Genomic DNA, 144,179 nt, shown 5'->3' on the forward strand with positions numbered 1-144,179 from the left:
AGACAAATACCGCCACTCAGTTTTTCATAAACTTAGGAAGTTTTTATGTACGGTACATTAAGTGAACAATCAGGTATTTAATAAAGGAATGACGCTAGAAATATGAAGTACTTACTGTACTTGGAGAGCCAGACAGTATGACCAATAATGAGTAAAAAAGAAAATAATAATAATAATAAAACTATGCCGAAAAAGTGGCAAAAGGTGTAGGAGGGTACATAAATAAAATAAATACAAATACCATTAAAGTTATAACCGATAAAATAACAGTTAAGTAAATGGTGAATAATAAGCCAAGCGAGGCGACGACCACAAGACAAAGCTAGGAAGGACTGAAGGAATATAAATGAAAAATGTAGAAAGGTGGAACTGGAAGAAAGGGAACTAGAAGAGAATGAGAGTGAAACGCGAAGTGAACCAGCGTAGCCTAATGACAAGTCTCTGCGTCAGTCACAAGGAGGTCTAATGGAAGCATGAGGGGGGTACTGAAGAGAATGAGACAGGAAATGATGAATGGATCTGAAATGAAGAAGGAGTAATCCCTTTCCTGTCCATGACGTCTGTTTTTACTATTCAACCCTTACTCTACAAATTTATTTCTAGAACATTCTTCCCGCATTCTTTTAATTTCATTCAGCTTAAGATAGACTTTCCTCTTCTTTACCAGTTGGTTTAATTAGCATAAAGTATTCATTGACCCTCTCACAGCTAAACATCCTTCCTAAACAGAATACAGTCGTCTTGAAGCAACAACAAAAAATAAATGTACGCCATCGATTGTTTTGTTGTAAGTAGTTGTGGTGAGGTGGTGTTGCCCTGCAGGAGTAGAGGGATTGCTCCAGTTCATCCTCCCCCTTTCGAAAGATAGGAAGTGAGTTGAAGGAGGTTACTAGGTCATCGGATCAATGGAGTCAAATATTCAGACGATTTTGCATAACACAGGAAGGATCCATAAAAGTGAAGATGTATGTAAAGGTAATCTCTAAACTGTTCAGTTTTCGAAATGTCTGACCTAACCTGGTTAAAATTCAAAGTACTGAAATAAAGACGTCATTCAGTGGAAAGGAAGGATACTCTAGAAATAAAAGTGGTTCAGAAAGAGGCAGTCGGTGAGGGTAAGGAAGTGAGGTAGAGACAGGATGAGCGAAGGAAGGAAGTGAGTGAAGGAAGGATTGAACTGAGATAAGAACGGGGGGAGACTGAAGGAGTATTTTTTCTGTCCACATTCACAGCAGAGGTCAAATACCGTGCATGTCCCTAAATGCATCACTCACTGAGTTACTGCACCTTTTGAAGAATGGTATCCAGGCCTTATTGGGAGCAGGGGGAAAGTTAAGAAAATGAAATTTTGCACTGGACCAGGTCACCAGCCGGGACAGGTTTTTAGGCAGGGTGAAACACCGGCTGACTGTCCCCAGGGGGGATAGGGGAACAATATTCCCGGCCAAAACCATTATTCTGGGACATTTTTTTTTTTCCTAGGAACACGAAAATTTACACGGTGGTAGATCATCACTCGGGCCAAGTTTTAGGCAGGGTGGGACTACCCTGCCATCACTAAGGGGGAGGGGCTCCGGGGGCACAAAGCCATAGATTCTTACCTAAAAACTTGAATTCTCGAAATAGTAGCCTTCCACTTGGACCAGGTTTTAGTTAAGGTGGGGCCCCTGAGAGTCACCCCTCCACAGTAAAAAAAGAAAAATGTTTCCCTCCTAGTACAGTATTGCAGGGATGGGCGCAGCTACAAGGGTGTCGTTTTCGTTTTTTTTTTTTTTTTTTTTTTATAGCCATGAGGTGATAAATGGCAAAGAAATTGGCGGTAATGTGGGGACATTTACCACTATTTATTTTCTATAAACATTTGCCCTATTATTAAACTGATGTGCAAAGTTCTAGTGAGAAATAAACTGAAAATCAAGGAATAAAGAATGATGATGTCTTTAAGCAGAAAATTGTCTGCAGTAGCAATCTGCGAGAACAGAAGATAACAAGGAATTCACTATACTGGCTTGTGCATGAAGGACAGAATAAAACACATATATTCCAGTGAAGTAAGGAACTGCATGTCACACGATACTTAGAGATGATTGAAGAACATTGAACGTGAAGAAAACGCAGGCGTGGGAGAGAGACGTGCAAGCAATGTGATGGATGGAAAGAAATGAGGAGAAAGTTTAAGTGATGAGAAAAATGGGAACTAGAGGGGGATGAGAAGCGTAAGGTTTGTGACAGAGGGAAGGAAGATGGAAAAGAAGCGCAAAGGATGACAAGGATAGGAAGAATGTACAAAAAAAGGGAAGCAAGTGGAGTCGTGATGTAAGAAGTGAGGGGAAACGAGAAGGAAGCTGTCTATGATGGAAGAGTGTGAGAGATGAGGCAAATCATGAGATGGGGACGGGAGTGTGGAGGAGGAAGATTAGAAACGCTAAGGAGGAAGACGAAGGACATAAAGGTGGAGAAGAAGACAAGGGAAGAGAGGGAAGAACAGATAGCAGAGCAGTGGTGAAATGAGAGGAAACTAGGAAGAGGGAACATGAAAATAAAGAAAGAAGGACGTCAAACAGCCTAGATAAAAGAGCGAAAAAAAAAAATAATAATGAGAGGGTGCGGTGTGTGAAGGATGAGATGATACAGAACATAGTGATGGACAAAGATAAGGCAGAATGAAAGAATGCGAATCGCGACGAGAGTTAGAGGAACAGCCTGTGCATTATAAAAAAAAGGTAGATGAAACGTACTGGCAACGATGGGCGGATAAGAAAGATGGAAGGAAGACAGAATTATTGTAGGTAAGAGAGAGAGAGAGAGAGAGAGAGAGAGAGAGAACGAAAGACGAAGGACAAGGAGAAGCAGACTAATAGTTATGGATTAAAGTACAAGGAATACAGAACTTGGTACATACGCTAGGCATCGATCCACTCATCCATCACCCTGACGCTCATTCCCACTAATGCCTGTCGTGGGAGGCTTCCAGGATTGGGATACACAGACGCACTTACTGCCAATTAATTCCCTGTTGTAAATCAGATGTCTGAGGGAAAAGGAGGCTGTAGACAAGCCTCGTTTTTCCTGCCCTAACTTGGTGAATAAATCTCAAGTTACGACACGAAAATTACAGCAGATTATATATAACTGTTTTCTGCAAGAAGATTAAGAAAAATGTTTCAAAACCTTCCCTTGTCCGGTTCATTCTGTAAAAACATACCTAAGTTACGACGGAGAAACGATCGTAAATATTTATGAGACTCTTAGCCTGGAAACAGGATGAGGAAAATACAAAAGCAGAGTTATCACCAGACACATTACACACTGAAATGGAGTACAGTTGCATTCGCCATAAAAAATAGTCATTCCAGCCTTTTAAACAATCAACCCCATACTATGTTTTGATAATGCTTGTCGAAAACAGCTATTCATCCATTCATTTTTTTCGTATTTTTTCCATGTATCCAAAATCTCGTGCACTAACACATTTCCTTCAAGCGAAGGAGATATAATGAATATTGTACAAAATATAATTGGTTAAAAAGGGGGATATTTTAAAAAAAAATAAGTAATAAAATATAAGTTAAGGAGGACCAAATGGAGAAAGATGAAACAGGACTGAACGAAGTAGCAGAACGAGGGAAAAACCGTAAACTATGAAGGCATAAAAAAAAACGTTGAAAGTATCACATTTCATCCGAAAACGTCAAACACCCTAACTTTACCTCATTCAGTATTACCAGACCTAGTGTATTAATCAACCCCAACATAACTGTATGTGATCCGATCTAATCTAACCTAACCTAACCTTGTCTGATCAAAAGGACGCCTCAGTGAATTTTTTAGATGCGGTGCCATGCAATGCACTTACCACGTGAGGGAAAAGCAACCAAAAAATATACAAAAAGATATCTAATGCAAAATAGATAAAGTTAACAAACGCATTTTCCCTAGTATATTCCTGACGAGCACATTAGCATTTCGACAAGTGTTAGGTGTTGTAAAAAAAAAAGGAAGAAGTGGAAAAGAAATGCTTAGACAAACGTTACTGAATACAGTTGATTTAAATGTGATTTGAGAGGAGAAAGAATACATAGATTGAGAGAGAGAGAGAGAGAGAGAGAGAGAGAGAGAGAGAGAGAGAGAGAGAGAGAGAGAGAGAGAGAGAGAGAGAGAGAGAGAGAGAGAGAGAGAGAGATGTGTTACCTGAGCACGTACATCATGACTCCAGCTCCACTAATTAGGCCCTCAGGTGAGTGACGCTGGGGCTGATAATTACCACCATCACACTCACATTGCACCTGCTTCACTCGTAATTTCATTCCCTGTCTGTCTGTGTGTCTGTCTGGCTATATAAATGACCAGAGTATTTTTGGTGAATCGAATTTATTTTTAATCTCTATATATCTTTGTGCTGGGATTACTAACAACTCTTCCTTACTCATGTATTTTCTTGATATCATACGTTACCATATTCGCCTTTTATTTTATTTTGCATTTTGAAATGAAGTAAATGCCATACAAAGTAATATCATCATGTAGTATGCACGATAAATCAGTTTGGAAGTATGTGCTAAAAAGCCTTACGCGATGAAAATATACCATAATTAGTATATGTTTCCTGTGTTTATATTTTGGAGAATGTGAGTGCATTCAAGTACTTGGGTAGTGTGATGAGTAAGGATGGAACTTTGGGGGATCAAGTACGTGAAAGGGTACAGCAGGGAAGAAAGGTTGTTGGTACACTGAAAGCAGTGATGAGAAATAGGGAGGTGAGTATGGAAGTTAAGAAGTCACTGCATGATGGTATTGTGATCCCTACCCTGACGTATGGAAGCGAGGCGTGGACCTTGCAAGAGGGGAACAAGTCAAGAGTGAGAGCAGTGGAAATGAGTTACTTGAGAGGAGCATGTGGAGTGACGTGGAGGGACAGGTTGACGAATGAAGAAGTGAAGGAACGTTGTGGGGTAGATGTGGATGTGGTTGAAAAGATTAGGAGAAATACACTGAGGTGGTTTGGATATGTGGAGAGAATGGAGAATGAAAGACTGACTAAGCGGGTGTATGTAGGTGAGGTGGAGGGAGGGAGAGGGAGGGGTAGACCGAGGATGAGGTGGAGGGATGGAGTTGAGAGGTATATGAGGGAGGGGGGGTGAGTTGGGGGGAGGGGAGTCAAATGGTGGGTGACAGAGTGACTTGGAGGCGTTTTGTCTGCGGCCACCCTTTGCGGGATTAGGGCGTCGGGCTATAGATAGATAGATAGTTTATATTTTTCGTCCTACAGCTGCATCTATCACAGTCAGTACTTGGTTCTCTGTTGGACAGAACCCTTCCTTGTAGGGAACATGGTAGACATAATTAGTCCTTTCCCATTCTGGCGAAGTAAGACTGGGAAAGAGGTGTCTGTACATTACGGAGTCCAACTTGTATAACGGGTATGGAAGAATTACCCAAGGATGTTGACAGTGAAAAATATAAGGAAATTGGAAATCTGAATTTAAAAAAAATTACTTACAGCTAACGTATTAGCAACTAAGTTACAAATAAATGAATAAAAGTTCTTTATCCTTCATACTACGCAGTCAGATTACCAGTACACGGCCAACATAGACTTAGCAAGTAATCATGAAAAGAACACCGCTCATCACACGAAAATAGGATAATGTACTCGTATAAGCAATCGAGACTCAAATTTAGCACGTACCTGCTATAATGTAGGAGAATGAATCCAGCAACATTCGAGTAGAGACACGATTGAAGGATAGAAATCAAACTAATACCAAGTGAAAGTGAGCTTGAGGGAATCTAGAAGAGAAACTGAATTCTGCAACCACTGCCGACTCTTACGGTGTATACTCTCGACATTGCACAGGATGATCTGTTTTCTAACGATTTGCTCATGATTGCAAAACATGATGCAACATCACTCGGAGCCAAACATGATGCAACATCACTCGGATCCACGAAGGCAGGAGTCACCTAAGCTCTGACAATCAGCAAGGCTGGTTCAGATAATACTAACCTTGTGGAAACAACTTCTCCTAGGGGAAAATTACAGTTCACACTGGTATAATGCCAAACGAGTCAGATGCTGGTTCTTATCTCTGAACTTATTTACATGGTGTAGACCAGGTTATACAGTATATCGCTCCCAGTGTGTAACATTAGATTAAAAGCCAGTGAATGCGGTCATGTATTGTTTTATTCAAGTTTCACGCAAAAGTATGGTGTGTACATGCCATGGCTGAAATATTTCTTCCCTAGCTCCTTCATCTATTTTTCTTATACTGCTTACCCCAGCATGTGTAAGTGGCTGCTTGTTTGTCTCCTTGTACTTGAGCTTTACGATTATATCTTGCTTCCTGCCGTCCCCTCACATTTCTCCTTCTCTGCCATCCTACCAGCTGCAACCAATCGTCCTCCCACTGTTATCTGGGCCCGTCTTCCTCCCCGCCCGGTTCGCTTCTCCTTCCTTTTCTTTTTCTACCCCAATTCTTCACCTCCTCCCGATTTTTATTTCTCTTTTCCTTCTGCTCTCCTGTCTCTCTCCTTACTCTCTGTATTTGTTCTGCTCCCTGTACTCCTCGTGCCTTCATAAATTCCACCCATGCCTCGTTTTCCAGTAAGGGAGGAAGTAGTAAACATCAATCATACACGGCAGGACGACTGAGATAAATTCAAAACTGCTGGTGCTTGGGACTACCATTTTACCAGTAGGCAGGCGAACTTTTGCCGGTCATGTACGAGATTCATTTGTATCTTAATTTACGCATAGTAGACGAGCATGTTTCATTTAAAAATTTCCTTGTTTCTATCCTTATCGTATATGCGCAAAACTCGCAGTATAGTCTTTTAAAACTGACTAAAACTGGAAATGCACAATATTGCCTTAAAGTCTCCCGTGAAAGGAATAACACTTCCCAGTCCATGGTCTCTTTCCCGAGAAAGAACACACAAAAGATGCTGAATCATTGTCTGACCCACATTTTATTAACATCTGAAATTTCACAAATTTTCCTCTAACTTAATATCAGTCGAACACCACATATCCTCCTCGCAGCTTCAGCTCTTCCTCACTAAAATTTGGCTCCCGAGATTCTTTCCAACAACATTTTTATCTGCTGTTTCCCCCTTCCTTTGACTATGCACATTTACAAGGCAAAGGTATTTCTTATGCAAAAAAGAAAGAATAAACAAAGGCTTCAAGGCTGCAAATCGTCCTTACCAGGAAAAATGCAAAACTAACTTTGTTCTGGCAAACTGCTCTCGTGACAATCGTATATCTGGAACCTATTTCTTAACTATAATAAAATCTGTGGTATGTACAAAGAAATGGCCTGGTGTTTAGGACTATGAGACACTAAAATGCCTTAAAGGAATGTACTTGTAGTTCCAAGGCTGAAATCCGTCAGTGTGTTATAGGCACAATTCGGAGGTTAACCACTTGTGCATGAGAGCATACAGTTCATTCTTTTACCCTCTAATATTTGCCATTAAAACCTTGACATAATCTTGCTTGCTACAAAGCTGTCCATAAAAGGTAGGTAATTTTCGAAATGTACTTTACCTCCATCAGTTTAACCCTAATCTCAGTGCACTTTACATTCCAGCACAAAATGGACTCTGTTCTTTATCTTGCCACCGATTTTGCTCTTAATTCCACACTGGATGATTTACGTACGAGTAATGTTGCCCCATCTTCTCCTTTATGACTTCCTCGTGGCTGTCATTAATACTATGTTCATGTGTGTGTGTGTGTGTGTGTGTGTGTGTGTGTGTGTGTGTGTGTGTGTGTGTGTGTGTGTGAATAAATTAACCGAAACTGGAGAAAGGATATTGATGAAACTTGGCAGGATAGTTCCAATTGTCACAGATGGGCCCGTTTCAATTTAATTTCGATTGAAATTTTCCAAATAGGTATTTTGGTTCCTAATTTTTTTCACTGCTTGTAGTAGTAAACTGTCGGACTGTGAAGCATTTAGACCCTGTTCACACTAGGCGTTTTTAAAAGCTGCGTCTACTGCCAGGGACACGCGGCGGTAGACGCCGCGTGTCCGTGGCGGAAATAGTCAACCATAATTTTATGAAAACCACGAACCGCTGAACAAACGCGCGATAGGAAGGGAAATGTCGGATCGCTGGTTTGGACTAGCGGTTGAGAAAACGGCCGATAGCGTGTGTACAGTCCAATATACCATTGCCTTTGTTAACGAGCGTTTTCAAACGCGCGTTTCCTGACGCGCGTTATCAAAGACAATGGTAGTGTATTGGACTGTACACACGCTACCGCGCGCTTTTCTCAACCGCCGGTCCAAACGGGCGATCCGACATTTCCCTTCCTACCGCGCGTTTGTTCAGCGGTGCGAGGTTTTCATGTGGTTGACTATTTCTGCCAGGGAAATGCGGCGTCTACCGTCGCGTTTCCCTGGTGGTAGACACCGAGTTTAAAAACGCCTAGTATGAACAGGGCCTTACTCCTGCGTCGACCCATCAATCGTTAGTTTCCAGCAATGAGAAGCGCGGTCCAGAAACGGCTGTTATTTAGGCAATTGCTGGGTGTCCCGACAGGGCCGCGAAGCTTATGTGTGTACAAAAAAGCACTTTGAGGCAGGATGATGCATGGCTGGGAGGTAGTTATAGAACAGCGGGGTGTGTTGTGATTTTGTGGTTGTTACAATGTGGTGAGTGGTGAGAGGATGGTTGTGGACGATGTGCTGTGTGGTGAGTTGGTGGTTGTGGAGCAGTATGGTGAATGATAAGGCGCTGGTTGTGGAGCGGTGTGATGTGTGGTGAGATGGTGATTGTAGGACAATGTGGTGTGTGGTGAGGCGATGATTCTACAGCGTCATGGTGAGTGATAATGGCTGGTTCATGGCCTCGCTTCATATTATTTGACAAGTTAATTGGCCTGGCTGAACGCTTAGGTATAAAAATGAGAGGATGTGTCAGAAAGAGTTACGGTGAGCTGTGCTGCTGATGGCAGTGGTGGGTATTAGGCAGCAAGGAAAGAAGTGATTTAGTGTGTTTTGGAAAGCTTCGTCTACATTTGTAAGACTATTCTATTTCTCCTAATATCATGAACCTTATATTTTGTTCATCTTCCCTTTGATGACTTTGGAATCCGTAGTTGTTTTTTCTTACCAGTCTGAAGGTCTACTGGCTATTCTTTTCTTCTCTCAGAATTCGTTCTGTGTGTGTGTGTGTGTGTGTGTGTGTGTGTGTGTGTGTGTGTGTGTGTGTGTGTGTGTGTGTGTGTGTGTGTGTGTGTGTGTGTGTGTGTGTGTGTGTGTGTGAACAAAGTAGGTCAAACAGTTATCAGATTATTACAAAAACGGGTGGAGGGGTAGAAGGTTCGTCCAGAGTTGACCCATTCGTTTTAAAACAATAGACAGAAGGTCAGGGTCATAGGACATGGTAAAAGTTTACCAAGCATGGTCAACTAATGCATCTTTCATTTAACTGAGGCAAAACTTACGAGAAGGGTAAAGAGTATTGCAAGACAGAAATAGTGTGGTTTTGGGAGAAATCAACCAAAAATCAAGGTCATTATATGATTTCAAATTTCGACCCGTGTGTCTCTGTATGAACAAAGGCCTAGGGCAGTTTGATCCGATCTGGACCGAACTGGGTGGAACGGCTTTAAAATGACCAAGAGGGTGACCTACTGTTCTTTAAAACGGTGGATGAAAGACCAAGATTACATGGCAGCGTCAACTTAAACAGTTTTTATCAGATTTACACTAAACTTTGCGGAGGGGTTCAAAGGAAGGTAAGAATAACAGGATTCGATTATAAGAATGATCACTCGACGGTAGAGGTCACAGGGATTGGTAAAAATCAAAGTTATAGGACAAAGTCAGAGTTTTGATGTGATTCGAACCAGACGTGATGTAATGGTTAAGGATCAGGCAAGTATGAAGTAAAATGGTTTTGAGAGCAATTGGCAGATCAATGTCACAAGGCAAGATCAAATGTTCTGTTCCTTAGGCAATTGTTGGGCTCTGGTGTTGCACTTGATTGCTGGTTTTGTGAGTTGGTTTCTCCATGTTTATTTTGTGCATGTTGATGCCTATGTTGTATGCTGTGTGTAAAAGTATGTTGAGTTGTATGCAGTGTATGTCCTGTATGTTTAGGTTCTGTATAATTTGCATTTTATTACATCTGTGCTGGATATTAAAGAGAGAGAGAGAGAGAGAGAGAGAGAGAGAGAGAGAGAGAGAGAGAGAGAGAGAGATTGTAAATTAACTTGTGACAGAATACAGTAATATTACCTCTGTGTGTGTGTGTGTGTGTGTGTGTGTGTGTGTGTGTGTGTGTGTGTGTGTGTGTGCATTCAGTGTAAATTAGATCACATGATTAATTTTATTAGTGGATGGTTTTTCCTGTGCACGTAAATCTACAATACTGTTTGTTTTACTTTGTTTATATAGCTGTTTGCTGGAATGTGTGCATGCCTGTGCCTATAAAACCTTGCCCTCACACTCCATATCACTCCACCATACCAGTCTACTAAATCATTGCACCACAGCACCTCACGCCCAGTTATAACATTTCACCATGCATAAATTATACAATATGCATTAACACAAGGGCTGGCCGCATGTGTGTGGCCACTTCTTACGGGATTAAGGCGTCTGGCAATAGATAGATAGATAAATAGCATTAACACGTTTGTTAGAGGGACACGTCCAGAATGAAAGGCGTTCAAGTAAATTAGATGAGAGGAATATTTGTAGTTTCGTGAAGAGACAGGCACAAATGAGGACATGAGGGAGCGCTGTGGTGCTTAAGTGCATGTGCTGGAGAAATACCTTGAGATGGTTTGACCGTATTATGATAATGAAGAATGAGAGACTGACTGGGAGGCTGAATGTGAATGAGATAAAAGGGAGGGAGGAGAAAGGGTAACCGAAGATAGGATGGAGGGATGGAGTGTAAATGAGAGAGGTTGTTAGAAAGATCATCCCTTATTGGAGGAGAGCAGAATAACATGGAAAACATTCAAACGCTGACAACCCTTGCATAAATACGTGGTCCGGCTATAGGTAGGTAAACAGACGTTACACAACAGTATCACCCTGAACAAGCTTCCTTATCAGTTGTCTACACACTAATACACCAGACTACAAAACCATACAACAAAATCCTACACTACCTTCAAACAGCTTACAAGGACACAAATATATCTACCCATACACGCCGCACCGATCAAAACAAACCTGGAGACAGTGAATGAGACGTGTTTCTACCCTTCCCATTCTCTTAAATATTTATCTTTTAGGTTGTCGATTCATCGGCTGGTAGGAGGTTACATCGTTTTATCAATCTGTAGGTATATCTAAGAACGGCTGCTAGTGGTACTTTAAATTACTATCTTCGATCTCTATACGTTTTACAACGTCATCCCAACTCCTATGCCCACAGAAAAGTTGGGGTAAGAACGAGAAAGCACTTAAGTACTTTCGTTCCTCTTTGCGTCATTCTCCACGTCTTCCCTGTTTCTCCTTTCTCCCATCCTTTCCCTCGTGTCCACTAGTCTCCTACATACCCAAGCTTCTAAGCCCCACTAGGACCAGCCTGGGCGTAATGCAGCTACAATTAGGATTTTGCATGTACGTGCTCGCCCCCCTGCAATGTATCCACAGCCATCTACTCATTACTGCCAGACACGTCCCCACATTCCCGCAAACAGGCTCCCTACGAGCTCTGTTACTGTATCCGAGTTTGCGCCCAACCCAAATATGTGTAGTCAGATGTTACTTTGTATGGTTATCTGTAATATTACAATCATATTCCTAAGTCATTTTGCATATATATATATATATATATATATATATATATATATATATATATATATAGTTTCCCCTTCACCAACTTTATTCGTCACTTATCCTGATATACTAAGGCTGGTAGGAGTCAGGAGGCAGGAATAACGGGTGCAGCCACGACGTGATGTGATGTGATGTGATCACTTTTTTTTCGACAATTTCTTCGAATAATCCTCAGAATTACAGACACACTAGGCGTGGGAAACCGTCTGTAGTCTGCTGCCACCAAACAGTATTTTTCTGTACCCATCAAAGCAGTATTTTAAATGAACGTCACATCAATCACTTCTATGCTCCGAGTCAAATGTGATTTCATTATGTTTGTTAAGTGCAGAGAGGAAGTACTGTATTCGAAAATTACAGCATGCTGATAAACTGAACATGGCGCGTACACTTCCGTGTAAAGGAGCTGTATATTTATGTTTCAGGCAGGTTTCATATAGAAATTTTTTTCAGCCGATATTCCAATATTATATGGTTAATATTTTCCAATATGCTCGTCAGTAAACTCTGCAAAAGATATTTCTTCTCTGAATAACGGTATTGATTATCGGACGGTGATTCCGTATAATAGTGTCCTAACTTAGACTATTATAGCTTAGTCTTCTAATGTACCAGTTACTAAACAAAGTACTCTCACGAGTGCAAATGTTATGGCGTAATAATAATGCGACGTGATAGTGCAGAGCCATTGTAATGTGTGGGAATGCTGTATGTATTGTAGTAGTGTGGTTGTGCTGTGGTGTAATAGTGTTGCTATATGTATTGTAGTAGTGTGGTGGTGCTTTGGTTTAGTAGTGATGCGGTATGTAGCCTAATGTTGTGGTGTGGTAGTGTAGTGGCATGTTACTGCTGTGACATAATAGTGTTGTGGTCTTAGCTGTGATAGAGTTATTGAGTACCGGATTGGCGTGCAATCTATTGTAGGGAAGGAGCGATGACTGCAAGCAAACCACCAACATATCATAAAGTAGTTTATGAAAATTATAGTACATTAACTCCATCGTCTAATCCAGGGGTTTCTTAGGGTAAGAACGAGGCGGTGGTTTTGGAGCAGCTTGTACAATGGAACAAAGGAGTACAAAAGAAGGCAAACAGCAACAGACCTAATGGTCCTTTTGGGGTGGTTTGTTACAAAGAAGATTGTGCCTTTGATATTTAATTCTGTGTGTGGTGAGGCTAGGTCCATACCTACACGTCGTATTATGTGACTGGTGGTTGGCGTGCAAGAGCGCTTAGATATACACGTGAGCAGCTGTGCCAAGAAAAGTTATGATGCTGTGCGGCTTTGCTGGTGGTGGTGGGTCTGAGGCAGGAGGGTACGTACAGGATTTCATCTGTAGCTTGCTTCATTTCTCTTCATTTTCATATTGCAAATGTATTATTCATCATAATCCAGAACCTTTCTCCCTGCTTAAGATAAGGCATGGTAGGATCCAAAAATAAGGATATAGGAAATATAAAAGTAAGAAAACTAAAACAACATTTCATCAAAGCCACGTAGGTTTACGCAGACTATAATATTTGACTACAAATTTCGTGAATGCAGCCATCTTCAAAAGTACGTTAAGATATTCCTGCTCTAAACCTTGCAACATCCTCTCACCGACCACCCTCCCGTATATTTTCCCCTCCTGCCCGAACACACACAGACACACACACACACACACACACACACACACACACACACACACACACACACACACACACACACACACACACACAGATAAGAGGGGATTGAGGGAAAAAACAAAAATCTCAGCGGATTTGGCAGAAAAATATTTTGTTCTGTTTGTCGTCCTCGGTATTCCACATACTGCTTTTCATCTGGCCGCCCGATTGCTGGACTAGTAAATATCAACATTGTCAACAAACATGTTTATCCGAAACTAAGCTTAAATAAACAGGAGTGGCTGAATTGATTTCAATATATCAGTGCGCTATGAAAAATTAATGCTGGTGTGCATCACTTCTGTATGAGTTACGGATCATATTCACTGACAGATATTCGTATAGTGATGATACATTTTCCTGCCATGATTTGTTTTTCATGTTGCACTGGCTTTTTTTTTTTTTAATGTACTTTCATACTCAGCAACAGCCATTATGCACGATTAATTGTATTCAATTTACTCTCCTTGTTCCACCCGTGTGCAGAGTGCGAGCGAGTTGTGTCTCATTTGGTTTTCCTCTCTGTTAGCAAGGTTAAGGAAAAACTGTTACGGTAGTTGAAACTGCACCAAATTTTGCGTAAAGAATTAGAACCATCGGCTTAAAAGGTAATTAATTTTGGGCCGAAAAAAAGGTCATAAGCAATAGTACAAGGACAAACTGAACTCAAACAATTTTGATCCGATTTACACCTAACTTGGTGGAAATGTTAAGGGATGGGAAAGGATGAATGATTCAGTTTTGAGGACATGATCTCAGAGGTAAAGGTCACAGGGCAAGGTCAGTGGTTCGGCCTGTTAACTCAAATAACTGATTCGGTTTTGATCACACTCGATCAGAGGGTTTAAGGTGAGGGCAGGATGAGATTACTGTGCTTTCAAACAGGTTAAGGCCATGTTAAACAATCTTGATCCAATCTGAACCAAAATTGGTGACTAGATATAGGGTTTGATAAGGATGAACTGATTCAGTGCTGAGAGCAAGCACCAAGAGATCAATAGCACAGGGAAGGTTTCAAGCTAATGTTCGGGCGAGGGATCCCTATAAACACTGCTGATTTAATAAGAATTTTTCCTTATTCACGGTGAGCCTTCTTACACATGAGAGGTGTAGTCAACACAAGAGCGAATAAACACATTTAATCATTGAGGTGCCAGAAATAAAGGAACCCCGGAGGTACTGGGAAATGATGTATAACTATCTTGTTTGTTAATGTAAATTAAAGATATTTTTTCGTGGAACCCTGTGGCATGTTGCACGATGGCGAAATTTCGTTTGTGACGGATTAAACAAAGTAAGGTTTTACATACCTAAATAAAAAGCAATAGCAGATTGTCAAAAACTAAGAGTTTTATGGCCCCATCCCGTGACTGTTGAAGTGACTGTTATAATGGACGCTTTGGAGAGCAAGTGGAAAAGTGAAGGGTGGGCCTGTCAGGAAAGAAGTGGATACGGCAGGATAGAGTTCAGAATCCCAGTGATAAAAACGAAGAAGAAAACTGGTGAGAAGACAGGATCCTGAGTAACGCAGCTATTGACACTTTTTGAATAGGAATGTTTGCCGTCTACAACAACAGCCGTAGCGAAACAAGAAAAAAGCCTTGAGACGAAGACATAGAAATAAGGATGAGTGCCGTATGTGGGGAGGTTGGAAATTAGATTTATGCCAGACTCTGGACATAGACTTGCCATTATGTTCCCTGAGGCTAAACAGTCTTTCTTATAATTTTATTCCATCACTTGGTCGCTTTGACTCACACTTTTGCTCAGGTCTGGGGAAGGTCTATCGATAGGGAGGATATTTTGGGGTCATGCCTGATCTTAAGGTAGAATTATATTGATATCATTTGCCTTTATATATGCGATCAAGGGCAGGACTAACATTCAGTTCCCGAGATACAGTGATCATCATAAGCAAAAAAATGACGTCACACAGGCTCACATATACTGAAACACTGTGTCATTCCTTGCCAGTTTTGCTCTCTCCCTCCTCTCTACCCCTCACATCACTGCCCTTAATTAATAACTAGAATGGATTTTGGAACCATATGTTTGACTGATGCTTGGTGTGTGTGTGTGTGTGTGTGTGTGTGTGTGTGTGTGTGTGTGTGTGTGTGTGTGTGTGTGTGTGTGTGTGTGTGTGTGTGTGTGTGTGTGTGTGTGTGTGTGTGTGTGTGTGTTTGAGAGACAGCTGGTGGTTAGATGAGACTTGTTTACTTGTATGATGAATGTTTGCTAGTTGCTGAGACCTGGCGCATCGTGTTTACATGGCGTTGGTTGTCTGGACTTGGTGTATTTAGTTTGGCTTTCTATACTGTTATTGTGTGTGTTGCTACGTTTATATGTCGTTTTAATTACATATTTATTCCCTCTGGCTTTTATGGCGTGACGTATAATTCTGTGAGGGTTGTCTTTGTCTACAAAAGAACCATCACCCATTTCTCGATATCATAGAACTTCTACAGCCTGCTAGATCCTTCCATATTGTCTCACTTCGTTGCTGATATATTTCTGCTGTATGTATTTCGAATCACTTCTACGAGTATCATGTGTCATTATTCGACGATTCATGGTTTGAGATATGTAGTGTTAATGCTTTTCAATCATTACAAGACAGCCGATACATATATTTCAGAAGTAATATATGAATGATTTATTATGTACTCTGACGAACTGTGGTTTGTATGGTGCGGAAGTTTATATGATTGACATTATACACTGTACTGAAAAAAATCCTGATATTCGTCATATTGACGTATATTTACCAAACACGCGTTTTCCTCTTATTTAGGTATTGTAGGCTTGTGGGACTGACATTAGATGTATTTTTGCCTCCTCCGTATGGGAGGGAAAATAATGCTTGCCCCTAACTATGTCACCCACTCCACCCTCCCTCCCTCATTCTCTCACTGAGTTACTGTGCTTTCCTGAAGACTGAGATCCAGGCGTTTGAGAGGAGTGTTAGGAAAACCAAGTTTTTCACGATGGTAGACCCCCTCCTTGCCCAGGTGTCAGGCATGGTGGGACCTCGTAGGACTGCGCCACTGTTAGCCACTTTTTTTTTTTTTTTTAACCTAGGAACTCAAATTTTTACTCACTGCTTGAGTTTCACTTGTGAGAGGTCATAAACACTGTGGAACACCGTACTATTACTATGAATGATCAAAGTTTTTGAAGAACACGAAATTTTGCGTATTAATAGAGGTTCACTCTTGCCTCGTTTGGGGAACGATGTAAGCACTGGAGATTGCCCTTCACGGCGGTGGGTGCTACCTCCGGAGGTCCCTACAAAGGCATTTTGCATGTCTGTAGTTTTAATGGAGGATCATTAAATTTTGCACAGTGGCAGTCATTTATCCCGGCCACGATTTAGGCAAGGTGGGACCCTCTATTACCATCTCCCACAAGCAAGGGAGCGGCCCCCGCAGGGGCAATGCCACGCTTCTAACCTAAGAACATGAAATTTTGCACATTAGTACATCTTCACTGGGCCCGTGTTCTAGGCAGAGTTATATCCCAAAATGCCACCCCACTCAAAGGTTTGGGTCACTGCGGTCTTGGTCAAAGCAAGGTCATGGTTTTTAACCTAAGAACACAAAGTTTTGCATACTAGAAGGCGTTTACCTTGGCCAAGTTTTAGGCAGGGTGGGACCCCCTATGGCCGCCCCCAGTGGGGTTGGCTGCACCCAGGGGGAAACATTGCTATAGTTTTTACGCAAGCACATGAAATTTTGCACAAAAATAAACCTTAGCCACGACCAGAGTTTATGGATTCTGTCTCTGTCTCTGTCTCTCTCTCTCCTTTACAGTATTTCCTGTCTTTAGGCTTTTCGTCCTCTTGTCATCCCTTAATGTTTCCTCCTAGTACCTATCTCCTATCCTTGCAACTCTCATTCCCCTCTCACACTTCCTTCTTCGCTATATTTATCACTTCCTCCTCCATTCCTCTCCCACCTCGCCTTTCTCTTCCACCTTCTCTCTCTCTCTCTCTCTCTCTCTCTCTCTCTCTCTCTCTCCCTCACACACACACACACACACACACAGTTTCTTACCTTTGCCCTTCAGCATTTCCTCTACTTTTGCTCGTTTCTCTTTTGTGTACAATTATCTCCTTCTTCCCTCAACGGACTTCCACTCTTTCCCTCACTCTCCCTCACTCCATCTCTCTTTCTCCCTTCCTCCTTCCGCTCTCTTCTCTCTTCCCTCCCTCTTCTCAGTTCACAGGTCCCTCCTTTCCCTCCCACTTGTTGCTGATTTATTGAGAGTATTTTGCTCTTCTAATCCCTCTCATCCAGTTCTTTTTCCTCAATCATATCTTTGTGAAATATTTCAGTCAGTCTCTTCCTCCGTCTTCCTCTCTCTCGTCTCTTATTCTGTTGTTCACGCTGCACTCCCCTTGTCAATGAATCCCCACCTTCTCCTTCTCTACACTATATCTTAAACTGTAGCTCCTTCGTCCCTTCTCTCCCTTCTTACCTCTCCCTTCCTTCCTCACCCTGCTAGATATTTTACCCTCAGTATCCACCCCTCTCACTTTTACATGCATGTTCCTCACTCACTTGCCTGGCTCTCCGAACTTCCATATTCTCTCAGTTTCGTGATTTGGTATTCTGCTTTCTTTCGATCCCATCTTATCGTATTCTCATTTATTCTATTTGAAGTGTTTGTTGTTGCAGCTGAGTTTCTTTCTGGGATCTCCTTGTTTTCCTCTTCTACTCTTTTGCACTCCTTGTTTCATCTTATGTTACGTTTCCCTCCTTCATTTTATAGATTTCCCAAAACCAGTGAAAATAATATTCTTTCCTCTCTCTCTTTGACTCCCTGTATATTTTTCTTTTTTCTTTTTCTGTTCGTTTTCATCATCTTTTCTTTCCTCCTGTCTCTTCCAGCCACTGCTCTCCTATTGAAGTCTCATGTCTTTTTCTCTCAATATTCTGCTCCATTTTCAACTGGTTGCCCTTAAACGTATTAGTTATGTTTCTCATATCTCTTATTCTTTTTCCCCATATTTTTACACTTATTTCGTTACCTTCCGTTTTTGTTTTCCTTCATTCCCGTATTCTGACTGATTTTTCATTTTCTCGCACTCTTAATACCTTTCTTCGTCAGTCATTTCTCCATAACGTTATCTCTTCTGTTCCTCTTTCCCCTCGCCAGTCTTAAATCCCTGCCATCGTAGCACTTTCTTCCCTCATCCTGTTCACATCACCTACACTTTCCCCTCCGTCTTCGTCCTCTCACTTTTTCCACTCATCATTTTTCTCCTCATCCTTCCGCACCCTTCAGCTTTACATCATTTCCCTCGTCCTCTTCCAGTTCCCTCCCGCTTCATCACTCACCTGCCCCTCCTCTCCCGGCTTCCATCGCCTTTCTTTTGATCAGCACTCAGCAGACCTTTTTCTTTACTGGTTCATTTACTTCTTGTAGCCTCTCAATCCGCTAACGTCCTTATTTTTTTTTTATTTTTATTATCTCTATACAGTTTTATTTTGCTTTGGGGAGACTTCGATCTTAGAGGGCTAGATATTGTCTCCCTTTGCTGAATAAAGTCTTTTTTGGCATTCAGGATAGCATACCAAGAAACGTCACCTGACTAAAGGAGTTAAAGGTGATTCTACATCATGTTTTGTCATATGCATCCCATCGACCAACTTTCCCTTCTTGAGACTAGTTGGAAATATGAGAGGTTGTAGGGTGAGAAGGTTGAGCATATAATGAGAAAGAGTACGGATGTGAAGGATAAAAATGATGAGGGTAATAAGTGCAACGGGAGAAAGTTGTAGGTGTGAGGTGTGTGTGTGTAGTGAGAAGATAGTGGAGTGATAGGGGTGAGTCGGGTGATAGAAATGCATGTGCAAGAGGTGAGTTCAGTGAAATGATGGGTGTGAAGAGAGAGAGGTGAACGGAGCGAAAATGAGACTACTAAAGTCGAACGATATAAGCTAGGGATGCAAAACCAGAGTAGCAATGGTTCATGGTTATAATAACTAACAATGGCGCAACATTCTGGGGGCTCTGGATTTCCATGCCATCTCAGTGAAGCCTGTGCTGTTACATGAGCTGCAAAAGGCATAGGAGAGGAGCAAGCTAGTGACATTGTCGGGATGTGAGAGGAAAGACGATACAACGGAACTCTGCAAGCTACTGTGTACAAGCAGTAATCAGGCAGTTATTATTGGTCCTCAGTTCTTCAGTTTATACAGTACAGTAGTTATATACTGTACTGCATTTAGTAGCATATTATTCATTTTTTAAGTCTAAAACATATGCCTTTATATAACTGGGAAAATTGATACTAAATTCACTTTACATTATCATATGCAAAACAAAACCTGTTAGAGTACAGAGATAAAAGGGCGGCAGGTGTGGCAAGGGTGAGAGAGGTGCAGGTTTGACCAGAAAGAGAGGGTTACAGATGTGACGGATGAAAGGGGTGCAGGTGTGAGAGGGGTGCAGGGGTGACGGAAATGAGAGGGGTCCAGGTGTGACAGGGGTGAGAGTGGGATGTGACAAGTGAGAGGAGTGCAGGCGTGACAGGGGTGAGTGATGTATGTATGACAGAGGTGAGATTAGTACAGGTGTGACAGGGGTGAGAGGAGTGCTGGTTTGACAGGTGAAAGAGGTGAAGGTGGCAGGGGTGAATGATGTACAGGTGTGACAAAGGTGCCACAGGGGTGCAGGAGTGACGGTGTTGTAGGAGTGTGATTGCAGGGGTGAGAGGGGTGCAGGTGTGTGGTGCATTGTGTAGCTTGTTAACATGAATTCACTCGACAGTGTGGTAATTACTTTACAGAGGTTTTTTATGTCGAAGGCCTTGATATGACGGATTTTTTTTTACGTGGGAACAATATTGCCTTTCCTGTCGTGTTAACAATGGTGTTTTGTTGTGCACTGGGAAAGGTTTTAACCTGGCGCGTCCCCGGTGTTTGTGTTGGGGGGGGAGGGTAGAGACGAAGTAGGAGAGAACCAGGAAAGAGTGTGACATCTCAGGGAGTGGAGCTCAGTTCTGAGTAGGGTTAGTACTCTTTGGGTATCATGTTCTTGACGAGGCATCGGTCTGAGAAGGTGGTATATTTACAGTAGATTGGCGGCTGAAGCATTGTCACGATTAATATTTGCACCCTAACTTACAGGTTACTTGCAAAAACTGAGAGTAGGTGCTCTCTCTCTCTCTCTCTCTCTCTCTCTCTCTCTCTCTGTCTACATATATACGTCCATGCATGTATGTATGTATGTACGAGTATGTACTGTATTTCCCACTTGCTTTTTTTTCCATTTCTGTAACTGGAACTGTATTAGGTTGTATCTTTTCGGTTCAATATTCGTTGTTGTACTGACAGTTATTCACCGTGTCGCATTTTTCTTCTTGCAGATTATGGTGACCCTGACCAACGCTGTGAGGTGCTGTGGGATCATCGGTGACAAGACACTTTTATCTTCTGCATATTACTAGAGAGCACTGAGGAAAGGTGGAAAAAAATTGTTTATATCTTTTATTATTTAAGAAATATTGAAACAGAAAAAATTAAATATACTTTACTGCTTATATGGTAGATTTGTTTGTAATCAGAAATACTTCAGCGACTATGGCAGAGTGGTACATAAGACAAAATGACAGAATAATATTAAATTGTAATGAGATCCCGGTCCACTATAAGCAATAAAAATAGAGCAGGCTTTATACTATTGGCCTGTCTTCTACAGACAGAATATGTATAACAGAAGTGAAAATACTCAAACACCTGTCGCGATAATTTAGAATAAGAGGTGAACTACCACGGTGTGTGTTATAGACTTTACCTGTGGTGAGATGGAGTCACTTGATTTATGTTGTGGCTACCTGGGGTATTACAAGGAAATGAGTCCGGATTGGTTGTGAGATCCGACGTAAGTCTCAAGTTGCAACTCATCAAGAAATATACAAACTGGTGGACGACGTACAATTTGTTAACTTGCATGGCAAATGAATTAACAAGCTTTGACTGTCATTGAACCCTGAATCTTGTGAGAAGCTTGCATTTACTGGAAACTTGCACCATTTTCATAATCTTCAGCTGTGAAATATGATGATCACTGACTTAACAAGTGTTGAAACCGAAATTAGCAGCATGGAACTTGATTGTTGAAGAACAGAACCTGAACTATAAAATGTATCTATGAAAGCAGAAACTTGAATTAAATGAAGATAATGGGATTAGGTAAATAGAGTAAATAGACAATAAAAGCAAATTTATAAATAAAGGAAACGATTTAATACAGAAGATAATAGAAGTAAACCATAAACACCATCAGTTAAAAGAGGTTGAAATGGAAAACAGAAAATACATTTAGACTTAAACATTACCTACACCATTAACTTGAAGTCTATCAGTAAAGGGACCAAGCATCAGGTGAATGGGACGAGGGCTGGTTAAAATCAGGTTAAGCTGCAGCACCTGAGGCCACAGACAAGTGAAAATATGGCAGTCCTATTAGCCTGCAGTTCCCCTTTCCCGTCTGATAGAGGAAGAGTCGGAGGCAGAAAAGAAAGGAGCATTGCTTGATGCTTTTGTCTTCTTTCTAGTACCTTCGTAGGAGAAATGAAGTAGTGAAATGTGATGTGGAATTTCCCTTCCAAAATAGCCTAAAAGTATGTATCAGTTTTATTATGCTTTTGCAAGAAGTTCATTGTGTTCTATATGCGCTAAAAAGTGGAGAGGAAAATAATACTCAAATACAAACACAGTTGTTACGATCCGTACATCAGATGAAAATATATATTAATGATAGATTCCGTACTAAATCGCCGCTATAATGAACTGATAACTTATAAGTAAGAAAAGAGTTAACAATCAGTAACACAAGACTTAAGAAGAGATGAAAATTGAGGCAAAAATCAACAGTGAAGAAAAACTGATTAAAGAGCAGATACTATAAAAAAATATTAAAAGAATGTGCAATCATTCTTTCAGTAAGTTGTAAGAATCATTTAAACCATCGCTATGACACAGAATCTCAGTGATTTTCGAGTAAAGAGAATGAGTGTTAATGAACCCAACAAAATACTTCATTGATCATCCATCGGCTTCACTCTAAACCTCCCAAAGTGTGGCAGAAAAGACGGAACGCAGGAACTTTGGAGCACTGCCTAGGGGCCTGGGGAAATAAAAAGAAGATACATTGAACAACTTTTTTCGGTGATCAGTGAAATATTATCAGTCCGGACACTGAGGAAGAATTCAACGCATCTTCCACCCCCTCTATTGAGAAAGTTTTTCATCAAATCTGACAAATTTTTCTAATATTCCTCTTCTGTTGCCAACTTAATATTAGTTTGTCCAGTGGTGGAGGAAAAGGGGAGCTATTAACATCATCGACCCAAAAAGTGACTAGGAAAAATGAGTAAGTGAAATGACAATCAAATTAATGTACATGAATTTGGAGTAAGAATATTGATATAAAAGAAACAGTACAAAAGAAAACAATGATTTCAAAGCACACAGACATGCAAGGTAAGCTGATCTGAACTGAACAAGAGGTCAAAAACGGAAAACGAGGAAGAAAAGGACATAGGATACCGTGAGGAATTAATTCAAACTATGCTGCAAACACTTAAATCCTATTACATAAGTTAGATACCATAAGAGAAAATACATATAAATACAGACCAGTGAAAAATGTGAAGGTGAAACTGGCAGAGGCTCCGGTAACTTAACTGCCAAATGTTAGCACCGTGTGAGCGCCTGGCCACCCTCCTCACCCTCGTCCTGCTTACTGTTACATACTCCATGGCTGCTAAGACGGGTAGGTAATATTTCCCCTCTGTACTCATACTCTGAGGTCAAAAGGTCATTGTGAGAGTACGGTTCTTTTTCTTCTTCTTCCTCTTCTTTTTCTTCTAATTCCTATTCCAGTTCTTCTTCATCTTGTTCCTAAAATCTTCTCCTTGTTCTTCTTCTTCTTCTTCTTCTTCTCATTATTATTATTATTATTATTATTATTATTATTATTATTATATTTATCAGTATTAGTGTTGTTTGAGTAAGTTAGAGGGCAAGAACACTATCAGGTATATAGCTACAGCAGTCCTACTCATATCACTGAAAAGATTAGTGAAGAGTAATGTGTTTTGTGAAATTTCTGAAACATATAAAGTGTGCATAAATATCAGGCAAGTGCAATGGTACACTGCTTCTTCTTTTAGCTAGAATGAGATAAATAGGAAGTTCGCTTGTTTGAACATGTTCCACACTTTCACATGTTGAAGCCTATAGCTTTTTCATTACACTACTATTACTACTTCTACTACTACTGTTCTAATAGTAGTAGCAGTAGTAGTAGCAGTAGTAGTAGTACTATAGTCGCCGCGCGCGACTCTGAGGTTGTTAGTATCGTACCCTGGCAACCTACCTCTTAACAGTGCGTCCGATTTCGTGTATAATATGAGACGCATGTGATTCGTGTATAATATGTTCGTGTATAATAATATTCGTGTATAATATATTCGTGTATAAAAATGATTCGTGTATTATATGATACGAAATCGGACGCACTTTTGAATGGTATGTTGCCATGGTACGATAATGACAACCTCAGAGTCGTGCGCCGCGACTATAGTTAGCAGCAGTAGTATCACAACACTAAAGACTATCATACTGGTTTGATTTTGGAGACTGAAGAGATATTCATTAACTTTCATGTATTAGTGAAATATATACCATAGTTATAATTATCTTCCATTTTTTCTGTTTCCACTCAAGTACTACCACTTCATACCATATACGGATATTTTAGTTACCAGGTTCTTAGTTACCAGTTAGGCTAATTAGTGAACAGCTGGACTCATAATCAACAATGGATACATTTATGAATACGGTGTGTTGCTAATTTTCCGGCTGTTTAACTTTCATCAACCAATAATTAGTTTAGTGACAGTAAATTGTCATGGATTTTTTTTTTCCTTTCAAGCCTGAAAAGCGGGACAGACTTACTGAACTACTGACGGGCTCTGTGTGTACGTGTATATATATATATATATATATATATATATATATATATATATATATATATATATATATATATATATATATATACAGTGAAAGAGAAAGAGAGAGAGAGGAAGAGAAAGGGAGGGTGGGAGAGGAACCAAAGACTAGGAGACCTTAAGATCGTTCCAAGAAAAAAACAGAGCCAAAGTTCAAGGCTCATTATTTTGAGATGCCTGAACACTGAATATAAAAGACTGGGGGTCATAAGCAGAAGAAAAAACAGACAGAGGAAGACAGTTCCAGGAATGACCTGTTGCATACATGAAGGGCTCGGAGTATTGGTTATCTCCTACATTAAAGGGCTGGACAAAAAAGGGATGAGAGTTTACTGCCAGACGGGTGCACTATCTCTCTCTCCCTCCCTTTCTCTCTCTCTCTCTCTGTCTCTCTCTGAAATTTTCCAAACTCCTTTTCCTTTGTTGGTTTCCACCTTTATCTCCCATTAACTCTCTCCCTCTCCCGTTCCTCACCCCAGTTTGCCTCTTTCCGTGCAAAATGCTGCAACTCCTCTGTGTAATTTAATTCTGACCCTCTGGCTAAAATTAAATAGTTCTCCCTCCCATAAGCACTTTTCATTGCACCCCGCCCTCCTCGTCCGGGCCTCGTTTTTCCTTCCGGGTTCTTTTTTGTGTACCTGTGGGATTCCATTTATTTGTGGTTTGCTTGTTTCTTATTATTATTAAATCATTTTGAGTCTTTATTCCCTCATTATTAATATATTTTTACAATGCCATTCTGAAGAACCATCAGGCTATAACTGATGAAATGATAAAAGACGATTAAATTTTCCACTTGAGAAGGGACACAGTAACTTAAATCTTCCATTTTCACGAAAACTTCTAAAAGTTTCTTCTTATTGGTTTCCAGTGTCCTTACTTCTTTTTATATCATTGTCCATTATCCGACACTTCGAGCAGTAAATTAACATCGAGTGAGGGATAATCTGAGATCTCTGATTCTCATTTATATGATAAACTGGCGTGTCAGGGAATATTATTTCATCAAATCTCAGTGTAGTTTGCTGAAATAGAAGTCGTTAATATGAAAACAAGAGGAGCAGAGAGAGAGAGAGAGAAAGAGAGAAAGAGAGAGGGGGGGGGGGAGGATGTACTGTAGCAAATGGCAAAAACGGCAACAACGAAAACTTAAGTTGGAAAATATAATATCTGACTTGATTCGATGCACCCGGAAGTTAAGAGAAGAAGAAGAAAAAGAAGCAGAATATACGTAAAAATAGTATTACTGGTGAGATAACTGTAAAATAATGATGGAGGTGAGTTATATTTTTAGCAAGTGAGAAAGAAAAAAGGCCGGAAAGAATATGAACGAATAATGCTTAAAGCTGCTCGGTTCATTACTTTCGCTAATCTCTCTCTCTACCCAGAAGAGAATAGAGCTTTGTGTTTTTAAGAGCACTGGGGGAATATGTGAGTAAAATGTCTCAGTTTTTCTTCTGATTTCTATTTTAACAAAGATGGTTTAGCATTAGGTTAAAGCTCAAGGTCGCATTCCAGGGCCAACTCTAACAGCACATAATGGAAGGTTTAAGGGTCAGGCTAGAATGAAGTAATTAAATTTCAAGAGGTCAGAGTCACAGGGCAAAGTCAAATATTCAGCCAGAAGTCCAATTGTTGGGAGCGGGAATTGAACTTGGAGTGTTCCATTTTGTTTTGGGAAATCCGCTTTCTTTCCCTGGGTATCTTATAACTAGCAGTAATATTATCGTAACTGAATTCAGTGTTTAGCACTACTTAGCAGTGAGAACTAGTACAAAAGTCATTTCTTACTGTATTATTGTTTGCTAAAGTTACTGATGTAGCCATAACAAGTTCAAAGATGATTCCTTCTCATGTTGGACAGTGTATGACCTTAGTGTACGGGGTAAACTCGGTGTGTGTATGTGTGTGTGTGTGTGTGTGTGTGTGAGAGAGAGAGAGAGAGAGAGAGAGAGAGAGAGAGAGAGAGAGAGAGAGGTGGGGATAAGGTTTCATTCTCATTGTGAACTGTTAATTCAAAATCACCAATAACGATGGCGTTTTAATTAGAACGGATTCAGGCATTTAGTAACATATTTTGCTGTCAGTATCAAATGATTGTTTGGGTGGATGATTAATTGACTCATGTTTCATTTAATTGTGTGCTTCATTTCACAACTGGAGGAAAACCTTCCCAGAAATAAACCCATCCCATTGAAGTGTGTGACCTTTTTTTTAATGTCTGTCTGTCTTTCTGTCTGTCTGTTAAGAAAACACAAAATACTTTATCAAATTTTAACCTAACCCGGTGAAAGGAATAAAGGTCAACCATAACGTAAAATAATTGTTTTTGACAACAATAAAATGTCAGGATCACAGAGCTTGATTAAAGATTGACCAAGTGAGTTAAACTTTAACCGCGTTTATCAAATAACCCAAGGACGGAGGGAGTCATTTTTTAGAACAGCTGCTCGAAGGTCAAGATAACAGGACAAAGTTTGACCTGTATATCTATGTGTGAACAGAGCAACGAAAACAGTTTTATCTGATCTGGACCAAGCATAGTGGAAGGGTTAAGAGTCAGCCGAGATGTTGACCCGCTGATTTTTTTTTTTTTTTTTTTTAACAATAGGTCAAAGGTCTAGGTTATACTTGTATGGCAAAGTCACTTTCAGTAATTTTAGACCATTTAGACCACACTATGCGAACTAGTTTAGAGTAAGGCATAAAGGAACTCGACTTTGAAAGCAATCAGTAAAATGTCAAAGTCAAGGGAAAGGTCAAACGTGAAGGTCACATGGCGAGGTCAGCCCAAACAGTTTCGATCAGATATAGATCAGACTTTGTGGGAGGGCTCAGGGTGAAGCTAGGATGAAGGGTATCGATTCTGAAGACAATACGTAAAAGGTCAAGGTCTGCCAGTAAAGTTCAAATTAATGTTGAACCCAGTAACTTTATGTATTTATCTATCTATTGCCAGACGCCTTAATCCCGTAAGGGGTGACCACAGACAAATTGCCTCCATGCCGCCAGGTCCCCCGTCATTTCATTGCCCTGCTCCCAGTCCACACCCCCGTCTCTCAAATACCACTCCACTCCATCCGTCCATCTCATCCTTGGCCTCCCCTTCCCTCTCTCCCCTTCCACCTCACTCACATATACTCTCCTCGTTAGTCTCTCGCTCTCCATCCTATCCACATAGCCAAACCACCTCGCTGTATTTCTCCTAACGCTTTCTATCACATGCACATCCACACCACAACGCTCCTTCACTTCTTTATTTGTCAGTCTGTCTCTATATGTAAACCCACATGCTTCTCTCAAATAACTCATTTCCACTGCTCTCACTCTTGGCTCGTGTCCTTCCAACAAGGTCCAAGTTTCACTTCCTTGCGTAAGAGTTGGTATCACAATACTGTCATGCAGCGACTTTTTTACATCCATCCTCACCTCCCTGTGTCTCATCACTGCTTTCAAAGAGCCAGCAACCTTTCTTCCTTGTTGTACCCTTTCAAGCACTTCACCCTCCAAACTTCCATCCTTACTCATTACACTACCCAAGTACTTAAACGTACTCATTTTCCATTTCCTCCCCATCCAACCTCACAGTACAACCAGTGACTTCATTTCTCTAGAAGACCAGAACTTTACTCTTCCCTACATCCACCTTTAGTTTCCGTTTCTTACACACTCTTCCAAACTCATTCCCAGTAACTCAAACAGTTTTAATTGAATTTGGACCAAATTTGGTCAAAGAACTGAAGAATGGAGAAATAAAATTTTGGAACAGTAGGTGCAAGATCAGGGTCATGGGATATGGTGTTCAAACAGTTGTGCTCAGATTTAGACCAAAATTGGCGGAAGGTTCAGGGATAAGGCAGAACTGAAGTAATTCGACTTTTAGAGCAATCGGTCGAAGGCCAAGATCACAGGACAAGGACAAATGTTCGGCCCTTAGTGCAATTGATGGACGGGAGGGTTGCACTCTCTCAGTGTTCAGTCTCGTTATCATTAGATGGCATTGGACGTATGGCTTGATAAAATCTCGCTGTAAGGTAGGTTATGCCACCCCGTATTCTCTCAATCGTCACTACTGAAAATAATATGGCAACAGGTTTTACTCTACCAAAGAATTTCTTTATTTGGTACACAATCGTGTAATTTTGTGATGCGAAGTACATCGCAGTCTTTGAGAACATAAGCCCCTGAATTAAAAAAAAAAAATAGCAATAAAATTAACACTAATAATAATAATAATAATAATAATAATAATAATAATAATAATAATAATAAAAATAAAAATAAAAATAATAATAATAATAATAATAATCTCATTGCTGATGCGTATTCAACATTTTTTTCTTCGTTTTCATATGTACCGGTGTTTATGTGCCTGGTGGAGGTAGTGTAGGATCCGCATTATATTTTATCTACAGCCAGCCTTACCCACAATGTCCTCTCTGGTGTAGGTGTGTGGCGGCGCGTGGAGGCGGTGTCTGGCCAGGAGGCGGTGCTGCCCTGTGAGGTGGGCAGCTTCCAGCCCTCCGACATGGTCTACGTGGTGCTATGGTACAGGAATGACAACAAGGAGCCCATCTACAGGTGAGAGAGAGAGAGAGAGAGAGAGAGAGAGAGAGACAGACAGACAGACAGACAGACAGACAGACAGAGACAGACAGCCAGAGAGAGAGAGAGAGAGAGAGAAATTAGCTCAAAGGAGGAGCAGGAGAAGCAGGTGTAAAAGTCTTAATGGAATGGACATAGTTGTTAAAATTTCACTCCTCTTTTGACTGCGGTGTGCTGGGTGGAGTTTTGAGGGAAGAATCTTGAGCTGAACACGGCTCTTTTATTCTGGGGAGTTTGGAGAGCTTCAGGCTGGGGAGGCGAGGAAGATGGGGATGTAACTGAGAAGGGGAAAGAGCGTCTGTACAAAGAAGGCAATTCTCTAAAGAGGAAGGACAAGTATATAGACAACCTCGGTGAAATCATAGCAATAAACAGGACGAGTATGCGGATGAGTGAATGATATAAATGAGCTGAAAGTTTGGTGTACGGAGAAAAACAAATGCTCAGAAGGGAGATCCATAAAATCTTCATAAGAAAAGGAAGCAAATGAAATTGGTATTAACACAGCATAAGAGATTTTTAGAATGAATGTGCAAACAAATCAATAAGAGTACAGATGAAAGGAATGGAGCACATCTCCCGCAGATGCCCTTCAACTTAGGAGTTATAAAGGAGTCCTGCCTGACTTTCTACCTGAGGACGTTGTCTGTTATAATGTTGGTACCATCACACATATTTAGCTTAGAACAAACGCCTGAAATTGATAGGGTTGATTATAACCTTGGTTTAACACCTATTCTAAAAGTAAAACTCTTCTAAGCTGAATGTACATGTCTGGAAACTGCAAAATATAAACATTAGTGCATCGTATTTAAGGGATAAGCGGCAAAGATGTGTGTGTGTGTGTGTGTGTGTGTGTGTGTGTGTGTGTGTGTGTGTGTGTGTGTGTGTGTGTGTGTGTGTGTGTGTGTGTGTGTGTGTGTGTGTGTGTGTGTGTGTGTGTGTGTGTGTGTGTGTGTGTGTGTGTGTGTGTGTGTGTGTGTGTGTGTGTGTGTGTGTGTGTGTGTGTGTGTGTGTGTGTGTGTGTGTGTGTGTGTGTGTGTGTGTGTGTGTGTGTGTGTGTGTGTGTGTGTGTGTGTGTGTGTGTGTGTGTGTGTGTGTGTGTGTGTGTGTGTGTGTGTGTGTGTGTGTGTGTGTGTGTGTGTGTGTGTGTGTGTGTGTGTGTGTGTGTGTGTGTGTGTGTGTGTGTGTGTGTGTGTGTGTGTGTGTGTGTGTGTGTGTGTGTGTGTGTGTGTGTGTGTGTGTGTGTGTGTGTGTGTGTGTGTGTGTGTGTGTGTGTGTGTGTGTGTGTGTGTGTGTGTGTGTGTGTGTGTGTGTGTGTGTGTGTGTGTGTGTGTGTGTGTGTGTGTGTGTGTGTGTGTGTGTGTGTGTGTGTGTGTGTGTGTGTGTGTGTGTGTGTGTGTGTGTGTGTGTGTGTGTGTGTGTGTGTGTGTGTGTGTGTGTGTGTGTGTGTGTGTGTGTGTGTGTGTGTGTGTGTGTGTGTGTGTGTGTGTGTGTGTGTGTGTGTGTGTGTGTGTGTGTGTGTGTGTGTGTGTGTGTGTGTGTGTGTGTGTGTGTGTGTGTGTGTGTGTGTGTGTGTGTGTGTGTGTGTGTGTGTGTGTGTGTGTGTGTGTGTGTGTGTGTGTGTGTGTGTGTGTGTGTGTGTGTGTGTGTGTGTGTGTGTGTGTGTGTGTGTGTGTGTGTGTGTGTGTGTGTGTGTGTGTGTGTGTGTGTGTGTGTGTGTGTGTGTGTGTGTGTGTGTGTGTGTGTGTGTGTGTGTGTGTGTGTGTGTGTGTGTGTGTGTGTGTGTGTGTGTGTGTGTGTGTGTGTGTGTGTGTGTGTGTGTGTGTGTGTGTGTGTGTGTGTGTGTGTGTGTGTGTGTGTGTGTGTGTGTGTGTGTGTGTGTGTGTGTGTGTGTGTGTGTGTGTGTGTGTGTGTGTGTGTGTGTGTGTGTGTGTGTGTGTGTGTGTGTGTGTGTGTGTGTGTGTGTGTGTGTGTGTGTGTGTGTGTGTGTGTGTGTGTGTGTGTGTGTGTGTGTGTGTGTGTGTGTGTGTGTGTGTGTGTGTGTGTGTGTGTGTGTGTGTGTGTGTGTGTGTGTGTGTGTGTGTGTGTGTGTGTGTGTGTGTGTGTGTGTGTGTGTGTGTGTGTGTGTGTGTGTGTGTGTGTGTGTGTGTGTGTGTGTGTGTGTGTGTGTGTGTGTGTGTGTGTGTGTGTGTGTGTGTGTGTGTGTGTGTGTGTGTGTGAATTAAAGGCGAACTGTTTACTTCTGTGATGAATGTCTGCTAGTTGTTGGGACCTGGCGCATCGTGTTTTATTTAGTGCTCCTTTCATACATCAGCACTTTGATCTAGCGTTTGTATGTTCCTTATACATTACGACTTCCACGCACGGAATCCACAGACACTTTAACCTCCATTTCTCAGCTGCCGTCAACACTGCTTAACTGTGAAAGAAAAGAGCAGCTAGTTTCAAGACATCTTCCTGAGTCACATCAGAATTAAGCACCCTCGCTTCCACCACTTCAGAACCAAGTGTCCTTGAGTCTACCCCTCTCACCTCACTTCTGTTTGACATTGCGTTTGCATTTTGACTGTCCTTCATATTTTCTCCACCTCGACTGTATTCTTTGTTGATTATATTTTATCAGAGTTATTTTCTTTCTTACTAATTCCTCTGGTTAAATTCATATTTACCGTCATTAATAACAGTAATCATATTCCTGTGTTATTTTCCATCATACCTCAGTTCAGTTATTCACTTTCTAGTATCGTTCATTATGTCGTGTCTCGTGGCCATCCATCCACTCCTTTTCAATTCTCACTTCTTAGAGTCTTTTAACTACAGTATATTCTCAGTTCACTGCACCGTTTCCTCCCCACTCCGTTACTCTCACCACCTCATCATGACTCTCCATTTCTCTCCCAGCATTTTTTCCTCTCGTATACTCAAGAACCCAAACTAAATCTCTCTCCTTCCTTTCACTCTACTCCCTCATGCTGACTCACAGTGCTCCCTGCTTTATCTCTCTCCTGTCTAAGTATTCCCCTCTTATCACCCCAGTTCTCATCTGTTCCTGTCTCCACTTTCTTCCCGCCTCTGCTACACGTTCTTCAGCTGTTCATCCCTCCAGATGTTTCCCACATCCACTCTCCTTATCATGCTTTTCAATTATTGTTTTTCTTCTTACTTCCGACAGAATATCTATTACTCTACGTCTCTTTAACTCAAAAACCAATCTGACAATTCCCTCACCCCTCTCTCTCTCTCTCTCTCTCTCTCTCTCTCTCTCTCTCTCTCTCTCTCTCTCTCTCTCTCTCTCTCTCTTTGTAATTATATGTATACATATTTATCTATCTATCTATCTGTACATATATATGTATATACAGTATATTTACCTACCTATCTGTCTGTCTGCACATTTTAATGCTCGTGTGTATATATATGGTTTGGGCATATGGAGAGAATGGATAATGAGCGATTGGTGAAAAAGATAACTAGATCTGATGTGAGAGGTGTAAGGCTGAGAGGAAGACCACGAATAGGATGGATGGACAGTGTGAAGAGAGCGCTGGATGCGAGAGGGATGTCTGTTGAGCAAGGAAGAGTGGCTGTGCGTGACAGAAATAAATGGAGAGAAATTGTGAATGAATAAGTGATGACGCAGCCCTGAGGGGATATTCTCCCGCATTTGGTCTGATCAGCTAGTCAGGTCAGGTGCGGGTAAGGGGATGAGTCTGTTATGATGTGGCAGGGGTAAACCAGCTCTGCTGTCGGGCCCTGCTGCGGATGTCACTGATTGCATTGCGCAGTTGACCCTTGTGCAGTGAGGTGCGGTGAAGATCTGTCCGTTCTCCCCTTTGGGGCTAAGATGCGAATGAACGTGTTTGAATGGATGAGTAAATGGGGAGTGTGTCGTCCTGTCTCGGCTACCTCCCTTTCCTTGGGGGAAGCAGCCTAGGTATATAGAATAGATAGAATAGAATATATATATATATATATATATATATATATATATATATATATATATATATATGCTCATTTATTTATCTATTTTCTGTTTTTCTCCGCTCCCTTCCAATTCATTACTCCACCTCTTCTCAGCCAGCCTCTCCCTCTCCTCTTCCTCCACGTTTTCCTCATCCTATTTTTTCCTGGTATTCCTACTGTTGTAACCCACTTCCTCCCGTATTTTCTCTGCTCCTCGCTCCACCCAATCTTCTCAAGAATTACTTTCCACACTCCTGAGACGCTATGTCCTTCTCTCCTTTCCTTGCTTTCTGTTTTTTGCTCTCTTCCCTTCATACATTGTTCCTACCCCTTCTCCCCCATTTTTTTTTTTTTTTTTTTTTTGCTTTTTCTTAAAGACTTTTCTTTCTGACCAGCATTTTTCTCCTCTCCCCAGCTTCACATCTCTTCCTCATTCTCACCCCTACATCAGTCTGCTTTCCTTCCCACATATGTCCTCCCAATCCCTGCTTTCCTTCCCACTCTGATATTACCAGTCCGTGACTTCTACCTCCTCTCTTCTCCCCATACATTTTACTTCTCCCTTCTTTACTTCCCTTTCCCCCTTTTCTTCACCCCTTCTCTCCTCCTCAGTATATTCACCACCTCACCCTTTCGGCCTTTCTTTTCATCATCATTATTGCTACTCCATCTTATCCCATAAATCCTGCATTTTTGCTACAGTATCTTCTTTACCCTCTTTCCTGCTATGGCAGATGTTTTCCCGCCCTTATCTCCTCTTAAAGTTCACCACGCTTGTCTTCCTCCTTTCTTCGCATCTCATTTTCATCGTGTGTGTGTGTTCTTTCCCTCCCACACTTTACATGCTCTCCACCTCATACTTGCTACCTTTTTCTCTCCTTTTCTTCCTGCCTTCGCCAGTCATATTGGCTTCCTCTTTCTTGCTTCCCGCCTGCCAGAATCCCATCTTTTCCTCGTCGTCATCTTGTTTGCACCCTTTTCCCTTGTTTCATTGGACTTTCAGCTTTCTTATCCGCCCATCCCCTTCACTTTCTTCTTTCCTTCTCCTCACACAACCAGCTGCTCCTCCCAGTTCACTGAGGATTAGGGGCAAGGTTTCTGTTGGCTTCTCTTGCTATTATCACCCCCATTAATCCAGCACTTAGATGAGGAGTCACCTCTTGATTTCACCTCCCCTCATTGTAGGTTAATGTGAGAAAATCATACACATTTAACAATAATCACCATTGCATTCAGCCTTTGTATTGGTCTTCATGTATGTGTTTCTGATTTCGATTAGCGGCTGAAGTCCATATCGTCTAATAATAATTTTGGTAATGTCAAGAAAGCTTTGACCAGTTCCAATCGAGCATGCAATTTACTCTACTGTATATAGCTTTTCTTTACCACTTTGCACTTTCAATCATCGTCTTACTTTACGATGTTTAGAATTTTTAATATACTGAAACGAGAAATTTTTGGCTAATTGTTAGCTGTTTCTGAGAGCCAAAATGAATGGCAAAACGAAAAAGTTGTCACACTGGCAAGTGACGTGATTGGTCACGTGCTGACGAACAACAAAGGCAGGCTCAGTTCGTCGCGGATCCTCTAGTGAAAGAAGCTCTGACAAACTGCCTTGTGGGTCTGCAAACTGGCGCTGTGCTTCTAGCGTCAGAATAATGAATGAACTTCTTAAAGAATGTGATAAACAGGGTCACGGAAAAGAGTAGTTACAAATTGTTTCCAAGGTTAGTCATCAGAGATCGAAATGATAATTTTATGATGCCTGAAAATAAAAATTGAAATAATTAGGGGCCGCAGGATTCTAATATCACTTCACCAATATTTTTAATTATTTCCTCTTATTGTTCTAATAAAGTTTTTTACTTTGTTACAAAATTAACATTAAGCTCATTTGAATAAAAATCAAAGAAAACTGCAAGCCAGACTTCTTTTCCATTTCTCGTCGCAACTTATTGCTAGCTGTTAAGGCGCGACCACTTTTACCTTAGCGTTGGAGAGACTCAAGGGCCTGTCCAACGTTCAGACCCGGATATTGCAGCAGCTCTAACCCGGTGCTTCGTTATATTTTGCCAACCACATGTTTCGATCTAGTGTGGCCGCATATTCAGGGTACAGCCACACTCTCTCGAACCATGTGATCAACAAGACGAAACGATGCACCGGGTCAGAGCTCCTGCAGTATGAGTCTCAACGTTGGATGGACCCCTGAGCCTCTTTTCCTCTTGTCGATCACATGTTTGGAGCAAGAGTGGCAGCACCGTTGCAGTAAAGCTCTCAAAAACGGCCGTTTGTAGCCAGATGTGACGCCACCTCAAGTTGGAAATCCTATTAAGTGTTTACGCTATTTTAAGAATTCGTCCACCTAAAAGAAAAATGTTTATTTTTTTCGCAACGTTATATACTTATTTATGTATTTATTTATTTATTTGTATATATATGTATAAAACGTAATTCAGTCTCGCACAAAATAAGGTTACTGTACTGCATGTTTAGAGCGGAAAAGAGGAAAGTGGGACGAATGAAAGAAATGAAGGAGAGAGGAGATAGTAAGGATGGACATGGAGGAGAAGGAAGAGGAGAGAGTGAAGATCAATGAATGTGGAAAAAATAAAAAAAAAGCTGGGAATGGGGGAACAATACAGAGGAGAGAGAGAGAGAGAGAGAGAGAGAGAGAGGGAGGGAGGGGGAGGCACAAAGTTGTCAAGATTTGATTTTACCGTGAAATTAGTACATAAACTTGCTGTCCTTGCAGCCCTGAAGCAAGGAGACGATAAGAACTAAATGTGTTTCCCGGCCGCGTACATACCTCGTGCAAGATCAGTAAAACCGTAAAATACAAAACTCTCGACCAAAATAACTCTCAGAAACAACATTTGGAAGGTCGTATTACTTGATGTGTTTCATAATTAGAGTAGTATGAATTTTGCCCGTGTTAGTTTAATTTCAATTTGGCCTTCACATCTTTTTGGGTCCATTCAGATAATTCAGGTACTGTTACATCCACTCAAACTCATTAGGAATTTGTAGGTTCTGCTTGGCCTATGCAGGTTCGGTTACATAATGTATATGATTCATCTAGGTCAGGTAAGGTTTATTCAGGTCAGATCTGGGCCTTTCTTTTCCAGTAGACTCATCCGTATCACTTAGACCCAAACTGGCCGTAAAATGTCCCTTTACGACCATCCTTCCAATCCTGTCTAATCAGAGAAATTTTGGACCATTCTTCTCAGTGCAGATTCATTTTCTCTCCACGCATTTTTATTCTACATCATTCTTTCCCTGTATAACATCGACCACCTCTTACTTGCACATCTTGCTTTTACATGCTTTATATAGATATTAATATTACTGTTAGAGGGGAAAGGTGAGACCAGGATGAAATGGAGGGATGGGATGGAGGTATATGAGTGAGAAGTCTGACCTGGAAAGAGGGCAGCCTGATGGCATAAGAGAGAGAATGACAGGGAAGCGATTTGTTTTCGGTCATCCCCTATCCGAGTTAAAGCTACTTGACAGTTATATGTCAGTCACTTATTCAACTCTACACCATCCCTTGTCTCCCTCCCCAGCTCCCTTTTTTGCTTCCAACCTCACTTCTGCTGTTTTTCTTCCGGCAGCTACGACAACCGGCCTGGACGACTGAAGGCCTCTGACGAGCGGCACACGGTGAAGAGTGAGCTGTTGGCGGGACGAGTCACCTTTAAAATTGGGGGTCGAGTCCCGGCCCTGCACATCAGTCCTGTTACACCCACCGACCAGGCCAACTACACCTGCCGAGTCGACTTCAGGATAGGTTAGTGAATATGAGATACTTCGTTAGGTCAGAGTGGCCCCTCAGCCAATGGTAACCAAGTGAGATGCCCTGTACCGCTGATTGACACATTTCACTTCCATCAGCCTCATAAACGTTTGTGGCCATCCCTGCAACTTCGTGTGTTGAAGTTCGCTCGTTCTTAAAGGTTCAGAGTCAGTCTTCATCATAGCTCGGCTGACTGAAGCTATTGCTATCAGCAATTTTCTGCATCTTCCTGCTATACTCATTTAAAAGATAAGGGCAGTTGTTATGTATGTGCGTGAAATGGGATGAGTTTTTCCTCATTCCGAGACATTAACCGTCTGCATTCTTTACATTCAAGTTAAAGTATATTGCCAGTAGCCGATTAGTATTATGTGATCCTTGCCTCTTCCCTGAGTCTACCGATAATCCAAATTCTTTTACTGTTCCCTTAGGCAGAACAAATTGTCTCCATTTCTCTATTCGTTGAAATAATTTTATTATCAAATGATGACAAGCATCTCAACAGCTTACTCTCTCACTGACCATCCGTGCAACAAGTGACTTAGTGACCGAGTTATAGCATAGCAAATTTCTCAGAGAGAGTTGATCCGATATGAGCCAAACTTGATGAAAGACTTGATGATCAGTCAAGGGGTCGTCCTATTTGTTTTAGAGCAATAATTTCAAGGCCAAGTTCACATGACAAGGTGAAATTAAACATCTCTGATTCGGTTTAAACGAAGCTGAGTGGAAGGATTAAAGCTAAGGCATTATCAAAGGGAGTCGAGTCTGAGAATAATCAGGTTAAGATTAGAACCACGAGACAGAATGAAAGCTCGACCTTTGTGTGTCTGTGTATGAACAAAATAAAACAATTCAGATCTGATTTAGACCAAACTTGGTAGAAGGTTGAGGGTTAACCACGGTGTTGACGTGCTGTTTTTAAGATCAGTAGGCCAAAAGTCAGGGTCACAATTTATTAGACCTAGGCCATACTGGTGGAAGGACTCAATATCAACCGAGGATGAAGGTAGTTATTCTTCAGAGCAACCACTCACAGGGCAGGGTCACTGGGTCAAGTCGAAGTTCAGCTGTGTGTGTTGTAATGTACTTTCTTTGTGAGCATGTACTGTTCTTGCCTGGCTCTAGTTTTGAAATAACATATTTAGCATCAGCTTTGGCTCTCCTTTTTCTTTTAATGGTTCTCTTGGTGATTAAGCAGACGACTTTTCTAGTGTTCATGTTGTGGTGCCAATAACCCTGCAACTCTGCTGCTTATGTATGCAAGCATCCTTCAATTCTTTCTTGTCCCCCGAAAGAAGAATGGTGGAATACAGAAGGACAACAGCAGCCTGCGGTCCATTGGGTTTACGTTTAGATGAACCTTGAGTGTCTACTAATGACTTAGACCAGCCTGCAGAGTACCCGCCCATATCCCGGGCTTTCCTGGAAAGAATTTCAACATATGTTAATAAATTTTGAAAGCTTCATTTATCATTTATCTTTTCTCTGTGTTCACAGTCTTGTCTTAATAAGTTGTCCTATCAGTTCAGTGATGTCGGTATTATTATATCGTTACTGAGTGTCAGGGCTAAAAGGCTATAGTCTGACAAGTACCCATCCCCCCCCCTCTCTCTCTCTCTCTCACACACACACACACACACACACACACACATAGTGGAGAACGTCAAGGGTCGGTTACAACCCATCAAACAAACTTCAGTGTATGGTCGCCTCGAGAGCCCATGGGCTTACCTTTCCCATTTTTCATTTACTCTTGTTTGATTATTCTTGCCCTCCCTCTCCCATCTTCGTATACGTTCCCTACAATCACAGAGGGGTGAATCTGTTGGTAGATTGTCCTTATGAGGGGTTTTCTATTGACAGCGAGATCATTACGTCACTCCTATGCTGTGTATGCGTCACAATTAAATCACTCTTGATGACCAACCAACATTCTTTCATAAATTTCTTGACCAGTTAAAGGTCATAATATTTTTCTCGCCAGAGGGAGGGAAGTGCGGACCATAGGTTCACCCAGTTTCCTCTCTCATTTCCTCTCAAGGGAAAGTTTTCTCTCAGCCTTCTTGAAGGAAGGTGAGTTAAGTTTTTCGTCCTTAACCTCAGCCCTCGGTCATTCTCAGCTTGCGAGTATACGAACCTCCAGTGTACTGAGACTAGCACCAGGTTATGTGAGTGCTAACATCTGCCCTCTGCCCCAACTGCTGTTTAATATCAGTAAAGTATCCCTTATTAATTATATAATACATTGAGACAATCTGGTCTATCCAAGGCTGATTCCAGGCTGGCTGAATTGGTCTTCCCCAGTGATTATAAGTGCTATGTAATGAAGATTAATGCCAAGGAACTGGACGTAGTAATGCAGTGCAGTGATAATATTGAGGGTGTATTAAATGTTGGGTGGTTGTCAGGAAGTCCACGACGTTCCCTTTCTCAACCAACTTATTTTGTGGAGTGAAAGGTTGATGAATGAGAATGACATTATTCAGTGCATCTTGTAAACAAGTTTGTTTACCCCATTAAGCATGCATTCATCCATCAATTATGTTCGTCCCCTACATTCTGAAAAATAACTAACAGTTAATATTAAGCCTGATTAATGAAATGATAATCACTGTTAATGAGACAGCTATATTAATAACTGGATGTTGGTTTACCATACAGAGGGTACTATGTTATCCATCCTAATTGGAAATATAAAAGTATTTCAGAAACCTAAAGAAAAGAGAAGAATCCCCACTGCCCACGACACTGAGTGAGAGGACCGCATGGGGTACCTCTCTGAATTTCCTTCGAATAGAAATTGCTTACGTGACCAAGAGTCATCAGAGTGTGCTGTCACTGTGTGAAAGCTATCCTTCCTGGATGGACTCAGTTTTTATTTTTTTTTCAACTCTCAGACTAACGCACTGGCTTCTCCATACTTATTCTGAAGCTACTCATACCAGGGCAGTACTGAAGCCGTGTGTTGGACGTAAGAATATACAAAAGACTGTGGAATAGTCGTAGTTAGATGGAAAGAGTATTCTTGATGAAAAGAGGGAAGGTTAGTGAATGTCTGGTTGTTTGGTGTGTTGAAGATATGAATGATAACAACAGTGCAGGAAGATGAAAAGCAGTGCAGAGTCAACAGTTTACCTCCATTGGTATTCATGAGGATGTTTGTTGATTAGGAGATTATGGCAGTTTTATCCAGGACACTAAAATAAGTAAATGATTGTCAACCAACAGGCTCCCCGGCACCAATTAGTTCCTCCAGCCTAGGTGGAAGGATTATGGAATTTTTAATGAAAATCTTAATCTAAAACTATCACAGTTTCAAAGTGAGATACTGACACTCTTTCGTTTTATATTTTATGATCTGGATTTGAGAAAAGATATACCGGGTGAAGCAGGAAGACGTCTTCATATAACCTATAACTCGGGTACTCTGTAATTCATTTTCTTTCCCCTCACCAAATAGTCAGATATTTGGCGTAGTATATTAAGCTTTAATTAAACCTTGTGTTTATACCCAGTTAATATTCAGTCACTTTCATTACAAAAAAAAAAATGCTGTAAAGACTGTGGCACATAATCTTTTTAACTTTTTTAAATGAGCGAAAGAGCGAAAGAGTAAGGCTGGGCCATTCTATTTACAGACTGTTCAGGGTCATACAATAAAGACACGTTTGAGACTATTTCCTTTAAGCTGAACCTTTGTATTAGTATTGTCGCATTTGTGTGATATAATCTGTTTCCTGTCTGTCAGTTTATTCCTGCAATAAAAAGCTTTTCCAGCCAAAACTAATGACATATTCCACATTAGGACAGGTATATCCCCTGTTCATTACACGGCACATACAGCACAGTAAAGTACCAGTTAATGTTATCGTGGGGTGAATGATATCTGTTTGGGCAGGAAGAAAGGCTTTTAAGTCAAGAACTGTAGCTCGTACTGTTCATTTATGAGTAGTGTTTAATGGAGGAAACTCTTAATGCACTGGGCATAAGAGATCTCTATTGAGGTAAACAAAATACACAGATGAGGGGAAAATGTGGAACAGAAGAGTCATCATCAGAATGAAGTTACTGAATGCAGGGAGAGGAAAATATGCAAAGGATTACAATTTTGCTAAATGACAATGAGTGGACCGGATGTTAGAAGGACTGACGTAAGCAAAACATTACGTCTTTAATGGATGCCGTTACGTTCACATTCACTGACCCTCTAATTCGCTGACAGTGAGTGATATAAATAAGCTGTGTAGATAAGGGAAAAAGACTTGCAAGAGGGGAGACACGTAATGAAAGAGGAAAGCACGTGGTGTGATATATGAGAGAAAGGGATGAGGGAGATGGTATGCAGACTGTTAAAAGTGTGCCATTCTTCTCTGTCATCATCCTGCATTAAGGCACACCCACTCAGAGATAAGGGATATGCTGGCGGAAGCGAGGCAAGGCGGGCCTGGGAAGGAGATATGCGATTACAGTGAAAGAACAGTAAATGGAGAGAGCAAGCATAGAGAGGCATAGGAGGAAATAAAAAGTAGGAGAGGAGGGAAGGAAGAAGAAAAGGAGGGAGAGAGAGAGAGAGAGAGAGAGAGAGAGAGAGAGAGAGAGAGAGAGAGAGAGAGAGAGAGAGACGGACGGTTGTATACACACACACACACACACACACAGATGGATAAGAAGGAGGTGGTAAGTGTCTGCACACTAGGGCCCAATATGTGAAGTAGCAAATAGGACAAATTTCATGAGGTTTATCATACAATTCTGGGCAGCCCTGTATTGATCGATGCATCAGGCAGGTTGAGTCCATTCCATAGACTGATGCCTCCCGCAGTGAAGGGTTTGTTTTGGTCCCATCATCAAGAATTATTTCCTATCCCTCAGCGTCATCGAGGCGGACACACCTAATTCTCCAGGTAGTGGTGCCCCCAGAAGCCCCATTACTGAGGGTGCGAGGGCAGAAGGCTACTGACGGTGTGCTGGGGCCATTACAGGAGGGAGGGTCCCTGGAGGTGACGTGTAGTGTGAGGGGTGGCGTTCCTCACCCATCCGTCGTTTGGCTTAAGCAAGGACAGGTGAGTTAGAGAGAAGTGGGGCAAGCGATGGAGTGAATATGTGAGGGGGTGAAAATGAGTGTGATAATGGTTGAATATGAGTGTGTGAAGAGGTGCATATATATATATATATATATATATATATATATATATATATAAAGTGAGTTTTACGCTAGGTACCCCTTTTTTGGATAAGGGCTAAGGCGTTGCCCCTGGGTAGAGGACTTTGATTTTTGGAGCGTGTAGCATTTTATGACCGGATGCCCTTCATGATGTCTACCAATGACCCTTGGGTGGATTCGATCCTCCGACCTTTCGGTCAGAGCTCAGCGCTCTAACCCACTGAGCCACGGCTGCTATATATATATATATATATATATATATATATATATATATATATATATATATATATATATATATATATATATATATATATATATATATATATATATATATATATATATATATATATATGCAGATGGAGAAAAAGTTAGATAGGATGATATACAAGACATCATCACGCTAATAATTATATCTGTGATTTTTTTCTTCCACAGCCCTCAACACCATGTCATCATCCTTGCCAACTCTGGTAGTGGAACAAAGTTCATTAGAATGCTGGTGTAATGTGGAACATGAATATGCCAAACTGACCTACGAATATGAATTTCAATTTACTTGGTAGTTTTTCAACTCAGAAATGACCAGAACCTTCTTATTCTTTATTAATTCCAGTTGGCGTGCTGTCTCTTGATGCGAAAACGAAATTTTACTGAAGTATGGAGAAGTTTTTAGAAATGAAACATTGGATGTTTGAAAATCCTCATTTTTCGTATGATTTTGCACAACTGCCCTTTTGCTGCTAGTTTTTGCGAGGTTGAATTATATTTTCCTAAACTGTTAAACTGTTAAAGAGGTTTGCTTACCGCTTTTAATAAAATGAAGTCTTTCCTTTGTCAATTTGACTACCTATTTCGGCCTAGGAAAGACTTCGAAATAGAAAGATAGCAGTAACTCTAATTAACCCTCTCACCACCAGAGATCCTTTCTAAGTCGAATTATCTGGTTGTAGTAGGCTTAAACTAAAAAATATATTTATCATGGTAGTGGGAGGAACAAGAAATAATGGCAAAATGTCATGACATTTCCAGTGAGCGTCGCCCCGAGATGAGATTCACAAATGAACTTACTGTCAACGCCCACTCGTAATTCACATTTGTATTTGCAGGAAGGAAGATGACCTTTTAATATATTCCCATATGTCTTGTTCTGTCTGCAGAAACAGTTCCCTCTTGTACGAGAGGAGTATTACCATTCTTATCACTGCTTTGACAGGAAAGACGGAGAAAGAAGAGAGCAGAGAAGTTTCCTGTACAGCGTTCTTTTCCTTCTCAAAATCTTAATTATAAGAGGGAGTGATTGTGACTTTTAATCAGAAGAAAACTCTCCTTAAAATTATTAGTTTAAGTGAGGTTGGGCTACAAATAGACATATCTCATTTGTGGGGCTTGTGACTCCTGAAATTGAATACCCAAATATTTAAAAAAAAAAAATTCATCTCCCATCTATTATTGAATGACTCTGTGTAAAGGTTAGGAAAGGGTACATAAAAGCCACTGTAAAGGTGCCTTTGAAATCAATCTTCCGACCATTCAAACATCACAATTGATCAAAGACAACACATTCCAGATGGTTGATTAAATAAAGAAATATTTATAAGAGAGGGATGAAACTGTCGGAGCACCATCCTCTCTCTCTGGCCCCATTAACCCTAAACGAGGCAATGAATTCTGTGATTCGTAGAAAAATTCCCCTGAAAAAGATTGCGATATGCTCCAAGGATAAGGCATGGCTTAATGACGAGTGTGGGGGGTGAGGTGGAGGGGACGGGTTGGAGGACGGGGTCAGAGGGAAGAGTGGGAAGAGGTTGGGTTCGGTGATGGTAGCTGGGGTAAGGTTTGGTAGTGGGAGGGTGGGTGAGTGGGAGGGGTGCGGCCAGACCAGTCAGCCATAGTTCATCTTCTTCCGATTCAGCCTTCATTGCCTCCTTTGCACTCCTTGGGTGGTCTGGTCATGAATGATCCCAAAGAAAATCTGAATTTGTACTAATGACTCATAAGTCGTACTGCTTTACAGTGCTAATCTGTTGTGGATGTGTTGAGATTAAGTAACAGTAGCATATGGTACTTGCACTCTTCCGACTTCAGCCATAGCTGTGTATAACAACAACAACAACAAAAACATTTATTATTATTATTATTATTATTATTAACAGTGAAATAATAATGGGACATACGCATATGTCTCGCAATAAATGATCGGAAAGGTTGATGAGCGTGCCAAACTGAAGTACTTAAAGCAACTATTGTGTTCCTTATCCCTTATGTTGATATCAGACTATAATAAACTTTGCATTGCATGGGGTTTCTTTCAGAAATAAAAAAATCTATATTAATCAAATGTGGTTAACCTGTGAGATTATCCTCAGCGTCAGTATAGGCTACACTTTTCTTTGATCCCCATTCCTCAAAGAAAGTTACTTTGCAGGTTTTGGACTCTAGCATGGAGTCTGTGAGTAATTCAGTGACTGTGAACCAGCTACGAGTGGAGCAGCTGACCAGGGACTACCACAACACCAGACTGACCTGCCTCGCCACCAACAACAATGTCACTGAACCAGCACGTGCCTCCGTCACCGTCACCATGAATTGTGAGATCAACTTTTCTTTTTCCGTTCGTATACTGTGTGTATATATATATATATATATATATATATATATATATATATATATATATATTTATATATATATGTGTGTGTGTGTGTGTGTGTGTGTGTGTGTGTGTGTGTGTGTAGAAAGCTTGATCGTTCTAAGAACAGAAGGCTAGTTGAATCATTTAGAACCGCCCCACAGTACAAACTGCTACAGTGGCAAAGAAGATAGGAAGGAACAGCGACACTAAGTGAATTAAATGAATGAACTGCAGACGTAATCATCAGTCAAAATAAGAGATATACGGTAATACGAAAACATATGAGGTATATACTCCAACCTTTGTCCAAGATGAAAAGTATGAGAAATTACATTTTAGTGAAGGTGCACAAGAAGAAAAGAAGTAGAACGATACCGTATATATTTGCTGAAGGGGATTTGGTAATGGCAACTGTAAAGCCAGCATCATATTGGTAGTGATATTTGCCGACGAAAATATTAAGAAGTGACGATAAGATGGTGGGAGGTCAAACAACACTAATTTTTAGGTGAAAGAGGAACTGCTGTTATTCAGGAAACAAACAAGCCTATCTATGGCTGAAGAGGCAGCGGGGTTTATTTAATACACTGATTAGATATATTTTAATCCCCAGAACCACATGACAGTACACCACTCCTGAATGAAAACTTCATCGTGAAATAAAGGTTTGAAACAGGGATGTGTCATGTCTCCATGGTTGTTCAATCTGTACATGGATGGGGCAATAAAAGAGGTACAAGGTAGGGTAGTGGATATTGGAGTGGCCCTGGTGTTTGGAAACTCCCTGTACTGTTGTTTGCAGATGATACTGTGTTGTTGAGTGAAGACGAAGGGGAGCTGCAAGGCTTGGTGGATGAGTTTGAGAGAGTGTGTAAGAAACGGAATCTAAAGGTGAATGTAGGGAAGAGTAAAGTGATGGTCTTTGAGAGAGGTGAAGTTAGTGAATGTACAGCGAGGTTGGATGGTGAGGAATTGGAAAATGTGAGTACGTTTAAGTACTTGGGTAGTGTGATGAGTAAGGATGGAGGTTTGGAGGGTGAAGTGCTTGAAAGGGTACAGCAGGGAAGAAAGGTTGCTGGTTCTTTGAAAGCAGTGATAAGAAACAGGGAAGTGAGCATGGAAGTGAAAAAGTTACTACATGACAGTATAATGATACCAACTCTAACGTACAGAAGTGAAGCTTGGACATTGTTGGAAGGACACAAGTCAAGAGTGAGAGCAGTGGAAATGAGTTATTTAAGAGGAGCCTGTGGAGTCACGTGGAGAGACAGGCTGACGAATGAGGATATAAAGGAGCGTTGTGGTGTTGATGTGAATGTGATAGGAAGCGTTATGAGGAACCCACTGAGGTGGTTTGGCCATGTGGAGAGGATGGAGGGTGAAAGACTGACGAAGAGAGTGTATGTGAGTGAGGTGGAGGGGGGAAGAGGGAGGGGGAGGCCGAGGATGAGATGGAAGGATGGGTTGGAGAGGTATATGAGAGAGGGGGGTGTGAGTTGGGAGCAGGGCAGTGATATGGCGGGGGACAGGGCGACTTGGAGGCGATTTGTTTGTGGCCACCCCAAACGGGATTGAGGCGTCTGGCTATAGATAGATAGATAGATAGAAACCTAGAATAGGAGGTAGGAAATGCTAAGGATCCACGAGTAAGTTTCTAGAAGACTAAAATCACTTTCTGTACATAGAAATAAATGTTAATAAAAAATGATCAGCTATGAAGCAGCAGTTACATTAATGGATTAAAAAAAAATAATTATATCCGAAAGGTTAGGTACACAAAACTACATCATTCGGAACCACTCCAATAATCATTTTGCCTTCAAACCAGCGTTCCTGCAAAATATTGGTTATGACTGCACGATTAATGGAGACAATTAAGTAGAGAAATTGAGAGATGTTTGGAGCTGCTGTTATTGCGACCTCTCCGAGTGCACTTCGGGAGTTCACGTTTGGCAACAGATATACTTTGAGAGATGCGTGATGAACGCACCATGATTCCTCGTAATTAATTGCTTGGAGGGGGGGGGGGAAATCTGTCAATGTAGAGGCAAGCAACTGATCTCGTACAATATATATACAGTATATATATATATATATATATATATATATATTATATACTTTAGTCTGTCCAAAGGTGGGAGATGTAAACTGGATAGAGAAGGGGAGAACAGTTTTAAAGACCACAAAACGATTAAGAGAAAGAGAGAGAGAGAGAGAGAGAGAGAGAGAATATCCTGACACAAATTTAGGGTATGACCAGGCATCTCATGGAAATGAGCGTGTCCAGAGAAAATTGAATCCGATCCTAGCAAGTGGTGTGACAGAGAATGCGTGATGTTAATGCATTGTTGGCCTGGCGTTGATGTACAGCTTGAGGGAGGGGGTGGTGGAGGGTGAGATGAGCATAATGGTTAACTCTTGTGTGTGTGTGTGTGTGTGTGTGTGTGTGTGTGTGTGTGACAACAGGGTCAATGGTGGTTCGGTGATCGTATGTGCACATGCTCTTGTTGAAAGGTTGGATGTGTGTGTGTGTGTGTGTGTGTGTGTGTGTGTGTGTGTGTGTGTGTGTGTGTGTGTGTGTGTGTGTGTGTGTGTGTGAGGGGGAAGGATTGAGTGGTTAAAAATTTGTACATGCGTGGGTAACATATTGTGAGACTGACGTATGGTTTTTATTGGCAACAAGGAAATGGTCAAACAATTAGTATAGGCGTACCGGCCCATTTATAAGATTAAGAACTAATTCTCACTTCCCCTCTCCTACCCTGACCCAGTGCGTCCTTTGGTGGCGAGGCTGGAGGCGCCCCCCAGGCACCTGAGGGTGGGGACCGAGTACCAGCTGGCCTGTGTGGTGGCGGGGTCTATACCTCAACCCAACATCACATGGACGCTTGGCAACGCGGCTCATTTCTCCATTCTCCCTTCTGAGGTGAGAAGTGCTGGGATGGATGGATTGATGAATGGTAAACATGGCTGAGGGGAAAGTATTTCTTCATTATTTGTTTCATGCATACTGAGATGCCAGGTACATGAGGAAGGATATTTTTTAACAAAGTTTTGACATACCACATCGCCATGTTCAAACTGGTAAAGATGTATTTCCCATCTTCACCTTGCGTCCTATTCTAGCTTTGCCCAGCTATCGTCCCTGCTTGCCCACGGCTTCCCACTCTTTTCCAAATCCTTTCCTCTCTGGTACCTTTACTCTACTTGAAATTAGTTCCCACCACCAGCACACCGCGCCTCACATCATTCTGATTACCGTGTGTGCACTCGTCCAGCCCGGGTCACATCACCAGCCACCCATTCTAGCCTTTTCCTTCTACCTCACCCACTCCTTTACATTTACCCTACCCAGTTTTTCCTCTCTCATCTTTAACTTGCTTCATACTACAACACCCATCTCCAAGGCATATATTTTCCCTTGCATATGCTGCCGCCCACCACCATCCTGCTCATCACGTCCATTAGTCAACATAAACCCAAATTTATTTATGCCCTGGTTAGGTGAAAATTATGAAACTCTCTGAACTTTTAATAGAAATGCAATGCCCAAATTCATCAGGTATGATTACTCATCATAATACTCTATTCTACTTCATCTCAGCCCATCCAGTACAGTCCAAACACCTTTCCACCCACTCTCATTATTGCTCTCCCGTTTTTTACTTGCACCTTGCCTATTAACCTACGAGTATGTCACATATCCCCTCAGTATTCACTTCCCCGGCGTATCCTACCACCAACCAGCATCCCAGCCCATCCTGACCACTCTTCTCCATGCACCCTCATCCATTTCTGCTCTTAAAAAAAAAAAAAAAAAATCCAATTGTGCCGTCGTTCCCAGGCTATATATCATCTGTCATGGCCCACCACCAATCACCATCCCGGCTTATTACACCCTCTCCACTCCGTCCGCTTCATCTAGTCCTGAAATACTCCTGTCATATTTCAAAAACCATTGCACCAGTTAGGCTGACTATTATCCCCCTTTCACGATAACGAGAGCGAAGAAACGTCGATGCAAGTGTCAGGAGCAGCCGTGGATGTAGGTAAGGTGATGCGGCTAGGTGTAAACATAGATGCCATCCATACAACCATAACACTCATACCTCCCATACCCCTATCCTCGTATTCCCCTCTTCCTATACTCTCGCTCCCACTCTCCTCTCACACACGGCAACTGCTTTGACATTACAAGTCTCACATTCAGCAGTTCGAAAGTGTAACCATGTGCTTAGCCCAAAAATGTCCGCTGGTGTATTGATCTTTACACACACACACACACACACACACACACACATACACAATGGACAGAACAGGGACGGTTTCAGTATATTGTTCACATCATTATGAGAACACTTTTAGTTTATTCGTGCTTCTCTCAGGCTGTTTCGTTCTAATTGTAAGAGTCTCCGTACCTTGAACAAACAAATGAAAGCTGTTATATAAATTCTGTAGTTCAGTGTGGAGGAAACAAGTCAAAACAATGAAATCTAGTCCCCGGGCTGAAGGTGACCGCCATATGCAGCTTGTATTCATTAAAACTCCACGTGGATATGGTAAAAACCCAGGTGAATTAAACAGTTCTCCGCGTGGGCGATGAAGAAGACGGTGCAGGTAATGATATGATAATTATGTTGCTATTTTTTCCCCTTGTACTAGTGGCGTGCTAGTGGCTACGAGTAATTTCTCCTGCTTAAATCTTAAATCACGAAGTCGAGGGCAAGCCTCTGTATTTTTCACGAAAATTTCTGCAGCACGTGACAAAGATGGGATGGAAACTGATCACATGAAATAGGTGTTTCAGAAATGACCTTCCCTTCGTGATGTCAGCATTAAGCAAACGGATGTGGAGTGTGTCCCGGCCATATCCGTGCCATGCCGGATTATCCCTCTCGGAATGTAGAGTTTTGCTGCCCCTCTCGGCAGATAATCCCTCGTAGTGTTTCCGTTCTCCTTTTCTTTCTTTACTAATCTCTTCCTCCACACCTGCCATCTTAAACTCGTCCTCTTCCTGTGCAGGTCTTCTCTGCTGCTATTCCCTTCCCCTAAATCCCCTCCCATTCCTCCGCTGACTGCAGACAAGGAGTAGCTTCGATGGAAGGGTTTGGTGGACTGAGAGAAGAACCTTTCCGCTTTTCTATCCTTGTCTTTGATAGTTTAGTTACTTTGTTACAACTGACCCAATAAGAGCCTCGAAAAGGCCCAGTCTGTTGCCGATTGCCTTCTTTTGTGTCGTACTAACACTGGAGTTGCCCCATTATGAAAGACGCTGGGCCCAGACATTTAAGGCAAGAAGACCAGTTACATTTCCGTGAATAGTGTTATCTGACTTTTTTATTCTTCTTTTGCGGTCAAATCCGTGTCCCTCACATTGCGTCTTCTCGTATTTTTTCCCTCTCACTTTGCCTTACTTTTACCTGCAACCCATCATGTAGAATTTCCTTAACATCCGTCACCCCATTCGCCGCCGCCCTCCTTCTTTCATTTATTGTTCATTCCTGACTTATTCAAATAAAGTTTTTTCCACAGCCTCTATTTTTTTTTTTTTTCCCACCTTTGTTCCGCCATCCCGTCTCTCACAATGGTCACTCACTTATTCCAGGCACGTAAATATTTTCCTCTCCTTCGTCTCACTTTATCCTTCTTTCTGTCATCTTATCTTGTCATTTTGTACTTTCCCCTGTTCTCATCCTTCCCTATTTTCTCACTGTTTTCCATTCGATTCCTCTCTCTCTCTCTCTCTCTCTCTCTCTCTCTCTCTCTCTCTCTGTTTTCCATTCCATTTTCTTATATTCCCTTTTTAAGCATTTTCCTTCATTCGATTTCTTCTTTTCCAGTCAGTTCAGTTCTTCCTAACTTTTCATTTTATCACAATCAATTTGCCTTCATTACTTCACGCTGTACCTTGTTAATATTCACTATCACACCAATCTCATGTCGGGAAATATCAATAGACCTACATTACACTTTGAATAATTCTAAGCAAATTTTTATTTCACAAGCAAGCCACGGAAATTCACTGTGTCGGATATACCGGTATTAAAATTGTCTTTACAAAGCTTTGGTATGGCAGCCTCAATTTTCACAGAGAATGAATAAATAATCCTTCTCATCTGACTAAGAATAATAACAATAATAATAATAATAAACGTGTTGGCATTAAACCAGCCCACCACCACGTTACCGAATCTTTACCCAACCATAAAACCTTATTTTTTTCTGGGAAACTAGATAATGGCCGCCTATCAGCAGGGCGGTGTCATGACCAGTGTAAACAAACTCAAATATTATAAAAATATTCAAATTTCCTTTCGGGCATGTTTGCAAAAGAAAAGGTGCACGGAATTATAGCCATTATGATTATACTTGGCAAGAGTTTGGTACAAAGATTACAAAAATGCCTTCTCTCCCGTAAATTTCTTTTCCTCCCCCTCTTCTTGCGTATACCTACAGCATCTTTCAGACTACCCTCTTCACTTCTGTTGTTTCCACTGGCATTACTCATATAAATATATATATATATATATATATATATATATATATATATATATATATATATATATATATATATATATATATATATAAATAAAGTCAAGCTTTACATGTATGAGTCTGTCCTTTTATTTGTTTCTTTCACGAGAACAGTAATATATATCGACCTAATTCTTTTTGCATTAGGTTGGAATAAGTGCATGGAGTTTCAAAAAAATACCAAACAAGAATTTTGCTGTTGCACGCAACGCGACGGCATGAAATTATCTGAAATCGCGACACGCGAAGATATGCGAAAATCATATTTCCGATTTTTTCATCAGAATTGGTCGGTGTGGGCTCTATAACGGTATTGAAGCAAAAATAATGGCATTTGCAATATTTTGTGATGAAAAGGCTTTTGGTTAGCCCTGCTAATTTTTGCAGGTAGTGTGTATGTTTCAGGCAAGCACTAGTGTGTGTGTGTGTGTGTGTGTGTGTGTGTGTGTGTGTGTGTGACATATATATATATATATATATATATATATATATATATATATATATATATATATATATATATATATATATATATATATATTCACTCACTCGGAGTGATACTTGTCTTTCAGTCCGCCGGGCGTTTCCTCTTGTGCTGAAGGAGCGACTTAGGCAGCTTTATCAATCTCTATATTGCACCGTTTTTTTTTTTTTTTCATAACTTACAGTACTCTCACGGACACTTCCACGCTCACACCAGCAGACTGAGCCATTTCTGCGGCCTGTTAGGTGCCTCCAGGTGAGTTTTTAGTTTACTGAATGATGTACAAAATCTTCCGATGGGAAAACTCTTTCGGTTTTTTAATCTAATATTTTGTCCCACGTACCCATCATTTTATATTTACCGTTGTATTCTTGTCTTCGTTATCAGACCGTCAGCTTCGTAAGCCTTCCCACGATCCAATCACTTTTTCAATCCCTTCACTGTCATGAAATCCCGTTTTCTTTTCTGTTCTCTCTCTCTCTCTCTCTCTCTCTCTCTCTCTGTCTCTCTCTCTCTCTCTCTCTCTCTCTCTCTCTCTCAGTCTTTAAGCGTGTATCTTTCCGTCTGTCTCTTTGTAATGATTTTCGGAAACAAAGGATTTACACCACACCACGTAGAATCACACACCACTCCACACCACATAGAATTACTCTCCACGCCACACCAAACAGAATCACACACCACACCACACCACACACATCAAACCACACCACACCAGGTCACACCAAACCACACCACACCACCCAGTCACCCACCACGCTACACCGAGGGAATTAACTGAAGGGCCGTGAAGCTCCCATTTCTAAAACATTTGTTCGTGTTCTGTTTCCTTGTTTTATTATCTTACTCTCCACTTCGTTTTTCTATTTGTCTTCTTTCTTGCCTCCTCTTTCGTATGTGCTTCTGAATTTTCATCACTTAATTTTTGGCTTTTGTTTGCCTTTTCTCCACTGAACACATTTTAAATTAATCTTCTACATCTTGTCTCTCCATCTAGTTTTCCCATCTTCTTTCCCCTTTCTCCATCACCACTGATTAGTTTCTTAACAGCTAAAGACGAGGACATCTTTTTCGTTGTATTCCTGCTACAAACTGATAATTTAACTTAGGTTTTGGGAAGCCTGTCATACTGTAATGTTGAACCCCTTTCAGTGTGCACCGTTACCTGAAACTTAAGCAGTACTGTCCAAAGGGAGAAAGAATGAAATGCGAAAAACTTAATCGTAAGGAGGGGGCCGAATGTTATTGCTCCTCGCATTCATGTTCCCTCTCACAGCATTACAATATTCAGTGGTCGCGATGCAACAGTCGCCATGTCAGTCACGGGCACAAAACATTTCGGCACCTTATATGCTGGCTCTCTCACTCCCGACTAAGTATACTGTCAGTTTGGACGTGTACCTTATAATCAGCCAAATTCAGCTGTGGCACTGATGTGGGGACCAATGTTTAGTGGTGCTGGACAATGGGAATTTACGTGCTTCAGATCATTCGGCTTGTCATGGGCTTCCTATGCGGTATATTTTGAGGCAGCTAAACTCAGAATGATAGCAATGTGTAGAAAATAAGTTTGGGGAAGAGGAGAACAAGTTAGCTTATTGTTCGCATGCGAGCAAACCCAATAACCGCCGTTGACCTATAAATGAGTTTAGATGAAGTAGGAGGGGGTTACTAAATAAGTGTTGTTGGCACTGGTCTGCCAGCAGGTTCTCGGTGAGGGATTAATGGGGAGGAAGAGCGAACTGGTGGTCAACAGAGAGGAAACTTGAGAAAGATGACAAATACTGCTAAAAATTAATGGAAAGTATGTCAGTCATCTCTTTTGAAATAGGAACCACTTGCTGGGACATATGGTTTGTTTCCCCTGACGCTCTTAGACACTGTTGATTGTCGCCATAAATGACAGATTTGGGTAATGTGTAATGTGCGTGCAGTTTATTGCATATAAATGAGTTAGGAGAATATACAAGAATATCCTCGTTGTAAAATATCGATCTTATTGTAGCTAGGATCTAGGGACCTGATGGGTTATAATACAGGGGTCACGTTAAGAGTACTGTCCAGTTTGCTTAATGCTACAGCCTTCTTATTGAGATGTGACAAATAACAGTAAACCTTGTTGTTATGTTTTGCAGAAATAACTGATGAATGTACACTCAGGTATTGCTTTTGTATAGCAAGTGAACATGAAACTCAACTTTTCATGATGATCATCACCAGCAGTGCTGATTATTAAAAATACAAGTACTAGACTGATAAACTGAAAAACATCATTTGGTGTTCTTAAATGTGTGTAGCCTTTGAAAGATGAGCTAATAAAACAGATAACAGCTTAAAGTACTAGCGACGGTAAATCCTTGTCTCCACATCCACCACATCGCCCTATTGCCACAGGAAACACACACACACACACACACACACACACACACACACACACACACACACACACACACACACACACACACACACAGTGCATATCAGTTACTCCTGGAAAATTTCAGTTGTTCTTGGAAAATTTACTCATGGTTTCTAGAAATATATATATCCAAGAAGGAGCACCCATAAAGAACAATACCCTACACTCCTGCCAGTTGGTCTAAGCACCGACCTTCGACCTTCGCCAATTGCTTTTAAAACTGAATCTCATCATCTTTGTTTTACCCGAAACCCTTCCAAAAAAATCAGGTTAAAATCGGATCAGTTCCCCTTTAAGCTTACTTTGCAATGTGACCTAGACCACTGACCTTGCCATGTGACTTGCACCATTGACTTTTCCTGGTGACTTTTACATTTATCGACTGTCTTCAAAATCTAAATCCTTTATTCTCGCCTCATCCTAAACCTTTACACAAAGTATGGACTCCAGCATATGAGCCTGTAACTTAGCAATGCCATGTGACCTTGACCTTTGACATGTTGTTCTCAAAATCTATGTCAACCCCTTGTTTGAACCTGAACCCTTCCACCAAGTTTGCCCCAGATTACATCAAAAGTACTATCATTATTTTCTACACACACACACACACACACACACACACACACACACACACACACACACACACACACACACACACACACACACATGTTGATTATAATATACCTGTTCTCATGCTGGTAAAAAAAAAAAACACACACGCACACATCCAGACAGCAAGAAAAACGCAGCTAAATATTGTACGCTACCCATGATGAAATATTTGGGAGGTCGCGGTTAAAAATCTGGTGAATTATATGTAGCCTGGAGCAGTATCGCGTTACTCGGAGAATTTAATGGTCTGTACTTTTTGCTGTTCAGTTATATGTGGCCTGTGTTGGTTTTTACATCAGAGCGACACTGTGTGGGGATGACGTAATAAAAATCTCTCTCTCTCTCTCTCTCTCTCTCTCTCTCTCTCTCTCTCTCTCTCTCTCTCTCTCTCTGATGCAATATTTACGTCACTAGATCATTTACTAACATCTAATGCCATATGTGATCAGTTAATTCTCACAGCCCTGTCTGACGTCATTATGTGCGGCTGCCAGTTAGTTTATTCGTTTTATGTGTCATTTGCCTTTCATTGCTGCTTTAATTGAGTATATATATCGTATGCATAAATCTTTCCCCTGTGTGTGTGTGTGTGTGTGTGTGTGTGTGTGTGTGTGTGTGTGTGTTGGAGAGGTCAAGCCTGATGCTTCCCCTTCCGGCCATTTTGAAACATATGAAGCTACAGCCATTTGTGAGGCTTAAAGCAGATTTTTTTCCCTGGAGTTTTCTTTTTTCCTGTGCATTCTTTTTATTTGTTGCTATTGTGGGGTCGTGGGCGTATGGCTTAAATGGATATTGTGGCGAGCGGTGCTGTTTTCCCTCACATTTTTCTACCCCAGATTCAATACTACCTTTTCTCTGGCTCATGCTCTGTATTTTCTGGTGATTGTCCCAGAAATCTTTTACCTTGTCACTGTTATTCCCGCGCCTCCCCTCAAATCATTTACTATATGTACCTTTACTGTTATATTTCCACTTTACAGAGGGGATGCATTAATTTCTCGAGTTATATGATGAAAGAAAGAAATTACAAATTATATCTGCTCCCAGTTGCGCTTCTAGTCCCTTAGCGTTCCCCTGGATATCAGTAAGCCGTATTGTGTACTGGGGGACTTTTTTTTTTTTTTTTCGCTGACGTGATTAGGGCCGTGATCTTGAAAAGAGGATGGATTTAGGCATATTCGAAAGCTGGTTAAGGGAGGAACCTCTTAGTTTGGACCTATATGCTTCGTGACTATAAACTGGCAGGTGGAGGCAAGGATGCAATATTGATAAATCCATCAGTTTCAAGAACCAGTTAGAGATCATATTCATAAGAATAGGACGGAATTTGAGATTTTCATACATTAGTCCAGAGGATAGCCCTAAAGTTTGGATATATGAGCTTTGCGATCATAAGCCTGCTCGTTGAGGGCGGTACACCAAGTACGCTCCCGGCTAAATCCGTAATGTAGCAACTCAAGATACATTCAGTCGAAAGCAACTCCTCAGCTCCTTTGTGTTATCCGACCACTTTCTTTTCATTTGATAAAAATATTGATGTTAGATAATCATGTTGATATTGGTCAACTCTTGGGTAACTGCTGGCTGAGTGCAACGCAACTGTCTAAAACAATATCAGTGACAAAGGAGACGAGAGTGGATGGAAACGTCTGCCGCAGATGATCAGTGTTATACTGTCGCACTGTGTTATGTATTCTGCCTTTCACACTTCCTTGTAAATTTTATGCTTCTCATTTATGCCTCTCCCTTTGTCCCTGCAATATTACTGTTTCCCAGATTTTCCTGCCGCCTCATTGTCCATTCTTTCTACTACTCCTTCCTTGTTTCTTCACATTACTTCGCTTCTGTGTGCATCATTGTTGTCCCTGCCACTTCTGTATTACTATTTGTACTGATTTTCCTCTTATCCCAGCTTTCTTCCTAATTCCTAGTCTTCTTTGTGCTCCACTTACATTAATTCCCATATCCCCCTCTTTTTCTGAATATATATATTTCTCTCTCTCTCTCTCTCTCTCTCTCTCTCTCTCTCTCTCTCTCTCTCTCTCTCTCTCTCTCTCTCTCTCTCTCTCTCTCTCTCTCTCTCTCTCTCCATTTCACGTATTTCATTATCTCTTAATTTGTTTCTCTCGTGCACTATCAATCTCATATGTATTTTCATACTCTCCCGGTTTTCTCCTGTTTTCTTTTATGCGATCGATTAATTGCCAACCTTCTCTTCATTCTTCTCTCCTTGTCATTCCACTTGCACCTCCTCAAAGCCTTCTCAGTGCTGTCACTCCAGTTTGCCTACAAACGCTTCATTCCAACAGTCAGTTCCTCCATCATAACCACTCCAAGCCAGCAGATTCTAGTCATATACGCTTTTGCTCCTCTGTGTCCTCTTACCACTGCCCATTCACTTCCTCTGACTTCATATCCTTCTCTTCTCTACCTTTCCGGTCCAGCATCACCTTCACCGCGCCCCTTCCCACTCACCCACCAATACTTCTCTCCACCATCCGGACTATCTATATGCCCATCATCCTAAGGTCACTCATATGCATTATTATCTATCATCTCTGTATCCTAACCTACCGTACACATCTGTCACTTCCTCCTAGACATTGCTCCCAACCGTAATACCCCCACTAAACCACTCCCTTTGCCCACCCCCTCTCTCACTCCAACACACCTTCCCTTCGTCATTCCTCTGCATGACTCCACTAATATATCATTCTCCCAGGTCCTTCAGCATCCAGACAAATACTGGAAAATGTGTAATTCTTTTGGACACGAAGCATAAAGATAGAATGTGTGATGGAGGCAGCCGACCAGGGTTTTTATAGCTGTATTGCATATTTATTCATATAATGAGCCAATGTTAGGAAGGTAGCTGGAGGGGATGGCCTTTACGTACGTTTTAAAAAATTCGTCATGCTATCCATTTCCAACGAAAATGTTTGTGTATGTAATGGGTGTATTATGCACAAACATATAGGCTTCTAAAGCTTTTGATTTTAATCAAAACAAATGACCCATTAGTAACCAAACTTAGATATCATCGTTATTATTATTCTAACCTTATCCTAACCTGATATATATATATATATATATATATATATATATATATATATATATATATATATATATACCTCACATGCCAGATTATTAACAGAAGTATACTCCTTTAGTCCTCCGGGACAGAGAATGCCAATGTCTCACGAAAGGAGAAAGAAATCAAGGCTTAACCTGCAGAAATTGCCCTTTCCCAATAAAATCGAACAAGAGGGAAAGCAGTATGCGATTCTTTCATTTCGGAGTACATGGAAACATCGCATATGAATAATTTGGGATTGTAGGAAATGGAAAAATAAAAAGATTGAGGAAGTGAGTTCCAGAGCGGACCACTTGTATACATGACAGACTGGGACTACTGGCTGACTCATGAATTAGCGAGTTGGACTGAAAAGAACTAGAGTGTGTAGCTAGACAGATGATTAGTACCAGCCGAAAGGAAGGAAGATTCAAGCTGATAGTTCGGTACTGTTACGAGAAAAGCAGCGAAGGAAAAGAGACAGACGGATGCAACATTGTAGCTTAGACACAGGGGCTGAAATAAGCCAGTTTCAGAAGGACAGGTGATGTCACATGATGTTTTTTTATAAGATTCATGCATAATAATCTAATATACATAGTCTTCATTTACCACATTATGGTCTTCCCTGTCTTAATTTATTTACCATGCCCTGTTCCGGTCTATTGTGTTTCTCTCTGCTCTGTTTTATTACACGTGCACGGAGAAGCGCGAGGGGTATACGCATTTGATCCTACTTGTCTGTCCTTTTGTCTGTCTGCCTGTTAGCAAATGTGTGGAAAAACTATTTGTTGAAACTGCACCAAATTTTGCATATTGATTGAGGACTTGGGAGCGAAAAAGGTCATAGGTCTTGGGTCAGTGAGAAAGTCGGCTCAGACAGTTTTGATCCAATTTTGACCAAAATGGTTGAAGAGCTGAGGGACACGAAAGAGTCTAGTGATTTAGTATTGAGAACAATTTGTCAGAGATAAAGGTCACAGGGCAAGGTCAATATTTCTGCCCTCCAACATAAATATTTTTGATTCAGTTTCAATTAAACTTGATAGAATGGTTTACAGTTATCAGAGGATAAAGTTATTCTGATTTCAGAGCAATGGGACAAAGGTCGAGTTCATAAAATAAACTGTATTTACAGACTTCTGATCCGAGTTTAAGTGTTCTTTGTGAATGGGTTAACGATAATGAAAGGATGAAGCAATCCGATTTAGAGAGGAATCAGTCAAAGGTCAAGGATACAGGGCAGAGTCAAATGTTTGATCTTAAATGTGTGTGTGTGTGTGTGTGTGTGTGTGTGTGTGTGTGTGTGTGTGTGTAAGTAATCTATATGTTTGGCATCCCACATTCATGTTTGTATTCACATGAAAACTGATCGTGAGTAATGTATATGTAGCGGAACAAACCAAGTACATTTAATTCAATTTACCCTCACATTTAGGGGTTAATGCGAGGATTCTAATACCTCTAGCAATAAATCTTTTTAAAGTGTCAGTATCCCATCAGAAGGATCTACCCAAAAATATCAGTTTCTGTCATTAAAAAAAAAAAAATCCCTGTCCTGGGAAGGACTACGCGCCCAGACCCTAGGCCTTGTACGTCCATGCGAAGCATTACTTTATAAACAGTTGATCAGAAACGGTGAGGGTTCACTGATTTCTCATGTCTACACGATTATCCCCATTATTTTTTCACTATCATACTCCAAAATCAAAGCTGCACATTAATCATGTGGACAAGCATTTAGACTTAATGTACGGGGCGAGAGTTTCACTCTCTGTATGATGTACGAGTATCTTGTGTCTGATTCTTACTTTTTTTTTTTTTCTTTTTGGTGGATCAGGTGCAAACTCGCAGTGCTTGGATTCACCAAACACAACAGAACTCGCTGAGCCACTCAGCCGCTAAAAAGGGTCATTCGGCATTATTGTGGCGTAAAACAAGTCTTTCCCATTGGATGTATTAAGAGTTATATCCCATGGCCATTCAGTGGTTCAACACACATCGTCACAGATGGAGTTATGGCACGATAATATTCGTGTTTCAGTTCAAACTGTTTTCTCCACATCACATCAGTAATCTGTCTTAATTCAGCCTCTTCTCCTATATTGTCTTCCGTACCTGCAGACTGAGCACGGCGTCAACATGAGCACGTCGCGAGTGGTGGTAACGGGTGCGCGGCAACAGCATGGCCAGAGACTTACGTGCTCAGCCACCAACTCACTCTTCCCAGCCTCACCCCTTCAGGATTCCACGCTCCTTAACGTTACTTGTATGTACATGATTTTTCCTTATATATATTATTCCCTTCCCTCATATAGCATTTGTCTGTTCTCTTTGTCTTTCCATCACAGTAATAATTATTTCTAATATGTGTACCACATTGTCCCGCCATATAGCAGTTGTCTGCATTAGACTTTGTGCATTTGTCCGTAGTCCGTCTAGGCTCTGTCTCTATTTATGATTTTTTTTTCATTACAATTATCTCTCTGCCCGGAATGAAACTAGTAGTTTCAGTCAGTCTCTGCCTTCATCTGTCTATAGTTTTAGTCTGTTTCTGGCTTCAGCTGTCTGTCTTCGTGTTCTTTTGTATTGCAGCAATTATTTCCTCTTTTATTTTTCCCCCGAAACTTTCCACTCCTAACGTTTCCAGTGCCAACCTTCTAGTATCATTTGTGAGTGCGTTGTCCTATAAGCAAACCATTTAAAACGCAGGATATTAGGATTATAGGAGCCTTTTTGTGCCCTTGTCTTTGTTCATTCACATTCCTCCTGCACAGTTATTTACCTACTCCCGCACTGATCTATCGGTGTTAATGACCATACTCCGTAGCTTGTTTTAGAAAATGTACTCGTAAAAGAGTTTTGTTTAATCTTCTCACTCTTCTCCCTTCTCTTCGCCGCCCCTTCCCTCGCCTCTCTTTTATCATATTACTTCGCTTCCTGTACCTGTTCGTATCCCCCTTCTTATTAATTTGTTCCACTAATATTTCTCAAAAGTAGCTTCTTCCATTTTCCACTGAATTACTATATTTTTGTGTGTTCTTGTATTTCAATCCGCTCTTCATACATTTCTTTCTCCCTTCCTTTTTTCTCCATATTTCACCCTTGCCTTCAGTTACGTTTCCCTTCCTCTCCTCTGTGCAATCTATCCAATCACTTGACACCCCCCTCGCTCTCCTCTTCGTTCTCTCTCTCTCTCTCTCTCTCTCTCTCTCTCTCTCTCTCTCTCTCTCTCTCTCTCTCCACAAAACATTATCATTTCTGTTTTCATTTCTTATGTCCTTTGTTTAACAGAGAGAGAGAGAGAGAGAGAGAGAGAGAGAGAGAGAGAGAGAGAGAGAGAGAGAGAGAATAAATGCGGGGCAGTTAATAATGTTAACTGCAAAAGAACCCCATAATTACTGTCACTAATGAGTTAATTACTGAGCCAGAATAACCACACTCCAGCTCTGGCCAAGTTTAGCAGCTCTTGATTGTTTTTTCTTTTTTATATATACATATTGTGCTTCAGGAGGCTTTTACATTCTCTCTCTCTCTCTCTCTCTCTCTCTCTCTCTCTCTCTCTCTCTCTCTCTCTCTCTCTCTCTCTCTCTCTCTCTCTCTCTCCAGTAAGCCATCTTCAGCCCTTACATTTTGCGTCTGATTTTGTTCAATTCCTCGAGCATCCATTTTTTCCATCTCTTTCTGCGTTTTTCGTTTTTCCTCATCTTAACCCTTTCAGTGAATGGAATCTGTCTCCCCCCTTCCCCCCCAAAAAAAATAGTATGACATGAGACCAAGCGAGCAAATGACAGTGTATGAAATGGGCAAATCATGTAACCCTCTTTGCTCCTTTTTCTGTAATCTTATGCTAGTTTCCTTGGTTGTTTTCCTTATCTTCCCATTTCTTTTTCATGTCTTAAGTTACTATATCTCATGGTTCCCCAGTTTTCCTCTTCCTCCCGTCTCTCCCTTCTCTCCCGTGATCTCTTACACTCTTCTGTAACTCTCTTTTTGTCCTCAGTCTCTCTCTAGTGCCCCATTTTTTCATAACTCCATATTTCAGACTCACTATTTCTCTCTTTTGTATAACTTTACTTCCTTTCCTTTCTTCTCTACGTCTCTCGTGTTCCACTCTGATTAACATTTCCTTTCAATACCTTTTGCATCTTCAGCATATTCCACGAGATGCGAAATGTAAGAGCTGAATAAGGCTTATTGGAAGAGAGAGAGAGAGAGAGAGAGAGAGAGAGAGAGAGAGAGAGAGAGAGAGAGAGAGAGAGAGAGAGAGAGAGAGAGAGAGAGAGAGGGAGAGGGAGAAAGTAAAAGTCCCCTGAAGCTTAATACATAAAAAAATAAACAAAAAAAGCAATCAAGAGCTGCCAAACTTGGTCAGGGCCTGAGTGTGGTTATTCAGGCTTTGTAATCAACTCGTTAGTGACGGTAATTATGGGATTCTTGTGCAGTTAACTTTATTAGCTGCCCTGCATTTGCTCTCTCTCTCTCTCTCTCTCTCTCTCTCTCTCTCTCTCTCTCTCTCTCTCTCTCTCTCTCTCTCTCTCTCTCTCTCTCTCTCTCTCTCATGCAGGTAATATGTTTCCTTATTTCTACCTTTCCAATCCTTCTCTCATCATTTATTTCTTCCTGTCCCTCCTGATTCCTTTTCTGTTGCCTCTCTTCATCTGTTCACATTCTTTATTGTCTTACCCCCTCTCCATATCCAATGTGCTCTTTCTTTCATAATTTATTTTTTCCCTCTTTCTCTTTCCTCCTTTCATTCACGTCCCGCATTTTCCGTTCATTTCACCCCTTGCAACTCTTTCTCGTCAACCACTTTTCATTTACTTTAACTTAGTTGGCTTTCTCTTATCTTAATCCTTATTCCAGCTCCGTCCTAGTTTTTTTTTTTCTCATGGAACATTCTTTCCTTTCCGAAATTTCCACTTTTTTGTTTTTTTGTTGTATGGCTCTCTATGTATTGTTTCGTTCCATTCGCTTATAACCTTCTATCTTCAGTGCTGCTTGTTTTTCACTAAGTCAGTGGTAGTGTTATATCCTACGCTAAGTACAGATATTTAGCGCAAAATAACGTAATTTAAAAACTCGATTGTATTATAAGGGTAAGTAGTTTCCCTCTCATCCACTAGTTTTTCCTGTTTTCTTAACACAAATTCCCTGTCCAATTTGTTCTCGGCTTACTCATTTTTTTTTTTTTATCAAGTCGAAGATGCACTTGACATGTCGGTGATGACTGGTTGAATGCAACATATCCGAATAACATCGTTGTATTTCATATAATTGCCGGTAATGTGACTCGAAACTTATTTACTAACTCAGATACAAAGACACTATTCAGCCAGTCATCACCATCCTGTTAAGTGCACATTCTCCTCGATAAAATAAAAACTGAGTATAGTTAACATCTACATCTACCGTATGATGGTTTCCTTTATCATTCTCTCCCTGTTCTAATGTTTTCCTTTACACTATTATCTTCTGATCACTCTCTTAATTTAGCCTCTAGTTTTCCATCTTTATTCCTTAATTTGGTCCCTCCTCTCTTTTCCTCCTACTTTCACTTCCTTTCCTCTTTTCTACGACTCGTGTCCTATGATTTACCTCTCCCCTCAATACATTTTGCATCTTCAGCACTTTCTCAGACGAACAAATGTAAGGATTCAAGATGATCTCTCTGAAGAAAGGAGTAGGGGAACCGAAGAGAGAGAGAGAGAGAGAGAGAGAGAGAGAGAGAGAAAGAGAGAGAGAGAGAATGTGTAAACGACTCTAAAACACAGGTGCGTGTGTGTGTGTGGGTGTGGGTGGGTGGGTGGTATTACACACGACAGCATACTGACAGTTATTGATTTACTGATTTTCAAGCCTTCAGTCGTCCTTCATAATACAGTACTGGTGACATGTAGAGGTGTATGATATGTAGGAGGACAACTGGGCCTTGGGAGCAGGCTGTGACGCGTATGTCCAGAGCTGGACACACACACACACACACACACACACACACACACACACCGCTCGCTGGTGCAGTGGTAACGTTCTCGCTTGCCATCCGGTAGACGGGAGTTCGCGCCTCGCTCAGGTTGCGAAAAGTTTCACTGACGAAGTGGTTGGTTACTGTCCCCCTAGAGCAAGGGGAAGGGTGTGTGCGTGTGTGAAGGTCACAGCCTTGCCCTTAGATCGGACTATATGAGCTCTCAGCTCCCTTCCGGGAGGGTAAAAGCTGACGATCACGACCATCAGGTGATCCTGACCGACCCGGTGAATTACACACACACAAAAGGGGGGGGGGGTTGATGTTCATACAGCAGGTTGCCGAAATTCGTTATTTTATTATTCAACGTTTCATTTTCAGAGAGGCATCATCAGGACAACACTGAAACAAGGAGATACAAAAACAATGTTTAATAATGAAAACAGAATTGATTAAAACAAGTAGAGGCTAGATTTAAAATACACAGATCTCTAAAAAATAATTAATTACATTATTTTGTATATAAACTTGTAAAAGAAATGTCACTGCTCACAAATAAACGACAATGTACAGAGCACCCACATTAATAGTAAAGCAAGCACTTGCACTGTGGGTGCGCTGTACACTACTAATAACGCCCCCCTAGGGGGGCATTTGAGATCGCTAGGGGGGGCGTGGGGTAGTCAAAGTCCGACATAGGGCTAGGTCATTCAGATCCATACAGGGTAATCCCAAAGATATGTATGGATAAGAAACTTTGATAGGAAAACTTCACAACCGTGATTTCGAGCAACCACAAGTAGAGTTGCCATCTAGCATCTTAAGCATCCATATGGAACAGATAAAAACATCGTTGTTTAGGCGTCGGAGGGTGCGGTGGGGGGGGGCATCATTAATACAGTCCTGACCAAAGGGGGGCGCAGTGCTAAAAAGGTTGGGAACTTAGTGGCTGTGGTTGCCAATCGAGAGTGAAGACGAGCGTGATCGTGGAGGGCTACCATGGTGAGAGACTTGAGTACTGCATCGACATACTGTATCAGCAGACCTAGTAGCAGTCCAACTACTAGTAACAGTCAGACAAAATGCTCTCCCCCCACTTGAGTCATATGACAGCCAGGATGGGTAATACTGGCTGTTATCCCTCTAAAACAAAACCATACGGATGCGTCTGAGAAAGGTCTATTCCCTGCAGTGTAGTGTTACAGACTTCGGATAATATTATATATCTAAATCTACCTGTATGTATATCTGTATGTCCGCATCTATCTTTGCATGTATGTATCTATCTCTGTGTGTGTGTGTGTGTGTGTGTGTGTGTGTGTGTGTGTGTGTGTGTGTGTGTGTGTGTGTGTGTGTGTGTGTGTGTGTGTGTGTGTGTGTGTGTATCTAAAGCAGCTAAACTTCGTCAGAGCCTGAGTGTGGCCACAGCGGTTGTTGTAATCAGCATCAATCAGCTCGTTAGTGACGGTAATCATGGAGTTGTTTTTACAAGAAACTCTATTAGCTGCCCTGTGTACGTCTCTCTCTCTCTCTCTCTCACACACACACACACACACACACACACACACAGTTCAACCCATTTTCAGCCTCCTTGTCTTTATCTTCACTCCCTGCCTCCTTTTCTTAAATGCGTCGTGATTAAATTAACAAAACCACACACCCAAAAAATACACTTCTTACATCTTTTTAGACTGGCAGTATTTTATGAAGTATTTTATAAAGTAATCAGTCTTTTATTGTCAGCAGGTTGGAAGGTTTGTTGTCGCATTCTGTCTGATAAATTTGTTTTTTTGTATTATTATTTTTTTTTTACATTCACTCTTCGTCTATTTCACTTTTCGACTGGTTGTTTTTTCTTCCTTAACTGTTATGACATATCAGCCAACATGATGTCAGACAATTTTTCAACTAATGTACAGCCTTAGCAGCGAGAGGACTGAAAGGTAAGCAGAAATTCCCCTCAAATGCCAAAAATCTTCCTGGTAACAGTTTTAACCTTGATTTCATTGGCTTTATCTCCTTTTTACATCTGGTTTTACAAACCACACTTATAACTCTGTGATTCCTATGTTTTGCTCTCCACATTCTTCAAACTAACATAAATTTTACTCATGCTCCTCTCTGTCCTAGTTGTGCCACTCGTTGTACTACTGATTTGCATAGTACTTTACGTTTTTCTGTACCATTTTTAAATTTAAATCCACAGTTTTTATGTGAATATCATTTAATTTTTTATGAGAATTTCATTAGTGACTTTTTAAGGATTCCAGGGTTATTTATGGTTTGCTTGATGTACATATATTGTACTATGTTCGTGATTAAAATCTGGTCGATCTATCTCTCACAAATGGCCTGAATCCCGTAATGGGTAGCCACATCGGGTCGCCTTCAAATTAGCCTGTCTTCTGTCATCTGGTTCCCTGTTCTCCATCACACACCCCCTTCACTCATATACCATTCCACCCCATCCCTCCAAATTACACACTCACTCTCCTCGTCACTTCCTCATTCTTCATCCTCTGCACATGATTAAACCATTCAAGAGTATTTTTCCAAATACTTTTAAACACATCCACACCAACAATACAGCAATCATACTCTTTCTTATTTGCCCATCTGCCTTTCCACGTACCTTCACGTTTTCCTTTCCATTACCCATTTCCACTGGTCCTACTTTTAACTTGTATCCCTCAAGATTAACTTCCATACGTTAGACTGGGGATCACAATACTGTTATACACCAACCTGTTTACAGTATTTTTATTTCCATGATCACATCCCTATGCCGTCCGAGTACTCACGGTGCTCTGACAGTTCTTCATTTAGTATTATCTCTCTCTCTCTCTCTCTCTCTCTCTCTCTCTCTCTCTCTCTCTCTCTCTCTCTCTCTCTCTCTCTCTCTCTCTCTCTCATAAACATACAAGTTACCTTTTCGTACCACTTAATGCACTCAATCTTAACGTTTTCCTTTCCTCTTTTTCCTCATCCATCCCTTCCACTTTTTCCTTCTCACCCACCTTCATCTTCCCTCTTTTATCTTCCCATTTTTAATTTCGTTTTCTCAGCCTATTAATATCTCATTTCTTAATATCTAGCTTCTGTTTTCCTCTACCTTCTCATCATGGCCCTTCTACCTTTCCACGCTTCATACTTATATTTTTGTGCTAAATTTTGAGCGTCCCCTCCTATATTTATTTTTCGTTCTCCTTCCCTCGCCATATAAATCATGTGTTTTTCCTCGGTCTTTCCTCCAACTAACTCCAGCCCCTCCATTTTTTTTTCTTTGTCATTTCCCCTCTTTCTCTCTTTCTCTGACCCTTTCTCTCTTTCTCTGACCCTTTCTCTCTTTCTCTGGCCCTTTCTCTCTTTCTCTGACCCTTTCGTTCTTTTCCTTTTTACGTCTCTCGTGTCTGTGTCAGGTTCACTTCTCTCCTCAATAACTTCTGCATCTTCAGCACATTCTCTGAGGAGCAGACTGTAAGGACTGAAGAGAATCTGTTTGTGGGAAAGACGGAGACGGCCGGAGAGAGAGAGAGAGAGAGAGAGAGAGAGAGAGAAAGTAGTAGTAGTAGCAGTAGTAGTTGTAGTAGTAATGACACTGAAGCATCATATGGTGTTAAAGAAGCAGACTAAATCCAGAGCAGCTTGCCCTGTGTAGAGCCTGAGTGTGGCCATAATGGTTGGTGTAATCAGCATCAATCAGCTCCTTAGCGACGGTAATATCAGGGTCTCTTTACGGTGGGGTTTATTAGCAATCTTGTGTTTCTCTCTCTCTCTCTCTCTCTCTCTCTCTCTCTCTCTCTCTCTCTCTCTCTCTCTCTCTCTCTCTCTCTCTCTCAGATTTCAACACCACTCTTTTTTAACTCTCTATCTTTATCTTCTCATCCTGCCTCCCTTCCCGAGTTGCGTCATGATGAAATTAACAGAGCCACAAAAATCCAAGAAACTTTTCTCCACTCATGTTGCTTCACTTGTGGCTGACAGTATTTTATAGAAATCAGGCTTTGATTGTTAGCAGATTGAAAGGTTTGTTGTCGTTTCTTGTGTGGTAAATTTACTTTCCTATGTTCTTTTTTTAACTTGCAAGCTTTATTAACTGGTGTTGCGTTTTTACTTAACTGCTATTGTATATTATCTGCTTAAAGTCAAACAATTATTCAACAGATGTAAAGCCTTCGTAGTAAAGAAAGGAAATGTAAGCAGAAATTTATCTTATATCTTGTATCTTCCTGGTAAAAATTAAGTAATCTTTATTTTGTTGATCTGTCTCTACTTTATCTCCTGTGTACATCTGATTCGACTAACCCCACTTATACCCCAGTCCTTCCTACATTTTTCACTCCACTTCCTCCGAGTTTATTTAAATTTTGTTTAAGATCGTCGTGGTCCTAGTTGTACCACTCTCATTCCACTTCAGTTTTGCATAGTAGTACTTTCGGTTTTTTGTGCCATTTTCAAAATTGGGTCTTACTTTTTTATGTGAATATCATTTCCTTTTCGATGACAGTTTCATTACTACTTTGTCAAGGATTACATGATGTTTATAGTTAATATGATGTGAATTTATTCAGCTGTGTTTGTGATAAAAATTTGGTATAACTCTCAATCTCTTTATCAAACGCCTGAATCCAGTAAGGACCCTCAAACGAGTCGCCTCTAAAAAAACCTTGTCCTTTGCCATTTAGCTGTCCGTACTCCAGTTCACACCCCCTTCTCTCATACACCTCTCCACCATATCCTTCCACCTCACTAATTCACACTCCTTGTCAGTCCCTTATTCTTCATCATCTACACGTGGCCAAATCATTTGAGTATTTTTCCTCATACTTTTGAATGCATCCACACGAAGAGCACAGCACTCCTTTCTCTTTCTTCTTTACTTATTTGTCCTTCCATGTAACTTCACATTCTCTCTTCCGACAGCCATTTCCACTGGTCTCACTGTTAACCTATGTCCCTCCAGCAAGGTCCAAGCTTCACATCCATACGTTAGAGAGGGGATCACATTACTGTCATACACCGACTTCTTCTTCTTATTTTTTTTAACTACCATGCTCACATCCCTATGCCTTATCAGTACTCTTAATGATACAACACATTTTTTATAGTATTTCCATCTCTCTCTCTCTCTCTCTTTCTCTCTCTCTCTCTCTCTCCTTACTGTTCCCTACTTCAGCCAGGATTCGAACCTTGGTCCATTAGGATTGCAAACCATCTCTCTACCGACCCATCCAGTTTAGAAAGTCTCTTTTAAACTAAATAAAACTCTCTAGTAATAGCAAGTCTACAATAAAAATGACGTAAATGCAGTGGAGCGGTTAGAGGTAGAAGAGACTCTGAAAATATGAGGGAGAGATGAAAAAAGGGAGATAACTAGGCATAAAATAAGGAAAGAAAAGGAGAAAACAAAGAGTACTCATGAAAGTGGAATACCCGCACCCACCAACTGGCTTAAGGGCTGGACATTTGACTTTAACCTGTGACCTTGACCTTCGTTCGAGTGCTTTCAAAACTGAACCATTTTATTTTTGCCTTTCCCCTTGAAACTTCCACCAACTTTGGTCCAAATCAAATCGAAACTATTTGCGATGACATTTCAGTATGACCTGATATCTGACCGTTCCTTGTGACCTTGACGTCAGACTGATTGTTCGTAAAACTAAATCCCTTCATCCTTGGTTTACCCTGAACCCTTCCACAATGCTTGGTCTAAATCGGATAAAAATTGTTTTGGCTGACTTTGTCATGATATTTCGATCTTGGACCTACTGGTGAAAAAAAAAAAAAAAAAAAAAAAAGGTAAACCTGCTATCTGCAACCTAACATTTCCTCTAAATCTGACCCAGATATTTTCAAAACTACTTTAGTTACTTTGTTCTCACACACGCAGACCTAAAGAACGAAGTTTGACCTTGTCTTGTGACTTTGACCTTTGTCTGATTGTTCTGGACACCGTTCTTTTTTTCTTTTTTTCTTTTTTTGTTTTTGGATAAACACTTGAAGTTTGTTCTGCTCGATGAAAGTTTTTTACTTTGTTCACACACAAGCAGACCTAAGGAACGAATTTTGACCTTGCCCTGTGACCTTGACCTTTCTCTGATTGTTCTGGACACCGCTTTTTTTTTGGGGGGGGGGGGATAAACACTATTTCAGTTTGTCTGGCTCGGTGAAAACTTTTAACCTAGCCCTGTGATCTGGACTTTTGGTCTTTTGTTCTCAAACACGATAGGTCAGATCTTTGGCTGACCCTCAGCACGTCCACCACACTTGGTTAAATTCGTTTTAACATTCTGAGTAATTTTAATTTCTCTTAGTAATTATATTCACACACACACACACACACACACACACACACACACACACGCACGCACGCACGGACGCACGCACACACACACACACACACACACACACACACACACACACACACACACACACACACACACACACACACACACACACACACACACACACACACACACACACACACACACACACACACACACACAAACACACACACACACACACACACACACACACACACACACACACACACACACACACACACACACACACACACACACACACACACACACACACACACACACACACACACACACACACACACACACACACACACACACACACACACACACACACACACACACACACACACACACACACACACACACACACACACACACACACACACACACACACACACACACACACACACACACACACACACACACACACACACACACACACACACACACACACACACACACACACACACACACACACACACACACACACACACACACACACACACACACACACACACACACACACACACACACACACACACACACACACACACACACACACACACACACACACACACACACACACACACACACACACACACACACACACACACACACACACACACACACACACACACACACACACACACACACACACACACACACACACACACACACACACACACACACACACACACACACACACACACACACACACACACACACACACACACACACACACACACACACACACACACACACACACACACACACACACACACACACACACACACACACACACACACACACACACACACACACACACACACACACACACACACACACACACACACACACACACACACACACACACACACACACACACACACACACACACACACACACACACACACACACACACACACACACACACACACACACACACACACACACACACACACACACACACACACACACACACACACACACACACACACACACACACACACACACACACACACACACACACACACACACACACACACACACACACACACACACACACACACACACACACACACACACACACACACACACACACACACACACACACACACACACACACACACACACACACACACACACACACACACACACACACACACACACACACACACACACACACACACACACACACACACACACACACACACACACACACACACACACACACACACACACACACCCGCGTGCGCTACAATACGAGTATCCATTCACCCTCATTTAGGCTTGCCAGACCTCCTTCCTCCTTAAGACTCACTCGCTGTTACCTAGTTCACTCCCCTATCTATGCCCTTTGACACCATATTATGATCATACCATCTACGGACACTCTTTTCAACTCTAATGTCCAATTTATTCCTTACTTTATGCATTTTACGAATAACATTTTTTCCCGGCATTCCCACTTTATGCATTCCACAGACGTTTTTCAAAGAATCCCAGCTCCACCACTCTAATTTTTGACTTTTCATTTTCATGCTAAACCAATCTCACATCCGTATATTAATGTGGATAATAACTCATCTTCATGCAAGTTATATTGCAGCTGCCACTCTCTGTTTTATTCCAAAACTTTCATAACACCTGCAACGTTCCTTACTCGTACCTGTGCCATTCTCCTTTGCACTTCATTTGCACAGTTACCTCTTTTTCTTTTTCACTATATCTTTGATGTTCATGCAGACACAAACACACGTCGAGTGAAATATAATACTCGCGCACGCGTAAGAACTTAAGGTTAGTTACCACTACGGCTGAATGGAAGAGGGTGAGACGAAGAGAGATATCTGGGTGGAAATGGAAATGAATGGTGAGGAGTTCGGGGACGGAGAGGTTGTGAGTGTGGCAGAGAGACACTGAGGGTAAATATGAAGGAAATAGAGAGAGAGAGAGAGAGAGAGAGAGAGAGAGAGAGAGGGGAGGGGGGGGCGTTTACATTTCCTTCTTCACCCTCAGTAATCTGCTTATGGGTTTAAGTCTTCGCTATTTTCCTCCCGCAAAGTCTATGTTAGCAAACTGTTCATTGCCCGCTAAGTTTTTGTGTTTGTTACCAGTTCTCTCTCTCTCTCTTTCTCTTTTGTCCTCACACATTTCTATTTTTCATCATAAGTGATCCCCTTTTCCTGTTCTTCGTTTTTCTTCAGCCACATCTCATATATTTCTGCTTTCATTGATATTATTATTTGTCTCCTCTGGTCCTGCAACCCTCTAACCACCATGTTCGTATAACCAACATGTATATTTCTGTTTCTCTCTTTTCTTCCCATCCTTACGCCACTAACAGTTCCACTCTTTGTAATGCTTCTTATATCAGACCAGCTCTCATCTTTTTCCAGTCTCTTCCAACCTTCGCACTTGTTTATCTGTTGAAAAGTAAGCAACATCAGTGAGCGATCATGAAGCAGTCTCATTCTACCCATTCATTGTTTCGGTTATCCAGCATCACCACCCCAGTCAGTTTCATTATTTTCCTGTGCTTTCCTCTTGCTTCTTTCCGCTATACTTCCCCTGTCTCTTCTCGAGATGTGTAACAGATAGACCTGTGTGGTAAAGCCAGGATTCAAGTGGCTTGAGTGGTGTGTGAATGAATGTGTGGCCCATTTTATCGAGCATCTTGTGGCCTTTTTCCCAAGTTCGTATTTTTTCCTTCCTTCTCATGCATCCTACTTTCGACATCTTTAGGTGGGATAAACTACCAGTATAATGATGATATTCCTTCCTCTCTGCTACACCCCACCACATCACATTCTCTCTCTCTCTCTCTCTCTCTCTCTCTCTCTCTCTCTCTCTCTCTCTCTCTCTCTCTCTCTCATATCCCTTGTCCCACCAGACCCTCCTGTAGTGTCGCTGGAACTAGGACGAGGGGTATCATCTGTGGTGCGAGAGGGCGAGGACGTCTATTTCAACTGCAATGTGGACTCCAACCCTCCCACGTACAAGATTTCATGGTTCAGGAAGGTCAGTCGTCGTTGTGATTGTAGTGATGTGTGTGTGTGTGTGTGTGTGTGTGTGTGCCATATACGTGCATATATATATATATATATATATATATATATATATATATATATATATATATATATATATATATATATATATATATATATATATATATATATATATATATATATATATATATATATATATATATATATATATATATATAGCGTAGTTAGTGTTTTTTTATCTGTGTCATATTACCATTGGCTACGTTACTGTGTCAATTGCTGTTTTGTCCATGGCTTGGTTGGACTTAACAACTCAAGTAGTGGCCTCTGGGGTGAGCCACTGGTCACTTCTTAGTCATCTTGCCTGTCTAGTTTATCCCTGCCTCCCTACACTCTGGTAAAAAACGGTCCAGTAGTGGAGTGGATGACGGATGAATGGATGGACAGTTTCCTCTCCAGTTGTGCAGCAGTAGCATCTTTGTTTTTTATTTTTTATTTCATCACCCATATGTGCTTCAAAGTCCTCCAGAAATAAAATTGAGGTTAGAGTATCGTGAAAATTTATAGAAAGCATGTGCCCTTGCAACTTTCAGTAACCCAGAAGAAATACGAATAGGTTCAGATGCACTGAAATTGGTTTTTTGAATAAAGAACATATTACAGAGCCCTGAATTTATTGACCAATTACCATTACGCTGACCTCCCCACCTCCACTCATGCTAACGTCCCAGCCTTTTCGCGCGTTTCCCTTTTCATGAGGCCTGGTCCTCCTTCCTCACTAAACATTCTCACCTCCGCTTTCCCCTTAGCTTGCATTTTAGTCTGATAAATTCTCCCACAGTTTTTACCCTTCCTACCTACCTCACCTTAATTGGCGCCTTTATCGCTCCCTCAGTGTTATACTGTAATTTCTTTCTTTCTTTCTTTTTTTTTTTTTTTTTTGCACCAAGCTCTTGTATTCTTAATCTGCTATATCCTCATACAGTGATTACCTCTACCAGTCGGCTTCGGCTGGAAGGCTTGGTGGGTTGGGGAGAGCCTTCCTGCTTTCCTATTTTTGACTTTAACTGATAGAAAAGTTTTGTTTTTTATATTATCGAGTTGTTATTTATAGTTTTGTTATTTGTAGTTTTGTTAATTATATTATTTATTATTTACCAAACAGCCACTAAAGGACCAGTAGGTCTGTTGATGTTTGCTTTCCTTTGTACTCCTTTCTACTCCTTTGTAGTCGTTTAATCTCCAGATTTCCTCTCTTCCATAGGCATACTTGCCCATCATTTCCACCCTCATTCTAACCAAACGTCTCTTCTCTATCCCTTACTCTTGCGTCTCATTTAACTCAGCTCTTCACATTCACTTTCCTTCCAAATTTTTTCTCTCACATCACAGATTACCTCCACATCTCTTCCTTTCTCAAACATCCCAGTCCTTTCCCTTCCATCCTACTAACTTTACCTCCCCTCTTTGCCAAGCCACCAACGTATCCCTATGGTCGTGCCCCCACAGAAGCGTCCCCTGGTACACTCCCCAGACGAGGGCGTGGTGGTGAGCGGGAACAGCCTGGCACTGCGGGGCATCACCAGGCACCAGGCAGGGCCTTATACCTGTGCAGCTTCTAATGTGGAGGGCGACGCGCACAGTATACCACTCAACCTCACCGTCAACTGTGAGTACTGAAGGAGAGGGGGGGAAAGAAATGGATCAAGATGAATATTAGGAATTATGAAGGGAAGTTTACAACAAAATGTATAGGATGGAGAAAGAGAAGTACGTGAGGAAAAAGATATTTACTGTTGTTGTTTTTTAATCCTAGACTGCCTGGCCAAGCTATTCAGCTGCCAGCAAACAAAAGGTGTTGGACTGTGGAGGAAGGGAGAATAAGTTCTCTATGAAACTTTGCTGTGCAAAGTATATCAACCTAAGCATTAGATGATATCCAGTCTTTAAAATTTTGCTATAACGCTTTTCGTCATATATCGCACATTTAATGCTACTACCATAACTATTACTGTTGCTCCGACTTTTACAAAAGGTGGTTGTTATCCTACTACTACTACTACTAATAATAATAATAATAATAATAATAATAATTAATAATAATAGATAAAAGTGGAAGGGGTGAAACTAGTAATTCGCTAATGAGATCCTTGATTATATTTTAAGAGGTAGACGATTGCACTCAACTAAAGCAACATAATCAAACTATTACACTGATCTAGAATCTCGTCAAGCTGATAGCGTTGCCTTCGTCCCAGTCAGCATACATTCTCCACCATAAACAAACACCTACACCGACACACACCTCCTCTCTCCCTCCCGCTTCGAAATACTTCGAAACAATCACACTGGCGCTCGGCTTCACGCTTCGGAAGTGAGGATTGACAACAGTAAATGATACTGTCGGGAGTGGAGCCAACAATACCTACAGTTTTGCTGAGCTGTGATGTAATGTCGAGATACTGGAATATTATTTTCTTTGTGTTCTTGCCACGTATTGTTTTAAGCACTAAATCATCTGCAGTTACAGAGCTAGGCACGTGTAGCTGTATTAGGGGAAGAAGCTGAGAGCTGTATTACTTGGTATGGCGTGGGGAGTGACTGAGGGAATGAAAATGTTAAAAATAATTATTTTTTGTCTGTGTCCAGATCTAGCATTAGTGACTGCATGATGTCATTCTGGAAAAGTGATTGTGTTCTGCGTCTGTGCTGAGTTTTTGGAGAAGGTAGATATGTGAATGTACTGTACTGCATATGGTAAGGCTTCCTTTAAAGCCACCAGTTTTATATGTGCAGATGTGTGAGTTGTTACTGATGTCTATAGTTTTCTGTGTGCGTTTGGGCTTTGCTTCATGAATTGTACAAGTGCAGTGTGTATGTTATAATTTTGAACAAACATTTCAGGATGCGATGTTTTATTGTGGAGGCCATCAGCATCTAGTTGCTCTATGTTTGTATTACATGTTAGATGTGGTGTTTATCATGTTTCCTTCTGTGTTGTAGGCTTTGTGTTTGTTTGCGGGAGTTGAATTGTCATAGCAGTGGCTGAGTTGGAGACCTGTTGGAGAGAGTGGAGGGAATTGTGTTTGGTGTGACAGGAGTGTTTGTGGATGCGTTGCACCTGACACATACCCATTTGCTGTGGTGTGTCTGACATTTGTAAGTGTATTGGATGTGGTATGGATCCACTGAGATATAATATGATATTGGGAGACTAGAGATGGAAAGATCGAGCAAATGCACGAGCATATTAGGAGAAAGCAGACAGAGAGAGAGAGAGAGAGAGAGAGAGAGAGAGAGAGAGAGAGAGAGAGAGAGATGAAAGAGATACTTCTGCAAGAAAAGAGAGTAGAAAGATAAATAAGATAGGATGTTAATGAATAAAAATCTTTTTTTTCTCAAACAGGAAACAGTGAAATGGAAACACAGAAAAACAAAGTGAGTAGAGAAGTACTGAAACATTATAACAAATGATGAAGACGAATAATTTTGTCGAAAGATGATACAAGTGAAAGAGAATTATATATAAGATGAGAAGAATGAGGAATGACGACAGTCAACTAAAAGGGAGACTCAGTGAAGGTAAAGGGAATCAGATAATGAACAAAAAATAAAAGAAGCTTGAGCAAAGAAGTATTAGAGGAAGAAGAAGGCAAGGAAAAAGGATTAGCGACAGCAAGGACATAAACTGAGTGGTGGATAGCCAAAGACAAATTCAGCAACATGGAGGGGAAGAATAGGGCCATCTGAGTGTGCTCTGCTCATTACGAATGAATTTCTGGGGTATGAAAGGATACCATCCTTCTTCTTATCTTTTGCCTAAATGCAAGGGGCCTTGGTTACATCACGCTTATTCCAGTGTTGTCCACAGCATGTTACAGGTCTTCAAAAATTACTGTTCAACTATATCCGGTCTGTTGCAGTCGCCATGCTAAACCCTTATCAATAATATTACTTTTTCTTCCAGCTCTCCTCATTTCCATTGTGATGGTATGTTGCTGTTTTCTTATCAGATAATGCTGAACTCTCTGCTCAGATTTTTGCCTCTACCTGTACTCTGAATGATTCCAATCCTGTTCCTCCATCCCTTCTCAGCTTTGACTTCCTGCTGAAATTAATATTACCTCAGATGAACGAACACTTTCAGCTCGTTCTGGCTTCAGTACAAATATACGAGTACATTCAGTTCTTTCTGGCTTCAGTACAAATATGGTTAATCTATGAGCATGTATTATTAACTGATCATATTTCCTGGTAATAGCTTTGGCTGGGTAACACCAAAAAGCCAGACATTGATTTAGATATAGCATAAAATAGTCTACCCAAAGGCAAACTTTTATAGTCACACCCAGTAGTGATGACTCCTGATCGGTTTATACAGATCTCATTTCTTTAAGATAGCTGACGACAAGTTGTCCCCAACATGCCGTATGACATCATTTCAGTTTACCCTCTTCTATAGCCTATGTGATTTTTACTCGCCGTGGATGTACAGGCCTCTGTTATTCAAAAAGTCTCTCGCATCATAATTTATACACACTTTACCTTCAACTGGCATATCCTCTTTGTTTCTCATTACCCATTGATCCCATAATGATCATGCCACTGGATCCAATCCTCTCAGCATTTTTCCGCAGACAACTTTTATTACCATAAATCTCTCCTGCTCATCTCCACCTGTAAAACCATTTCACTCCGCATATTTTCCGTAAGCATTACTTTCCTTGACTTACATTACATTCTCTTGCTGTCATATTTAGTATGCAAAGCTCGCATTCATACCTCATTCAGCACCACTTTCCAGTCACGTTTAATCTTTAGCTAAGTTACATAGATCTCGTTCTGTATAAGCTGTATTGTCTTTAGCTTCTTGAGTTCCGTCAACTGCTCTGTCGCATCCCCAAATATGTAATGTATTCCGCCTCCAAAGCTATCTCAGATAAACATTATACAGATCTCATATATTGTATATCCCTTTTTTTTTTTTACCTGTTTCTACATACGCACAGCATTTACGAAGAATATCTGAGTAATTGCATGTAGTTTATTATTTTTTACTATTTTTCTTTGTGTGCAGTACACTTCTCAAATTTACTTTTCTCGTATTCAGAGTTCTTGTTTTCACATACGTCTTTAAGCTCACACACCGAACTGCTGAAGTTTGCTAAGTCTCCGATTAAAGCTGTGATATATGGAAACAACTGGTTTGCTCTCAGTCCTGCCATACCCTGCATCTCGTAAATTATCCATGTTCCCAATACCTTTAACCTCACCACCCTGTCTGTATCAATTTTAGCAGCATACAAGACATTACACGGTGCTAATGCAGCGTCACCTTCATGTCAAGGTACTCATTGGAAGCTTGCATACATACCGTATCCATTCTTCTCCCACCACATACATCTGTAACACTTACAAAACCTTTTTGTGTGAACTGTCAGCAGCGTTTTGTATGTCCATAATTTATATACAGCCTTTTTCTTTTTCTTCGTTTTTCATGTTTTTCAAAGAACTTGACCATCACAACCACTGGAACACCCAAAACCTACTATGTCTTCCTAATGGTGTGTTGAAGAATTTCTATCCCCCCAATACTTATAAGTCTGTGGTGGAGATCGAGTGCGGGTAATAAAGTGTGGAGACTGGGGCAAACACCCATATTTTCTTGCCCAAGGCCGCCACTCCTTTCCCACCAGCTATATAATATAAACGGGCCATGCTCCTACTGAGTAATGAGTTATTCAGTAACGGAAAACCGATGCATATTTGCAGCGTAGAGAAAACTGAAAACAAAAGTGTGGCTAAAGGAACTGACGCCTATCGGTCTGTCTGGATATAATACATACATATACTGTATGTATTTATGCATACCGGTACATTTGAGTACGTATGCATGTATATAATTATGTATATGTATGTACGTATGTATGTGTGTATCAGCATCAGCATCATTATCATCATATTCAACATCATACTCATCTTCATGATCCTCTTCCTCCTCCTCCTCCTCCTCCTTCCCTCCTCGTCAGCATTATGATCTCGATTTACGGATTTAAAAGCTTCAGCGACTGGATGTTATGTCAGGCGAAGGACAGATAGATGGATATAAAACACTTGGAGCCAAATTCACAAATAACTTTATGATCAGTTTCCTCTCCTAAGCTAAGCATGATTAGTTTGTGCAGGCAGGCAAGAGCAAGAGAGCTCAGAGGTCTACCATGTCTCTTGTTCTTCCTACAAAACCAATGTCTGGTTAGGAGAGGAAAATATCGCAGGCTATATTTGTATTTTCAAGAAACACAAGAAAAGGATAATCAGATTTTTTCCCGCGCCTTTTGATCTTACTGCGCGTGGCTGAGTTACTACATGGAATTGCCCGCAGGTCTGGTGTGGATCCTTCCTTTGCCTTTTGTTCGCCTCTACAGTTGCACAATGCACAGCTCCTGTCTTTCACCTTTCACAGTGGTGCACAAGGGAAATAAGAAGGAAGCTAAGGGGTTTTACGAGGGTGTCTGTAGCCTTAATGACACGTTATTATGACAGAGGCCAGAAAACACCGACCATTACCAGCTGTGGCCTGCTCTCTCTCTCTCTCTCTCTCTCTCTCTCTCTCTCTCTCTCTCTCTCACACACACACACACACACACACACACACACACACACACACACACACACACACACACACACACACACACACACACACACACACACACAAGTACAGTCGCTAGAACAGACCTGTACCGTTTCTGCCTTTGCTGATTAATGTAAAGATTAATATCTGTTACAACTCTTCACATTTCTGCCCCTTTTTACTGCGTCAGTGACAACATTTACGTCGGCTGTAACGAAATGAGTCTATTGCACATTTCGTTTCTGTCTTCTCTATAATTTTTGACTGAGGTACGAAAAACTTTGTTGATTTTAACCCACTGTTATTCTAAAAGCATTCTATATTAATGTCTTTCCTCATAAAAATTTCCTCTGTGGCAGAAAACAGTTGGCTAGTGGCAGTACAAATAGAATAAGTAACACCGTCATACTGACAGAGTGAAACAAACTATGTTGTGATAAATTATGTGAGGAGGTGAATGTGCTGTTACATAGTGAGAAATTCTTTGAAGTGGTTTGGACATATGGCACAAGTACACGTAGAACGAGATATTAACTAGGTGCTTGGGTGTTGTGGTATTAGATGACCGTCCATTCTATATGGTTGGACAAAGTATGAGCATACTTAAAAAAAATGTGTTGTGTATCCTGAGAAGTTAGGTCGGGCATGAACGCAGACCAGGATTTCATACAGAATATGGCACCGACCGATAGAGTCACTGTATTTCTTATACTGAATACAATCATCTGGTGGCAGCAGTATTAATAAAGGAAAAAAATCAATATTTTAGAAGTGCTAGTGAAGGTTGTTTTGAGTCCCTTCAGTCAGATAAGTCTGTGTTTAATGGAATAAATGCTTTCAGAAGTAGTTAGATTTAAAATAAAACAGGAAACCCTTAATTGTAGTGAAAGGACTGCCACTAGTTGAAGAACAGTAGTCACTGATTCCATTACAGTTTTGTATTTTCCAGCTTCTATAGTGACTTTAACTGGTCTACATGCGACACTGCTTTTGAAGGTTTACATAGCAGGGCAGTTGCCTGTGTAAAGAAAGTATCTATGTACATATATTCTGCGTTCAAGTTAGAGCATGCAATCTTCCTAGACGGGAATATAGTTAATGGGAAACTACTAGTGTATATGATATGGTAGAAATTGGTTTGGTATTGCGACATTTTGCTCCAGGTTTCAACAGACACGTAACCACTTTGCATTGTTCATTTCAGTGTTCTTGTTAAATCCGTTACGTATTTGCATAGTGATCTCGTTTCGACGCTAAGGCTGTCCTTTTTTTTTTTTTTTTTTTTTTTTTTTTTTTAATAACCAGCGACTTGCAAAGCAAGAGTAGGTGTTATATTTTGAACAGTTTGTGCGTGTGTGTGTGTGTGTGTGTGTGTGTGTGTGTGTGTGTGTGTGTGTGTGTGTGTGTGTGTGTGTGTGTGAACAAAACAACTCAGTTTTTAATCTGATTTTAACCAAATTTAGTAAAAGGGTTGGTGGCTAGCCAAGAAGTAAACCTATTCTGTATGAGAACACTCAGCCAAAGGTGTCACAGGGCTACTCGTAGATTAAAGTTTCACCTACCAAAGTCAGCTTAAACGGTTCTAACTCAGTTTAGACCAAACGTGGGGAAAAGTTAACGGTAAGGCAAGAATGAAGTGATTCAATTCTGGAGGGCAGTCAAAGGTCAAGGACACAGGGAAAGTCAAAGTTCGACCCTAGTGTGTGGTTAACAAAAAAACGTAAACATTTTTTTATCTGCCTTTAAGTACATTTTGTGTAAGGATTGAGGGTCAGCCAAGGAATAAACCAATTGTTTTTTAGAACAATTGGTCAAAGGTAAAGGTCAGAAAGGAAGGACATTTTTCTCATCCGGTTTAGATCAAACTTTGGGAAAGGCTGAAGATAAATTGAGAATGAAATAATTTTATTTTAAAAATAATTAATCAAAGATCAATGCCACAGAGAAAGGGCGAAGGCCAAAGTTACAGGACAAGAGAGCGTTTTGATATGATATGAATCAAACTTGGTGAAAATGTTAAGAGCTAAGTAGAGTAATTTTGAGAGTATTGTGTCGAAGGTCAAGATCACAGGGCAAAGGCAGGATGTGCAGTTCTTTTTCAGATCGATAAATAGACCATTAATATAAGCTGTTTCTGTCAAGGCATATGAATTTAAACAGAAGTACTTTTTTCTTCTCGCCCACAGATGCTCCCGTGTGTGAAGAGGACGACGAAAGCGAGGGCGGTGGTATAAAGAGTGTGAGTGAGGGAGGGAGTGGTAGTGAGAGTGACAGCATGAAGGCAGGGAAGGTGAAGGTCAGGGTGGTGGCGACGGGGCTGGGTCAGGAGGTGAAGGTGAAGTGTAGGGTGAGTGCGTCTCCACCCTCACTCAAATACTCGTGGGTCTTCAACAACTCCATCACTTCTCACAGGATACCGGGGGACCAGATGCACTTCACACCCGGTAAGTTGTGAGTCGGTATATCATTGTTTCTCTCTCTCTCACTCTCTCTCTCTCTCTCTCTCTCTCTCTCTCTCTGTATAGACATATATATATATATATATATATATATATATATATATATATATATATATATATATATATATATATATATATACAAGGGTTCAAGGGTTTAAGGGTAAATGCAGATAAAACAAAAGTGATGATATTTAGGGTTGGTGGCGGTACTGTCAAAGACGAGGGAGAGTGGCCATGTGCAGTTTGCCACAAGGGCGTGGGAAGTAATTCCATCTTGTGCGGTGTGTGTGATAAATGGGTGCATAAGAGATGTAGTTGTATCAGAGGTAGACTGCGAGATAATGCTGATTTTATGTATACGGCGTGTCGGGATGAGCAGGTGGAGATCGTCAGACGTGAAAGGATTGAACTTGCTGATGAATCTCTTGAGTGTGTGGAAGAGTTTTGTTATTTGGGAGGCATGTTGTGTGCTGGAAGTGGGGCTGGAGCTAGCTCTGTGGCTAGGGTGAGAAGTGGTTGGCAGAAGTTCAGCGAGCTCTTGCCTCTCCTGACATTGAGAGGACTCTCCTTACGTGCTAAGGGGTCTTTGTATGCAGCATATGTTAGGAGTGTAATGCTGTATGGTAGTGAGACCTGGGCAGTGAAGGAGGAAGATATTCACCGGCTCAGACGTACAGAAATGACAATGATTAGGTGGATGTGCAGTGCGTCCCTGCGTCCAAGGCCTGGAGGGGCTGGGTTTAAGATGGAAGAGTTGAGAGGTAAGATGGGACTGGAGTGTATTGGTGTTGTGATGAGGGGAGGTAGAGTGAGATGGTTTGGACATGTGGAGAGGATGGGGGATGATAATGGAGTGAGGAAGGTGAGAAGTGTTAATATTGAGGGTGGGGTTATAAGTGGTAGACCGAGAAAGACACGGGACGAGATCATTAAGTGTGACCTTAGGGTTAAGGGACTGAACAGGGAGGCTACAATGAATCGTGCAGCGTGGAGAGCCGCCATTAGGTGACCAAGGCCGACACATGCAAGCATGTTGGAGCCTTTAAAAACGAAACGATATATATATATATATATATATATATATATATATATATATATATATATATATATATATATATATATATATATATATATGATGTGTGTGTGTGTGTGTGTTTATATATGTATGTATGTTTTTTTTTTTTTCATAATTTGTACAGATGGTGGCAGTGAGGTTCAGTTCGTCGCAAGGACGCACCGGGACTACGGTACGTTGCAGTGCTGGGCCAGGAATAACGTTGGGAAGATGAAGTACCCTTGTCTCTTCCATGTCATGCCAGCAGGTGAGGTACCTGTGTGTGTGTGTGTGTGTGAGTGGGTGGGTGGGTGTGTGGGTGTGTGTGTGTGGGTGTGTGTGAAGAACTCCAAGAAAGTGAAGTGAGTCTTCAAGCAGAGTAACTAGCCAGGCAAATAATCACTGTCAGGCAGGGATTTCAGACTCAAGCACACCGAATTAAAGTTCAAATATAGATTCACACATACATATATACATCTTCAAACTCATATTTTCTTTTCAACTTTGACATCGGTGAACTTGTGGTGTGTTTCTCTCTCGGATCGGAGAAAAGTTACCATCCAAGTATTTTATGTACATTGTGGAGACGACAACAGAAGAGTTAATGTTGACCAGATATCCGCTTACTGTTTATGTGCAGAGAAAAGTAAAATTCCATGTTATTATTCTTTTATTACCACAGAATTTTAACTCTGCTAATGACACTCGTCAGTACCATCGATGTTCTGTGAAATTAGCAGCGGTCATGTTATTCCATTGTGTGTGTGTGTGTGTGTGTGTGTGTGTGTGTGTGTGTGTGTGTGTGTGTGTGTGTGTGTGTGTGTGTGTGTGTGTGTGTGTGTGTGGAGCGATGGGGTTGTGGAACGGACGAACTAATTGGTCTGGGAAGGAAAGCACTAACCTGGAACTGATAGGATAAAGTGTCTTCATTTCACAGTGCCTCGCGTGGTGTAGGTGGATTAAGTGTATCCAAGTTCTACAATTGTGTTTACTGTAAAGGAATATTAGGGGGGACCAAGTTAGACGGAAAGTGTTGCTCCTCTATGATAAACGCAGCTTTGATGTATGAATTTATCTCCTCCGCTGCAGTATAAGTATTTAATAGTGAGGGACCTAAGTAGAAAGTTCGTGGTATTGCTGTGATTTATGTAGAGCGCCAAGGAAAGACACAGGGTGGTAGCCTGGCAGAAAAAATAGTCTTATAATTACGAAATAAAGAGTAAGGTGAAGGGAAGACAATGAATACAGATAGAGAGAAACAGTGGCAAGATAAGGCAGGAAAGGTGGAAGGGAGACAAAAAGAGATAGAGCTGAACTTGTTTGATAGAGTGGGAAGGACAGGGACAGACACGGTAGGGGTGAAATACTGGTCCTGAGGGTAAGGGAAGTGGGTGGAAGTAATTGAAAAGATACTGAAGGGTTGAAACGGGGATAGGACAGGGGTGCACGGACGGGTGAGTGAGGATGGGTAAGTGGTAGCAGAGGAAAGGAGGCAGGTGAGAAAACGGAGGAGAGAGAGGGGGGGAGAGGGAGGAATTCAGAGAGCTGGATCGAGGACACAGCTGAGAGGCGAAAATAGAGTGAGGCGGATTGGATACGGGAAGAAAATGTCACATTTGGATGGAGTAAAAGAAAGAACAATGGGCGTCATGAGTAATATGAAACAATTAAGAAGCAAGAGTGAGACAGAATAAAGAGTGAGTTAACAAATTATTAGAAAAGACTGGCCATAGCAGTTTGTGTGCAAAAGCTTGGAAACAAGTAAATTGATGAAAGGAAAATAAAAAATATATATTTATGTTGACGCATTGCCTTTAGCTTCTGGGAGGAATGTGACATAGCGGTACAGAGAAAGGACACTGGAAAACATATTTTTTTTAAGAGGACATGCCCAGAACGAATGCCAGTCTGTGAACTAGTTTACACGAGGGATAGGGAGACTGGATAGGAAAGATGGCAGCTACTGAAATATTGCTCTGTGAATGAATAATAGACTAACACTGAAATGAAGGTAAAAATATAAGATTGTCAGTGTCTATGGAAATAGCTAATAGCGCTCGAATGTTCTGAAAACCATCCATCCAGTCTTCAAACGTATATTGGCCTACCAAAAACGTCGGGCCTGGTGCGAGATTCTTTAGTCTAGATTAAGGCAGGGGTAACCAGTCATGCACACCTGAGCGGCAATATGTTAGAAGTAATACCCGACCAGGTGGGATTCGACAGTCCACACCGGTCCCAGCTCCTTCATCCACTCGACGATAAGGCAACGTCCGTGCGTCATATTATCACTACTCAGGATAGTTAATAGTTTGCTTGAAAAGAGGGAAACCAAGTGGATAATCGGTCATTGTAGCATCACCTCCACGAAAGGCAGCAAACTGGATGATCGTTGATCACTTTCTTTTGTTATTCTTGAGGAAGCGAATTAACGATATTGGTCTCTCAGTTCACCGATCTGCTGAAACCTAAAACATGAGCTGTAGATTAAGCTTTTCTTGTTCTCGTTGATAATACGCAGAAGAAAAATTTCGGGAGATTGAAGCATTTTTAGTTCACACACACACACACACACACACACACACAAGGGTAGTACAACAGAAAACCGAGAAAGAGACTCAAAAGAGAGAATAAAGGGAGAGAAGGAGTGAGAGATTGAATAATAAAACGGGCAGATCTACAGCAAAGGTCAGTCGCGAAAACTTGAATGTTAGTCTGACAGTACTACCAAGAAAACTTAAATGTATTCTCGTGGCCGGGAACAGATTACGCAAATATTTTCTTAGTGTCATTAAATATATGTAAATAATTAAAAACGATATGTGGTGTAAGAAAAAAATATAGTAAGACTAGATGAACTGTAAAGTTAATTATTCTGTCACATCAGCTCTAGGTTTTAACAGAATGGAATTTTGTGAAACGAATTTGTAATATTCAAAATAAAGGAGGGGGTTGGAACCACCTTTCAGTGATATGGTGGCTCACATGCGTAAATGGATTATTGAACGCCACTATCTTAGGGTCATAAAGAATTTACTCTTGGCTGGAAGAAGTAACAAGACATCAGTGAAACAGGATAAACTTGGGGAGTACACGTGCAAGTTTGAAGAGTTTTAAGTTCAGTATAAATGAATGGCGTGACTGGAAGACGAAAGGCAGATCAACAAGGCGAGCACAAGGAAGAGGGAGTATATATCAGGAGAGTACAGTAATTGGGTACAGTCGCCGGAAGAGAAGAGGTAGGCTAGGCACGAGGCATATACTGTAGAAGGCGTGGGCAAGGTATATGATGAAGAGAGGCGAGTCATGAGAGGCTGTGATTATGGGGTGGCTGGAAGATGGCTGGGGTGCATGCAAGGGGAAGTGGTGTATCTTGGTAGACGGGTTCTGTGTCACCCCTTCAGTTCGAGGACGTAAGATGTTTATTTTTTTACTTGCTGATGATTTGTCACCTTAGAAGAGACGTGTTGTAGTGCAATGGTTGATATAGAGCGTCCTGAAATCTTCCAGAACGATAAGTTTATCCGAAGGCCAACAGAATCGTCGGGAGGGAGCATCAGTAATGAAATGTGCCAAAAGACTGAAGAAATTAAAAAGAACTAAAAGCTAGAGGTTCGCTATGGTGGTCAGGCCATACAGCATGAAACGTCAGGCAGAGGGAAATAGACAAGTTATTTTTTATACATAAGATATAAGAGTAAGGTGTGGGAGAACAAAGGCAGGCTAAAACAGAATGAAGAAGAGAATCGATTGATTGATTGCAGTAAAAGCTTTGACAGCATAAAAACTTAGGTTATTCAGCCGTACAGCAAGAGTAAAACCAAATAATGACACTGTTAATGTAATATATATATATATATATATATATATATATATATATATATATATATATATATATATATATATATATATATATATATATATATATATATATATATATATATAACAGCAAACAAACTCAGCTCTCAGACTTTAAAATCCATATTACATCATCAAGAACACACCATAAAACTATGCATCAAATAATCAAAACTAACAACTATGTGTAAAACAACTAAGTTGACTTAGGAAGCCTTCTTCCTCAACAAACGAGAAGGTGGCCTCTTCAGTTATGTACGTCTCATTTCCAAGGACTGAAGAGAGGACAGAAGATCCATCTCTTACCCAAAAACAGAAGAGGTATCGACAGTAAGTGTCACCTAGACTGGGACACTGCAGTAAAAATTGTCTGACAATCAACGGGACCAGAGAGTCATCACAATAAGAAAGGGCTTTTCCATCCAGGAGATAGCAGTGTGTCAGGTGTGTATGACTGACCTGTTAGTGGGTCATTACGGCTATCCAATGACGGGGCTTGGTTGTATGTGCCCTTGCACTATCTATCACAGTCACTTCCCGGAAGTGTATTCCAAGCACGCAGCCTATTGATCCAGCAACATCCTTAAACACAGGGAAGTAATCCCAGTAGGAAAGAGGTCTGATAAGAGCAGCAAAGGTAGCTGCTGCCGTGCTGTCTCATCTACGAGTATACTTTCGGTCACTGCGGTCCAACATGGGCTGGCACCCAACAAAACTAAAACCTCTTACCATGACGGCCAAGGAGGTGGATCATTTCTAGAAATTCCAAAACCAAAGGGTGGGAAAAATTATGATGCTCAAAGAACTTAAATTTGTTCAAAGATTTCATGCCTGTACAGGACATGTTCATGATGTTACTCGTTTGAGTCTTTGATTGGGAACGTTAAAACCATGTCTGCAATTGTAAAATGTTAGGTATTAAGAGAAGGAGAGCATGGTGGGATATGGAATTAATGAATTAAAGAGAGCAATGGAAGGGGAAAGGAGCTGAGGAAGTGGTGGATGCAAGAAAGAAAGAAATGCAAATAATAGAATAACAGAATTATTCGTGCCTTTAGAGAAAGAATGTGTGAGCCCATGTGTGTTTGCACTGGTACAATATGAGTGCATATAAAAAAAAGTATATAAAAAAGAACTAAAGAGGCAGAAAGAAATTGTGAGGACTTAGAAGGAGAGAGTCAGAATTAAACATAAGAGTGAGTGAGAGGCAGGGAGAAAATGTGAAGACTTACTAAGAGAGGCTAAGAAATTAAACATGAGAGAGAGAGAGAGAGAGAGAGAGAGAGAGAGAGAGAGAGAGAGAGAGAGAGAGAGAGAGAGAGAGAGAGAAAGTGAATATTGCTTTGGGTTTCATATTATTTCAGGGCTGCAATTTTTAGTGAAACACGCCAAGAATGCTGAAGGCGGTTATTGGTTTGATCATATATCGTGCACTGCTAACCAATATGGTGAACTTTATTTTATATGTGTGTATATCTGCGCATACAGAATATGTACAGGAGCTAAACAAAAGTTAATGCATACTCTCATCATCAAGTATCCTTGCATATAATATAGCCATAGGTGACTTGTTTCAGCATCATTAATAAGAATGAATTGTACATTTTATTGGGCTTGTGAGTGTGTGGTTGATACGTTTAGAGAACGTTTGATCTGTTTTTTTTCCAAGAAATGAATAATTTATGTCCGCTTAAGAGGCTATGTCAGTGTGTAATCCAGTGGTAAACCAACTGACAAAGCATTTCACTGGTAAGGGAAAGCATTAAGACTGCTATAGGTTGGCATCAGCATTATCATTTGTTCACAGTAATGTATAGCTATTATCACTCATAAATTCCTTAATAGTCAGAAGAGTGAAATTTGTCTGTAATTATAGGTCTAACATGCATCGACATGTAAGTGATTGTGAATATTAGAGAGAGAGGGGGGGAGGAAGAAAGTTCAACCAAGAAGATTACAAACTTGATAGCATAATGATTGAATTAGAAAATATTAGTGGAATATTATAGGTCTGAGATCCACAGAAAAAAAAAAAATCAGCTACAAGACAGCAACCACCTACTTTACTACAGAGAAAGGCATAATGAAAGAGTTAGTGGTGTAGGACTTCTAATTAACAGGTATCTTGCAGAGGACTTCGTTAATTTCAGCACTTGTCTGGCAGACGTGCATGGATTGAAATTAAACTGCACAAAAGATACAGCATGGAAATAATACAAGTATAGGAACCCATTTCACAAAGCACAGGTGTAGAAACAGAATCATTCTACTATGACATCTCCCAGGTTATGGGAGAAGAAAAGAAAAGATATACAGTGCTGTAACTATACTCATTGGAGACTTCAGTGCCAAAGTTGAGAAATCGAAAAATGGAGAAGCAAGTATGGGAAAATTCGAAGTAGGAGAGAGAAATGACAAAAGTGAAATGGTGGTATATTATGCTGGAATGTATAACATGAGAATACTGAACACGTTCTTCCACAAAAGAATATGGAGAATATGAACCTGGAGAAGCCCAACTGAAGAAACAAAAAGTGAAATCGATTTCGTTATGGCAGAACAGAACAACATGATCACTAACGTCAGTCATCAACAGTGTAAATATAGAATGTGACCAGAAAGTGACCATAGAATGGTGAGTTGCACAGCTAGATTCAATTTCAAAAGTGAAAGAAAGAAGTTGATTGAAAATAAAAAGATATGCCCAGAAAAGTAAGCAAAAAAAAGCTAGTTTTCAGTTAGCAATAAAGAACAGATTTTGGGTTCTAAATTATACCGAGTGTGACACTGATGAGCTGAACAGTAGGCTAACAAAAGCGCAAAGGGAATCAGCGGAGGTAGTAAGGAAAGCTAATAAAGGCTAAACCAACAAGTATTCAAAAAAACGTTTCTCGATCTCATGAAAAGAAGAAAGGAGATGAAAGTAAAACAAAGAAAGATGAAAAAGAAAAAGCAGAATAAAATAAGTTGTCATTACTGACAGGGGGAAGAAAAAAGAAAGAGAAACATGGACTACATCAAAAAATAAAAAAAAGCACAAACCTGAAGAAGACAAAAATGGTGAAGTCAACAAGTGAAGAGAGAAAATGAAGAGTTGAAGAATGCGACAAAGAACTGTGTGCACCAAAGACAATAGTACCAACGGCCAACTTTTCGTTTGGCACAAGTGAAATACCAGAGGCAACACTAGATTAGTAAACTTTTCTCTTTAAAGAATTATAAGAGGAAAGACGCCAGGAGAAGATGGAATAGTAGCAGATTTACTGTCGGATGCAGAAGTTAAAAACCGGCACGCCCACTCATTTACCCAAAGTATAAAAAAGAAGATAATTCCCAAACAGGTGTGCTGTAGATATTATTTGGCTTTATAAGAAGGGCGACTAAAAAGATCATAATGTTATCGACGTACTAGTTTATTATAAGTTATTCTCTTAAGTCATTACAAACAAAATAACAAATTTGGAAGAAAACTAACCTCGTGAGAAGGTAGGATTCCCAAGCGGGTATTGACTACTGATCAGCACATAGGGAAGTAGCTAAATGAGTAAACTATAAGATATAATAAACCACTGTGCTTAATTTTTGTCAGTAATGAAAAGGCTTTCGATTCACTGGAGCACATAGCAATTCTAAAATGATTGATGGAACAATGAGTAAACGAGAACATTGTAAAATTGCTAGAAAACATATTGAGAGAGGGAACTGCTATAGTTAACTTAAATAAAGACCTAGAAAAACTGCGACTAAGAAAGGCGTGCGTCAGGGAGATACAGTTCCACCAGAATTGTTTACAGCATGCCTTGATAGCATTTTCAGAAAGCTAGAACGGGAGAACAAAGGAGCAAACATAGACGGAAAAAACTTTAAGCCATTTAAGATTTGCAGATGACATTGTCCTAATCTCAGAAACAGCAGAGACATTGCAAGAAATGTTATATGACCTAAATAGAGAAAGTCTCAAAGATGAACCGGAATATAGCTAATGTTTTATACAAATACACCAAAGAGCCTCATCAAAATAAATGAAAAAATTCATGAAATTCACGAGTATAGTTAATTGGAGCAAATAGTAATACTAATGAAAGACCATGAAAATCAAATAAAGAGATGCATTACAAATGGATGGAAAGCTTTCGGTAAACATCGAGACCATGAAAAGTATGTATGAAACGAAAATTATATAACGAATGTGTACACCCAGTTGTGATGTACGGTTGTGAGACCTGAAAACTGACTATATCAATGGAAAACAAACTAATCCATTCTCTAACATGTAATTGGAAGGTCAGTGTTGGGAATATATGCGAGGCAGGAAGAGATCAACTTGGGTGAGGGAGCAGAGTAAAGTCAAAGACATTACAGAAGTTATAAAAGAAAGGAAATGGAGGTGGGACAGTCATGTAACTAGAATAAGGGATAATCGATAGAGCAAGAAACTGACTGACTATACTCCAAGACAGTGTAAACGTAGCAGAAAAAGGTCAGACAGGAGGTGGAGAGATGAGATAGAGAAGTTTCCAGGCAAAACCTGGCAAAGATTGGCTCAGTCAAGGAATTCGTAGAGATGACTGGGGAAGGCCTTTGTCCAGCAGTCGAATTGCAGTGTCTGCTGCTGCAGCTGCTACTCCTACCACTGGTAACAAATTATATGTACAGTATATATATATATATATATATATATATATATATATATATATATATATATATATATATATGCACATGCGTTTTTTTATGTGATCGCTTTTACAATTTTAACATGTGTTGCTGAATAAGACAAGTGCAGCTCGTACTCCCTAGGCCGTCCTGATCCGCCGCTGGAGTGCCGGGTGGTGAACAAGACGTACAACTCCCTGGCCGTGAACTGCACCCCGGGCTTCGACGGGGGACTGGCGCAAGTCTTCATAGCCAGGGTGAGCATCTGATGTTGGCACATTGTAACATAATCAAGCTGAGCGTCTGGTGTTGGCACAGTGTAATATAGCCAGGTTGAGCATATGGTGTTGGCACAGTGTAACATACCTGGGTGAGCCTTTGGTGGTGGCACAGCGCAACACAGCCAGGCCGAGCATCTGGTCGTGGCACAACGTAACATAGCCAGGCTCAGCATCTGGTGTTGACACAGTGTAACATCCATGATGAGCCCCTGGTGGTGGCATAGTGTAAACATAACCAAGGTGAGCATCTGGCGGTGGCACAATATAACATACTGTGGCCAGACTGAGAATGTGGAGCGTGGGGTGGTTCACTGGCTTTTTGACATGGTTTCTAGCATGTTCTAGTTCTATCACCGCTGAGATCAAAGCATGGAGAAGGTGATGGGATCATGATATTTATGAACGATGACTGTTAGCAGACTAAATGTTAACTGAATCCATACGTCCATGAGGTTGGTGGTTGCAATTGTTTGTTCGTGTGAGAAACACACACACACACACACACACACACACACACACACACACACACACACACACACACACACACACACACACACACACACACACACACACACACACACACACACACACACACACACACACACACACACACACACACACACACACACACACACACACACACACACACACACACACACACACACACACACACACACACACACACACACACACACACACACACACACACACACACACACACACACACACACACACACACACACACACACACACACACACACACACACACACACACACACACACACACACACACACACACACACACACACACACACACACACACACACACACACACACACACACACACACACACACACACACACACACACACACACACACACACACACACACACACACACACACACACACACACACACACACACACACACACACACACACACACACACACACACACACACACACACACACACACACACACACACACACACACACACACACACACACACACACACACACACACACACACACACACACACACACACACACACACACACACACACACACACACACACACACACACACACACACACACACACACACACACACACACACACACACACACACACACACACACACACACACACACACACACACACACACACACACACACACACACACACACACACACACACACACACACACACACACACACACACACACACACACACACACACACACACACACACACACACACACACACACAAAATGAATTCGTTCATAATAAGAACGAATGTAAATATACTCAGACTAGCTCTACCTTGCCACTCTTGGGTCCTGAAGGCATGGTCTTGCATGATCTTTGTCGTCTGTAACTGAATCTTACTTCCAATATGTGCTGATGTTTACATATATATATATATATATATATATATATATATATATATATATATATATATATATATATAACAAAACCGGGGGAGCCATGTTGTACATTGTATACTGGCCTTAAACCAGATGTAAATATTTAAAAGTGCAATGAACGCATATACATTTACTAGCATATTATTTATCTATTGATTTACTTATTTTTCTAAGTGTTTGAACCAGCGTCAGAACTAGGTCACATTATACCCTAACCTGCAGCTGTGTAATTCAGATTCATATAACTTTCCCATCATTACAGAAACTCACTGGGAATATTGTTTTTTACCAGATTCTCAAGTCTGCGATAAAATAAGGTGAATGTGACCTCTGTTTGGAACCCTATTGCAACTTCTCCTTTCCATTCATTGCTAACCCCCAGGAAGACAGCCTCTTATGTATTTATTTTTTTTCTGGAGGTATATGAGGCAGTGAGCAAGCTAAGTGAGGTGAATGTGACCTCGCAGACGCCGAGTTTCAACATCGAAGGACTGACTCCAGGACTAGACTACGTAATCAAGGTCTCGGCCAGGAACAGTATGGGTAGCTCGGAGCCCCTGCAGCTGGTGGCTCTCACATACAAGATGGCTGAGAACAGGATCAGTGAGTACTTGATCTCCAATTGGTATATTAGCTTTGAGAGAATATTAGGATGCCAGTATTTAGTTTATGTGAATAAGTCATCCAGAGAAAAGTTAGAAGAGATAAGAAAGTTGTCTGGACGGGGAAACACAAACGCATTTACGGTCCAATCCCTGTCGTAACTCAGGTTTTGATTTGCAGCAAGGACAAGGATGCTGTAGAATCTTCCTTTGTCTCCTGTTCAAACTTCTTACATATATCTTAGTTACGAGACCAATATCACTACAAGGTATAACTGTTTTCAGTAGGACGATCAGGGAGAAGGTTGCAAAAATGTTCCCTTGTCTAGTTCATTCTATGAAAACATGTCTAAATTACGACTATAAATCGATCAAAAATATGTCTGAGAATCCCGAACTTGAGTTACATGGCAACAGAATGAGTGAGCATTGTGCACGTACAAGTTAATTTGGCTCTCCATCTTTTTTGTTCATAGTCAGGGTCAGCTGGTCTTGTGCGTCACCTCCAGTGTCTTCTCTGCTGTGTTTCCTCTCACAAACCCACTTCTTTCATATCACGCTCATCACCTTCTCTCCATCTGAAAATCTGTCTTGTTCGAGCCTTTACATCCAGAAGAGCGCAGTATAATGTTTTGCTGCTCCTTTCCATAGTTCTAATTTTAACATGACATGACCAATAGCCACTTTCTCATATATGTCCTTTGCAATCATTTCCTTTTCTTTCTTCGCACTGCCCACGCCGCTGCTCTGAAGAGCAGTGTCTGTCTAACTGCAGTCCTTTGTTGTATATTTACACATGCCTGTAGTTTCTTTTTTTCTTCTTCTTGGAATTAGTAATGTTTTCCTCTTCCTTACCAGTACATGTTGCCAAGTACTCACGCCGTTATTAATGAACAAATTTGCTTGATTATTAATATGCATGTCCTTAACTCCTAAATATTGAGAAACATTTTCAAATTAATACTAAGGCATTCAGAATGACTTTAATCCCCGGCAGTGTTAAGGAAAAGGGACGGGGGGGCAGAAAGTAACTACCAAAAGACTGGCAGAAATCCAAAGGACATCAAACAACCATTCCAATATAGACACAAGATCATTTCAGCACTGGACACTCTTGAGGTTCACAGTATGTTAGATTCAAATGGGCCCACTAGTTTGTTTGTGCTGTGATTCTTTTAGTTCATATGATTTACCCGCAGATGTGGTTTCTCTAACTTAAATCAGATTTTGATTATAATTATATTATGTCTGGAAGCAAAAGTATCATGTGAAGAGCTTGGTGATGGAAACAGGATGGTTAAATACATGACTGAATTACTAAAGACTAAGAAGCCAGGTTGCACTGAATACATACATACACACACACACACACACACACACACACACACACACACACACACATATATATATATATATTTATATATATATATATATATATATATATATATATATATATATATATATATATATATATATATATATATATATATATATATTGTATATATATACTGTAAATATAAAGACAGACACACAGACAGAATTCAATGGACCACCTCTGGGAGATGTGGTGACAAAGAGGAGCGAGGAGAACGACTGAGGGTCTTTTTATGAGCAAATTTTCTCCAAGTAGTGGTACTAAGAGATATACCGTAGATGGCTCAGGAAACTATGAAACATGGTCTTCAGATAATTATTTGTCCTATTACGACTAAACTTTCCCATATATTCTAATGTTGTATTAAATTCGATAAATTCTCACAGTAACAACAAGAAGGTATTATGGAGTAACATGCTAAATAAATCGCTAAGAAGGAGGTATTACGAAGTCCAAAGCCACTTAGAACACCACTGGAACTCTCAGATTTCTAGAATAGTTGGATTAGAGAAGGGAAACGAGGGAGAAAAACCAGGTGTGAAAAATGGAGTTTAAAAGTAAAGAAAGGAGTCTGGATCTCCCCAGCTGCTGCCTCTCACATCATGGTAGGGAAATATTTGGGCGAGTATTAAATTTTTCAGTGGGGTGTTGTAGGAGGTTTTCATACAGCAAGATGATTATGTGGGATGCAGGCTCAGAATTAAGGGATAATGTCGGAATGGGGAGGTGGGGCAACAGGGAGCTAAGTATGACTAATGGCATTAAGGAAAGTTAGGTACACTGAAGGGAAAAAATAATGGGATAATTTAATAATCAGCAAGGAGAAGTAAAATTTATTAATCTCTTCTGTTGAAACACACACACACACACACACACACACACACACACACACACACACACACACACACACACACACACACACACACACACACACACACACACACACACACACACACACACACACACACACACACACACACACACACACACACACACACACACACACACACACACACACACACACACACACACACACACACACACACACACACACACACACACACACACACACAAAAGCCTGTGTTAGCTCACTACAATGTAAAAGACTGTAATTGTGAAGAATGGGGTTGACACTGGAGAAACATAAAGATTGTTTGAGACAGCTCTAGCTTCCACACCTACCCGTTCTTTACGAACAAACTAGTGTACCATATGACATTTGGGAGGGTTGGAGAGAAAGAATATTTTTACTGTTAAATGGTGTGTCTGTGTATGAGAGAGAGAGAGAGAGAGAGAGAGAGAGAGAGAGAGAGAGAGAGAGAGACATTATAAAAGTAACAAAAGAGCAGTGATGGAGGTGGGAAGGTCTTGTATCAAGAATAAGGGATAACCGATGGAGCAAGAGGCGAGCTGACTGGACTCCAAGAGATTGTAAACTTGGTAGAAAAGGGCCAGAAAAGAGGTGGAGAGACTGGATAGAGATGTTTACAGGCAACAAATGGCAGAGATTAGTTCAGTCAAGGAATTTTAGGAGAGCAATTTTAAAACACATTTAATTCAAAAACACATTCCCTCTTAACATATCACATAAGAGCCTGGCATTTCCACCATCACAAATAGACACTAATTCATCTCTAACCCAACACATCAGTGCCAAAAAATCATATCTTAAGCAACACACAGCCCACACTAACCTCAGCTAATCACACACCACTAGGGGATGGACAAGGCAGCAGCAGCTCCAGCAAGGACCTTAGCACACACCCCGGCAGTAGCGTAATAGGAGTTGTGCTGGTGGGTGCTGCTGTGGCTGGAGTGGCTGTGGCTGTGGTACTGATTGCTGTGCTTGCCACCCGTTGCCTATGGACTCGAAGGCATGGCGCGGGGGGCAGTGGGCACTTCACCAGCAGCAGTAGGGGTTACGAGCCACCAGCTGAGGTCCATGAATCCAATTTACCAGGTGAGCCTCACACTTTCACTTACTGAGTAAAGGCAATTTCAGTTAATTGGGTGATTTTTTTTTTTCCTAATTTTAAGTCTTCATGAAGTAGTGATATTACAGTCACCTGTTGCCCAAACTGTAGTCTTTCGTATTAATCAGTGTATACCCCTCAGTACAAACTTTAATTACAAGTATTAATTAAGAAACCAGTTTAATACACAGGAAAGGAGAAGCAGTTTACCCAGCAAGCATTTAGGGTCGATGTCATTCTTCTGGAAGCCCTCTTATTAATATTGTGAAAAACCATAGTTTGGTTCTCTTTCGTAAATGGTAAAGGGGGATACTATATCCGTCAATACAAAGAACATCCATTACAATGTTCTTGATGTAATGCAATATTTTTTTTCATAATTACTGCCGCTTTTTTACGTATATTACCAACATTCCTATTTTTCACGCCTCTCCGCTCCTGTGTGCATGTATTTCAGCTCATATTTTTCCAGTCGATGGCTTTCTCATTACGTACACACACACACACACACACACACACACACACATATATATATATATATATATATATATATATATATATATATATATATATATATATATTTATTGTGTAATGCCACTCAAGGATGAGTGTGGGAGGTCATTCTCATTTTAAATGCCAGGAACAACTTGCCTAGCCCCTGGCTCCTATGCTCCTCATGGGGCATCGTAGGACTGAATGATGAATGAATGAATGAATGAATATATATATATATATATATATATATATATATATATATATATATATATATATATATATATATATATATATATATATATATATATATATATATATATATATATATATATATATATATATATATATATATATATATTTATATATATATTTATATTTATATATATATATATATATATATATATATATATATATATATATACTGTATATATAATTTCTTAGTAAACACTGCGATGGAATTTTTTTTTCAGCCATGGCAATGACTTAAAAATATTCTTGCTCTATGAAAACCTCCAGAAAAGGTAAATCTCTCTTTTTCAGTACAACTGACTGAAGTTAGAATAAGGATTTGTACCAAAAATATGCCATGTAACCTTGCAGGTAGGTAGTCTATTATGTAACATACATGAACTTCGTACTCCCAGACAAAAATTTTAAAAATATGTGTAAAGTATTAAGGCTGTAGGTGACGTCACACATCTGCCAGTTACATGAGGTACTCATAGTGCTACCTTCAAGTGTTTCTACACTGAGTGTACACGCAAATGGTCTCCTGTAACCAAAGAAACTATTTACAACAGCTGCTGGCAACCGTTTAAACAACAAAAGGATGCATGGATATCTAAGGCATGGATGAAGGCATTCAGTCAGATGTGGCCAATATGTGTTGAAATGCAGGGGAAGGAAGGGAACTATTGTTCACAAAATATCACGCAGAGGGAGAATTAGAGTTTGCCTTTTCGTAAATTATCTGGACTCTACTGTATACTCCAGCCTTTGCACCCTACGTATCCTTCTGAAACTTCGCTAATATGCCTCGCATACAACCTCTTGTGGTAGGTGGTGGCGACCATCATCCACTCATTTGATACAGCGCTGCCTACTTCGTTCGGTACACTGCGTAACAAGCCAAATTGTTTCCTGTAACCCAAGAAACCATTTACAACGCTGTGTGGAGATCAGATAAGCAAGTAATGGGACGATAAGTAGCGTACCATGATGACCCTGTTAGCTGGGTGAAGAGCCAAATGTGGCGTCCATCCACATTATTTCCAACGCCTAGCTGTAGTGGGGCGCTGTCTGGATCATGGTAACATCGGTTCACTGCATAGGATGGCCTTGCTTTAAAAAAAAATAGCAATGATAATAATAATTATAATAATAATAATTGAAAAATAATATGGACTGTGCAAACTGTGAAAAAAAATAAAAATAAAAAGGTTTTCGCTGGAAGTAACGTGATCTTTTCATCATAGGTCACAAGATGAACTCGAGGAATATTGAAAATTGATGTAGGACTGGGTTGTGTGGGGGGGTGGGGGGGTGAGGACTATGAAGGACAACTTTATGAAAGATGTTAGGTGGATGAAGAATGAATTATTTGAGTTTCTGAAGCTTTCATTTTATATATATATATATATATATATATATATATATATATATATATTCAGACGCCTTAATCCCTTATTCAGGGTGGCCACAAACAAATCGACTCCATGTCACCCTGTCCCCCGCTATTTCACTACCCTGCTCCCAGTTCACACCTCCCTCTCTCATATAGGCTACCTCTCCACTCCATCCCTCCATCTCATCCTTGGCCTTCCCCTCCCGCTCTCCCCTTCCACCTCACTCACATACACTCTCCTCCTCAGTCTCTCACTCTCCATCCACTCCACATGACCAAACCACCTCACTGTGTTTCTCCTAGTGCTTCCTATCACATCCACATCAACACCACAACGCTCCTTCACATCCTTATTTGTCAGTCTGTCTCTCCATGTGACTCCACAGGCTCCTCTCAAATAACTCATTTCCACTGCTCTCACTCTTGACTTGTGTCCCTCCAACAACGTCCAAGCTTCACTTCCATACGTCAGAGTTGGTATCACAATACTGTCATGTAAAAACTTTTTCACTTCCATGCTCACTTCCCTGTTTCTTATCACTGCCTTCAAGGAACCAGCAACTTTCTTCCCTGTCGTACCCTTTCAAGCACTTCACCCTCCAAACTTCCATCGTTACTCATCACACTACTCAGGTACTTAAACGTTCTCACATTTTCCAATTCCTCACCATCCAACCTCACTGTACATTCACTGACTTCACCTCTCTCGAAGACCGTCACTTTACTCTTCCCTACATTCACCTTTAAATTCCGTTTCTTACACACTCTCCCAAACTCACCCACCAAGCCTTGCAGCTCCTTTTCGTCTTCACTCAACAACACAGTATCATCTGCAAACAACAGTACAGGGAGTTTCCAAACACTGCCCTCTCTAATTAGGGCCACTCCAACACCCACTGTCCTACCTTGTATCTCTTTTATTAGCCCATCCATATACAGACTGAACAACCACAGAGACATGACACATCCCTGTTTCAACCCAACCTTCAAATAGAAAAACTCACTCATTTCACTATCCACACGCACTGTAGCCTTAGCACCCTCATACACACTCTTCCCAGCATTCAACAACTTCCCATCTACTCCATATATTCTTAATACTTTCCACAAGCCTTGTCTATCCACCCTGTCATATGCTTTCTTTCTACATATCCATGAAGGGCGCATACAGTTTCTTTCCCTTTTCTAGACACTTTTCCACTAAAGATCTAAGAATGAATATCTGATCTACACAACCTCTTCTCTTCCTAAAGCCTCCCTGTTCTTCTCCAACTAATTCCTCTGTTATTTTCCTAACTCTGTCAATAAGTATCCTACCGTATACTTTTCCTAATATACTAAGAAGACAAATGCCCTTATGATTACCACACATTTCTTTCCCCTTTCCCTTTGTACAAGGGAATAATTATACCTGACTTCCAATCATCCGGGACTTTACCTTCCTCCCAGGCCAATCTGCACATTTTCCTCAAAAATTCAGCTACTATCTCTCCCCCATGCTTCAGCATTTCACCACACACTCCATCAATTCCTGGGGCTTTCCCCATGTTGACTTTCTTCAGTGCTCCCACAACTTCCATCCTACTGATTCCTTCCCGTCTTCTCACCTCCCTCCTTCTCCCAGCCATTACCCAGCCATTTATACTCGCATTACTTTCATTCTCTATGTTCAACAGTTCATTAAAGTGTCCTGTCCATCTGTTCACTTTTTCTCCCTTCTCCACTAGTAATCTACCACTTTTTATCTTTCACTCCCATACTAACTTCACTGCCACACTGTATGACTCTCTTTACCTCTTTCCAAAACATTTTCTTACATTCCCTCCACTTTACACTCAAATTCCTTCCAAATTCCTCATCCACTCTCTTCTTACTCTCTTTTACTAATCTTTTCACCTCTTTCTTCCTTTCTACATATCTCTCTCTTCCGTCTCTCAACTTCTTCCACGCCCCTATTTCTCATCCATTCATTATATGCTTACTTCTTTTGTGCCACAGCCTGTCTCACCTCTTCATTCCACCATGCTGTTCCTTGCACCCCCTTTCGTCTTCTCTTCACCCCACACACTACCCCACATGCTGCACATATTTTCTCTGTGAATATCTTGCACACACCTTCAACGTCCCCTATCTGCTCCAATTCATATTTACCCAATCGTTCCTCCACATCTCTCTTATATTCTGCCTTCTTCTCATCCTCTTGTAACTTTTTCACTCTCCTTACATCTACTCCTTCCTCGCGTCCTTCCCTTCTTCTGTTTCTCCATTTTACTTGGACCTTAATTCTGACCACCACCAAGTAGTGGTCAGAAAGTCCACTTCCCCAACCCCTGTATGCTCTTGCATCCATTACACATCGTTGCATCCTTTCATCCACACACACATAATCAGTCATTGCCTTCCTTTCAATCAGTTCACCATCCACCCTTCTCATCACTCGCCATGTATACCTGTGGATCATTTTGTGCCTGAAGAGGGTATTGGCTATCACCAAACCCCTCCCGGCACAAATGTCCACTAAAGCACTGCCATTCTCATCTATCTCAGTAGGCACACCCCACTCACCAACTACTCCATCTACCGTCACATTCCCTACTTTACCATTCATATCATGAATTAAAAACACTCCCATTCCTTTCAAATTTTTCCATGCACACTTCCACACATGTCCAGAACTCTTCTCTCACTCTGCTTGCACGATCTTGCGTTGGCGCATACACGCACACAATCGCCCACATTTGTAGTCCAACTTTCAGTCTTACCCACACAATCCTTGAACCAACTGATCCATTTTCTCTTATATTCTCCTTCCATCTGTTACTCACAACAATACACACTCCTTCTTTTGCCCTCTCATTCTCACCTACTCCTGCACATATACCCCATCCATACTCCCATTCTTTCACACTCTCACTTCTCCATTTAGTTTCAGTTAATCCATACACATCCACTTTCGCACCCTCAAGCACCTGGACAATCTCTCTCTCTTTCACCTCATCATTTGCACCCCTTACATTCCAGGTCATCATCCGTATCATGTCCTTTGTACTGTCCTTAGACGTCATCTTTTGGTCCGTCCTGGTCCGAGGCTTCTTGTTCGAATTTTTAGTTAGTTGTTTTGCGGGGAGGGGCACTAACCCCCCGCCAACCCATTTGCTGTCACGCAGCGAACGCGAACACGTGTTGGTTGGGTATAAGGGTTTATATATATATATATATATATATATATATATATATATATATATATATATATATATAGAGAGAGAGAGAGAGAGAGAGAGAGAGAGAGAGAGATTGCATTAGCTTCAGTAAGAAACTATAGGTCAAAATCTGGGCTGCCGTATCTTCAGCAATAATTTGAAGTTATTCCTGTGATGGACACTGTGAGGAATGGGTGGAAAAGTGAAGAGTGGGGTCATCAGTGTAAAGTGAATAAGACTGTAATTTCTGTGCATCTCAGAAGGTCAGTGATGAATAGATAGAAGAGAGATGATGCAAGGACAGAACCTGTGAAACACCACTGTAAATGAGCTTTAGAGGAAAACCTTGCCTAGCTTAAACAGCAGCTACAGAACGACTAGAAAGGAAATTAGGGATGTAGACAGAGGCAGAAGGATAGAAAAATAAGAAGGCAGCCTGGATGTTAAAAAGTTGTGCTGGAATCGGTTGAAAACTTATGTAATGTCGCGTACATCGGCACTGGTTTCACCAGGATAACGAAGAATGTGAGAGGAAATTGGGAGCCCCTGCGGAACATCCTTGACTGAATCCATATTATTGGTCAGAAAGATGGTTATGAGAAGTAGAGCACTTTAGAATATTCCTATTAAGGATACCCTCGGAGACTTTGAGAATCCAAGAGATACTAGCAGTTGGGCAATAGCGGGCTGGAAACGGCCACTCTTCTTTCCAGCAGTCTGAAGGAAAGAAATTTTTCACCTACAAGGAATGACACAAACGTTTCAGCCTCGGCAGAATGTCACAACGGAAGGACTGTTCTGGAGAATAATAGAGGAGACCTCCTAAGGACAATATGTCTTATTTGTACTATGGCCAGAAAAGGCAGAATGTACACATTTTCTGGGAACATCGAGAGACGAAGACATAGGGAACAGCACAAATTTTATTCAGAATAGAACTAGAGGCATTGGTCCGAGCAAACACTTTAGGCATGTTACTGGAATGAACAGTAACAGAGCCATGAGAGTGGAAAAGAAGAGGGTAAAAGAAAAAAAAAGTTGTTTAGGGGGCTTTTAGTAAAATGTTTGGTTAAGGTTAAAGTTTAAAGCCGTGGCCCACAAGACATCACACAGGAAGGGGAAAGATGTCTCCTATACACACTCAAAGGTGAGCACCATGCTTATTCCAAAATGGCGACAGTGGCAACCAACCACTAGCTGAAGCATCTCAGAGAACCTCTGATTGAAGGCATTACTGAGGGAGGCTCCCCTATGCTTAAAATTATGTGTAAAGTTACTGCATGTGGAATATACGTTTGGGGTGATAGGTGAATCAATTACCTCTTGGAATTTCAATGGCACTTGCATTAGAGGTAATTTGATATTAGTCATCTTGTAGATAAGGGTTCGAGGACCCCCTAAGAATTGTGTTAGGAGCTCATTCTGCCATGTTAAAATACTTATGACGTCAGTAAACCTATTGAAATTCATCCATAAGCGGATCAAAAAAAATGTATATATATATTTTTTAATGTAGCAGAGAACAGTATTTTCCGGCTGGCCCCCCTCACCACTTTTTAAACGTGTGTGTGCTTCTGTGTGTGAAGCCGCTAAGGTGTTTGTGAAGGTGAACCCAGACTGCCCAGAGAGCATCACCATCGTCTTCAATCGCAGTGGCAGTTTGTAGCGATGGGCAGGGCAGTGGTGGGTGTGTAAACGGAGTGAGGCAATAAGTGGCGGGACCTAGTTCGCTCGTCCCAGGTAAATATGGGTTACTCAAACTCCAACACACAGCAATGTTGCTAGAAGTTTACCCGTAGTGCACCTTACTCACTGTTAGTGCACCCTCACATGCACGACGGATCGGGGTTTGAATATCAACAGCAATAATAAACTGGAAAGAGTGAATTTTTGTGTTCCTAAGAGTGAATAGGATAGCTAGAGAATTGTTCCCCATTACCCATGTGTTGGTGTGCTTTCTAGTTTCTATCACTATATTTAGTAGCATTAATTTAAACGATTACAGTTTTAATGCTAATGATATGCACTGATCGTACACGTGTTAAGATCCTTGCTGGATGGCTGATACCAGCTGCACATACTCACCTCTGGCCTGTACCCGCACAACACAGACTCCAGCACGTGTGTAGCCGCCATGCTAGTGCACATGCATAAGAACCTGCTGGTGTGGGTGATGATTTCAGTGATATAATTTATATTACACTCAATTATATCCAAGCCATTAGTTAGCTGTACCATATGTTCATTACTGTATAGCAGATATTTACAAAAGATTATTCTAAGACAGGCTTTTAATTTATTTTATACGGGTCCCATGTCTGATGTAGTAGCATATTGTGCCACATTGGTATCCCAGTAGATGTGTTTGCCATCATCATTTCTCAAAAATTCGATAAGGGGCACATATTTCAAGCCATTCAAAATTGTCTCGCTATTCACCTCGATCTCCCACGTTTGGAAGGGAAGAGCAGAGCAAACATTTTTCAGCAGGTTGATGGTTAATCATTAAGAGCTTGTAATCCAGATAATTCTTTGTCTTTTCGTAATACATAAAAGTTTCCTCTTTTGTCATGGCTTTATGGAACTGAGTAATATATAAATACTTTACTGCAATATAAACATTTTCCCACACCACAGCTTGCATCTTGGAATTGGATATTTTTCAATTATCCAACCAGGCACTAATATACCTGTCCAGAACCTGTTTCACTTTCTCGTTCAGTCTTTCGCCTAAAATTCATATCCATGGGCTTTCAATTAACATTTTGTTGTCCAAATTCCAATTCTCATCCACTCCTTGCACAAACACTAATTAAAAAGCAACCTTATAATCCCTCTTGATATTCTCCGATATCCTGACACACACTTATATCACCCATAGCTAACTAAACACTCATCAACTGAGGCTGTCTTCCTCCTTCAGTCTAGTTAACCTCTTGTGAGTTAGCCACATTTTGGCATGCACAGATACCTCTTTTTGCATACATACTCAGTCATCCATTCACTTAAAGCTACTCTCACACACTTTAGCATCATATTCGTTGAAAGACAGCCATCCCTTTTTATCTCCCAAACATTGATAAACCCACACATTTCTCTTTTCACACACACACACACACACACACACACACACACACACACACACACACACACACACACACACACACACACACACACACACACACACACACACACATCCTTAGTTAAGTGATCTCCCCTACAGACGAGGAGGAGGGCAGGAGCCTCGAGATGCCGACCCTGAGGCTGGAGGCTCAACTGGAACCCCTCACTGTAAGTATCCGGCTTGATGTTTCGTGCTGTTTATTTTTGTCACTTATCAATACTTGTTAATAGTTCTGTGTTTCTATTACAGAAAGTTGTATATATGTTACTTGTAAATGTTTGTAGCCAAGTGTATGTGCATCACCGGAAGTGTGGAAGAGTTTTATATCTAGGTACACTGATGGAAGTGAGTTTAATTTATGAATGAAGAGAGATGTGGTGTTCTAAAGAAGTTCAGTGACTGTTACTATCAAGGTCATGGTACAAAGTAAAGATCTGACCATATACACTGTAAGAGGACTGTATGGGGATGTGTTAGAACACATATTAACACATCGGAATGAGACTGGCATCCCTTGAATGGCAAAAGTTGAGTCATAGCGGTAGAAATCAGACTGCCCAGAAATGTATATGGATTATATAGCATACATAATTAAGAAATCCTAACTTGTTTAATGATGTGAAGTAAGGAAGTCAGTTGAAAGTAGGGTACAGGCAAGTATGCTCAAATGGTATGTTCACATAAAATGAATGGAAGTAAATGGGATGGTGAATGCGTTATACCGCACAAGAATTAGTCTGAGAAGAAGAGGCTTGGAATGCAGAGGAAAAAGAGGATGAAAACATAGGTAAAGTTGAGGAAGCAATGAAACTGACGATTGACAAAAATCGATGGATATAGTATAAAAGACGATGCACTTGTCAAAAGTTGTAACCCTCTCTTTTCTTTGGCAATCGATAAAATAGAATCAGCGCTTCTGACATTTCCGTATGGATCGTCTTGTTTTATGCAGTTGAGTCCAGATTATCAAAGGCCTGAATGAAGAATTAACAGGTGTCTTGTTTATTACTGTCAATCGTTAGTGCATTCCTCTCTTTTAATATGTGTTTCAGGATCCCTTCCACCCTATGTTCTTCTTTGAAAACATGTTAGGGTGACGATAATAGCTATCAGTGTGAAAGTTTTTTTTTTTTAATTGCTCAGAGCTTTTATTCAGTTATCTTTTGTATGTATTACAAATAATTTTTTCATCTACTTTGTTAACGCTCTTAGTTTTACTATCCTCACTTTTTTTTTTCTTTTTAATCGAGGCGAAGATGCACTTGACAGGTTGGTGGTGATTGGCTGCATGTAACATTACTTCATAATCTCTTTAATCGTTAGCATTATTAACTGACAACATATATCTTAGGGGGAAATTTGGGTTAGTGAATGTTATTCGGACATGTTGCATTCGGCCAGTCATCACCAACCTGTCAGGTGCATCTTCGCCTCAGAAAAAAAGAAAAATGAGTATAGTATTCTTACCGGATATATTCATTACACGTGCATCGTAAAAGAGTCTTGCTCAATCCCCAGAGACCTATAAATGCGAATATAGACTCGTGTTTCGGTTGTATTATGATGACATTCAGCTTGGAAGAGCAGTATTTATGTTGGCTATTATTCATGATATTTATAGATGTTACAGTTTTGGCCGATGAAAGGCATTATAATTAGAAAAGACATTTAGGTTTTATTGTTAAAGTTTCTCATAGGATGTGGCGTTAGGATGTAGAAACTTGTTTTCAGCAGAAACTTAACGTACAGTGACGAATTACTGACTGGTTGTGATCTTATTAGTTACAATTGCAGTAAACATAGCGTTATAGCATGAGAGATGTTCGCACGTAGGTCTGATATAAGGAATCGGATTTATAAAACGAAGGCTGTGTGTCATAGTCCGACGGAATGTTTGTGTGCGTTCCATGTCAGCCAGGTTTGTCAGTTATTTCCCTCTCCTATACTGCCCCTGACTGTATTATAACGGTAATCTATGTCGAACTCCCCCACAGCGTGTGGACGACTATTCTCTGTAACACCTGTGCCGTGCCTCTGTCAAGTACACTGCCGTCAGTGAGCTGGCTTCCCCACCGCGTCAACATGTCTACTCATCCCAGCTGTCTCACTGCTCTGCCATTCCAGTTCAGGCTCGACTTTTGTGTTACTCCAAGAAAAACAGAAAAACTTCATAAATGTATTGATACAGCCATGAAAAATATGATGTCTGCTTGATGAGTTGTGGGGCTACGACCGTGTAGAATACTGGGGGGTCAGCCTGCTGCGTTGTGAGCCTTGTTATGTGTTTGTGCCGGAATTTAAGAAGAATGTAGAGAACTACAGCAGAATAACCTTGTCACACACACACACACACACACACACACACACACACACAAAAACACACACACACACAGTATTATACACTTGGTCATTATTTATACATTTCTTTCATCTGTAAATTATTTACGCCATTTATTATATCCACGTTTACATTTCCATTACCAAACAGCAAGAATTGCCGAAAAACCATATGCAGTCATTTTATCTCATTTTCGATTTCCCTTCCTGTGGCCCTTACATCAGTTCATTCTCCATGAAGGTATATGGAAGATCGGGTCATTTCGAGCGTCAAACACTCATATTTTATTTAACTAATCTTTACAACTGTAGGTCGTATCTAAGTCTGTACATTTTTTACCATGATCTAAAACCTGGTCTTGTGGATCAATTTTTTATTCCAGTGTCATACTCTTTGCGATATATTGTACAAAATAGAATTATCGTTTTATGATTTTCTACGTGGTCTAACATTGGTCATTTGACTAATGTTTCGTATAATGTTTTTGCAGTATTTTCAAAGTAATGTTCAACGCAATGTTTTCATTTAATACTCATTCTTTGCGTAATTCTGATGAGTGTGAAAAGATAGTTATGTCGGTTATGTTTACCAGTCTCTCTCTCATTATATATATATATATATATATATATATATATATATATATATATATATATATATATATATATATAATGGAATTTAGTATAATTATCTGTGCGTCACTTTCAACCTCATTTAGCTTCTTACATTGTTTCATTAGTGTATATTTTCTACGTTTATTTATTTATTCATTTATTTTCACAGGCTACATTTAGTGCTTTGCGTCATGCCCAGTGTCAGATTACCTCATATTAGCAGAAAAATGACATTGTTGATAATGGTATTCTGCCCAGAAGTAATGAATGTTTCTTGAACGCATTCACCATGGCTTATATTAAGGTGGTGTTATCGAGATCTATTTCATTAATTGTACGTCATACCTCCTCATTTCCTATCCTCAAAACGATTCCCATAACCCATGACAGTATCGTCTGAGAACATCTGTTTTCAATCCTTAAACATGCTTCTGCACCCAGACACTTACAGTGCCTCACTCTCCCGCACACACCCCGTCTACGTCTGAGAGTGTGGTATGCGTTTGCCCAGCCCCGAAAAATGTAATTGTAAAAATGAAAGTCCAAAACAGTTTGGCTTCGTGTTGAAGTGAATGTTGTTCGAGGAAAGTTGTCTTGACACATTGACTTTCTCCTGAGTAATTACATTGTTGTAATAGTTTTCTGTTGATTCTCTCTCTCTCTCTCTCTCTCTCTCTCTCTCTCTCTCTTTCTCTCTCTCTCTCTCTCTCTCTCTCTCTCTCTCTCTCTCTCTCTCTCTCTCTCTCTCTTTCTCTCTCTATACATATATATATGTATGTGTGAGTGTGTGTGTGTGTGTTCAACTTCGGCAGTTAATGTCACTATCTTGTACTTGATCTGCATCATTTGCTTGTCAGATAATGTCTGTTTTGTTTAGGCCTGCTCTGGATAGCGCTAGATGTTATGAGAGAAACCTCTTTATATAAAGGGTTTGGTTATTGTTATTACAAACTCGGTAACACACCCCCCCCACCCACCCCCACATACACACGCACTCATACACACAGTTTCACACACACACACACACACACACACACACACACACACACACACACACACACACACACACACATACATACATACATATATATATATATATATATATATATATATATATATATATATATATATATATATATATATATATATATATATATATATATATATATATATATATATATATATATATAACGTGTCGTTCGTTTGGAGATGAAACCCTTAATTAATTCAAAAGCACAATAGCTTTGCGATAAAATCTCGGACGCAGCTTAGTTCGTAGTTACAGAGTGTTTAAAATGTCCAGATACTTGTGGCGAAGTTGGAGGATTGCAGACGTAGGTTTCATCCTCGGCCATTAGTCATGACTTTTTAATGTGTCATATGGCGTTAAGGGAGCATTGAGGCGCTGGACGGGGTATTAAGTGATGGAATGGATACAGCACGGAGGTTGGACTTAAAGAACGTTTGAGTTATAAGCCCAAATTGTTATATTTATTTACTCACTTAGGTCCACGTCACATTGTTGACATTTCAGAACTGTCCTCTTGTTACAAATGCTTCAGCACTTTTCTGCTCCTGGATGTCTAGATCGTTCCAAGTTGCTTGGCATATGTCGTATTGCACAAAAATGTATCAAATATATGGTCCAAGCTCAGCCACTGTTTGAACTTTTGGTATGTTTAACAATGAAATTAAAAGTCTCCCTAGGTAAAAGTACAAAGATTTCCATCTAGGAACCGGATTGGCCAGGCAAAGTATATTGAAGTAAAAGATAGTACTTTCACCAGCACCCGGCTTTATCACTCATCCCTTAGTTATTCCAACATTTCTTTCATATCCAATTGTTTTGTGATTACTCGTACCTCGTCACAATACTCCACAACTACAATTACAAGCATTAAGAGGTCTTTATTCATGATCGACTTGGAAACCAATTTTTCCAATACTCTAGCTTGACCACAACTACTTAAATAATTTAAATATTATATAACATCAAAACTAAGCAGAATTCGACATTTTTTTCAAGAGATACTGTGACTTTGAATTACGTAAGAAATTCATCCTCCATAGGGCTATACGATTAGCTGAAAACCTAGTATATATATATATATATATATATATATATATATATATATATATATATATATATATATATATATATATATATATATATATATATATATATATATGTGTGTGTGTGTGTGTGTGTGTGTGTGTGTGTGTGTGTGTGATTGCAGGGAGCAGATTTCATTGATACATGTTGAGTTAAACACGACAGTTGCTAATCTACTTGGTTTTCACTCGCTCCCATGAAGGAGGAGTATTAGTGAAGCAAATTGAAAATTTTAGAAAGATCAACAACTGCAAAAATGTGTTTAACTCACCACACACACACACACACACACACACACATATATATATATATATATATATATATATATATATATATATATATATATATATATATATATATATATATATATGTATATATATATATATATATATATATATATATTTATATATATATATGTATATTTATATATATATATGTATATTTATATATATATGTATATATATATATATGTATATATATATATATATATATATATATGTATATATATATATATATATATATGTATATGTATATATATATATATATATATATATATATATATATATATATATATATATATATATATATATATATATATATATATATATATACTTTGGTAATTGTACAATAGTTCCGACAGATGCTTCATGTTTACTGCACTACCTTCCTAGAGCATTTAGTGTTGAAACTGTTGTTATTAGTAATAATATTATCTTTACTGGTGAAAATAAGAAGCTCGTGTTAACTTCGTATTCAGTTATTCTTCAGTGTAAAATATTTCTACCCCGTTACCTCTGTGTTCGTGTAAATATTCATAACCAGTTTTACCAGAACTTAGTGTGTGTGTGTGTGTGTGTGTGTGTGTGTGTGTGTGTGTGTGTGTGTGTGTGTGTATGTGTTCACCATAGTCTCGATATATATACTACCTGATGTACATTTGCCACATAGTTTTCTAAATGTATTCATAAAGGATTATTTTTCTACTGTGCTGTATGTTTGTGTCGGGATAATAAAAGAGTTATAGTGACTGGAATTTTCTATTATAATACCCCATTTATTACACTCAACCCTGGACACTGAAATACGAAGGTCATGTACGAACTCCTGTAATCCACTCACATCAGTGAACAGTGTTAGCTGGACCATTACTCTCTGTACCGTGTTAGCATTACCAGCCATACTCTTAAATTTTCAAAAGCATGTCCGTTTACTTAAAATAAGAGCGTTGAATAGAGCGAAATAATGCCTGCCTGTGGTATTTTTGGTTGTGTGCTATCGCCTCCTGTTCCAGGAGAACCAACATTAGGGACAAACAGCTCGAAAGACAGTTTTCAGGTGTTTTGGAGGAACTAGCTATATTGGATGGATATATATATATATATATATATATATATATATATATATATATATATATATATATATATAAACAACATTTGTGCAAAATCCATAATTTTTTAGTCTCTGCATGACATTTACGTTTAATCTGACAGCACTTGTTGCTCTTCTGATCCTTAAATGAGGACAAACGGGGTTAGGACATAAAACCTCAACCTTACAAATTACTCTTATACTGTCCTTCGGTTGCTGCACGTCGTGTACAGGACCACATAGGCAGCACTTGCAATTTCTTCCCTCTGTTACGCTCACATTATATCTCAAACAACACTTTTCACTTACATATTCGCACACTGCTCTTAACACAGAAACTGCGTTCAAAGTGTGCCGTAAAACCAAATATGAGTTGTCACAGCGGTGATGAACAGGAAGGAATGAACCGAGGTGAAAAATTTTGTTAAACGTGGTTCGAAGAAATAAACAATCACACTGTCCGGCAGAAAAATAAAATGTAAAGGAATTAGCAATGTGAAGCTGTAAAAGCCCAATGACAAAGGAAACGGACTGGATACTTCAGAGAAACTGCATGACGAATATTATGGAATTCAGAAACCCACATCTCTCACCCTGCTTACCCAGATTATAAGCATCATGGACGAAATCAATTCAGCAAGTTTCCATATCCGTCCCTCATTGTAAAAACAACGTGAAAGGCATCAGTACATCACATTTCATGAGTATTTAGGCTTCCAACGGTGTTCATACGCATTTACCAGTATTTATTCAAAAGGAAACCACGCCTAAGTTATAATGATCGCAGTAGTCCTTACGGGAACAGCTTTTCATATTTTTAACGCAAGCAAACTTTATCCGTTGTAGTATCATTATCTCTTCAGGGCTCTGGACAACGAGAACCATAGATTACGTTTATACAGTTAAATAATCAATCATCCAAGGAAAACACGTGTAGTTCCGACTCGTCCCTCAGACCATCACAACGCCTCCACACACACACACACACACACACACACACACACACACACACACACACACACACACACACACACACACACACACACACACACACACACACACACACACACACACACACAGATGGAGGCAGGAACTAAACTACAGACTGAAGAATGATGTATGGGAAGATTTCAGATCGTTAAATGGACGAAAAAGGAGAGTGGTTTCGAGAAAGAAAGGTCAATGACGTACGATAAATATTGCAGAGAGAGGGAGAGAGAGAGAGAGAGAGAGAAAATCACCTCGCCATGAGAGCAGAGATCCAACATTCGATTCCGGTTGCCTTTTGTTCTCAGACCTGACCGCATCCCACAAATTACGTCTTATCGAGTTCCGTTCTTCCTTCACCCTCTTCCCAGCCTTTCCCCCCTTCTTCCACCCTCTTCCCAGCACGAACCCCTCTCCTTCCTTCACCCTCTTCCCAGCACTACCCCTCTTTCTTCCTCCACCCTCTTCCCAGTACTACTCTTCTTTCTTCCTCCACCCTCTTCCCAGCACTACCCCCCCCCCCTTCTTCGTCTACCTTCTTCCCAGCACTACCCCTCTATCTTCCTCCACCGTCTTCACAGCACGACCCTCCCTCCTTCCTTCATTCTCATACAGCACTACCCCCCCTTCTTCCTCCAACCTTTTCCCAGCACTACCCCCCCCCTTTTCTTCCTCCACCCTCCTCCCTGCACTACCCACCCACCCGCCCTTTTTCTTTCTCCTCTCCTGTGCTCTGACCTTTCTTGCTGTGTTTTTTTCTGCAGAGGATCGAACGAAGAGAGTATGGAGAGAGAGACAGAGGTTGTGTGGGAAGAGAAACTGGATAACAGAGGGCATTATGATGGCGGCATGAGACTGAGATGTGGATAGCGATGTGAAAAAAAGAATGTCCGTGAGGTGACGATTTTACGTAAAGAGCAAACTAACGACTGCAATTCTACAAAGAGAATGATATCAGATGGGTGCAAGGATATGTGAAGAAAATTAATTGCTGGGAAATGTTGAGAGGGTGGCGTTTTGTGGACAGAATGGATAGAATGAACACAGGAAAAGCTACGCCATCGAAAGAAAGTTGGACAAAAGAGAGCCACGATCCATTCAAATCGAGATAACTGGAAGCAGGAATGATCATGTGTGAAGGTTTGTGGGGGCGGAATGGGTATTTGACTGGGAGTGAGATGTGGAGATGAGGGCTTAGTGAAAAATGGAACGGTCATGTAGAAGGATGTGATAGGGCCGAAGAGGATATTGGGAAGGAGTTTCTGGAATGGGATCGATGTAAAGTGAGATATGAACAAGAGGAAGGGAACAGAGATGAAATAATTATGCAATGAGAGGTGAACATTTGAAAAAAAATAATAATAACCTGAGTCTGAATATCGACGAGACAATAACAGAATAAAAAGAGTGATAGATGCTGGAAAAATAAAAAGGAAGAGCTAAAAACAAAGACTTTTAAGAACATGAGACAAGAAAAACAAACTGAGGTGGATAATCAGATAAGGAAAAAAGAAAAGATAGGGGAGTGCGGGAAGGCTGGAATGAAGGGCGGGTAGGCTGAGTTATCCACTGAGGAAAAACTGTTCGTCGGTAGAAAGACCGAACCGAACCCAACCGAATCGAAGCTAGCAATTTCAGCTATATTAAGCTAACCTAACCTAACCTTTGCTAAATTAACCTAACTTCAGAAAAACATCTGGAAGTCTACAAAATGATGTTTTCTCCAGGAAAATGTTCAATAAATGAGAGCCAAATACATGATGCGTTCCTTTCGACAAGCTTGAATGCATTGTGCTTAAAAGACTCAAGGTCATAGGCAATGAGAAATACGGACTGAGTATGGTATATATGGGGGATTCAAAGTACCAGTGTTCTCGTGCATTAGAGTTAGCTAAAGTAGGGGTGAGAGTTTTAGAGGATGAACAGTCTTAGCCTGCAATTACAGCTAAAGAATATGCAGAAATGAAACTTGAACTAGAGGCAATGAAAGAGGGAGAGAATCTGTAGGAAGACAGCCAACAGAGTGGTGCCAGACTTCCAAAGGCAAAAGACAATTGAATCATAAATGGGATGTTGCTAAGGAAACGGAGATACGAGGACAATGGGACAAGATACCACTATGAAAGGCGGGTGAAAGGGCGCTTAGAGGAAAGGTTAGAGTGCTGCCACCAACGTTACTAATTTTTGCACTAGAAAATAAAGAATAAGGTAAACTAGGTTTAAAATTAACAGATGATTTAAATGATGGGCAGAGAATAGGATGATATGAGTTAGGTATTTTACACCAGCAAATTTGAGCGCATATTTTAGGTTTTACGACCTATTTTGTCAAGTTTTCTGTTGCTTGTGAAGATGGCTTTAATAAACGATGCTCCAAGCATTTCCATTCCCACGCAACAGTGACTCCTTCTCCCACGTTGTATCACCCTCCATCTTGTGATCCACGGCTTTGATTCTTCACCTTTAGGTTTGGTGTCTTAATCGATTATCGCTTTCTTTGATCCTTTTCAGTCTGTATGATGTGTGGTGACTCTTATGAGGAGACTTTGGTGTGTTGTGAATAGTGTGTAGTAATTGCTATGTGATTACAGTGGCATGCGGTGAACGGGTTGGTGACTGGTGTGATGCATGCGATGGTTGGTGCGTGGCTGTTCACTGTTGTGACGAGTACAGCTATTCATTCGTGTCTATTTGTGGGATAACAGCATTTCTAAACAGGGTGCAGTCAAAGGATATTAGTCTTATGACGCCCCTCTTCTTCTTCTTCTTCTTCTTCTTCATCTTCTCCTCCCCTCCCACGTCTCTCTCACTCTCTCTCTCTCTCTCTCTCTCTCTCTCTCTCTCTCTCTCTCTCTCTCTCTCTCTCTCTCTCTCTCTCTCTCTCTCTCTCATGAACACTTCTTGAATCCCTACACCATCAGGGCGGTTATCTATCACCCTCATCCCTTTTCTGTCCACCTCTCTAATACAATCAGTATTTGTAATTCTTCGTGTACACAACTGACAAACTCTTGGACTTCGTTCCTAATCCTCCCTCTTTTTCTGCCTATGGCTCTCAGCTTTTTCAACGCAGTTTCCAAATGCCTTTAAAATAACAGACCATGATTTTGTGTTAAGAGATCTATACATAGGACGAATTTTGGGGGCTTCCAGCCTTTAGCTGTATGTGTTTGCATATTTATCTATACATTTTCGCATTTTTAAACACTTTTTTTCCGTCATCTTCTGGATACCCGTCACTGATACACATTTCCGTATCAGCATCTCATTCAACCCTTGCTCCAGATGGCATAGTGCATCGTGGTACTTATGTCCCCCACAGCCTTCAACCTATTACCTTTATTCCATGACTGATTAAATTTAAAAAAGGACAAGACAAAGGACATCTATGATATTCCCTCCCACCCTGAAGTTCTGTAAAGGTAAGACATATTTACTGGTTAAGTACTTAAATGATATCCTTGTGACCCACAGGCCGTCAGAGTACTGATAACCGTCCAGTGTTCTGCCCTGCCCACCTGTACTATATTTATTTTAAGACAGGCAGGACGCAGGTACGCTGTCGACAAGTAATTTTTAAATTCGTACTTCCGTGTCCATGCGTCTGTAGGAAGGCACGAAACATAATTCTCTATCCTGACCCTCTGTGTCATGTTTACTCTTATTCCAGAACGACACTGATACGCGAAGGACTAGTACACTTGCATGTGTAATTCTGTAGGAAGGTATATACGTAAGTATGTATGTATGTATATGCTCACCCCTTAATGTGCATCCCGTAAGGTCTGGACCCCATCCTTTACAACGGTACAGGGACTGAGTGAGTGAGTGCGTGAGTGAGTAACCGAGTAAGTGACATATTTTGGTACACACACACACACACACACACACACACACACACACACACACACACACACACACACACACACACACACACACACACACACACACACACACACACACACACACACACACTGTACTTGACTGCCTCTCTGGGTGCATCAAAAGAGGATAATTATGGAACTATGGAACTCAAAGGGAGAGGGGCAAGCGTGTAAGAAAACCGGGGGGAGAGGGAGGGGGCGATGATAAACAGTGAGAATTGAAAAGAATGAATGGAGGGAGGAATGGATTCAAGGGGGTCCGAGAAGGAGACAAAAACATCAAGGGCGAAGGAAGGCAGGAGGAATCAGTATAATCATAGAAGGGATGATAGTGACATGTGACAGAAGGTTATGGGAGGTAGTGCACATGCGCAACAACCAAGAAGAGAAGATATGCTGAGGTTAGGAAGGGAAGGAGTGGAATAAGGTAGAGTACATGCAATAATAATGACTAGGAAGTGAGGGTGGTTCGAGGCATTATAAATGAGTAAGAATGAATTAAGAAATGATCGAGGAAAGGAAGAAGGTGGTGTGGTTGTGGGATGAACGAGTAGATGGTAGACTGGAAAAGAGACAAAATTGGAATGAATGTGAACATTAGAAGAAGGATGTTGTTTCGCTCGCTGTAATCGAACCCTAATGAATTCCTGACGAGAGAGAGAGAGAGAGAGAGAGAGAGAGAATTTACATCAAATTAATTATAGCATTAAACGTTCAAAGAACTAGATTCCTTACAGAAAAACTGGACGAAACACACACACTTACATACACACACACACACACACACACACACACACACACACACACACACACACACACACACACACACACACACACACACACACACAAACACCCACACACACACACACACACACACACACACACACACACACACACACACACACACACACACACACAGAAATAAACAGATATACAGATGGAAGACACCATTGGCAGGCAACAAGGTATGCAAAGGAAAGGGAAGAAAGAGACAGTTTTTGTATAAAAAAAAAAATCACATTCAGAAAACTTTATTTCACACATGAAATTCTAATCTCATAGTAAATTACAACTTACTGCTAGAACTCATTTACAGTTTACCTCTGTTTTTTGTGATAATTTCTCATGCAATATGTCTGGCAGGGTAAAGGTGAAAGTTGGTGCCGATCGAGTGCCTTAACCCCGAAAGCCCTGCGTTGAATCTTGTGCACCGTTCACTGTACACAGGGATATTTACAAAAGTTTCTTGTTTTCAGGCCATCATATCTCAGCATCTACACCATCTAGAACATGCAACAAAAGACCAAAACACTAATTAATCTCTCGTCTCTCCACTACGAGTGAGTCTTTGGCTTGAGTGGGCTGTGCATGCAGGCTGGGGTGGCCGGGGTAGGATATGCTGCCCCGCTCTCACTCCCCCCTGCCCCGCTAGACATTACCCACTTTTCCATCTTATGTATAATGCACCTATTTTTCTAAATTCTTATTTCGCTACGGGAATGGCAGTCATATCTAGATGGTTATTTTGGTCGTAACACATTTTCTGTACCGTAGTTTTCCTTAAACTCAAATGTCTTATTTTTCTAAATGGCTTATTTATCTAAAAATATTACTTCACTAAGTGAATGTCAGTCCTTACATTCATAATAACACTTCATCCTCTACAATGGAAATTTCCTTAAACTTCTCTTTCTTTCTTTTTTTTTTTTTTTTTACGCTTCTGACTTTGGGAAAAGGCTCCAGTGCCCATCCCCAAGTCCCAGTAGTTCTCCCTGGGGCCCAGTAGTCATCCTACATCTCCACATGTCGCCACTTCGGCGCTAACACCCACCATCCATATTGAATACATGCTAGGGCTGTCTCATACAGGACTGGTGCACTGGTATTAGAGGGGGTGCTTTTATGACATGTCGGCGGGTCATCTGGTAGATCAGAAAGGTCTGCTTTTTATGAAACTGAAATCCTTAAACTGTCCCCTGCCCCAGCCGGGATTCGAACCTGGGTCCATTAGGACTGCAGGCCTCCTCTCTACCGATTCTGCCTCAGGTGTCGTCTCCCCACTCGACAGTGACGACACTGCCACCTCTTGTTTCCTTCCGATTGCACTTTCACACAATTCCTTCCTTACATGAGTGAGCGGCTTGGCAGGGATGGAAGAGGCACAGTGGGGTTGTGGCGGCGGCGGCAAGCGATAAGACAATGCAGAACCGGAACTTATCATTCCTGGCGTTTCCGTGGTGCGTAGTAGATTGTCAATGCCACCACCCACCTCCCTCACTTCCTAGTCATTATTATTGCATATATACTTGCATGATGCAGTGGTGACAAAAGGAAATGGCGGTCACCTCAAACCGTGGCGAGAAGAGCGAAACAGATACGACCGTCAGCCAGGGTTTGCAGAAACCTGATTTCCAACGACCTGTGTTGTCAGCCATGCTCCTGGGGTTAAGATGTGACTTACAGGCAGCGGGAAGCAACTGATAAAACGGGGCATGGAGAAGTTTATCTCAGGGTTATTGTTATGCTAGAAACTCCAAGCTGGGCTTCAGGAAGATACATCTTTTAAGGAGGGACAGGGTAAATTTGAGGTGTGGTGATATGGAGGTTTAGACGAAAGAAAAGAATACATAGGAATGCACAGGGAGTACAGATAACAGGAGGCTTATTGGCTCATTACCAGTTTAACTGCTGGGGGAAAAAACTACCGTAATTCTAATAAGATCTAGCTAACGCGCGTGAGAGTACGATGAAGAGGTAAGCTATCCCACACACCATGACATCCGGAGAAAAAGTGCTAGGAAAAAGGCATGAAAACATCATGCTTGTTAGAAGCATAGGTCTAGGAAGCGGGGAAGCAGGGGAGTGGGGAAAATGCTCCCTCAAAAAAAATGACAGTACATTTTTCAGACGGCAGCAATCTCAAAATTCGGTCTAAGATCCAGAGGTAATTAGCTATATAATTATTTGTTTGTGGTATAATTGCATTTTCATATGATTGTTTCAATATGTAAAAACAAATTAAAAGTTACGATATACAGGTTATCAAACAAGCAGTAACTGCAATAATAATGAATTTCAAAGAAGTGAATGTCCATTCTACACCACAGAGTTAAATGTAATTGTGTATTTCATCAAACTTATCCCTGCACTGCCACATACGAAAGAAATGGGCTCCATCAGCTGGCTTGGAAAACACTTCAATGGCCGGAGTGCCCGGTAAGTTAAAGTCTTATTTACGCTTTTTCGGGATTTGGTGTTCACTTTCACATTGTATTTAGACATGACTGTGTACGTTGATGGTGAATACCCAGGGATTCTGAGGGCAAGGTTTCTGTTTACTGACTGGTGCTATTGTAAGACGAAATCTAAAGAGGCAAGTAGGTTGGACACTGTCAGCTGGGAAATTGCTTCTGGTAAAGATATAAGGCATTCATTCATTCTTCTATTCTTGTCTTAAGCACAGTTCTTTTTAAGGCTTTGATATTACATATGACACTGCATTTACGATATAGTTGAAGATTCTCAAGGCACGATATCCAATACTGACGTGCTACTGTACGATGAACGCTGAAGTGGTCGGCTAGCGCTACACTCACTTCGATTCGCATGCTTTCACCCACTTTATGAGACTGACAGATGATATCATAGACTCGCACTATCATTACCTGGGACGTATATCATAAGCTTAAGTGTAATTAGAGCATTTTGAATGTTATCAGATCATGGCACGATGAAGACAGTCGGTTCGGACCAGTCACAAAAATAAATGTTATATACATACAAAGCTGTCTAAGCTGTCTTTGGTATTGTGGAGAGGATAATGCTGAGTGTGATCTGAGAAGATAGCAATTAAGAGTTTTATGCACGAGAAAAGATCCCAGTTGAGAATGCCCTCAACACTTGAAAGACTATGACAGGGCTATAAGTAGGTTTCATAATTATTTAACAGAGATGATAACACATGATCGAACCATCAGAACATGAGTGATAGCTTAGAGATGGAGCTAAAAGTGGTAAAATGACAGACAGAATAACCTGATGGGATGATAAGATCCAGAAAGTATTCTGGAAGAGAACCGAGCATAGCCTACTGACAACAGAGAGAGCCGGGAGGAAGAGTTGACAGACACCGTACTCGTCCTGCATTAAGATGGTGCTTTGCAGCAGGCTTACACTGCTGTTACTGATGTTGATTTTTATTTTTTCGGGAAAGTTTGCCCCTGCCCTCCAAAAGTAACCAGACCTCTACTCCTGGGAAAGGAGGAAGATAAAATCCTCTGTATTAAGACATCATAATTATATAAATATAAAAAAAAAATCACAAAAATCACAGAATGTTTACATCATTAAGCGATCGTCTTTCTGTTATGAGCATACAGGACAGCTTGGAAATAAGCAACACAGCTGTGACCTATAGTTTGAAAATATTTATTTAGCCACACTTAAAATGTGTTTTTGTACTTTTTGAACTAGTTGCTGTTGCCGGTAGCTTAGCAATTTTTTCCCTACACGAGTATTAAAGTAATATTTTCATATAATAATGTTGCATCCCATGTCCTTGAGTTGCATCGCATAAATTTCTAACCATTGTTGCTGAGTGCTTAGTACCCCCGGCTGCCAAGCTGCCGTTAGGGCCAGGGTTCGATTCCTGGTGTGGGTAGCTGGTGTAACTTGACTCAGGCGTCCACCTAACATTAATGAGTTAGTAGGTAAAATGAGTACGTAGAGTAACACCTAAGTGAGGTAACTGTGGTAATCTGGATGATGCAGTATCCCAGGGTATTGGAAGAATAATTCACCACAGGCTCAAAGACCTAAGTTACGGGGAAAAGCACCATGGTTAACCGCCTCATAGAGTCTGCCCCCACCTTTTACCATTATTTTCTACCCCCTTATTCCTGCCGTCCTTCTTCCAGAGTATAGATTCTCCACAATTCTCCTCTCCCGCCCTCCTTTTCTGATACCTTCTTGTGCTTCACCTTTTCTGCTGGATCATCCTCACCTCTCTCCTGGCACTATTTGGCCTATTCAGTTTGTTATATGATTCATGTCTATTACATTTGTAGAGAATCAAGAATCTGTCTATTCCTCTCTCTCTCTCTCTCTCTCTCTCTCTCTCTCTCTCTCTCTTTCTCTCTCTCTCTCCAAGCGTCATTTTTCCCGTCACCTTAGTTACACGCTCATATCCTTCCTCATCCATCACATTTATATATATATATGCCTTTACCCACTCACGCTATCACTGACATAGTCGTTCATTTTTGTACTTTTTTGTGTTCCTATGTTTTTCTCTTCCCAGTTCTTCATCATTATAACTATCAACATTATAGTGTCTTTGTATTAAAATGTAGTTTGACAAAGATCTCTTCCAACATTTTCCCTTCAAAAGAGTTGCACCTTAGTCTACTTTATGCCTCCTCTTCACTTACATACACTCCCATCTTCCTCCTCAGTCTCGCACACTCCAAGCGTTACACGTAGGTAAATAATCTGAAGGCGTTAGGGGTACAGCGAAATAGTTTGGACATGTGGAAGCAAATGGAGGGTGTGAGATTGACCACTGGTGTATTATGCAAAGTGGAGGGAAGGAGGAGAGAGGAAGACCGAGGGTGACAAGGAGAGAGAGAGAGAGAGAGAGAGAGAGAGAGAGAGTGCGAGGACAAGACTGAACGTCGAGGTGGGGAGATATATACAGTATATGAGTAAGAGGTGTGAGATAGAAGGATGGCGGTCTGATGGCGGAGGAAAAGGTGACGTGGAGGCGATTTGTTCTTGGGCACCCTTTCCCCGGTTACGGTGTCTGGCCATAAATAGAATGACTTTCACAGCTCCGAAAATGTGAGAGGTTCATTCACCCATCTGCAATTTTACTTTTCTTTCATGTTCTCTATTTCTTGGTTGCCACTCAGGCTCAATTCGTTCGTTATAAACGCGGAATGAGTTTTCTTCCTCAACACTATAATTTCTATATTTCTTAGTTCGATTTATCTATCAACTGCTTTTTTATGCCTTCACTGGAGATGCCTCACATTTCAGTCTCATGATATTCCCCTTCCAATATGATTTTAGTAATGCTACCCTCTCTCTGACCTTTCAGTTCCCTCCGGTAAAAGTATTTTTATTCAGTCTCTTCACAACCCACACCTCTTTGTCTTGCCTTCCCCCGACCTCCTCCCGCTGTGACCACAGAAATTTCCTTAAGTGACCAACTCTGGAACTCTACTTCTTCCTTTTTTAGCAAGATTCCCGTAAAATTTCCCATTTGTGGTGTAAATTGGACAGACTTCATTCTCCTATATTCTTCCTTTTATTGTTCTCTTTACTGCTGACCCGTGTCCCCCTTATTTCATTCATTACTTTCCTAAGGAACAGTTTTGGTATCAGTCCTATTCTTCCTCTTATGTCTGTTTGCCTTTCGATCTTTCCTTTGCATTATCTGTCTTGTACTCGTGTCTATCTTACCTGCCTTCCCTCTTTTGAATTCTTATATTCTTGCAAAGGCTACTCGTTTTCATCGTTTATTTTTCACTTTTCAGTTATTTCTCCTTTCACCTCAATTAATCACCATTTCTTGCTTTCTTTCTTATCGTAAGTTTTCGTTCCATTTATTAGCTTACGGATTAGTTTTCTTTCTTGCCGTGAATGCTATTGCTTATATCCACTGTTCACTTCTGTTACCCGCATCGTTTTACTTTCTTCATTCATTCTTTTATTTTTTAGTTACTTCATATTTTTGTTTCTTCCCTCTAGCACTTACATTTTCATTCACCTTCTCTTGCAGATTCTGTTGCCCAATTTTTTCATCTAATGTCCTATTACAGTATTCTCTCCAGCTTTCTTCTTCAGTCATTTTCTTCAATTTGCCTTTTTCCCTGCGGTACCTCCTTTTCCCTTTCTTCGTTTTTACAGTGTTCGATCCTCCTCTTTTCCCACTCCTTTCTCCGTCACTTACTTGTTCCCATTCTTATCATTTTATTATCTCATATCCCATATTCCCTTTCCCAGTGTTATGCTTCTAATCACACCCACCTCCCCTCATTACTTTAGTGTCCAAGTGGATCTCATATCACTAACAACTTATATCCCCCCCCCTCCCCTATTTTTTGGTAGGGTTATTTGTTTTATTTATCCCTGACCCATACATACACCTCCGACACACCGCTTCTCCATCCTTCTATCTAACCACCCACTCTCAACTCTAATTTTTTTCTTTACTGCACCTGCACGTTTCTGGAAATCCCTTTTTCCCATTCTCTCTCCATAAACGTTGTCCATATATTGTAGATTCTTATCCACGTCCATCCGTCCTCTGTGTCCTTCCATTATGGTTCCCCTTTAACAGGTCACATATGGCATCTCGAACAATCTCTTTGGGACCAAACTATCAAATAGCACAGAACATTCTGAAACCTTGGTTCCATGTATTTCCATCCTTCACCATCGTCTTCCATGCCCTGTCACTCTTTTTCATTCTTTCTCTTCATCACTTATTTTTCCACCCTCTCAAGGCATCAATTTCTTCCACTCCCTCTTTCTGGTACCATTCTCTGAACTCCCTTTGCTGCCATCTTGCACCCTTCCTCTCCATTCCCATCATCATCTAGTCTTTTCATTGTACAACCCCTTTCTCCTCCATCGTCCCTATTTCTCATTTCCCTTTATCCCCACCCATTCTCTCCATCCTTCCCCTCCACACTCCATCACGCCCCCTCTCCCCAGCCATCAACTTTAAACCTCCCAAACTTCAGTCATTGTCGCAATCTCTCTCCATCAGCGACCCTCCAACTTGGGCACGAAAAAAAAAAAAAATCCTTAGCGTGCTGGTTTTCACGTTGTTGTTTTAATATACCTCCCTTTGTTTTTCTTCATTTCTGCCGGCATCAGAAAACAGATATAAACTGAACGAAATATGTCGTATTTTTCTTACAAAAGTCTAAATAGTTTTGTGAGCCTTTACCAGTATCTAACAGAATCTAGCTTTAATATCTGTCCAAGCGATTCCGTTCCATCTTTCCCCGTTGATCCTGTTCGTTTGTCTCAGTGTATACAGACCATTATATGTATTAAAGGTGAATGATAACAGCCACGCATTAAGTATATCCACACAAAATTGCGTTCGACAACATCTTATTGTACACTGTTGCATTCTCTCCTTGATCCGACTTCAGAGCTGTCCTGTGTGCCTTGGCTCCCTCTCTTACGACCTCTCCCTTTAAGATAATGAATATAGTTTTTTGTCGGAAATCAGTGGAAAGTAATCCGTATAATAACAGCCATAAAGGATTAGAAATTATGATCATAGGTCGTGTTTTCCCCTAAGCTGAATCGTTACTTCAGTAAGGCAATTTCAGTGCTATGAATAATGTGACTTTTCTGCCTGCTGCTTATAGTATTTGAATCTTCAGACATTATTTTCTTTTACTTCACCACTGAAATAATTATGTCTGTTGGTCTGTTACTTTACCACTGATATGTCTGTTGGCTGACCTTTCACCCTGTGAATAGCAACACAAAAATACGATCCTCCTGACATTTCTATCCCAGCTCATTTAACAGCCCCCTTCCAGTTACACAACTCCATCCTCGCTGTCACCATACCCTTCCACTTTGGTCTAATTATATACTACTTCCGATACTAATGGTGCTTGCAATGGCTCAGCATATTAGTATTTCTTTCACTCCTAGGTAGTATACAAATTCAAGTCTTTATTTCAGTAGTTTCATACCTCTCATCCCTCTACATGTCTTTTGTTTTCAATGGTAGCTTAAGTTTGGGATGTGTTGGGAATGAAAGCTACATACTGGAGCCCTTCTCTCTCTCTCTCTCTCTCTCTCTCTCTCTCTCTCTCTCTCTTTTACACTCGCACACCGTTTAATAAACTGTAAAAATATACTTTCTCAACTCTTCCTCGTGTCATCTGATACTTTTTCTCTGTCAAGGTCAATCTGTAGTTCAAAGGCAGTACTTCATAGCGACACTTACTTTTAGTTCACACTGCAATACCTTTCCAAGTATACACGTGTTGTAAATTGTATGTTTGTGTATTTAAGTGTAGACTTTAGTATATACATGTAAAGTATGTATGGGCTATGATTACTCAGAAATTCCTCGTTTTCCCACTTACTTGCAGAGGGAAGGTTCAGTCACCGGACCATATGATTCCAGGTCTTTCACTCTACCCACCCCATCACTGGCTCACCGTATGTCTGAAGCTCCTTTCCTCTCACACGTTACCAAGCTCCCGTTGACATTTCCAAGAAGGGTCTAATTAGCAGTTCCTTCCTCCATCCGTCCTTCCCCTTTCAATCAACATTTTCTTTTCCCTTGTGTCCTAGTTTCTCTTCATTTACTCCGCCGGTATGTTTTTATATATCCTTAGTCCTCCATTTCAATATGTCCCCTACTCGGTATTCGTTCAGTTACTTGTCATCGTCGTTTGGTATTTTATTTGAGGTCCACGGGCAAGGCAATGCGACGTGTGCTGCTTTAATGTTTATATCATTCTGTTGATTTGATGCCATATGCTGGGATGCTGGGACTTCCGTGCACTGTAATTGTTGTGCTTCTTTGTTGTTGTTCTCAAATTTTTGTTTGTTGCTGAAAATTGCAAGTTTTTCACCGGGCTTAATTAACGGCGGTATCTGGTCGTTATCTGTCCGCCTGCCAAAGCATAAGAGCTCTCTGTATACCTGTAGTGGTGGATTTATAGCTTTGCCAAATTTTCTCAACTTCCTGCTCTACAGTAATCCTTTTAAAATTTATCATTTGCAGTACCTTCTTTATACGTTGTTATTGGTTTAGAGAAATGAATTACTTATAGCAATGACAAAGTAACCCTTTCAGAAATGTTTACTTCGCTTCATTTACACCCAGAGTATTCTTTCCGGCTGTGGATAAAGTGATATAATTTTTATATGGTTGGTTGCCTGTATATATTTTTCTATCGTTTTGGGATAAACTAATAAATGTAATTAGTATATGCTTAGCTACTTCCCTTTATTATCTGTTGGTTGTGGATAATCTGAAGTCTCTGTTGGTTACTTGTCAGCATGTAATGAAATTTTTCTGTTATCTTTCCGTACACTTCGGTCAGGATATGTTCCATTATTCATACCTACTCTTTCAGTTGCCATATCTAACATAATTATATCATGTTAGTTGTACCGACACCACGTTTTCTATCATCCTAACCACTAAGCGAGAACGTGTGGAAAAATGACGTCAGATCCAGCATGTTTGTATGAAATTACGGCAACTCTGGTACTCGGGCAGGAAGGTCTTTACAGGATCTTGGGTAATGCATTACAGACGTTCACGATTCTAGACTGTGCCCGGTGTTTGAAAAAATTAACCAGAGAAGTAATAGAAATGCTGTACATAATCAACTACAAGATGGCTGATACTACGTGCATCATCAATACGATTGGATTATACGTCATCACAGAACAGCATACAATTTATAGCGGTAGCAGAACCTAATTATCGCCACCTAAGCTAAGTACCCGATAGTTTTTTTCAGCTGGCCAGGCAGTATTACAGGGCTTAACATATAAGGGTTGTAGGTTACGACGTATGATAACCGCACAACACAATAAGTTCACTGATCGATTTTTTTCGTAATTCGTGGGAAATTATTTATTATGGCACACTTTTATGTCAGCCAGCTAATATCCGTATGAACATAGTACTAAATATTTGCCTTTATTTTCAGCTAGGATGAAGGTGTGGTAAAGGAAGTTCAGTGAGCACAATAATTACTTTTGTTGTTCATTATAGCCCTGTATCTTATTTAGCCCATTCATTTACTTGGGTGTGGAAATTTACGTCTGTCTAAGTGCGATCGAAGCTATTTTCCACAGATAAGACTGTGACTGGAGGAGCCCAATGGAAAAAAAAAAACAGTTGACAGAAGTTAAGTTGTAAACAAAGGTCAAGTACGTTGGAACTCTCTCCAGAGTGGTCAAGGATATGGTAGGGCGTTATACAAGACTCACCGGGTTATCAAGGATAGAAAAGGTGTAGGCTTTTTACCAGCTGAACCAGTGACTGAGAAAGAGAACAGAAGGTGATGGAGAACATTGGAATCTCCTAGGATATAGATTCCAGAGAAAGGAAAAATGGAAACAATATGATCCATTTTAGAAGCATTGGAGTATGATGGTCAAAAAAATTGTATGGTCAGTAGAATTTGGGGACATGTAAGCATCATATAGTTAGAGTACGACAGGAGAAACAAAGCAAGAGTACCGAAAATTCATACGATTGAAGTTCTTCCTCCCTCCCTTGTATTTCCTTCTTTTATTCCCTGCCTCTCGCCTCCTGCCTTGTCCTTGATCTTTCTTCTAGTTTCTTCTTATCTCTCATCTCTATTTTTATTATTTCAGTTTTCTCTCTCTCCGCTCCCAGGTACTCGTCACTTCCAGCACTTGTACTCCCTTCCCCTCCTCTCCCTTGCTTTTGTCCTGTTCTTTCCTGCCTTTTCCTTTCGTCTCCCTTGCTTTAGTCCTGTTCTTTCCTCCCCCTTCCATTCCTCCGCCTTTCCTCTTCTCCCTTTACCTCTTCTCCCTTCCCTGCTCTTCTCCTTTCCATTCCCATTCCTGCCACATCAGTGCTGGCTTTCCACACAAAACACCGCCCACCTCGTTATGTGGCAGAATCTCTATCATCTCAATTCGCTTCCTGTGCTTTGGGTTTTGCTGTCTCTTATGGTTATTTTTCCTCCTGCTCAGATTCACGAGTCTCCATATTATGTCCTGTGCCTCTCTCTCTCTCTCTCTCTCTCTCTCTCTCTCTCTCTCTCTCTCTCTTATACGCCGATATTCTTGTTTCATTCGCTCTTTTTCTTCTTCGTGTCTTCATTCGTAGTCCTTTTTCCCTTTTCCACATACCCTCGTCTTCGTCCTTTGCTTCGTCATTCGCTTCCATGTCGGGTGATCCCTTTTGTTGTTTTTTTCTGCCAGACTCAGCTCCATATACTCTACGTCGCCTCTTCTTTTTCTCTTGTCATAAACCACTGCCGTATTTGCTGCATTAACATATACGCATTTGCTCGCTGTTCTTTGTTCCATCTTCGCCACATCTTTCCTACCAGTGTTTCATCATTCCTGTTTGCCTCCTACCCATTTTGATCCGCTTTATTTTCAGTCTCTCTCCCATGTTGCCCTCCATCAGTTCTGTTATTGAGTTATTCATCCACTTAAATTCTGTTTCCTCCATCCGCATCCTTACTTTTTTTTGTTCATTCTTTTGCCACGCTACAGCTATTGTTTCAACTCTCCTTTTTATGTTCCTTATTTTTTTTTCTTACCTCCCATAATCCTCCCCCAGTCTTTATTTTCCTTTTTTGTATCGCATCAGCACCCAGTTCCTCTATTGTTGGTTGCCTCTCCTTAATACTTCCTCATTCCTCCCCCCTCCCACTTTCCTTTTCCGCTTCATCCCATCCTGATTTTTTCATTCTTTTACATAACATCATTTTTTTTAGACATTTTTTTCTTTGCTTCCACTTCCACACTCTATTTCAACTACTTTTTTCTTTTTCCTTACCAGCTTCCGTGTCTCTTTCTCATCTCTCCCTCCCTTCTCCTTGTTGTCCACTATTGCTATCTATCTCCCTTACTCTCTTCCCTCCTCTCCATTTCCTCTTTCTCTTCATAATTCCTCTCTTCCCATTATCCTATTTCCTCTTTAGCTCTCCCCACTCTGCGTCCCTTCTAGTGGCTATAACATTCAACATTTACGTCCTTAAACACCTGAAATCACAGCACTTTACGAGGCGCCTCATTCATATTTTCCCCTCTGCTTGTCCCGTTGTACCATTTTTGACACCATCTTGTCCCATGTAGTCCCACACACTTAACATTACTATTTCCTCCCTGTACCCTTTTTTCTCATGTCCCTTCCTCCTTTTTATGTTAACTTTCTGTCACCTAATCTCCTGCAGCTCACCCCAACTGGCCTTTTTATTTACATCTGTCCTTCCTACTCCTTTGTCTAAGATCTCTCCCTCTTTTTCCTACTCTCCTTCCTTCTTTCCCAACATCTACTCTCCCCTCCATCTCCTCCCCCTTCATTTTTTTTTTTTTTTTTTTAACTCAGCAGCTCTAATTATTATTGTTCTTACCTCCTCCCCAATTCTCGCTTTCCTTCGCTTGCGCCTCCTATTCCACCTTTCATGGCTCTCCTCTCCCTCTACTTACATATTCTTTTCTCATATTCTCCGTTCTTTATTCCTTTTTATTGTGTCTCTCTTCCACTTTTTCTTTCCTTACTCTTTTATGCTCTTGGTTAAGCATCGCAATTTTTTTCCTATTTTTCCTTTAGTTGTTTTTTATTTAGTTCTTTTTTCTAAATACTCAGATTCTATCACTGTCTTTGTTATGTTGCTCCTAATTCCCAATAGTTGTTGTCTTCTTCTTCTTCTTCTTCTTCTTGTTCTCTCTCTCTCTCTCTCTCTCTCTCTCTCTCTCTCTCTCTCTCTCTCTCTCTCTCTCTCTCTCTCTCTCTCTCTCTCCGCCGCAGCCTGCCACTCTGATTTACAACAATGGCCCACTTGGCACTTTAGCCTCAATAATTGTTGTGTGCATCTGCCCTCTTCTGCTTCCTCTTATTCCGCTTGCATAATTACACCCACGCGCACTAAAAGCAAGAGCGGAATAATATTTTGTTTGCTTAGCGTGCGTGCGCATGTGTGTGAATGCGTGCATGCGTGTGAGTGAGGGTGTAGGTGTGGGTGTGTGAACAAAATAACTCAAATACTTTCTTACCGACTTAAACGAACTTCGTGAAAGAGCTGAGGAAAATGAGGATCAGCCATTGGGTAGATCGCCCGTCTTTTTTTATTTTATTTTTTTATTATGCAATAGGTCAAGGGCCATCATCACAGGGAAAGGCCAAAACTTGACGCAGCAAGGTTAACGTTAACAGTCTTTATTCAGCAGAGTAGAAGCATGTGAAATTACTGGGAATAAGAGAGGGACGAAGCGATTTGATTTTGAGAACAAAGTTTAATATAGGGCAGGCCAGTGGTCAACATTTGTGTGCCTGTGTGTGAATAAAATGATCAAAACTATTTGTTGCGACTGGAATCACGTAACATGATACATGGACTGAACTTCAGCCAAAGGCTTAATCTGGATTATTTTGACAGTACCGGTTAGTCAAAAATCCACATGGCATGGTAAACCTAAGTAGTTTTTATCCGATTTAGATCAAATTTTGTGGCAGGTAGTGTAAACATGAAGGGATTCAGTTGTGAGAATAGTTAGCCAAAGGTGAAGGGCAGAGGGCAAGGTCAAAGGTCAAATCACTTGGCAAGGTCAACTTAAAGAGTTATGACCCGAGTTGAATATAAATACAGTGGGAAGGTTGAGGGTCGTGCAACAATGAAGAACCGGTAATTCGACTTCGAGAACAATGTGTCGAGAGCCAGGGCCACTGTGTAAATGTAAATATTTGGCCGCTGGACCATATTATGTAGGACACGGGTGTTGTACTCTCAGAATGTTCCCTCTTGTTAAACTATTTCCTGTCTTCTTTTTCCGTTCCTACCTTGCCTCTTCATTCCTTCATAAATTTTCCTTCTCCACTGCAAAATTAGTGAGACAAAAAAAAAGAAAGAAAGAAAGAAAGAGGGGAGGGGCGAGAGTAAGCATCAAAAGGCCGATGAAAAATCACCGCACACCAAAGTAGCCAATCCCAATACAGGCACGTTCTTTTTGTCCACTTAAAACACCACTGCGGTACGTGAGCGTGATTCCATCGATCTTTTCTTGTCTGTTTCTTCTTTAATCATTTCATATAACTACAAATACGGGTATATGTACGAATTTTCGTATATGACGCAAACTTTCGAAAATATCAAAGAAATTGCTCTCATATTGGCTCTCTAGTTATCAGTAATAATAATTTTCTCCAATGACGTATATTTAACGTTATTTACTTGGTCTAGCGAAGCGACGGTAGGTGTTATGTTATGCTTGGTGTGTGTGTGTGTGTGTGTGTGTGTGTGTGTGTGTGTGTGTGTGTGTGTGTGTGTGTGCGTGTTTGATAGGATAAACCTGAGTGCTCTTGTCAGTTTTACGACCGTTTGCGAGGGGTGAGGCCCATACATAAATATGAGCCGTTATCCCGCAGCTTTTTTTTTTTTTACTGGGGGAGGGGGTGGGGAGTGGAGCGAGAGATGGACGGGTTAAGCCATCAAATCTGATATGTGATATTTTCCTTTTCGTGCTTCTCGGTCATACTAGTGCTCCGATTTCTGTTTCATTAATTTCGGTTATCTTTATTTTTAGACTTGAATATTTTGAAATGAAATAAGGTAAATGTTATGTTTCAATACACTACAAATTCGTTTTATATTATTAACCAGTAATCGTTTTGTATCCCTGTGCCATACATTTTCTTCTGGGATATCCCTTATACCCACTTTTAATGTATTTTTTATGAGATGACGATATGACTTAGGTAATACATGAGCCGAAATGCACATAGCTGTTGAGCACCAACATTTCCCTTTATGCACTCCAGGTATAGTTAGGTTTTTTGTACTTCAAGTGTAGGTACATTTCATATATATGAAAACAGAATTTGAACTACAACACACAAAACCTTTTATGGACACAGACATGGCTTTATTTATTTTTGGAATGAGGCAGAATTCTTAAAAACTCATGACATTATCTATAAAAAAAAATTCAACATTTTCTGGACCATAAGAGAGGGCAATGCAAGTGATAAATTATGCTCTTTAATATTCTTCCTCCACCACCATTACTTTTTTCCATCTCTGTTCAATATTTTCCAGCTTCATTTACAGCAGCATTCAGACTTCTCTTTCTCGATGTATTTCCAAGTGGATTTTTATTCCACTATTTCACAAATCAAAGTCTCCTGCATATGACTGCATTTCTTTTCCTAACAGTTTTGGCTTCTCGTTTTTCGCCTTTCCTCTGTTCTAGCTCCATGCTCAGGCTTTTTCGCACTTCCGCTTCAATGTTTTTCTTGATTCCAGCACTACTTTCCTTTTTTAATCTGCAGTTTCCTTGTGTTTTCCCCGTACTTTGTTTTTCATTGTTCCATTCTATCTCAATATTATCCCCTTCTGTCCTTGCTTACTTGTTTTCCCTCTGTCTTCCATTATATATTTCACTCTATTTTATGTTAACCTTTCTATGTCATCGCTTCATGTTCTACCTCCTTTTCTTCTACCACTTTTACAAATTAATTCCGACTGTTCTCTGTCTCCTACTATGCTCTCAAAATCTCGTGCACACACACACACACACACACACACACACACACACACACACACACACACACACACACACACACACACACACACACACACACACATAACCCTGCTCAACTCATCAACGTCTCATCCCACAAAATCCCTCTCCAGCCATCCAAGGCCTCCCCTCTACCCTCCATCATTCATCTTTCCTTACTGTTACCCATGCATCTACAGTATGTATGATTCTCTCTCTCTCTCTCTCTCTCTCTCTCTCTCTCTCTCTCTCTCTCTCTCTCTCTCTCTCTGCATCTAACTCTAGTCCTTGGTTTAACATTCCTTTCCCTGAGGCCCAGCAGTTTTCCTACGCACCATACACCATCCTCATATCTCTACTTTGGCGCTAACACCCACCGTCCATATTGAATGCAAGCTAGAGGTATCTCATACAGGACTAGTGTATTGGTATTTGTAGGGGTGGTTTTACGACTGCTGCTAGCCACAGTCGGGATTCAAACTCGTTCTCATTAGGACAGCTGATTACCATTCCACCGACACAGCCACCTCCTCTCCCCTTTCCCCTTCCCGCCATTACACATAGCCTTTCACCACCATTGTCACTTTCAACACGACCTTTTTATTCATCAGCGTCAGCTCTGACCCACCACCATACACGGTTCGTCAATTCTCCCTTTGTCACCCATCGTCCACTATCCACGCCACCTTTCTTTTCATTTCCCCATCCCTGTATGCTAAACAACACCTGCCATAACCACCAGCCTTTTTTCGCCATCGTTTCCACTGCATCACATCTTCTAGACTACTTATCTTTCCCAGCCCCTGCCCATTCCAGCATTCACCGTCACCATGGCCAGTGTTCTGTATTAGCCTACACGTACATCCCTACTGCCACCTACCTCGCTTCACCTCCACCCTTTCCTCACACACACTCACATACACACACGCAAAAAAAAAAAAAATGGGTTTCACTGTTGGCAACGAATCATAAAGTTCGGAAAGAGTGATGGAGGCGGCAGTTGTTCCACCAGCCAGGTTATATATAGTTATTCTGCATATAAATTCCTTGAACTGGCGACTGCAACGAGGGGCGCTGGCCCGTATGGTGTTTCTTCTGGTTTATGTCCCTTTTCGATATGTATCTGACTTTCATGCCCCCTGGTTTTAACTCTTAGGGTATCAGACGTATTAAAGTATGTTGCCTATATGCTGTGCCAATATATATGTTAATGTTATATAGCAAAAATAAAATAAAGTGATCTTCATTTGAAATCATGAAGAATAAATGATTAAGAGAATTGCCAAAAAAAAAAAGTCCATTTCATTCATGTTGAGATCAAGCTCATGTTGTGACGAAATACTAAAAGGAGTACTGTAATTTGTTACACGGAAGACTCAAAAGAGTGAGTAGCATAGGAAGAAGTTGTTTTTTGTTTTTTTCGCCACAAAACCTTTTCAGCTGTACTTCTCACATGCATATCAATTGATGTCCGTCCATATTCGATTTTCTTTTACTTCCGTGGCCAGAAAGTGGCTAATTTTATGAGCCTTTATATAATAAATCATGGTCTTCCTATTAGTTGGGCTTTCTGTGCACACTTTTTCACACGACCTTTTCTCGGTTTTTTCCTCACCCTCTGGCCACTGTCCTTTATTGCTGGCCCTTCCTGTGCCTGCCTCTCCCCTCACTTCACACCATGACGCTCTCCCATCAACACCCTCTATAGCCTTCCATCACTTTCCTCTCCTTCATTCGGTCTCCACGCCTCCTCCACTCCTCCTCGCTCTACTTGCCCTGTCGTACAAATGGTCATACTCTCTCTCTCTCTCTCTCTCTCTCTCTCTCTCTCTCTCTCTCTCTCTCTCTCTCTCTCTCTCTCTCTCACACACACACACACACACACACACACACACACACACAAAATGTGCTTGGTAAGGACACACAAAATATGCTTGGGAAGGATCTACTTCAAGTATAATACTTAGACATACAAGAGCCAGTTTCGGAGAGGAAGTACTGTAGTAGTGAACATTGGAGAGGATAGAAAAGGGACAGAAAGATGATCAAATGGACGTTCGTCTCCACTACTTTCACTGAATTTGTTAAACATCATACTTTCCTTCCTGCCTCTTATCTCCTAGCATGCACCTCCTTTCTCCATCCTCTCCCAGTTATCCGGTTCCCTTCATTCCTTCCAAGTTACTCACCTCCTTTCTTCCTCTCCCAGTCATCTAACTCTTTTCTTCCTCGCCCAGTCACCCACCTCCTTTCTTCCTTTCCCTGTCATCCAACTTTCTTCGTCCTCTTCAGGCCACCCATTTCCCTTATTCTCCCAGTCATCCACCTCCCTTCTTCATATACCAGTCACCCACTTTCTTCTTTTCCCCTTTACTTCCCATCTTTCTCCTGTCCCAGACATCCACCTCCTTTCTTCCTCCATCTCCCAGTTACCACCTTCATTCTTTCTCTATTTCTTTTTCCTCTTTCCTGCCTCAACAGTGATTCGCATTTCGTTCCGTACTTATTGTCACCACAGTCTTCTTCCTTCGCACAGTGATCGTTCCTTTCCTTCCTTACCATATTTAACAACTTTTCTTCCTCGCAGCTATCAATCTCCCTTCTTCCCTCTTTTCAAGTCTTCGTGCGTGAGAGGACTGTTAGTTCAAGAGGATGATAAGAGTTGGATAAAAAATAATCGCTTTCCACATTTCCTTCTCTTTCAGCTCCCACTCTCCATCCCTCCTTCTCACAGTAATTCTCCTTCTTCATCCCTTATATTTGCCTATTTTTCACTATCCGCCATTCACTTCCTTATTCAGCCATTACTCATCTCTCTCTCCCTTGTCATCAGATCCTCTTTATTTTCCCTCTCAGTCCTCCTTCTTTCACATAACCACCTCTCTTATCCACTCACCTCTTCTCATTTGCAATCTCCTCACTCACATTTTCCAGCTTTGTTCCACCTCGTTTCCCCCTTTCTCTTGTCATCTTTCCCTCTCTGCCAGACACCCTCCTATGTCTCTTGCCTCTCTGCTTCCTCCCTCTCTCCCTGCCTTCCCTTGTATCCTCCTCACCACCCTTGTCCCATACTACCGCACGCACGGTAAACCTCATTTTTCTTTAAGATTTACGTGTACGATGGAAGGGCAGAGAGGGCGGCAAGGGAGGAAGACGGAGGAAAAAAAAAAAAAAGAGGGAGATGGGGAGAAAGAAGAGGGAGAAGGAGAGGAAGGAGGAATTAAGAATGAGAGGGATGTGAGTATGGAAGAAGAAAAATAGAGAGATGAAGAGAGGGAGCTACGAGTGAAGGGACGGAGAGAGAGAGAGAGAGAGAGAGAGAGAGTGTGTTTGCGTGCATGTGTGTGTGTACTTCCATGTTTGTGTGTGTGTGTGTGCTTGTGCGTGTGTGGCAGAGTGAAACGCTTTGCCATGTTAGAGTAAGGGATTCTTTTTTTCTCAGCCGAACTCTAGCATAGTTATGAAATCACCTGATGCTGTTTTTACCCCTTAAATACGAGAGATATTTTTCCTAAGCTGAGACGTAAAAACCTTAGACTAAAGAGAATAATCGTAAACACGTCCACGAGAAGAAAAGTGAAAACAAATACTACCTTCAGAAACTCCTTCCCTTGTCAGTATGCAGAGACCTCGTTAAAATCACCCTGCCATTGTCATCTGAGTGGCTTGTATTCCTCACACACCATATTCTTGGCGCGAAGTATTTTTCCCGAGAACGTTTCTTATGTTTCGGCGGCTGGCGGTGTATGGAAGAGGCTTTCGCGGGCAAATATACAGTATTTTGGGTCGGTTTTACCTTAATCTCAGATGCATCTAGTGTGTTACTTCACAAGCTCTTGAATTAGACTTATAAGATCTTGTGTTAGTTTTCGTGTATATACAGACCAGCCATCTTTTCACAATGACATCGTTTGCAGGAGGTTCGGGAGATTGCAATTCAGTTTACCATAACTATAGTTATGGTTATATTTACGTCAAAATGTATTAGCTTTTGTGAAATCCCATGCAAGGTTTTGTTCACATGTATAATGCATAATTAATCTTTTCCTTGTTTTTTATCGATTTCCTCCTTTCATTGCAAATCGATTTTAAGATGAGACTACCATTTCTAATGATATTTGCACAAGAGGTGATTCGGGTTCCAATAGATTATCATTCCGACTTTGATCAATACTGATGTTCTTTGTGCGGGTTTTGTAGCCGCTGTGCCCCCGTTAGGCCAAGCACAGGTGAGCAAAGAGGTAAAGCAAAAAGGATGTCATGGAAAAAAACAAAACAAAATATACATACAAAATTATTACAGCAAAGAAATACGTCAAGAATAGAGAGTATTGTGAAAGAATGAAATTGCGAAACAAGAGTCGATAAGTAAATTTAGATATTGAGGGAGAGTTGGGAAATATGATAAAACGAGACAGTGACATTAGGATCGGGAGAGAGACCATCACGTATTGAAGATGTACCCGAAGAAACACAACACAAACGAGTTTTCTTTTTCTTTTCTCTCTCTCTCTCTCTCTCTCTCTGCATATATATATATATAAATATATATATATATATATATATATATATATATATATAGATAGATAGATAGATAGATAGATAGATAGATAGATAGATAGATAGATGCATATATGTCTTTCCGTATGCCTATCTAGACCTATCCCTATATCTACTGCAGTTATTAATCTCTCTGTCTGCTAAAGTCTTCTTTCGGTGCCTTTATATTCAGTTCTTTCCTTTTCACGTATCACCATATATGCTTTTCTTATTTCTCTTCAATATTTCTCAGTTCTCTCCAAACAGTTCTTTGGTCGTGTTCGTTTTCTGTATTCTGATTAATTCTTCTGCATCTTTTCAACCTGGTCAATTTTATTCTTTCCTCATGCGGTGTCTCTGTGCCTCTCGTATAAGTAACGTCCATTTCTCACCCTATCACCCTTTTATCTATTATGCAGTAATATCTATTTCATACCCTGCACATCACCCTTTTATCTATCAAGCTCCACTGTTTGCCCTCAAACTTTGGGATCCTGGTTCCTTGCAGAATGAACTCGTAAACTGTTGCCAGAAGAGATTCATAAAAACTCATCCTGCGCTCTTTCCACCATCTACCTGTATATCACAAATTGGTTTACCGTTCTTTCTGCTATAACCTATCCTTCGTCTCTTTCCTCTCTTCTCCTGTCTCTCATCCTCCCGTCTCTGACTTTCCGGGCTAACTCTCTTACATCAGCTCCCTCTTCTTAGGTCTTCTCTTCCTATTCATATTTATACACCATAAGCTCACCTTTGTTATTGCTCTCAAAGCCCCCCTTCACTTCGTTCACCCCGCCGCGAACGACCCACCCCTACCTGAACGAAACAAAAGGCACTCTTGACCGAAACATTGTGGAGAAGTCCCGGTTGATAGATGAAGGTATTATAGGATGGAATATTGAGTCCTAAATTAATTTTACATCATGTCGTAGCTTATGATGGTAGCTCGTTGTGCCGGGACACACACACACACACACACACACACACACACACACACACCATTTTATGCAACTAGTGTGTTCCATATTTACTGGAGGGGAAAGTTAGCACACTAGAAACATCACTGTCAAGTAGGATGCCTATGTCTAATACATAAAATATGAACACTTTGATCTGCAGTGTTTCGCCAGTTCCAGTATGAAAGTTATTGCCTGATGCCGCGTGCTGTGAGGGATGGTATCGATAAAAAAGACTTCTAGGAGTTAGGTCCCTGCTGACCAACGACACCTCTTGGTACAACACACCCTACCTGATCTTCCCAAACCATTCTCATCTCCCGTCCTCTTTTCCGCCTAACCACTTCAATCTCATAAGCTCTCGTAGTCCACCTTTCACTCTAGTGAAGTACTGTTATCGCTTTAATTTTTGTTCATTTAGCTTAGGAAGGAGTTTTATTAGATATTCAAGACAATCCTTCAGTCATTGCACATACCGTTTTTCTTTTTCTTTTATACAAGAAATACTTTTAAATATCTTACAAAATTCAATATCTTAAGTGAAATTTCATTGCACTTTCTTTACTGATTAATCTATTAGGAAATGAGTCAAAACCCGGTAAACAAAATGAGATCTACTGTAATATCTGCATAGCCCACTCAGAAGACTTAAGCCGCATTCTTGCTATGGTAACGCCAAGGATCCTAGTCTCTGTATTTTGCTCTCCACACCATGATCGCACCAACGTCGTTCGGATAAGCTAGCCAAGTCAAGGAATAAACCAGTACATATCCGAGGATCCTTCCTTCAGAACCCAACTACATGTGAAGGAAAACTGATCATTCCTTAGTGTAGGAAAAATGAAAACGCACAAAGCATAAGTTGTATAAGTGAGTGATTAGGGGTATTTAGTACACACAGTTGTAGAATTATCCCGGGATCCTGTCCATGTCCTACCATTTTCCACCACTAGACTTTAGAAGGAAGGCAAGAAACACACTGAAATTTGGGGAGCAGCAGGAGTGACGCACATCCAACTACGGTGCCACAGTACTCTTAGCGCCAACATTTGTAGCACAGAGATATGTGTCGCTGATGGACGACACTGTTGTTTGTTTTACATAGAAAAGCTAACTGGTGCATTTTATTGGTGGCCTCCATGAAAGTCTCTGCTTGCACTACATTCACTGTATATATTAAGCAGCTTCATAAAATGTTCTCTTCATCTGGTCGCTCTCTCTCAACTTCACCAACATTCTCTCTCTCTCTCTCTCTCTCTCTCTCTCTCTCTCTCTCTCTCTCTCTCTCTCTCTCTCTCTCTCTCTCTCTCTCTCTTTCTGCCATCTGTTTCACTTAACTTAGCATGCATCTGTGCTTCATTATGGCAAACATGCAGCATTCTCTAGTGGCACTGTCACACGTTTTCTCTCCAGCTATCTATTGCAAGAGTTATCTGGTATTTTCAGTCCTTTATTTACTCAGCTTATTTGTGACGAAAATATCTTCCTCTGTTTGTGCTCCATCTGCCATGACCTTCAGTTACTTGAACGTAAATATATCCAGACATTTCGATATTAATGGGTTTATGATGCTGACTTTCTTTTATTTAGTCACTTCCAGAAGGCACATATTTTGCAGGCTCTCAGATTTTGGCATCTCCTGTCATTCAGTTCTAGTCTGTTATGTCATTCACTTCTCCAGTTCTTCATAGGAGCACAAGGACCCGGGGCTTGCCTACTTAGTCAGGAGATTTCAGACGAGTGACCATTATGTTCTCCCTGAACAGCATGAACCCGAACCACCCTTCGGAAGCAAACCGAAGTTCTTAAATCAACGGACCCAGACGTCCATTTGGCAATACAGTTGCCACCAAACGTATAATAAATGGATTCCTGGGCCTCATGAAAGCTTATCCTTCGTCATTCAGTGTAGAGAAAAAGAAACTGAAATGGAGATGAATGACCTATTCTTCCAGTAGGGTAAAACAAATGTAATGGTTATACAACAGAAATGACGTGATAGGAGCGAGAGAGACAGACAGACAGACAGACAGACATATCAAGAGTGTGTATAGTGGACATTCCCAGCTATCACCTACTCCATGCTGTACCTGTAAGACGAAATAACTAGGCTGTGATAATTTGGTATAACTGTGTTCTTATATAAAGGTGTGGTTTGGTGGAAAGTGTGGTGCAGAGAAAAGCTTAATGTATTTGAACTTTTCTTTAATAGTTGCGGTGAATATGTTTTCGTGAAGCGCTGAGTAATTTTTAAGCGTGCATGAAGTGGTAAAAGTGTAATGTGATATGAATTACGTTGCGGAAAACGCTCAGTAGCTTGAAGTGCGGTGTGTGGTATGAAGTGTGGTTTGTCAAAAGTGCATTGTGGTATAAAGTGTTTTGTAGTAGGAATGTGTTGTGGTATAAAGTGCTGTATGGTAGAAGTGTGTTGTGGTATGAAGTGCGGTGTGGTAATTAGGTTGTGGTATAAAGTGTGGTGTGGCAGATGTGTGTTGTGTTTGTGGTATGAATAGCGTGTGGTGGAGTGAATCTGAGTGTTTGTTTTTTTTATTTTTCTTATAGGGAATAATCTTGAAGACTTTTGCCCTTTGCTTTCTTCTTCCTTGTATAACAAAAGGGGGAAGTGTGGTGTGGCTAAAGTGTGTTATGATATGAAGTGCTGTATGGTAAGAGTGTTGCGGTAGGAAGTGCGGTGTGGTAAAGTGTGGTATGGTGAAAGTGCGGCGTAGTGCATAGCTCGGGTGAGTGGTGCGGCGAGCTGATATGACAGGTTATGAGGTTTTAGAAGCGCTCATGGTGTTGTAAAAGTAAAGCGAGGTGATGTGCGTTGGAGTGCAGTGGTGGGTGATGTGGTCTAGTGTTATAGTGGAGGCGGTGCATGGTAGAAAGAGAGGTGTGTGGTTGGAGTGATGTGGTATGTGGTTGGAGTGGTGTGGTATGTGGTTGGAGCGGTGTGGTATGTGGTTGGAGTGGTGTGGTATGTGGTTGGAGTGGTGTGGTATGTGGTTGGAGCGGTGTGGTATGTGGTTGGAGTGGTGTGGTATGTGAGTGGAGCGGTGTGGTATGTGGTTGGAGTGGAGTGGTATGTGGTGGGAGTGGTGTGGTATGTGGTTGGAGTGGAGTGGTATGTGGTTGGAGTGGTGTGGTATGTGGTTGGAGTGGTGTGGTATGTGGTTGAGGTGGAGTGGTATGTGGTTGGAGCGGTGTGGTATGTGGTTGGAGTGGTGTGGTATGTGGTTGGGGTGGAGAGGTATGTGGTTGGAGCGGTGTGGTATGTGGTTGGAGTGGTGTGGTATGTGGGTGGGGTGGAGAGGTATGTGGTTGGAGCGGTGTGGTATGTGGTTGGAGTGGTGTGGTATGTGGGTGGGGTGGAGAGGTATGTGGTTGGAGCGGTGTGGTATGCGGTTGGAGTGGTGTGGTATGTGGTTGGAGTGGAGTTGTATGTGGTGGAGTGAAGTGTGGTAAATTGACGAGTAGTGGAGTGGTGTATAATGAAAAGATGTGTGGTGGAGTATTTTGTCGTGGTGTGGTGTGGTAATGTGTGGTGGAGTCATGTAAAGTAGAATGGTATGGCAAGAAATAGAGTATTGTGGTAGAACAGTGTGTGGTGGAGTGTTGTACCAAGTGATTTAGTCTTGTGGTGATGTGGTGTGTGGTGGAGTGGTGTGGTGGAGAGATGTGTGACGGAGCGGTATGTGGCTGAGTAATGTGGCGAGTGATGAAATGGACTGACAACTTAGTATGTGGTGATGTGGAAGAGATGATGCGTTTTGGATTAAGATGTTGTGATGTTTTGGAATGATGTGTGTTGGAGTGGTGTGTGATGGAGCAGTGTTACGAGAGATGAAGTTTTGTAGTGTGTGTGTGTGTGTGTGTGTGTGTGTGTGTGTGTGTGTGTGTGTGTGTGTGTGTGTGTGTGTGTGTGTGTGGTGAAGTTATGAGTTATAGTGTGTGGTGATGTGGTTGAGTGATGTGTGGTGGAGTGTTGTGCGGTGTTGTGATGTAGCTAGTGTTGGAGTGTGGGGGTGGAGTGGTGTGTGGTGGAGTGATGTGTGATAGAGTGAGGTGTAGTGGAGTATTGTGTGAAGGAGTGATGTGCTGGAGTGATGCGTAGTTAAGTGATGTAAGTGTTGTACAGTTGCGATGGAATGATATACCGTGACGAAGTGTAAGTGGAAGCCTGAATCTGGACACAGCGTAGACAGCCCGTTCCCTGTGGTTGGGCAGTCTCTATCCGCAACAAAATTGGATGAACACTTACTACGCCACACTAGGGCACTAATTCCTCAACCCAAAGGGATTTTTTGTTCGAGCTTTCCTTCAAGACTGGTGAGGTGTGGTACAGTCCTGTGGTGCGATGAAGTAATGTGGTGCGCCTGGTGCGGTGGAGTGCTGTGGTGTGATGTGGTGGAGTAGTGCGATGTAGTATAATGGTTTGGCGTGGTGTAGTACTTTCGTGTTGTGGAATGATGTGGTATATTTGAGAGCATTATGGTATGGTGGACTAATGTGGTGTGTTTGAGCATTATGATATGGTGGAATGATATGGTTTGGTGATGTGGCATGGTGTAGTGTGGTGTGGTGGAGTGATCAGGTGTGGTGTGGCGGAGTGCTTTTGTGTGGCGGAGTATCTGTGATGTGGCGTGATTGACAAGTTGTGTTATCATGTGGTGCTGAGGATTTCTGTGATGTGCTGTTTCATGGAGGAGATGATGTTTGGTTCAGGTCTCTGTTTTGATTGATACAGCTGAACAATAGAGACAACTAGACTAAATAATACAAACGCATAAGAAGAATATGTACCAAAAAACACTGTAATTTAATGCATTACAGTCAGTCGCCCTTAGTCAATTAAACACATACACCTGAGCAGAACAGCCAGCAGATGCGAACCCTCAAAAAACACTCATATAACAACCACCTGTCACACACACACACACACACACACACACACACACACACACACACACACACACACACACACACACACACACACACGTGTCATACCTAAGAGACCCTCTTCAATTTTCATTTGTAGCTAATGGGAGGGATGTGAGCTGAGAGAGAGAGAGAGAGAGAGAGAGAGAGAGAGAGAGAGAGGGGGGAGGGGGGGAGAAAAGGAAGGCTAGAGTAAGCGAGAGAGGAGGAGAAAAAGAAACTGAAATGGAGATGAATGACCTATTCTCCCAGTAGGGTAAAACAAATGGAATGATTATACAACAGAAATGACGTGATAGGAGCAAGAGAGAGAAAGGGAGAGAGAGAGAGAGAGACA

General features: G+C 40.9%; 1 protein-coding gene across 1 annotated transcript; it reads left to right on the forward strand.

Moving 5' to 3' along the window:
- Window positions 1-22,847: 22,847 nt before the first annotated feature.
- LOC145404585 (adhesion molecule nephrin-like) lies at window positions 22,848-107,984 on the forward strand. Its single transcript, XM_080276097.1, has 16 exons — window positions 22,848-23,267; window positions 28,956-29,088; window positions 36,699-36,874; window positions 41,756-41,946; window positions 44,473-44,635; window positions 47,448-47,602; window positions 59,917-60,061; window positions 72,974-73,101; window positions 74,598-74,757; window positions 81,906-82,163; window positions 83,378-83,500; window positions 91,888-92,000; window positions 93,866-94,049; window positions 97,141-97,383; window positions 105,939-106,006; window positions 107,834-107,984. Exons 1-16 carry the CDS (start codon window positions 23,186-23,188, stop codon window positions 107,855-107,857), a joined length of 2,346 nt encoding a protein of 781 aa, XP_080132223.1. The 5' UTR covers window positions 22,848-23,185; the 3' UTR covers window positions 107,858-107,984.
- The last annotated feature ends 36,195 nt before the right edge of the window (window positions 107,985-144,179 follow it).

Source organism: Coenobita brevimanus, chromosome 64 (assembly GCF_032717465.1).
Source record: "Coenobita brevimanus isolate Jiangsu-jjx chromosome 64, ASM3271746v2, whole genome shotgun sequence".
Classification (NCBI taxonomy): domain Eukaryota; kingdom Metazoa; phylum Arthropoda; class Malacostraca; order Decapoda; family Coenobitidae; genus Coenobita; species Coenobita brevimanus.

Coding starts and splice junctions, on each gene's coding strand:
- LOC145404585 (XM_080276097.1), top strand. CDS start 23,186: ATGTTAGCACCGTGTGAGCGCCTGGCCACCCTCCTCACCCTCGTCCTG. Junction 74,758..81,905: donor ACTCAACCTCACCGTCAACT/GTGAGTACTGAA, acceptor TCTCGCCCACAG/ATGCTCCCGTGTGTGAAGAG. Junction 94,050..97,140: donor GATGGCTGAGAACAGGATCA/GTGAGTACTTGA, acceptor ACACACCACTAG/GGGATGGACAAGGCAGCAGC.